This window comes from Gigantopelta aegis, chromosome 9 (assembly GCF_016097555.1).
Source record: "Gigantopelta aegis isolate Gae_Host chromosome 9, Gae_host_genome, whole genome shotgun sequence".
NCBI lineage: Eukaryota > Metazoa > Mollusca > Gastropoda > Neomphalida > Peltospiridae > Gigantopelta > Gigantopelta aegis.
In genome coordinates this window covers 7,645,455-7,780,604 of record NC_054707.1, presented here as the reverse complement: position 1 = coordinate 7,780,604, position 135,150 = coordinate 7,645,455, and the positions used below count along the sequence as shown (strand labels likewise).

Here is a 135,150-nt window from a genome sequence, read left to right as displayed (position 1 = left end):
CCACCAACACATATTTACACTTTAACAAATGAAAAACGCGTAATTTTAGAGTTAATAAAAAACCCGTGATTATTCCTGCTAACTGGGGGCAGCCATTTTGTTTCGTTTTTGTGACGTTCGGTGGTATAGCTTGGGGCGAAGTGACGTCAGCTCCGTCCATCTCCTCTATGTATATAGTGTAAACACGCCCCGGAGTTGCTCACTGGCGATGTCAGAGGCCAAATCCGGGCGGGCGTGCCCGAACCTAAGTTGAATAGGGGCACGCCAAAAAGTTCCCGCATCCCGCATAGTGTAAACAAACGCTCTAATTTACGACAAGGTGCTTCGCTTTCATCAACCTGACTTGTAAAACAACATAAATGACTTGATAGTATAATAAACTATTTAACTAAATATATTTCAATTTGCATTAATAGAACGAAATGGAGTTATAGCATTTTTCTTTTTTTTTAAATCCAAAGAAAAAGTGCATATTATTAGGCCTATTGGTAGGGTACGTTCGAGCAAAAACGACCACTCACGATACCCAAGTAATACTTTTCTTTTCTTTGGGACAACGTAATTGGTCTGTTTTGTGATTTTACGTGGGAAGGTCTACTTATTCAAGGGTTTTACAGAATTACTTACAGTAATAAAGTTAAAATGACCATTCCGATTGAGGGACGTCCGCGCGGCTATCAGACAATACCTTGTGATCTTAATAAAAGAGGCACGTCTTTTTAGTGTGTCTAGACACAGTGTCTGGGCGACCGTCTAAATATACACCTGCCAATCAGGAACCACAGGTATAGGCCACGGAAACAAAAAAAACAATTAACCAAGAAAACACTCCGATTATTATTTCAGTACATGGGTTAATTTATGTACAAAACATAATACAGTTATATCAACACTTTGACAATGGTGCTTTATTTTGTATTGAAAAATTAGATATAATTGTTGTTGGATTACTGAGATGGCTATTATTACAGAACATTGCGATACATCCGCAAAAATCAGGTAGGCCTATGTTTTGTTTCTTCAATTCGAAGACTAATTCCTGACGTGACACGTTAGGTATTACGTAACCACCAGCTCACCAGAGGGCGTATTCACTGGGATGGTACAAAATGGCTGCGCTCGTTATATATAATAGCCGTCACATTTAACCGTTTTATTAATTAACTATACGATTATACTTGTTGATATTAAGCAATAATGTGCATTATATATTGTTGAATATGCATACCAGACCAAATGCCTTAATTGTCCCTTCCTTTAACAGCGACTTACTAATTTACAGTAGCCTATTGGCAAGGTCTTCCACCTAGGATGTGACTCTAGATATATGTAGACATAATTTTAAGTGGCAAACCTTTTTAAAAACTGTGTTTTATCCCCTGGGTATATAGCCGTCCGAATGAATTACCCGTCGTTATTTTACATCCCCTGCACTGCAAACAATTATATTGGGTCAGGCTTAAAGGACGTTCAAGTGCATATTATATAGGGGCCTAATAATATTAATACCAATTCAACATGAAATGAGTTTTGGACATTTTATTTAAAAATAGTAAAAATAGTAAAATACAATCTGATTAAAATTAGCTCTACTGGTCTACAGGTAATAGTAATTAACCAGTGGAGCTAATTTGAATTAAATTGAGTAAAATAGTAATTTTTAGAAAACAAAAAACTCGAAGGGTTATCAAATTTACCCCGTCCTACCAATGTACAAATAGTGGCAATCATAAGTAACTGCCCCCCCCCCCCCCCCCCCCCCCCCCCCCCTCCCCAAAGTGCTGGAGAAAAAACTCAAATTCGGGCAACAATTATACAGATATTCGGGTAGAAAGTGCTAACCTGAGAAAATTTTACCATGTATTTCCGACATTCTATACTCAAACTTAGTTGTAATCCATGGACAAATGCGTAATAATTCATTTTAAACCCTGTATAGCTGTCATTAATGCTAATATGAATAAATGTTGGTATGCAGATTCGGGCAATTCGTTTAATTCGGTTAAAAGCCAGCCTGCCCACTTATACAAATAGGAGCCCGTACGCCTATGGTGGCAATGTTGCTGCTGGGCTATTTGCTTTAGATGGTGACAATGGGGTGAACATTTCGATTAATGATATTTCTGGCATGTAATATTAAAGCGGCATTCCCTGGAATATTTTTATTATTTAAGCATATAGAACAGAAAATCCAATTACGTTTGGTGCTTATATGACGCCGCGCTCCGCATTGGTTTCACTACGCTGGCTTATCTAGGTCAAAAACAAAAGCAGTATTTCGAAAGTGGGACACTTTTGACAGGCTCGTTCCGATCTCGGTTTTCAATGGCTTATCACAAGTATAGAATTCCCCAAACAAGAGATCACGTGAGATTTCGCAATTTTTGAACAAATTTAACTGTCTTGATTGAGGGGTCGTCTCATATCTCCAAAACATATTTATATCCATAGAGGTATGGTACAACGCCTTTCCAAGGGTCGGTGGGTGGGGGATTTAACGTGAAATTTTGTCAGTGGCCAGCTGTTGGCATACGCGTTACATGTAAGGGGGTGTTACTAATTACGTAACGCTCTAGGGGTAGAGGAAGAGGGTACTGTGTTCGATTTGCGTAACATTTTTCAAGACTATGTTATTTTTATTGATTACTTAGACCTAAAAAGGTGTTTTTTGGAAATGCGCGGTTAGTCTAGGATCGATCCCCATCGGCGAGTATATAAAAGACCATGGTATGTGATATCCTGTCTGTGGGATGGTACATATAAACGATCCCTTGCTAAAAAAAAAAATGTAGCGGGTTTCCAAGGCGCGTGTGCAGGGATTTCATCGGGTTGGGGTTATAGACTGTGTTGAGCGAAGTTTATATGGGGCCATGCTCCCCCCAAAAATACATTTCAATTTTTTTTAAGCTTGGTCAAGTAAGGGTTTCGACCTCCAATACCCTCCCCCTGCACATGCACCCGATTCCTCTCTAAGATTATATGTCAAAATTACCAAATGTTAGATATCCAACAGCAGATGGAAGGAAGGATAGGATATGTTTTATTTAACGACGCACTCAACACATTTTATTTAATCGGATGATTATTAAATCAATATGCTTTATCTTTGATGTCGTTAAATAACCCTCCACTAACTTTACCCTTTCCAAACGAAATAATATTTATTTGAATTTGTCGATTTTAACACGTAAAATTAAGAAGTGAAAACGTTCATTGTGTACTTTGAAAACGTTCATTGTTTATTTTAAAAATATATACATGATTAATGTGTTACTAGTATACAAACTAAACTTTGAAAGTTCTACTAACACTTCTGAAATAGGAAGGTACGACTGTCGTTAATACGTTGTCAAGATCAAACCGGTTTTAACTAGATTCTCTAGTACCGTATCCTCAACCGAACGTTCTTCGTACAGCGCAAGATTTCTCTTTTAATTTTTTGAGACGAACCCTACAATTTGAAATCGGCAAACGCACGTGTTAACTGAAACTGACAACAGGCTGTCGTTTGTGCTTTGCCGAGCTATGGCGGCACAGGCGACGAATCAAGCGTATACGTTTGACGATATCCGTTCATAGCGAACAGACACGACTTTTTTTAAAAGTGCATTTGAGCTTGTATTTCACATTTGTACATGATGTTATAATATGGTAACCAGAGAATGTAACTTTAATATGAAATTCATGGACCACCACACATCGTTTCCAGTTGTTTGGAGGTAATATATATTTTTGTAATATCATATACCGCTTCAAAACCCATACAGCATCAAAAAGATTAGAATATACACAAGTAAACAAAACAAAATCGCAATATATATTGAATTTAATGTTTTTAGTTTAATAATTTATATACATTAGGCTATGTCTCTGTGGTGCAGGGGTGTAACATTCTCTTTGAGAATGGCCAATACAGCACAAAATTGAAATTTCGAGTAAAAGTCAGTATCTATCTGTGATATTTGTATTTTTGCGCAGTTCTTTACACTGTTTTTATTTAAATCTTGAATTCTTATATTGATGTTGATCATCACTTTATTTGTTTGCATTACCATAGTTTGACACCCAACAGCCGATGTATTTTTGATGCTGGGGTCTCGTTAAACATTCATTCATTCATTCTGTCAATAACAACAAGAAAAACATCGTTATTTCTGTATTATGAGAGATCACTGCTTATCCGCTTCATAACCCATAAAGCATGGATATTTCATGGACAATACAATTGATTTACTTTCTCATGTTCTAATTTATGATGTACATAAAACATACATGTCTGTACGTGTTAGGGTCTCCGAGTACTTGGACACGGGTCGAGTAACAAGACTCCAGTATGTTCACAGGACTCGAATACCCGTACAAGTGAGACACTGTAGGGCACCAACTTCAGCACTAATCACAATAATTATATGACCATGCGCTAGTTTGTCTTTTTAATCCGGCGGTCCGTCCTCGTGGTGGTCCTAGTGTAAGAATGAGGCTCCAGTGGCATCATGGCCCAAGACTAAGCTGTATGGTCATTGGGAGTGGCAGGCCTTCTATAGACAAAGCACTCGACAACGATTCATCAAGGCAGTCACAACTTTATCAAAACTTCCATTGGTAGAGATTCATTTTGAGTACATTAATAGTTTTGTCCTTTGTACATGTATAGTCACTGCAAAAAATGGGGCTGTGTACGTAACCCAGTCGTAAAGCGCTAGCTTGATGCGTGGTCGGTCTTAAGATCGATCGCTGTCGGTGGGCCCATTGGGCTATTTCTCGTTCCAGCCAGTGCACCACGACTGGTATATCAAAAAGGACGTGGTATGTGTTATTCTGTGGGATGGTGCACATGAAAGATCTCTTGCTAGTAATAGAAAATGTAGCAGGTTTCCTCTCTCTAAGACTATATATGTCAAAATTACCAACTGGTTGACATCTAATAGCCGATGATTAATAAATCAGTGTGCTCTAATGGTGTCGTTAAACAAAATAAACTTTAACTGCAAAAACTCCCGGATGACTGGTCCAGTCAAAAGTGGATTTTACGATTTCGTAGCCCTAAGATAGCTCCGAAAATAAGAGGCCGGGCCTAATTCACGAAGCTGTCTTCAGCATCGCCCAGTCGTAAGAGTTAAGTGAATTATGCACATCAATGAATAATGTGCCAAACTGGACGTCAACCCCATATCATAAAGAGAACCAACTGTTAGTTATTTAAAATAAAATTAATTAAATTTCCGTTACATTAATTACAATTTAACGTCATACCATTGGTCCAGCAGTAGCAACGCGAGATTGTTCATTTTGCGATTAACAGTAAAAATAACGTTGTTAGGGAACTTATCTGCTGACGTCACTTTATATTGGTACTTTGTCTTATTGAGCGATATTGTTTATTAACCAAAAAACAAAACAAAATAAAATATGAACTTTTAGTGTTATTATTAGAAAATATGTTTGAAATTTAATTATAAGTATTGTCTGCTATTTCTTTTACTTTCATCTGGGTATGAAAACAAAAAATAAAATCATAAAAATCATGATTTTTGTTTTTTGTTCATACCCTGGTGAATATAAAAGAAATAACAGACAATACTTAAATACAAAATGTGTGAATCAGGCCATACTTTGAACTTGCAACGTTACCTTCCGACTCTAATATAGATACAAGTATACAAACCACTTTCTGAGACTCGGCTTTGAACATGGATACACAGACATATGGACAGCACATAAACAGTGTACATGTCCTTTGTTATTTGCGCCTAAATATAACACACAACATGTAAAGTATAATATATTCATTTTTATTGCAGAGGATTTACAACATATTGCAAATATACATGACAACACTGTAGGACCATTTAAAAACTAATCAATACCTTTTTTTCAATCATTTGATTCTTCCCCACCCCAATGTGATACTGGACTATACAACACATAATAGGTACATAAAATGCCCCACCAGAGGCCTACAGACACACACACACACACACACACAGACAGACAGACAGACAGACAGACAGACAGACGTACACACAGACAGATAGACACACACACAGACATACATACGTACACACACACAGACAGACGTACAAACACACACACGGACACGGGGTGGGACATGCCCACCAGAGGCCTACAGACAGACACACACACACACACACGGACACGGGGTGGGACATGCCCCACACATACAGACGTACACACACACACACACACACAGACGGACGTACACACACACACACAGACAGACGTACAAACACACGGACACGCCCACCAGAGGCCTACAGACAGACACACACACACGGACACGGGGTGGGACATGCCCCACACAGACAGACGTACACACACACACACAGACAGACGTACACACACACGGACACGGGGTGGGACATGCCCCACCAGAGGACTACACACAGACAGACATACACACACACACGGACACGGGGTGGGACATGGCCCAGTGATAAAGCACTCACCTGATGCACAGTACAATATATTTAAGATCGATCCCAGTCGGTGGACCATTTTTTTTATTTTATAGCTATGCTCCACAACTGGTTTAATGAAGGCTGTGGTATGTATTTCCCTGTGTTTGTGTGACGGTATATAAAAGATTCCTTGCTGCTAATAAAAAAAAAAGTAGCTCAGGGTGAAGTGGCAGCAAATTTCCTCTTTCAATATCTGTGGTCCTTAATCACGTCAGATGATACGTAACCGTAAATAAAACATGCACGCACGCACGCACTCTCTCTCTCACACACACACACACGCACTCTCTAAATAAATATTTTATGTTTTCATTTATTCAGTTGACAATTCCTCTGAAATACTGCTTTTGAGGAAAAGTGGTAGGGTTATCCATAAGCGTTGTTACACAGAAACACCTCCAAGAAAACTATATATATATATATTAATATTAATTAGATGTCACTATAAGCTTCTGCAATAAGATCCTTCAAAAAGAATATCTGAGGTGCTGAGACTAAACTTTATGTAAAATTTCTACTGAAAAATAAAACTGTGTGAATTCTATTTTGTAACGTTACAAAAAACAACAAAAATAAACGTGTTATACGAGACCCTAATCCCAAAGCATTTCAATATTGGTAACATATCTAAATTCTCTAGTCCATTAACTCCCCATCATCCACGTTTTGTATTCCTAAATGCCATGACAAATATTTTACAATGCTTTTAATATAGTCATCCTTTAGAAATTCTGTAAAAATATAACTGTCAAGGAAATGGGGGGTAGGGTCACAAAACGGGTAATACACGTAGGACGCTTTGAATATCATGCTATCATAAATTTTCTATCCCTAGGGATGTAGACCTTGACAAAAAACACTATGAGCATTCGTCCCACCAGGTGATACCAATTGGCCACATTTTTGGGTCCTGGCACATGGATTAAGTGTCTTTCCCATAAATCTAGTTCAACATCAATGGCTGATACATCAGATGGGTTGGGTAAATCTTCATTGTGGTATTCAATCAAAGGCTTGGTCAATTCCGCTAATCCTTGCCTCGTGACAGATATTAGGTGAAGAGACTTAACTGCAGTAACGTGACTGTCACTGAAATGTTCCAAAAACTGTTGTATGATGTGATCCAAATACGGTATAGTGAGGTTTCTTCTGTAATATTCCTCGGAGTCTGAACGGAAATAATATGTCGGTAGCCTTTCACGATGTCAAGTGATCTGCCCTGAAGACAGACGGTTACGATTCGTATGTATGCCATGCAGGACATTGTCACAATGAGTGTCATGATGAATTCGAAGAAAAGAACAACCAGCGTCATCGATGGTGTCACGATTCCAGTCCTTCGGTGAAGTTCTCATCTCGTCTAAGCAAGTAATAATAACCGGGTATAGTTCTGTCATTACTTCAAATGCGCCATGCCTTTCAAACCATCGACTTCGGCAAAGTTCGTCACCGGTGTGGCATGTTTTTAATTTCCAAGCGGGAAAAACTGTATCCGAATGAGAGAAACTGTTATCGGCAATTGCCGAAAATCAGCGAACGTGAAAATACGGCTTACGACATAAAGCGAAGTGTTCTGATATAAAAAAAAATGACCCTTTACTTTGTTTAGTGGATTATGAATAATTTTTAAAAAGCCATTTAAAAAGGGCGCATCAAAGGACGTGGGGGCGATCCGCCAATGATCTTTGTTTAGTGGGTGATGAATGAAAAAAAAAAAGAAGCCATTTAAACAGGGCACATTAGATGACGAGGGTAGGCCACGGGACCCCTGTGACCCCCCTCTGGATCCGCCAATGGTGCTTGTGGTGTGTACACCTCCAACTTCAAAATGTCCCGAAAATCCAGTGTTTATGAAATAAATACGATAAATGTTTTACTTTTTAGTGGCAGATAAGCTATGTAACATCATGGTCAGTTAGCTATTTCTGGAGAAGACTGCCATACAAATACTACACGTCAGTATAATTTTGAATACTGTAGGTGCCTCCCTACTGTACTGTTGCATCCCTACCTAGAAACATTCTGTATCTGCCCCTGGAATCTGAAATACACGCTCAGTTGTAACATAAAGTTAAAGTTTGTTTTGTTTAATAATACCACTAGAGCACATTGATTTAGTAATCATTGGCTATTAGATGTCAAACATTTGGTAATTTTGACATATAGTCTAATAGAGGGAACTTCCTACATTCTCACAGATAGGATAGCACATGGCTGAAATGAGAAATAGCCCAATGGGCCACCGGCGGGGATCGATCCCAGACCAACCGCACTTCTGGCGAATGCTTTATCACTGTGCTACATCCCACCCTATTTCCATAAAACACATGTGTGTATTTGTGTGGATGCAGTGGAATGGCTGTCAACAACTCTTTATTAGATATAATTATTGAGGACACTGCAAGATACATATATACATGTAGTAAGGTATATATATTGCTGACAAGCCAATTAAAATAACATCATCACAAGAGAAATATAACAACATTCTGATAACATACATCGATATACAAACATATGGATATACAAATATATGGATATACAAAGATATGGACATAACACAAAAGTATTTAACACAAAATCATAAATAAAATATTATGTACAAAACCATGAATATATTATGTGATTATTCAGAGTTTGTAGAAGCTGATACAGGTTTTCAGCTAATATCACCTTTCAAATTTAATTATTCAGGTTTGTTTTGTTTTCTATTTTTTTGCTGAAGTATGATTATTATATTGCAATATACTTAAATTTTAATTGCTTGAAATTTGTATATTCTACGCATTTCTGGTCATCCAGCTATTTGAAGTAACTCAAAATGGACTTTTGCCTATAATATTTGTGTTTGAAATTTACATTTCTTCTCTTTGTCAAAATTTTAAAAGTAAATTTAAAATAAATGGGCTAAAGGGACACTCAAATGTATTTGATATAATTCTTTATATTTAAACCTTTAATAGCTGTTTTATTCAGACCTATATTAGATGTAAGTTGATTAAGCCTGTATTTTAATGGCCACAAATTTATGTTACTCCCTCTAACCTGTATGGTTTGTTGTAAATGGATAGATAACAATAAAAATATACAAAGTCATGTAGCTGAAACTGCAGCTTCAACATTAGTAACATACACAGTACATAAAATATCAGAGGATTTTCACAAGCCAAGTATTCCTCCGTACACAAAGAGAAGCAAAATGAGATCACCCATTCCCAAATAATGTATTCCTTTTCATTTTAACTTATTTTCGTGATTATATCCAATTTAGGTTCAAGCACGCGGTCCAGGGCACACACCGTAGCTATCTGGGTTGTCTGTCCAGGACAGTGGGTTAGTTGGTTAGTGAGAGAGAAGAGGGTATAGTGGTCTTACACCTATCCATTGAGTCATTAAAACTCGCTCTGGGTGGGAGCCTGCGCCGGGCTGCGAACCCTGTACCTACCAGTCTTATGTCTGATGGCTTAACCACGACACCACTGAGGCTGGTCCCTTTCAAGATGTAAAATTACACATTAAACACATTTTCATGTCCAGAATATCGGAGTCTGGAAAACAATGTTTGTAGAACGTCATCATACTTAATAAACTAAAAACATGTTAATTAAAAGTTAAAAATAGACAGTGGAGAACTTAATTCTCTTCACACACAACCATTATCCTGATATTAATATACAGCTCATACACACGGACAAATTGCTAAGTAACAATGAGACAATAAAAAATCAAATACAAACAGCTGAGACTGGAGTATTCCACTCTCGGATCAATGAGCTTTAACAGAAAAAAAATCCACATCATAGAAGTAAAGCTACCAAGAAAAGCTGTACAAATATTGATATTCATTATTTTTACATCGTAACATCGCAAAATACATATATAATGAACTCCAGCTTTCAGCTGCTACAAGTATTGCTATCGCATGTGTGACGTTGCTAAGAAACACAATAACTATTTATTGCTTACTGGAATACATCCGGTTATATAAAATGAGTTAAGTGTATTATTTTAGTTTTCTCATATTCTTTATACATTTACAAATCTAATTTGTGCGATTTTCAGTGGCGTTCTGTATAAGAATTCCATGGAATTAAACAGTACACCCAATACAATTTAAGTTGGTGTAAGCCATCCTTGCTCTGTGATTACAAATATTTAAAGACTTGCATACTGCAGTAATGTGCGTGTGTGTGCTATTATTGTAAGTTGCTGATGGGAATATTGCTGTTACACATAATCATAGGATATTAAATGAGCTTCCATTTCATATCATGTTTATGTCCCGAGTGAAATAATTTTCAATTGTCATGAGCTTTAATGAGCGACAATGAAAATTATTTCACGAGGGACATAAACATGATACGAAATGGTAGTGAGTTTAATATCCTATTTATTACCCATAGTCAATCTTCATTTATATCGCTAACCTTGCTTGGCTGATGTTCCTGTAAGGTTGTAATGCGCTAATCAATGATGTATCTTGTGATGTCGAAGTGTTAGGTCCCACTTGGCGTTCTAGTGGGACGTATCACTTTGGTATGTACCAAGATATTTTTAACCATGAGTAATAATGTTTTATTTGACAAAAACTGTGTGAATGACTAGAGTAAAGTTTTTGTTAGTTACAGATGATATTTCACACAGTGAATTACTGGAATAGAGTATAGTGGTTACTTACAGATGATATATCACAGTGAATCAAAGGTTATTGGCTGTTAACTTGCATATTACTTACAACTTCTTCCATACGGTAAATTATCAATGTTGGCAAAAGGAATGTGTTTCTGGTCATCCTGGGCCTGTGCTTATAAAACATTTAGAGTCGACACTCAATCTTTAATGACGTCATACGCATACAATTTGTATGGCATTGCCATGGTGTTAAAGTATCGGACGCTATTAGATTCTTGAGTCCAGACTCTGGAGTATTTTGTGGGAGTTCCAAATGTATTTGATGAGATGAGAGAACAAGTTTGACCCTCAGGTACCAGGGTCAGAAAGTTTAATATCACCAGACGACAAATACCACAATAAATAAAAATACATTCTTATATATTACACATACTCATTAATATCACTGGTGTCCACTCACATTACAAAATAATACAACTGTGGTTGCATTAGAAACTACTTTTTCTATGCTATTAAAGCCACTGCTTATGAAAATACACCATTTCATGTTTTTGAAATAAATGAGCTAAAATGTTCATGTAAATCTTTGTAGATCTCATAACGTATGTGTAATCTGACTCTTTGTAGATCTTGTAACGTATGTGTAATCTTAACTCCTGAATGGAAACATTATGTGAATGAAAGTGAAGTTCCGGCTGTGGTGAACAACCAACCAAACATTGTTAGTTTTAAACCAGCCAACCAGTGGCTATAGAAGCAATCTGCACACTGTGCAATTATTGAAAAAATATTACATTGTATACTTAAGCCCATTTGGGTAATAAAATGGGCCATTTCTCATTCCAGCCAGTACTCCACAACTGGTATAACAAAGGCCATGGTATGTACTATCCTGTCTGTGGGATGGCACACATAAACGATTGTTTGCTACTAAAAGACAAGAGTAGCTCTAGGAGTGGTGTTTACAAGATTCCTCTCCAATTATTTGTGGTCCATAGCCATATGTCTGATGTCATATAACTATAATCAAAACGTGTTGAGTGCCTCGTTAAATAACACACATCATCACACAATAAAGAAATGGTTTACATCATGGTGGAAACAATTTGTTCTCACTTGTTGAATCGGACACAATTTACATAATTGTATAAATAATATTTCCATATACTTACCTTTTTATGACACCCAACAGCCAATGTGTATTTTTGTGCTGGGGTGTCGTTAAACATTCATTCCTTCATTAATTCATTCATTCCAACACACAATGGGCCGAGTTGTTCAAAGGATAGTTACATTAACCCTGGGTTAGTCTTAATAGTTTTTGTTAATTATTTCTGCACAATCACAAATAAACTTTAAATTTGATTATGTATGGATACCTTTGATTGTTCTAATTGAGTTTCAACACCATGGTTGCATATTATTTTTTAGGTTGATTCAGTCTTTGGTTTTGAACAGGAGCGAGATGTAGCTCAAGTGGTAGGTAGCATGTCCGCCTGTGAAGCGGTTGGTCATCGGATCGATCCTTCTCAGTAGACCCATTTGCAGTTTGGGCTATTTTCCGTTCCAACCAGTGGTCCACAACTTGTTCATCAAAGGCCGTGGTATGTGCTGTCCTGTCTGTGAGGAAAGTGCATATAAAAGATCCCTTGATGCTTATCGGAAAGAGTAGCCTATGTGGCGGGCAGCGGGTTTCCCCTAAAGAAATATGTCAGAATGGCCATATGTCCAATAGCCGATGATAAGATAAAAATCAATGTGCTTTTCTTCTTCTTTTTTTTGGGGGGGGGGGGGGGGGGGGGGCGTGTTTGAACATTTCTGTTAACCACTGGTTAAACCAACCAATGTCTGAACAACTGGAATTTGTTCTCACTGTGGGAAGATGGAAATGTTTTATTTAACAACACAACAACACACTCAACACATTTTATTTACGGTTATATGGCGTCGGACATATGGTTAAGGACCACACAGATACTGAGAGAGGAAACCTGCTGTCTCCTCTTCATGGGCTACTCTTTTTGGTTAGCAGCAAGGGATCTTTTATATGCACCATCCCACAGACAGGATAACACATACCAAACCTTTGATATACCAGTCGTGGTGCACTGGCTGGAGCGAGAAATAGCCCAATGGGCCCACTGATGGGAATCGATCCCAGACCAACTGCACATCAAGCGAACAGTTTACCACTGGGCTAAGTCCCACCCCTTCTCACTGTGGAATGTACTTGTTGAATGTGACACACAATGGGCCCAGTTGTTCAAAGGATAGTTAAATTAACCGTGAGTTAGTCTAATATTTTACTTTTAATTATATTATATTAATTTTTAATATTTTTTTAGATTGATTCAGTCCTTGGTTTTGGACATTTCTGTTAACCTCTGGTCAATGCAACTGACATCTGAACAACTGGCAACAGAGTCATACACAAGTTAAATTCTAAAGGTTCTAAGTAAAAAATTTATTGTATGACTTGTGAGATTCCTGACGCCGTCGACGTATACACGTGATTGCGATGATGACAATTAACATGCCAACCACAGTCAGACTGATGCTCGAAGCTATAATCGTCGCTGAAAAGACAAAAATAATATTAAACAACAAAAATGCAGATATCCAATTTAAATAGATAAAATATTATAAGCACAATGTACACTGTCATTAAAAAAAAGAAGTGCGAAGAGCATGGATCTGGCAAAATAATCCAATTTTTTTCAAACATTGATGTTTTATTTATTTCAAATAAAATCAAAAAAATTTATGCAATTGTCACGGGGATTCTATAATTCCCGTAACTGAATAAAACACGATTATCAAAATATCTCTCCTAACTGTATATCTATTAGATCTCTCTGTAACAGGCTGTTAACCCTAGTATGGCTCGTCTCTAGGTATGATCAGAGATACGATCTTATATAAAGTATATATTATTATAGCACGTTAGTTCTCTAGAAACACAACAAAAACACAATACACTTTGGAATCTGTATTAATCCTACGCTGACAAATGTACAGCCGTAGTAGTAAATTAATAACAGCAATAATAACAACCCAGAACTGATCACTTAATTAGTTAATCTCTAGGTGTCTAGTTACACAATATGCGAATCACTTCACCGTTACACCACACCCACACGTGTGATAATTGAGAAACGCTTCCCGGAGAAGTTAATTAATAAAGGAATTACAACACCATTCCTAACTGGTTAATTTTTAATTAACCCTTACTACTCGTTCAGTAACGTGTGATAATTTAGGAACGCTTCTTGGGGAACTTAATTAATAAAGGAATTACAGCTCTATTCCTAACGGGTTAATTTTTAATTAACCCTAACTACTCATTCAGTAACCTTGTAACACAGAATTAATACTTATCACAATAAAGACAATAACCTACAGTTTACCTAGGGTCTTCTAGGATGACTGGCTAAGCTTTATATTACCAATACTCGTATAATGTTAGAACAAGAAGTCTACGATTTACTTCGTCAGATGACCGAAGACACTGTCTAAAGAATATTGGTATAATACAGTATTAAAATATTTAAGTCACATCAATCACATCAAGGTTATACACAGAGCAGAAATGATATTTACCAAGTCCTAACGGACTACGTTCGTGATCCCCTGGAGCCGTCCTAATTCGTTCTCCTAGATATCTCTAAATCCTAGCTATTTATTCCCAAATCAGAATTGGCCTGGGGGAACAAGGCGGTACCTCACGTATCATCTCATATTCTACATTTACTAGAGTCGGTATATTTCTCTCTGATCGTCAGTCTGGCTGTCGCCAACCGCGAGCAATGTCCTGGCCATAAACAGCACTACCGGAGATATTACGTAACTACTAGCCACATGGCCTCCGCAGCTGGCTGAGGGTGTGTATTAGGCGTACCGATCGAGGACGGTCGCGCAGAAGTCTTACGTAACAAGTTGCCCATCTGGGCTACGGGCAATAAACTGCACACGGCCCTCTAACACAATTAAAATCGCCACAGGCGAAACAAATTTAAGAGAATGTACCGTCACAGCAATGAATATTAGGTACATTAGTAGGATGTTTATGAGGGATTTTTCTTGTTGCTATTATACATCACGTGATGATGCTCTCATCAGATGACATACACACTCTCTTTGATAATTTGGAGTAAATTGTGAGAAGAGAATAGTGAGTTAGTCGAACATTAGCCTAATAGTGAGTATGTTAAATCTGTATCACAAAAGATACCACTCATAACAGATGAACATAAACAGAGAATAGAATAGATGTTTAATGACACCGCAGCATAAAAAATACATCGGCTATTGGGTGTCAGACTATGGTAAAAACAGAGAAGAGAGACCTGGTGCATAGCCAATTGTAACTATAACTTTGACAACGTGATATTTACAGATAAAAGTACATGTAGCTTCCAGTTTTACCGATGTACATGGAAAAAGCTAAGCAAAATTTGGACACTGTCAGAAAATGGTTCCAAATGTCTCCAAAGCAGTTATTATATGATGAAGCATAAGCAAGTTGGGATTGTCTCCCTTAATTTTTGAATAGTTTCTCTGGCAAGTACTGTAAGATTATAGAGGAGCGATTGTTAAACTCGGCCATGATGATAAATGACATTCCTTTCATTTTTCTGCAGAACAATATACGGCAACACATCGCTGTAAACACCTCACTGCGATGATGACTATGAAATCACATTTGTAACCGATATAACTTTATAATAACAAAGCTCCTAATAAACATACTGAATAATGTGTACTATAGTTATTTCAAAATAAAAGTTTCCATTTAATTTTGATTGGTTAATTGACATTTGTCAGAACCGTAACACAAGCTAAGGTAAGGTAATGATGATAAATATAGACTGCCAGCTAACCCAAAGCATGCACATATTGCACTACCAGTCTAATCTGCCGATGTGATATTCTGCGGTAAATAATGACCACTACCTGCAGGATCGTGCGCTTTCAGTGATACAACTTACATCTACATTCAAGAAACACAATGGAACTGGATTATTCATTGCCTGTTCAGTTTAAACTTTCACATTAAAAGATGCATTGGTTGCTTGAGCCATTTCGAGCACATCAGCTCATCAGACTTACTCAGGTCTATTAATAGACATGGGGAAACTCTTTTTCTGGCCAAACGCGATGGCGTTGTAGCAAAGGTTCTATAAGCATGTGCATACTTCATATGCCGTGGTCAAAACACTATTTTAAATACGTATTTTAAAATGTTCTGCATCGAACTGCTTCCACACAGAAATACTTCATTTTGTGTTGGATAAAATGATCACTAATATTAAGTTTGTGACTGTTAAAGCTTGACAAATGTAAATTTGTAGCAGACATTGTCCGTCACCAGATGCTTATTTTCCAGGCAAGTTATCATTAAGTATGCAGTGTCTCACAACATTATCATAAAGTCAATAAACATACATTTTATCTAGTCTGATGTTTTAAGTAATACATGTAACGACGTGTCATTAAATTCAGTGGGGATTTCGTGTGGCCTTTTCAAAAGACATTGGTTGTTATTTGGCTATATTTGATGAATGGAAATTATACTTGGATTAAATTATTCATCGTCATTGAAAATGTGCATGTAACACATGAAGCCTAAACCCAAAAATAAGCTGATTTCTGATTCACTGAAAGACAACATTTGGAAATTAATTGTTTGATAATTACTGCATGGCCATGGTGGTGATTGCGTTTCAATTTGGTAAATATCTAAACACAATTTATTACAAAGACACAAAGAGTATTACAACAGAGTATTTATTGTACTTTATATTATACATTACGTCATTGTTGAAATGATTTTTTTTAAAAGACCATAACTTCGGCACCAGTACTGGTAGGCTTCAAGGCCCACTAAGGGCATACCATACAATAAATCTCTGGAGGAAAACCATATTGTTTACTCTGACATTAATAAATGAAGTTGTCTGAAACATGCATTTTTGTCTTTAGCATATGATGTGGGGGGGGGGGGGGGGGGGGGGGGCAGGATTTAGCTCAGTTGGTTGAGTGGTGCTTGTGTCGCAGGATTTAACCACCTCAGTAGATCTATTCAACTGATTGTTTTTTTTTGACTACATGTCAGAATTACCAAATGTTTGACATCCAATAGCTGATGATTAATTAATCAATGTGCTCTAGTGGAAGGAAGAAGGAAATATTTTATTTAACGACGTACTCAACACATTTTATTCACGGTTATATGGCATCAGACATATGCTTAAGGACCACACAGATATTGAGAGAAACCCTCTGTCGCCACTTCATGGTCTACTCTTTTCGATTGGCAGCAAGGGATCTTTTATATGCACCATCCCACAGACAAGATAGTACATACTACGGCCTTTGTTACACCAGTTGTGGAGTATTGGCTGGAACGAGAAATAGCCCAATGGGTCCACCGATGGGGATCGATCCTAGACCGACCGTGCATCAAGCAAACACTTTACCACTGGGATACGCCCTACTCCATGTAGTGGTGTCGTTAAACAAAACAAACTTTAACTTTAGCACATGACAATATCTAAAAAAAAGCACTGTGCTATTGTTGTTGTTGCTATAGAGAGCATGTTGGTTGCTACAGAAGAAGTGTTTCACCTGATGTAACTGAATATCAACATACCTAAGTTAACTATAAACCTGTGAGAGTGATCACCACTGGATGTTTTACATTCCTCTGTCCAGTTGGTGGGAACAGCATCCTTTGTCAGTTTCAGGAAGGTTTCCATTGGACACTTGAAATCACAATCTGCAAAAGGAAAACATTAAAATCACTATCATCATTATATCAATTCACTCGCAGATGCACACATATGATAAAGCTAAGTATAAAATTTCAGAAAGACAAAGATGAAACCTATAGTTCCCTCCGGTTGGACTGGGAGGGGACTAATAAGCGTGATGTAATTATGTGACTTACCCTTTAATGTCAGTGGCACCGGCTCCCTGGTATCCATGGTATCATTGGTGGTGTAGTTTCTGTAGAAGATCTGGACGTTGTACTGTCCATTCTCCTTGTGTAGCTCCATAATCAAAGTGGCGGTGTACGGCGGAGGTTGGTCGTTATACAGCCCCAACGCAGACAGCAATGCCACCACCGTCACATCGTGCTGGAACACAGACAGAACAAGCATTGTATTGTGGAAAAAAATAAAATAATCCGGAAATACTATATATTATAAAATTATATGTGAGACAGGAGGACATTCTGACGTAGATGAAACCTATAGTCCCCTGCAGATGGACTAGTCAGGAACTAATAATAATTACACAGTACATTGAAGGTAGTAACAGAGTACAAGAGGATAATAACAGAGCACATAAAAGATAATAACCAGGGTGGGGGCCATATGAGTGACAAAACCAATACCATAATCAAAAATTGTATCTGCACAAAGCAGTCAAATGGATATTTGACAAGGCAATGATGGCTACAATGAAACATTGCCATGTGCTGTTTGTAGGTGACTGGTAGGAAATAACAAACATTGATATAAATAGGTAATATAAAAAAGGAAATGGGGTACCTAAATCTACTTTTGCTCACGCCAATTTTCAGTTTTCAGAGGCTGTGTGAGGACAGCAAATACCACAGGATTTGATATATAGCAGTAACTGACAATGAGAGATAACTAGTGATGGGTATTGGCAAAATGTTCATATTGCGATATGTTGCGATACAGGAATCTGAGTTGTGAAACGTACCATGATATACTGTGAAGACCCATTCTTAATTATTAAAATTTATAAAGTTTATAAATTTCACGTACATTTTGTATCATTTAATAAAATGATTACCAGTCAATAAAGATTCATTCTGAACAAGTGAAGCTATTGTTTCTTTTCTTAAACTGATAGTTTTTGTTTGGAAATAGGATACAGTCATACCTGTCCTAGCGTTCACCTGTAACCAGTGGTCACCTGCCTTAAGCGGCCACTTCTTTCCCTCCCAAATGATTTACAATGTAAATGCACCTGTAATAAGCAATCACCTGTCTAATGCGGCCAGCGGCCACCTAAATCGGATCCCAAATAGTTAAAATATCTGTATTGAGTGGCCAAGTTAAATGTTTACTGTTATATAAAAGGGATATTTTAACAATAGCGCTAAGGTGCAGCAAATAACCAATCTTCACACCTTTAGGAATACTAGTACCCATTCAGTCCCGACATCTCGACTGTGTATCAATTAAGAAAGTATGACTTGGAATGCATCTAATTACCTCTGGGCAGGCTACGCTTGGCATCTGTAGATTCATTTACTATGGCAATACACCTCATGAAGTAGGAATTAAATAATTAAATGGAAAAAGAAAACAAAGTTGTTGAGAACGGTTAATTTAATACATTCCAGTTGCATTTTTTTTCTGAAGGAGGTGACATGTCAAAAGTTTATTTATAGTCAACTGTGAAGCACACATTCATTAAGTAGCAGTACAGACCGAAAAAGAAGAAACAACTACAAATGTTTTAAAAACTCTATATGTAGCAACCTGTAATCAGTGGCCACCTGTCTTAAGCAGCCACTTTTATCTACTCCCTTGTGTGACCGCTTAAGACAGGTTTGACTGTACATGTGACTAACACACATACAAAATATATAAGCGCAATACACCAGACTACTAGAAAATTATTGCGATATGTATTGTTAAAAATTCATATTGCGGTATATCAGTACACCACACATCTCTAGAGATAATCACGTTTCCACCAGGGGGTATTGATCCAGTAACCCACAGAAGTTCAGACTGGTTTTCTAAGTATTGAGCTATATACGACTAGACTGAACAGTGAACAGTAAACAATTACTTACTGCGGAATACATGAACATTTTCGCCTCAGGATCAGATCCGTTTATCGTCCCATTCATATTCTCTATGAACTGTTTCAGAAGCGGACCTGCAAGTAAACATGTTTGTTAAGGCGCTGAGACTTTCACAACTGTGGAGCCATATTGTAAATCAGGAAATTAATGTGAGACTAGTCCTCTACATTGCATCGGTCGGATATGTGACCTTTTTTTTTTTTTTCATTCAGCGACTAAAACATTTCATACTATCTAGGTAATGTCATCAATAAAATAATTTTCATGTTGTGATATGAAAACCGTTTCATGGACAACATTAAACAGCATAGGTACACACACTATCATTATAGGAATCGACCAATATAGATTTTGTGGCGTGAGTGTTTTGTTTTACATTTGTCATTATTAGGGAGTGGGGATCTGTGTTTGATCAATGTTTGTTTCCTACCCATACTCTACACAGACTGCATAAAGACAACAGATAATACAAAGTAACGTGCATAACTCGTTCTATCCAGTGGCACTCATTAACTCTTATCCACCCAATTTTACAACCACAAAACGTCATCACTGACCCAAGTTTCCAATGTGAAATATGTAATTGTGAACCTACATTTTTCAACCTCAAATTGTAAGAAAACAACTAATGTAACGCTCTCTTGATGTGTGTCATAGTTTAGAGGACATCTTAGTGAGTCTAATTACACAAATAAAATTTACAGCACAACTTAATATATGTATTTTTAAAAACCCTACAATCACAATCCATGACGTCATTGTTATGACGCTTTCACAAAGTTTATTTTTACTTTTAATCGACGACTAGTAATCCCATCCATCATCTAATTCAAAGTCTGTATTATCAGTTATTTTCGGCAAATATATTCTTGACAAATCTTCAGTTTTCATTAAATAATAATGTCCAACATGTTTTAAAAGAAATATTATACAAATAGCAAGACATCAAACCCATGTGTGCATTACGTCATCAATAAGTTTTACACAAATTGATACCATTTTTTGTTTTCTTTTTGATATTACAATAACAACTTAAATAGGAATACCAGTCAACAAAGTACACTTGACGTGTTCAATTGTCATTCTACTCTGTTCTAGTGCTCACAGAATCAAGTTAGATAACTCCTGTGAATGTTAACAGCTAAGTTTACAAAGACCAGTCACGATTCGATTAGTCTGTCCTGGCCGGCTTTTGTGCCCAGGAGAGGCGTGCGCTACAACAGCTTGTTCTGAATGTACATGTAAAACCCTATGACCTGACCTGACCTGATTACAGTCGAGAATGGGATTTTACGTTAGTATCGCGCATCTCGACTGCAGTCAAGAATGGGAGGGAAAGAGATAAACACAAAGAAACTCCACCAAGAACCTGGATGCACATGGGGCAGACAACTGCATTGAATATGTTATGTATCGTAGTGCAGTGTGTATTAGGTGTGTGAAGAATTGTAGTGCAGTGTGTATTAGGTGTGTGAAGAATTGTAGTGTATTAGGTGTGTGAAGAATTGTAGTGCAGTGTGTATTAGGTGTGTGAAGAATCGTAGTGCAGTATTAGGTGTGTGAAGAATCGTAGTGTATTAGGTGTGTGAAGAATTGTAGTGTATTAGGTTTGTGAAGAATCGTAGTGCAGTGTGTATTAGGTGTGTGAAGAATCGTAGTGTATTAGGTTTGTGAAGAATCGTAGTGCAGTGTGTATTAGGTGTGTGAAGAATCATTGTGCAGTGTGTATTAGGTGTGTGAAGAATCATTGTGCAGTGTGTATTAGGTGTGTGAAGAATAGTAGTGCAGTGTGTATTAGGTGTGTGAAGAATCATAGTGCAGTGTGTAAAGAATCACTGTGCAGTGTGTATTAGGTGTGTGAAGAATCGTAGTGCAGTGTGTATTAGGTGTGTGAAGAATCACTGTGCAGTGTGTATTAGGTGTGTGAAGAATCGTAGTGCAGTGTGTATTAGGTGTGTGAAGAATCACTGTGCAGTGTGTATTAGGTGTGTGAAGAATCACTGTGCAGTGTGTATTAGGTGTGTGAAGAATCACTGTGCAGTGTGTATTCGGTGTGTAAAGAATCACTGTGCAGTGTGTATTAGGCGTGTGAAGAATCGTAGTGCAGTGTGTATTAGGTGTGTGAAGAATCGTAGTGCAGTGTGTATTAGGTGTGTGAAGAATTGTAGTGCAGTGTGTATTAGGTGTGTGAAGAATTGTAGTGCAGTGTGTATTAGGTGTGTGAAGAATTGTAGTGCAGTGTGTATTAGGTGTGTGAAGAATCGTAGTTTATTAAGTGTGTGAAGAATAGTAGTGTATTAGGTGTGTGAAGAATTGTAGTGTATTAGGTGTGTGAAGAATCATAGTGTATTAGGTGTGTGAAGAATCATAGTGTATTAGGTGTGTGAAGAGTTGTAGTGCAGTGTGTATTAGGTTTGTGAAGAATCGTAGTGCAGTGTGTATTAGGTGTGTGAAGAATCCTAGTGCAGTGTGTATTAGGTGTGTGAAGAATCCTAGTGCTGTGTGTATTAGGTGTGTAAAGAATCCTAGTGCTGTGTGTATTAGGTGTGTGAAGAATCGTAGTGCAGTGTGTATTAGGTGTGTGAAGAATCACTGTGCAGTGTGTATTAGGTGTGTGAAGAATCGTAGTGCAGTGTGTATTAGGTGTGTGAAGAATCGTAGTGCAGTGTGTATTAGGTGTGTAAAGAATCGTAGTGCAGTGTGTATTAGGTGTGTGAAGAATTGTAGTGTATTAGGTGTGTGAAGAATCATAGTGCAATGTGTATTAGGTGTATGAAGAATCGTAGTGCAGTGTGTATTAGGTGTGTGAAGAATCATAGTGCAGTGTGTATTAGGTGTGTGAAGAATCGTAGTGCAGTGTGTAAAGAATCACTGTGCAGTGTGTATTAGGTGTGTGAAGAATCGTAGTGAAGTGTGTATTAGGTGTGTGAAGAATTGTAGTGCAGTGTGTATTAGTTGTGAAGAATCGTAGTGTATTAGGTGTGTGAAGAATTGTAGTGTATTAGGTGTGTGAAGAATCGTAGTGCAGTGTGTATTAGGTGTGTGAAGAATCGTAGTGCAGTGTGTATTAGGTTTGTGAAGAATCAGTGTGTATTAGGTGTGTGAAGAATCGTAGTGTATTAGGTGTGTGAAGAATCGTAGTGTATTAGGTGTGTGAAGAATTGTAGTGCAGTGTGTATTAGGTGTGTGAAGAATTGTAGTGCAGTGTGTATTAGGTGTGTGAAGAATAATAGTGTATTAGGTGTGTGAAGAATCGTAGTGTATTAGGTGTGTGAAGAATCGTAGTGCAGTGTGTATTAGGTGTGTGAAGAATCGTAGTGCAGTGTGTATTAGGTGTGTGAAGAATCGTAGCAAATTAGGTGTGTGAAGAATCGTAGTGTATTAGGTGTGCGAAGAATCGTAGTGTATTAGGTGTGTGAAGAATTGTAGTGAAGTGTGTATTAGGTGTGTGAAGAATCGTAGTGCAGTGTGTATTAGGTGTGTGAAGAATCGTAGTGCAGTGTGTATTAGGTGTGTGAAGAATCGAAGTGCAGTGTGTATTAGGTGTGTGAAGAATCATAGTGCAATGTGTATTAGGTGTGTTAAGAATTGTAGTGTATTAGGTGTGTGAAGAATCATAGTGCAGTGTGTATTAGGTGTGTGAAGAATCATAGTGCAGTGTGTATTAGGTGTGTGAAGAATCATAGTGCAGTGTGTATTAGCTGTGTGAAGAATCGTAGTGCAGTGTCTAAAGAATCAGTGTGCAGTGTGTATTAGGTGTGTGAAGAATCATAGTGCAGTGTGTATTAGGTGTGTGAAGAATTGTAGTGCAGTGTGTATTAGGTGTGTGAAGAATCGTAGTGCAGTGTGTATTAGGTGTGTGAAGAATCGTAGTGCAATGTGTATTAGGTGTGTGAAGAATTGTAGTGTATTAGGTGTGTGAAGAATCATAGTGCAATGTGTATTAGGTGTGTGAAGAATCATAGTGCAGTGTGTATTAGGTGTGTGAAGAATCATAGTGCAGTGTGTATTAGGTGTGTGAAGAATCGTAGTGCAGTGTGTAAAGAATCACTGTGCAGTGTGTATTAGGTGTGTGAAGAATCGTAGTGCAGTGTGTATTAGGTGTGTGAAGAATCGTAGTGCAGTGTGTATTAGGTGTGTGAAGAATTGTAGTGCAATGTGTATTAGTTGTGAAGAATCGTAGTGTATTAGGTGTGTGAAGAATTGTAGTGTATTAGGTGTGTGAAGAATCGTAGTGCAGTGTGTATTAGGTGTGTGAAGAATCGTAGTGCAGTGTGTATTAGGTTTGTGAAGAATCAGTGTGTATTAGGTGTGTGAAGAATCATAGTGTATTAGTTGTGTGAAGAATCGTAGTGTATTAGGTGTGTGAAGAATCGTAGTGCAGTGTGTATTAGGTGTGTGAAGAATCGTAGTGCAGTGTGTATTAGGTGTGTGAAGAATAATAGTGTATTAGGTGTGTGAAGAATCGTAGTGCAGTGTGTATTAGGTGTGTGAAGAATCGTAGTGTATTAGGTGTGTGAAGAATCGTAGTGTATTAGGTGTGTATTAGTGTGTGTGAAGAATCGTAGTGTATTAGGTGTGTGAAGAATCGTAGTGCAGTGTGTATTAGGTGTGTGAAGAATCGTAGTGCAGTGTGTATTAGATGTGTGAAGAATCGTAGTGTATTAGGTGTGTGAAGAATCGTAGTGTATTAGGTGTGTGAAGAATCGTAGTGTATTAGGTGTATGAAGAATCGTAGTGTATTAGGTGTGTGAAGAATCGTAGTGTATTAGGTGTGTGAAGAATCGTAGTGTATTAGGCGTGTGAAGAATCGTAGTGCAGTGTGTATTAGGTGTGTGAAGAATCGTAGTGCAGTGTGTATTAGGTGTGTGAAGAATCGTAGTGCAGTGTGTATTAGGTGTGTGAAGAATCATAGTGTATTAGGTGTGTGAAGAATCATAGTGTATTAGGTGTGTGAAGAATTGTAGTGTATTAGGTGTGTGAAGAATCGTAGTGCAGTGTGTATTAGGTGTGTGAAGAATCGTAGTGCAGTGTGTATTAGGTGTGTGAAGAATCGTAGTGCAGTGTGTATTAGGTGTGTGAAGAATCGTAGTGCAGTGTGTATTAGGTGTGTGAAGAATCGTAGTGCAGTGTGTATTAGGTGTGTGAAGAATCGTAGTGAAGATGTGTATTAGGTGTGTGAAGAATCATAGTGCAGTGTTGTTTAGGTGTGTGAAGAATCGTAGTGCAGTGTGTATTAGGTGTGTGAAGAATCGTAGTGCAGTGTGTATTAGATGTGTGAAGAATAGTAGTGCAGTGTGTATTAGGTGTGTGAAGAATTGTAGTCCAGTGTGTATTAGGTGTGTGAAGAATCGTAGTGCAGTGTGTATTAGGTGTGTGAAGAATCACTGTGCAGTGTGTATTAGGTGTGTGAAGAATTGTAGTACAGTGTGTATTAGGTGTGTGAAGAATCGTAGTGCAGTGTGTATTAGGTGTGTGAAGAATCGTAGTGCAGTGTGTATTAGGTGTGTGAAGAATCACTGTGCAGTGTGTATTAGGTGTGTGAAGAATCGTAGTGCAGTGTGTATTAGGTGTGTGAAGAATCGTAGTGCAGTGTGTATTAGGTGTGTGAAGAATCACTGTGCAGTGTGTATTAGGTGTGTGAAGAATCGTAGTGCAGTGTGTATTAGGTGTGTGAAGAATTGTAGTGCAGTGTGTATTAGGTGTGTGAAGAATCGTAGTGCAGTGTGTATTAGGTGTGTGAAGAATCGTAGTGCAATGTGTATTAGGTGTGTGAAGAATTGTAGTGCAGTGTGTATTAGGTGTGTCAAGAATTGTAGTGTATTAGGTGTGTGAAGAATCATAGTGCAATGTGTATTAGGTGTGTGAAGAATCGTAGTGCAGTGTGTAAAGAATCACTGTGCAGTGTGTATTAGGTGTGTGAAGAATCGTAGTGCAGTGTGTAAAGAATCACTGTGCAGTGTGTATTAGGTGTGTGAAGAATCGTAGTGCAGTGTGTATTAGGTGTGTGAAGAATCGTAGTGCAGTGTGTATTAGGTGTGTGAAGAATCACTGTGCAGTGTGTATTAGGTGTGTGAAGAATCGTAGTGCAGTGTGTATTAGGTGTGTGAAGAATCGTAGTGCAGTGTGTATTAGGTGTGTGAAGAATCACTGTGCAGTGTGTATTAGGTGTGTGAAGAATCGTAGTGCAGTGTGTATTAGGTGTGTGAAGAATCGTAGTGCAGTGTGTATTAGGTGTGTGAAGAATTGTAGTGCAGTGTGTATTAGGTGTGTGAAGAATCGTAGTGCAGTGTGTATTAGGTGTGTGAAGAATCACTGTGCAGTGTGTATTAGGTGTGTGAAGAATCGTAGTGCAGTGTGTATTAGGTGTGTGAAGAATCATAGTGCAGTGTGTATTAGGTGTGTAAAGAATCACTGTGGAGTGTGTATTAGGTGTGTGAAGAATCGTAGTGCAGTGTGTATTAGGTGTGTGAAGAATTGTAGTGCAGTGTGTATTAGGTGTGTGAAGAATCGTAGTGCAGTGTGTATTAGGTGTGTGAAGAATTGTAGTGCAGTGTGTATTAGGTGTGTGAAGAATCGTAGTGAAGATGTGTATTAGGTGTGTGAAGAATCATAGTGCAGTGTTGTTTAGGTGTGTGAAGAATCGTAGTGCAGTGTGTATTAGGTGTGTGAAGAATCGTAGTGCAGTGTGTATTAGGTGTGTGAAGAATAGTAGTGCAGTGTGTATTAGGTGTGTGAAGAATTGTAGTACAGTGTGTATTAGGTGTGTGAAGAATCGTAGTGCAGTGTGTATTAGGTGTGTGAAGAATCACTGTGCAGTGTGTATTAGGTGTGTGAAGAATTGTAGTACAGTGTGTATTAGGTGTGTGAAGAATCGTAGTGCAGTGTGTATTAGGTGTGTGAAGAATCGTAGTGCAGTGTGTATTAGGTGTGTGAAGAATCACTGTGCAGTGTGTATTAGGTGTGTGAAGAATCGTAGTGCAGTGTGTATTAGGTGTGTGAAGAATCGTAGTGCAGTGTGTATTAGGTGTGTGAAGAATCACTGTGCAGTGTGTATTAGGTGTGTGAAGAATCGTAGTGCAGTGTGTATTAGGTGTGTGAAGAATCGTAGTGCAGTGTGTATTAGGTGTGTAAAGAATCACTGTGCAGTGTGTATTAGGTGTGTGAAGAATCGTAGTGCAGTGTGTATTAGGTGTGTGAAGAATCGTAGTGCAGTGTGTATTAGGTGTGTCAAGAATTGTAGTGCAGTGTGTATTAGGTGTGTGAAGAATCGTAGTGCAGTGTGTATTAGGTGTGTGAAGAATCACTGTGCAGTGTGTATTAGGTGTGTGAAGAATCGTAGTGCAGTGTGTATTAGGTGTGTGAAGAATCATAGTGCAGTGTGTATTAGGTGTGTAAAGAATCACTGTGGAGTGTGTATTAGGTGTGTGAAGAATCGTAGTGCAGTGTGTATTAGGTGTGTGAAGAATTGTAGTGCAGTGTGTATTAGGTGTGTGAAGAATCGTAGTGCAGTGTGTATTAGGTGTGTAAAGAATCGTAGTGCAGTGTGTATTAGGTGTGTGAAGAATCGTAGTGCAGTGTGTATTAGGTGTGTAAAGAATCGTAGTGCAGTGTGTATTAGGTGTGTAAAGAATCGTAGTGCAGTGTGTATTGGGTGTGTGAAGAATCGTAGTGCAGTGTGTATTAGGTGTGTAAAGAATTGTAGTGCAGTGTGTATTAGGTGTGTGAAGAATCGTAGTGCAGTGTGTATTAGGTGTGTAAAGAATCATAGTGCAGTGTGTATTAGGTGTGTGAAGAATCGTAGTGCAGTGTGTATTAGGTGTGTAAAGAATTGTAGTGCAGTGTGTATTAGGTGTGTGAAGAATCGTAGTGCAGTGTGTATTAGGTGTGTAAAGAATCACTGTGCAGTGTGTATTAGGTGTGTGAAGAATCGTAGTGCAGTGTGTATTAGGTGTGTGAAGAATCGTAGTGTAGTGTGTATTAGGTGTGTGAAGAATCATAGTGCAGTGTGTATTAGGTGTGTGAAGAATTGTAGTGCAGTGTGTATTAGGTGTGTGAAGAATTGTAGTGCAGTGTGTATTAGGTGTGTGAAGAATCGTAGTTTATTAAGTGTGTGAAGAATTGTAGTGTATTAGGTGTGTGAAGAATTGTAGTGCAGTGTGTATTAGGTGTGTGAAGAATCGTAGTGCAGTGTGTATTAGGTGTGTAAAGAATCACTGTGCAGTGTGTATTAGGTGTGTGAAGAATTGTAGTGCAGTGTGTATTAGGTGTGTGAAGAATTGTAGTGCAGTGTGTATTAGGTGTGTGAAGAATTGTAGTGCAGTGTGTATTAGGTGTGTGAAGAATTGTAGTGCAGTGTGTATTAGGTGTGTGAAGAATCGTAGTGCAGTGTGTATTAGGTGTGTGAAGAATCGTAGTGCAGTGTGTATTAGGTGTGTGAAGAATTGTAGTGCAGTGTGTATTAGGTGTGTGAAGAATCGTAGTGCAGTGTGTATTAGTGTGTGAAGTGTAAGTGTGTGAAGAATGTAGTGCAGTGTGTATTAGGTGTGTGAAGAATCGTAGTGCAGTGTGTATTAGGTGTGTGAAGAATTGTAGTGCAGTGTGTATTAGGTGTGTTCCATGAATTTGACACATCCTAAGTGTTCAGTAGGCCTACTGATTGTTAAAGTTTGCTTTGTTTAACGACTCCACTAGAGCACATTGATTTATTTATCATTGGATATTGGATGTCAACGTACATGTAGGCCTACTGAAGTGACATGTGTCTTCAGTTAACAGATTGTAAGTCACTCATATCAACAGCTGACAACAAACCTCCTTTAAGTCGAGCCATTTCTTTAGTGTAATAGAGCAACTGAATATCAAATCTGTTGATCTCTCGAATCTTTGCGTAAACCGTATCATTCACCCAGCTATTCCAATCCAAACCTTGTGCTTTCTGAAATGAAAACATCAATATTCACGTGGTCACTTTTGACTATTACTAGAGTTTAACTCAAACTTTAATAACAATATCAGTGCGTACTATATTAACACATTCAGGGAACATTTTGTCATTACGCAAGCGTCAGAGATCGCTACACAATTTTAAAACATTACACGTTAGTTACTAATCAATTTTCAGTTGACTAGAAATGTTACTATTCAAGATTCTGAAAACAAAATGTTCCTCGACATTGCAGAATCAACTGAATATGACTGACAAATCATAAAAATAGACACACACAAACATCATACATACAAACAGACACACGCACACCACACACACATACATACACACACACTATACACACACCACACACACATCATACATACACATACCACACACAACCATACATATATGTATGTGGTATCCATTATAATGCATTTTCCACATAGACATTTCAGTCATATCAGCCTTTGATATATAAATTGTGAAGAACCGAGGGTGGGGGATGGGAAGGGGGAATCCGAGTCCTTAGAGGGTGATTGATCCTACAACACACTGCACCTCAAACTTCCCTTTATCACCGAGTCCGTCAAAAGAAAGAAACCACAATTGATATATCTATTCTAAATGATTCTCTTTATCACCGAGTCTGCCAAGAGAAAGAAACCACAATTGATATATCTATTCTAAATGATTCCCTTTATCACCGAGTCCGCCAAGAGAAAGAAACCACAATTGATATATCTATTCTAAATGATTCCCTTTATCACCGAGTCCGCCAAGAGAAAGAAACCACAATTGATATATCTATTCTAAATGATTCCCTTTATCACCGAGTCCGCCAAAAGAAAGAAACCACAATTGATATATCTATTCTAAATGATTCCCTTTATCACCGAGTCCGCCAAAAGAAAGAAACCACAATTGATATATCTATTCTAAATGATTCCCTTTATCACTGAGTCCGCTAAGAGAAAGAAACCACAATTGATATATCTATTCTAAATGCAATACTCAGCACGATGTGTGTACAGTAGCTGATTGGACATGAGCTCGAAAAGATCCTTATGAAATGCTGCATTGACTAATTACAAAGATGGTGGTCAGCAGTGGACATCAAAAGAGGAGTGATCAGAACAATAAGATAAGTTTAAAAAGGCATCGTGTATTATGTCATATATCATACCTCACAGAAGAGGAGTGATCAGAACAATAAGATAAGTTTAAAAAGGCATCGTGTATTATGTCATATATCATACCTCACAGAAAAGGAGTGATCAGAACAATAAGATAAGTTTAAAAAGGCATCGTGTATTATATTATATATATCATCAGACCTGTCAACCTTTAGTCAAGAGAAAGCAGGAGGTGTGTGTTGAAAAAGCAGGAGATTTGGTCAAAAAGCAGGATATTTTTTAAATTCACACAATTTAACCCAAAATCGCAAGATTTAAAAAAAACATTATTACAATAAGTTATATGAATACTTTATAATGTCATATATACTTCTTAACTTTAGATCTTGGCATTAAAAAAAAAAAAAAAAAAAAATTATTGTTATTTTTAATTTTTTTTAAGTTTAAATATTATTATGATTTAATACATATTTAAACAAAAAAAAATATTTTATCCAAAAATGTTAAGAACATGAACAAGAAATAAAAAATTTAATTAGTACATTTACGGTATTACACTTACAGCCTTACAGGTTGCGTTACATTATCATTTGTGGTTAGTGTACCTAATACCAAAGACAAATTTATATAAATCTTATAAATTAATATTCAGTTTTTACTATAATGAGGAACGGTGGCATGGTACTGATTTAAAATCATTATAATGATGCAATAAACATTGTATTTTCATTAATCATAAGTAAAACCTCTTTACGGACATCGCGTGAAATATACCGGAATTATACCCATTTCCGTGAGTAACTTTATGTCAATGTCAAACAACATTTTTTAATTGTACAAAAATAATTTCTTGAAGTGTACCCTTATAACCAACATTTTACCGCACAAACATACAAAATTCACTGACACAAGTATGTTTATACAGCTAATTGGTCTTTTCGTTGTCTTGCTGTGACATGTGATTTTAACATGCATCGTGTGTATCGCTGTCAACTCAGATTTGTCATAGTTGCATTATGTAATCCAGTGGGAAGACATTTTACAATTCAGAGGTGTTATTAAAAGTAAAGTTTGTTTTATTTAACGACGCCACTAGAGCACATTGATTTTTAATCTTATCATCGGCTATTGGAACTAAATTGGATAGTTTTTTTTTTTTATATGGCAACACTGAATGTCAATACACAGCCTGTTTAATTAGCGGCAACACGCTTCGTAGCCATTACGATGACAACAAACATTATAATAACACATCATTTTATAAACTCCATGTGCTTTTTTAACAATATAAATAGGCTATCCCACAATTCTCACTTCGGCAAAGGTTAAACAGTCGGGACAATTCGGCCTGTTACATTCTCGGAAACCGAAAGTAGTCGACATTTTCCGAATGAGAAAAAAAGGCAGAGTTACTTCCCTTCTGTTATTTTGACAAAAGAGGATCGATTTTTTTTTTATGCTTACAAAAATGTCATTTAACAGGAGAAACTGTCTCCCGCACAGGGGAAAGGAGATTTGATCAAATACCGGGAGACTCCCGCGGAATCCGGGAGGGTTGACAGGTCTGTATATCATACCTCACAGAAGAGTACGTCCGCAACACTCCACACCACTGAAATATTCTCGTGTGGAACCCCAGTTTGCTTAGAAACAAACTTGTAGAAAGCCTGAAAGTCAGAACTTTTAGATTAGAAACTGATTCTGTCTGTTTATTACATACACATTTAATCTTACTATAGTAATAAATAGACATTATCACACCATTTGTATATCATACTGATTTTACGAAACGAGTGTCAGGATTTTTGTATTACCTGAACGAGAGCGAGGGTAATACATAAATCCTGACATCGAGTTTTGTAAAATCAGTATGACACACACACAAACGAGTATAATAATTTCTTTATTATTCATATCATTATTGTAATTTTTGTGTGTGTAAATAACAATAAAATGTTTCAATCACAACTACGAGACGACGAAATGACGTCTTATTTCACATGTACAGTCTGAGCTAGGACTGAGGAAAATTACGTCATTACAATTGTTATTACACATGTATTTCGTATGATTATTATTAACTCGGTTATGTTGGGACATGTGGACAACAAAGACAATTCTGAATTTGAATTAAAATAAAGTGCAATAAAAACAACCAGAAAACTATAAGTGGGACAAATGGACCGACAGACAGACAGAAGGGTGCAGATGAAACCTATAATCTCCTCCGGTTTAAGAAATGTTTTATTTAACGACATACTCAACACATTTTATTTACAGTTATATGGCGTCAGACATATGTTTAAGGACCACACAGATATTGAGGGAGGAAACCCGCTGTCGCCATTTCATGGGCTACTCTTTTCGATTAGCAGCAAGGAATCTTTTATATGCACTATCCCACAGACAGGGTAGTACATACCACAGCCTTTGATACACCAGTCGTGGTGCACTGGCTGGAATGAGAAATAGCCCAAATGGGCCCACAGATGGGGATCGATCTCACACCAACCGCGAATCGAGCGAGCGCTGTACCACTGGGCTACGTCCCGCCCCAGGGACTAATAATCACAACAGACTGAGCCTACCTTGTTTTTGGCCTCCTCTTTCTTGACAACCTCTGAGTGTGTCATCTCGTCAATCAACTTGTTATACAGGGCACAATTGCTATCAAGACTCAGTTTCTGAAAGAAAATCACAATAACAGCTACAAGTAATTACATCGCTTAACCCTTTAAAGCCCAATGTACTCAAATGAGTGCATACTTTATAAGCACAAACACTATTTGCAAAAATTAAATATTAAAGTACTGAGAATTTCCATATATGTCTAATATCCTCAAAATGAGTACAATTTACTTGAATGATTAAACTTATATTTGAACAGAGCCAAGCATTTAAATGTGTACTCGTTTGAGTACAATAGGCACCTACGGCAACATGTTTATTTTGTAGTCTTTTCTCTGCACTTCTGGAACTCTTACATTGTTCTAATGGTGTGTTAAATGAATTTAATAGGCTTTTTTTCTGATTGCAACAAATATTTTTAAAATCTGATGTAATAATTACTTTTGTACTCATACGAGTACAGCCCTATGTACTCATATGAGTACATTTAAAAACACATAAAAAGTAAATATTTATTTCAAATATCCTCAACCGTGTTTTTAAATGATGCTATGTTTATTCACAAACCAATATTTTGTTCTGAATTCATGCTAGTTTTGTCATGGGCATTAAAGGGTTAAAATAAGCATAAAAAACATGCTATTGGAAAGAGGGTGGGGTGGGGGTGGGGGTGGGGGTGGGGTGGGTGGGGGGTTACAAACCTTCACAACTGAGAAGATTAAGCATTGGCTCTTCCCAGAGATTAAAATTTGGTTAGTTGCATAAGAATTAATGTGGATTCTCATAAAAGCAAACTGTGAGAATCTTTTGATATGTCTGTGGTATGTACTGTATGTGTATGGGTTAGTGCATTAGAAATACCTCAGACTATTCGCTGGATTTGTTAATTGTACAAGTACTAGAAAACTATGGTGGTGTAATATGATAGGAACATGGTGTCCAATGCCAGGTATTTAACAAAGTATTTTTCTGATAGTCTTTTGGGTGGTTGGTTCCATTTTTACAGATGACATCTTGTTTAATTCAGTTCAATTTGAGTTTCTGGCTCATATCCAGCTAGCTCCCCTTATCATTCACGTTCCCCATCACTCCACTGAAACTAGTTCAAGAAGAGTAATTTTACCTCCCCTTATCATTCACGTTCCCCATCACTCCACTGAAACTAGTTCAAGAAGAGTAATTTTAGCTCCCCTTAGCATTCACGTTCCCCATCACTCCACTGAAACTAGTTCCAGAAGAGTAATTTTACTTCCCCTTATCATTGACGTTCCCCATCACTCCACTGAAACTAGTTCCAGAAGAGTAATTTTACTTCCCCTTATCATTGACGTTCCCCATCACTCCACTGACACTAGTTCAAGAAGAGTAATTTTACCTCCCCTTATCATTCACGTTCCCCATCACTCCACTGAAAATAGTTCAAGAAGAGTAATTTTAGCTCCCCTTATCATTGACGTTCCCCATCACTCCACTGAAACTAGTTCAAGAAGAGTAATTTTAGCTCCCCTTATCACTGACGTTCCCCATCACTCCACTGAAACTAGTTCAAGAAGAGTAATTTTACCTCCCCTTAGCATTCACGTTCCCCATCACTCCACTGAAACTAGTTCAAGAAGAGTAATTTTAGCTCCCCTTATCATTGACGTTCCCCATCACTCCACTGAAACTAGTTCAAGAAGAGTAATTTTAGCTCCCCTTATCATTGACGTTCCCCATCACTCCACTGAAACTAGTTCAAGAAGAGTAATTTTAGCTCCCCTTATCATTGACGTTCCCCATCACTCCACTGAAACTAGTTCAAGAAGAGTAATTTTAGCTCCCCTTATCATTGACGTTCCCCATCACTCCACTGAAACTAGTTCAAGAAGAGTAATTTTAGCTCCCCTTATCATTGACGTTCCCCATCACTCCACTGAAACTAGTTCAAGAAGAGTAATTTTAGCTCCCCTTATCATTCACGTTCCCCATCACTCCACTGAAACTAGTTCAAGAAGAGTAATTTTACCTCCCCTTAGCATTCACGTTCCCCATCACTCCACTGAAACTAGTTCAAGAAGAGTAATTTTACCTCCCCTTAGCATTCACGTTCCCCATCACTCCACTGAAACTAGTTCAAGAAGAGTAATTTTACCTCCCCTTAGCATTGACGTTCCCCATCACTCCACTGAAACTAGTTCAAGAAGAGTAATTTTACCTCCCCTTAGCATGAAAAAGGAAAAAAAAAAAAAAAAGGAAAAAAAAGGATTAATTTAAAAATATCATTATCAATGCTCAATATAAAAATATTTAAAATGGCTCCCCATAATCTAATGTGGAGGAGAAATTAATCACTTCCCTCATGTTTTTTAAAGAAAGAAAGAAATGTTTTATTTAACGACACACTCAACACATTTTATTTATGGTTATATGGCATCAGAGATATGGTTAAGGACCACACGATATTGATAGAGGAAACCCGCTGTCGCCTCTTCATGGGCTACTCTTTTCAAATAGCAGTAAGGGATCTTTTATATGCACCATCCCACAGACAGCGTAGTACATACCACGGCCTTTGATATACCGGTCATGGTGCACTGGCTGGAATGAGAAATAGCCCAATGGGCCCACTGATGGGGATCGATCCCAGACTGACCGTGCATCGAGCGAGCACTTTACCACTGGGCTATGTCACGCCCCTCATTTTTTTTAAGGTCTGCATGTATCTGGGCTGTCTATAAAGGACAGTGGGTTGATAGTGAGAACTAGAGAGGTTGGTTTTGTGGTCTTATACCTTCCCGATGAGCTGTTAAAACTCACTCTTGGTTGGAGCTGGTACCAGAATGCGAACCCAGTACCGAACAGCCTTAATGTTTAACAACACCCCAGCACAGTGTTCTACGTTGAGACCATTTTGGTCGCCAATGCGACCAAAATGTTGGCATGGCGACTGATTGAATTTATTATCGTCGCCATCTGGCGACTGACTCCAAAACGTCTAAGTATTAAATTATTTGCCATGTGCGTTCAGAGTCCTAACAGCGAAAACAAATGAAATTTGTTGACATCATTGTGCAGTCGGCACATTTTGTTATTTACGAAGTTGTCCGATTGATCACTGTGAATTCCGTATTAATTGTCGGTACCGTTCGGAACTCATCGTTGATTTGAGTGATTTGGCGAAAACAATCCAGATACATGCGAAAACAATCCAGGTACTTCGATTGGTGTGTTATTTTAATGCAGACAACCATTTGGAATATCTCAATTGATATCGATTTCTGGATGTATGTAATAAAGAAGTTCCGAATACTGTATTGTACTATGCATAACCGATTCACTATGGTACATTATTGGTGGTTGCATTCGATTGAAGAACACGAGTACAAAATCAAGTAAAGGTTGCTCACTCACTGTTCATACTATACACATTGTAACCAAACGTGCAAAATGGAGACTGATTATTAAACAATGCATTACAAAATAAGCATTTCAACAGTTACGTAACGCTCTTTGATGCACCATGCGATGCGTTACAAACTGTGACGGAACATGCTCTTATATTTTCGCCTGTGGCGATGTTAATTGTTTTAGAGGGCTGTGTGCAGCTTGGTTACGTAATACCCCCGCGCGACGGTGGTAGAGCTGCGTCCCAATATGCACTTAGACCAGGTGTGGAGGCCATGTGGCCAGTAGTTACATAATAACTCCGGTAGTGCGGTTTACGACCACTATTATACCAATATTATTTAGACAATGTCTCTGGTAATCTGACGAAGTAAATTGTAGGCTTCACTGTTCTAAAATATTAAAGCTTAGCCAGTCATCCTAGAGGACCTAGGTAAACTGTAGGTTATTGTCTTTATTGGGATATGTACCAGTATTAATTCTGTATTACAAGGTTACTAAATGAGTAGTTAAGGGTTAATTAAAAATTAACCATTTAGGAATAGAGTTGTAATTCCTTTATTAATTAAGTTCCCCTGGCAGCGTTTCTCAATTATCACATGTGTGTGTGTTGCATCACGGTGAAGTGATTAGAATATTGTGTAAACTACTGTGGCAAGTACATTTGTCAGTGTTAGAGTTAATACAGATTCCAAAGTGTATTGTGTTTTGTTGTGTTTTCTAGTGAACTAAACGTGCTATATATATATATATTTATTTAAGATCATAACTCTGATTACTCCTAGAGCCGGGCCACTCGGGTATTAGACTGCCCGATTCAGAGAGATCTAATAGATATACAGTTAGGAGAGATATTTGGATAAATGTGTTTTATTCAGTTACGGGTATTATAGGATCCCCGTGACAGGAACAAAAATTGGGGGCTCATCCGGGATCTGAAACGGGACATGCATATTTAAAAAGTATTGTTTGTAAATGGGGGCTTTATAAATTATTTTTACAAATTAACTAGAAGTAGCAACGTTGTTCACTAAAAAAAATTAATAATAAGTGCGTCATACCTAAACATGGATAAGAATTTGCTGGATAGGCCTACGCTCAGTGTAGTGGAGATTAAGCGAGCGTGTAAGGCCGAATTAGTTGAAATCGCGAGTGAGCGAGAAATTGATTTAACATCAGCTAAAACATTAGGTGACATAAAGACAATTATTATCCAGGAAGTTTTTGGTGATAGGCCTGTTATGGAAGACAGTGAGATTGTTCCAGAGATAGAGATAAATGAGTTAAGTGTGGAACAACAGTTAGCTTTTAAAAAGCTTGAGTACGAAAGAGAAGAACGTGCATTAGATAGAGAGAGAGAGAGAGAGAAAGAGAAGATAAGAGAGAGAGAGAGAGAGAGAGAGAGAGAGAGAGAGAGAGAGAGAGAGAGAGAGAGAGAGAGAGAGAGAGAGAGAGAGAGAGAGAGAGAGAGAGAGAGAGAGAGAGAGAGAGAGAGAGAGAGAAAGAGAGAGAGAGAGAGAGAGAGAGAGAGAGAGAGAGAGAGAGAGAGAGAGAGAGAGAGAGATCGGGATAGAGAATTCCAGTTAGCAAAATTAAAAGTGGAACATGAGTTGAAGTTGAATACTGAAGAAGTTAGATGAGAGGCAGGTGATGGGTTTAACATGTCGGAGGCTTATAGATCAGTGCCTGTATTTGATGACCAGGAGGTAGATATGTTCTTCCAACTTTTTGAACGGGCCGCTAAGCAGCTAAATTGGCCGCAGTCTAAGTGGACATTGTTAGCCATGTCTAAGTTTAAGGGGAAGGCTAGCATAGATTATAATTCAATGAGTGATGAGCGAGCAAGTCAGTACGACCTAGTTAAGTCTGCAGTGTTGAGGGCTTATGAGTTACGACCTGAGGATTATCGTTTACAGTATAGCGAGTTGAGAAAAATGCAGGGTCAGTCTTATAGTGAGTTTGTGGCTAAGAAAGCAGGGATGTTTGATAAATGGGTGGTTTCTCATCAGGTAGGGCCATATACCGAGTTACGGGAATTGTTGATCTTACAGGACATTAAAAATGGTTTACCAGTTAGCTTACGTATTCATTTAGAGGATCGTGCTATCAAAAAAAGAGAGGAGGCAGGCATAGCGGCAGATGATTACGTGTTAATACACAAATCTCAGGCAGTACAGGGTAGCTCTATACAACAGGGTGATAAGAAGAAATTTCAGCGAGGTTTTTCCCGGGAAAGTAACTATCGGGGAGAGTCATCTAGTTGGTCAGCTAGTCAGGCAAGGAATGCACCTGGTGGGCAAAGTAAGGATAAACCTGCATTATCAGCCAATGCACAAACATTTCGTCCACATTGCAGTTACTGTAAAAAGGATAACCATCTTGTTGGGGACTGTTTTAAAAGGAAACGCGATAATGAGCAAGTGGTCGGTTTAGTGAGGTCAGATCCGTTAGCGAGAGAGTTAATGGTTAGTCCTATGGCAGAGAAAGTAAACCCGTATGTGTCCACTGGTATGGTTTGTGATGTAAAACAAGAGTTGAGTCCTAAGGCAATATCAATCTATCGAGATACAGGGTGTAGCCAGTCTCTTATAACGTCAGATTGTTTAGCTGGTATAGAGAATTCAGATACAGGACGTAGTTTGGCCGTAACCTCGGTTACTGGGGAAAATATGGTTGTCCGGTTACATAACGTTTTCTTGTGTTCGAAGTTTGTGACGGGGCCAGTTGTTATGGGGTGTTGTGAAGGACTTGCCTTTTGAAAACAAGGAGTTTTGTTGGGTAACGATTTGACTAGTCAGTATTGCCAGCCGCAAGGTGACAAATTGTTAATTGAAGACAGCCCTTTACCCATAGAAGAGTGTGAGGTTGATGAGATTAGATATCCTGCGTGTGTAATGACTAGGGCTATGGCCAGAAGGGTAGCACGAGACCCAGAGGAAAATTGTGATTTGTCTGATACGTGTGTGAGCCATGAAATTGGAGTGGATGAGGTTATCAGTAAAATGGTAGATAAGTCAACTGAGGAACTAAATGTGGTGGAACCTGTTGACCTCCCGCAGAGGGTAAATGGACCAGTTGTGTTTGGTAGAGGGGACTTACCTTGTAATAGACAAGAGTTAATCCTAGAGCAGGAGGCTGATCCAAATTTGTTGGCAGCTCGCACTACATTGTTAACTGAGGGTGAGATGGAGGATCAGATGTCAGGTTATTATATGGACAAGGGAGTATTAATGAATAAGAGTGTGGAGAAGGTTGTGCCTGATAGTGAGGTAAAAGATAGTTGGTTAGACAAGGATAATGCCGAAAACCTGCTGATTTATGTAGGGAGAGTTAGAGATAGGTTGTGGCAGGTGACCGAACTAGCTAGGAAGATTCTGAGCTATGCTCATAGCAAAATAAAATCAGTGTTTGATAGGAAGGCTAGGAGTCGGGAATTTAAACCAGGGGATAAAGTGCTGCTGTACCTTCCCATTAAACGGGGTTCATTACAGAACAGGTATTTCGGTCCCTATGTTGTGCACAAACGGGTTAATGAGACAGGGTATGTGATAAACACTCCTGATAGGGTTAGGAAAAGTAGGTATTGTTACATCAATTTGCTAAAAGGTTATTTTGACAGACTGCCGATAGTTCCAGTGTTACCTGTCCAAATTGAGAGTCACTCAATTTCCTGTGATGACGTCAAGATGGCAGAGGTCAAATTAACCAACAGCCAGATTCTAGCAGACTTGAGTTCTTATCTACAGCACCTTGACAGCCTCCAGCAAGCAAAGTTGACTACGTTGATACAAGACAATGTTTCCATTTGTCAGGACTTTCCAACGGTTACCAATACCTTAATCCAGGATGTGCGCTTGGAACCCAACGCTACACCGATCCGACAGCATGCCTATCGGATAAACCCTGGAAAACGTAGCACTGAAAAAGGAGATAGATTACATGTTGATGGCAGCACCAGACTACCGAATGCCTTTCAAGCTGGCTGTGGATGCCAGTGACGTGGGAGCTGGAGCTGTGCTGTTCCAAGAAGACGAAAATGGACTGGACCATCCTGTAAGTTTCTTCTCCAAAAAGTTTGACAAACACCAGGTGAACTATTCCACTATAGAGAGGGAAGCTTTGGCTTTGGTACAAGCTCTGAAGCATTTTCAGATCTACGTGAAATCGGCATTGCATCAAGTGGTTGTCTTTACGGACCATAATCCGCTTACTTTCATTCACAGAATGAAAGCCACCAACCAGAGAGTTTTGAGATGGAGTCTTCTTCTGCAGGAATTCCCAATTACCATTGAACACATCAAGGGCACATCCAATGTAATCGCTGATGCCCTGTCCCGAAGTTGAACGTTGTGATAATGTGTTGACGTTCTCAGTTTCTGTTTTTGTTTATATATATACTATTGTATACCAGGGACTCAGAGACTCAGTGTGATTACTGGTAGTCACCTTATTACTATGTGTTATAAATGCCCGGATGCGTCGGTTAACGCACATTTTGTTTTGTTTAAATGTAGTATATTTCCCTAATCCTAGAGTAGAGGAAATATCCTTTTTGAGGTGGGTGTGTGTGACGGAACATGCTCTTATCTTTTCGCCTGTGGCGATGTTAATTGTTTTAGAGGGCCGTGTGCAGCTTGGTTACGTAATACCCCCGCTCGATGGTGGTAGAGCTGTGTCCCAATATGCACTTAGAGCAGGTGTGGAGGCCATGTGGCCAGTAGTTACGTAATAACTCCGGTAACGCGGTTTATGACCGGGGTATTTCTAGCGAACTGGCGACACTAAGTCTGGCCATCTAAGAAAATATACCGTCTCTGGGAGTTGTGGAAATATCACATGATAGGTGAGGTACCGCGTTGTGCCCCCAGGCGTTATTCGCGTTCTCTCAGATTTTTGAATAAATATATAGGATTTTAGATATATCGGGGAGAAACATTGGAAGTATCCAGGGGAACGGACGTCGTCCACTGAACAAACTATATAAGTTCAGTCCGGACTGGTAAATATATTTTTCTGCTCTGTTGTATAACCTTGATGTGATTGATGTGACTTTAAATATTTTAATACTGTATTATACCAATATTATTTAGACAGTGTCTCTGGTAATCTGACGAAGTAAATTTTAGGCTTCACTGTTCTAAAATATTAAAGCTTAGCCAGTCATCCTAGAGGAATAGAGTTGTAATTCCTTTATTAATTAAGTTCCCCTGACAGCGTTTCTCAATTATCACGTGTGTGTGTGTTGTATCACGGTGAAGTGATTAGAATATTGTGTAAACTAGACACCTAGTGATTAACTAATTAAGTGATTAGCTCTGGGTTGTTATTATATTGTTGTTGTTAATTAACTACTGCGGCAAGTACATTTGTCAGCGGTAGAGTTAATACAGATTCCAAAGTGTATTGTGTTTTGTTGTGTTTTCTAGTGAACTAAACGTGCTGTATATATATATATATATATATTTATTTAAGATCTTAACTCTGATTACTCCTAGAGCCGGGCCACTCGGGTATTAGACTGCCCGATTCAGAGAGATCTAATAGATATATGGATAATCGTGTTTTATTCAGTTACGGGTATTATAGGATCCCCGTGACACAAACGTTATGGGGGAGGAGAGGGGTTGCTGGTCAAGACTTACTTACCGACGTCTTTAACACAAAGTGATTTTTTTAAAGCATAAACTAAATACCGGCAACCATACATGGCCATATTTTTTATTAGATGAATTTTTAATCAATTATTTATTTAAAATAATAAATTCAAAAGAAAAAAAAAAGCAAACCGAATAATGTTGGTTAAATTGCATAACTGTGGCAGTGAAAAGTGGACGGGGTGACAAAGTGTTACATAATTTTAGAAGGAATAGTAGTCTTAACGTTATGGCCCTGTCACACTGTAGCGTATCATACTAGCGTATGTCAGCGTATGAAAAATATCACTCATACGCTGTTATACGCCGACATACGCTAGGGGTATGTTAGGCATAGGTTGTATACATTTGAAGCACGGTGGCATATGCTGGCATACGGCGAGGTAGAAAATTATTTTTAAGCATGTTTACAAATTTTGTGTGTACTCCGACGTATGGTTTATACGCTAGCCATATGCAGAGTATGCTGGCCATAGGCTAACATTTCCTGACATTCGCTACGCATAGGTTAAATACGGTAAGTATACGCACAATTCTGCATTTTCAAGGGTTTCTTGTGCGTATGAAAATTACTTTATGGATTTTCACACGCAACTCATATGTTTATCTCATACGCTATAGTGTGACAGGGCCATTACAAAATGTTATGTGGAGCAGGATAAAAAGTAAACCTGCCAAAGTTTCCACTATGTAATTATTGAACAGACCCAAGTGTTGCGTTTGATCTGCTAACCCATTACGCACGTTTCTAAAATCGTTCAAATCGAATGCAGCCCCAGTTAGAATTTTTCTTTTCTTTTTTCTTGCTATGTTTAATGTGTAGATGTATGCGCTGTTTCTGCCCACCATGTACAAGCACAGCGAAAATGTTCAAAGTGGCAAAATTTTAAAATATTACAATTCTTTAGAAAAACGAAAATCTAAAACTTCAAATGCTAATCAAGAAGACGAGACAGGTGAAACAAGTACTTAAAAAGTCAAATGAATTGAGGCCAATCTAAGAAATCTGCAGCTGAAACCGAAACAGAGCCAGCCAAAAAACTTAGAAAATTTAACGAAACTTCAGTTTCTGTGGCTTCAACATGGCGATGATACTGACACAATGCACTATACCTATTGTAGAAAAATTAGCAAGCATGTTGCTGGCATGAATCAGATGAGGGGAGAGATTTTGTTTTTGTATACTCACCACCCACAAAATAATATTTTAGTTAAACGGTAGGATATGTAGGAAAAAAATAGCAGTCATATGAGGCATAGAATTATAATTACAGTCCCTCCCACCTCCCTCATGTGATCAGTTCTGAAATGGTCCTCATTTCAGATTCATGATGTAAGTCATCTATAATATTATGATGGTTACAACACATTCATAAATGATACAAAATGAGTAGTGTCACACTGTGGCGAGTAACAATTTTAGCTTGGCTAGTAAAAAAAAATTGTCCACTAGCCAAAGAAGAGTAAGTTATAAAAATTCATCGGCTACTGGGCATCAAAATATCAAAACACCAGCCGTAAGTCCAACATACCAACTACTAAACGACTTAAGCCAATGGGTTTCATTTATAATATCAGCCTATAGCCTCTATTAGAAACATACTTATCTGCCCTTAATTTGCATAGCGCTAAGTGGCCCCAATTAGCCACTAAGTTATTTCCAGCGCGTTCACGGTCCAGTCGCTTGCAACAAAAGCCCTTTGCTCCTACTTAATTGTGGAGTAGTCATCGACTTGTTCATTTATTTTTTGACGTTAATAAAGTTTTATATTACTATTATTGTTTGTCAGATTGTGTGCAGTCTCCTTCTTTTACAGAATGACTGACTCGTTAAAACAGCATTATAATAAAGTTTTGATATTTGAAATTAATATTCATGTGTTTGTGTATATATCACTGTGTACGAACGGAAATGTACATTAATTTTATTAAATGACTAGCTGCGATTTTTTGTATCACTAGCTGCATTATTAACTATGACCTATGCAGTAGGCTAATTAATAATGAAACTAACGATAGAGAAATTCACTTCCTCGCCTAACGATAATGTTTCTACTGTCTGAATGGTAATAAAGACAGTTTCGGAAGCAAACATGCACATATTTTTCAGTGGAATAAACACAGGTAACAAATCGTACATCATGACGTATACTAAATTTAATCGAATACTGATGATACAAATAAATGCGTTATTAGTGAAAATACACAAACAAATCGGAACAGTGAATCCAGTGTCATTGTCAGACATGGTGTAACGAACATAGTGTAACGGACACAATTTCATGTGTAATTTAATAGTTACGATCGACTATCTACCTGCAATTATTAATATTATGCACCATTAAGCATTCCTTAGTATATATATATATATATATATATATATATATATATATACATATATATATACATATACACATACACATACACATATATATATATAGAATACTGGTGGTTATCATTAAAGGCTTGAAAGGTGCTCAATACTTTAACCTGTGCATTGAGGAAAAGCTCGCCATCCTACAAACAAAAGACAAATATAATCTCAACAAAAGGACTGAGCTCATCTCAAAATGCCGTCACACCAGTAAGCTCAAACCACGCAACCACAGTACATTAAAAAAAACCTGCAATCTTTTCACCAGTGTCAGCTATCTGAAGATCGCCGAAGGGCGTGAAACTCGGAGTAATAGCGTAGGACAAAAGTGCAATATATATATATATATATATATATATATATATATATATATATATATATATATATATATATATATATATATACACACATACACACACACACACACACATACACATATATACATGTATATAATATATCTATATCTGTGTGTATATGTGTGTGTACGTGTACGTGCGCCCCTCCCCTTGCCACCTTCCTACGCTACTGGTATATGTACATAAATAAAACCTTTTTTTTTAAATATGCGGGTTCATCTGGGTTATGTTTGGTCGTGCGTGTGCACTCATGTGTGGGCTTGTTTTGTAGGCTAGTGTTTATTTGGGGGCAGATTTGTTGTTGTTACTGGGGTTTTCTTTGGGGGGGGGGGGGGGGAGGTAAAATTGTTGAAGGGTTTTTATTTTTAAAATATTATATTGTTTTGCCTGCCACTTATGCTTATAATCATGTATACAATAATGTCTTCATTTTAACAGGTTGGGCATCTACCTACCTTCAATAATGGGCACGCAAGACTAACATAAATGTGTTTACATACATATTTTGATGTAAACAAAACAAGTACTGTTACTATAGGTAGATGTTTTTAGGTTAAATTATATATTTAGCTGCAAAATTTACACTTTATAATGCAATGTATATAGGCCTAATTGATTTGCAATAAACACAATATTTAGTCAAACAGGTGCGGGTGCAGGAAATTGTGTAGAAGAAGTCTAGACTGACTAGTGGTGTTTTTAGGGGAGGGGTCGGGTCAGGTGTCCCCGGAAATACATTGAAAAAACAAAAACAAACATAATATAGCATGTGGGGAAGGGGACTGTTCTGATTCTCCTACACATTTTTTGTTTTGTTTTTGTAAATAATTTAAAACTACATTCCCTGGAATATTTGTATTATTTAAGCATATAGAACAGAAAATCCAATTACGTTTGGTACATATATGACACCGCGCTCCGCATTAGTTTCACTACGCTGGCTTATCTAGGTAAAAAACAAAAGTAGTATTTCGAAAGTGGGACACTTTTGACGGGCTCGTACCGATCTCGGTTTTCATTGGCTTATCACAAGTATAGAATTCCCCAACAAGAGATCACGTGAGATTTCGCAATTTTTGAACAAATTTAACTGTCTTGATTGAGGGGTCGATTCATATCTCCAAAACATATTTATATCCATAGAGGTATGGTACAACGCCTTTCCAGGTGTCGGTGAGTGGGGGATTTGCCTTTAAATTTTGACAGTGGCCAGCTGTTGGCATACGCGTTACATGTAAGGGGGTGTTACTAATTACGTAACGCTCTAGGGGTAGAGGAAGAGGGTACTGTGTACGATTTACATAAAAAATTTCAAGACTATAGTTATTTTTATTCATTACTTAGACCTAAAAAGGTGTTTTTTTGGAAATGCACAGTCAGCCTAGGATCGATCCCCATCGGCGGGTATACAAAAAGACCATGGTATGTGATATCCTGTCTGTGGGATGGTACATATAAACGATCCCTTGCTAAAAAAAAAAATGTAGTGGATTTCCAAAGCGTGTATGCAGGGATTTCAGCGGGGTTGGGGTTATAGACTGTGTTGAGCGAAGTTTATATGGGGCCATGCTCCCCCAAAAAATACATTTCATTTTTTTTTAAGCTTGGGCAAGTAAGAGTTTCGACCTCCAATACCCTCCCCCTGCATATGTCAAAATTACCAAATGTTAGACATCCAACAGCAGATGGAAAGAAGGACAGGATATGTTTTATTTAACGACACACTCAACACATTTTATTTACGGTTGTATGAGGTCGGATGATTACTAAATCTATATGCTTTATCTCTGATGTCGTTAAACAACCCCCCACTAACTTTACCCTTTCCAAACGAAATAATATTTATTTGAATTTGCCGATTTTAACACGTAAAATTAAGAAGTGAAAACGTTCATTGTCTACTTTAGTATATTTTATTTTAAAAATATATACATAATTAATGTGTTGCTAGTATACAAACTAAACTTTGAAAGTTCTACTAACACTTTATAAAATATCAATTCTGAAATAGGAAGGTACAACTGTCGATAATACGTTGTCAAGATCAAACTGGTTTTAACTAAAGACTCTAGTACCGTATCCTCAACCGAACATTCTTCGTACAGTGCAAGATTTCTCTTTTAATTTTTTGAGACGAACCCTACAATTTGAAATCAGCAAATGCACATGTTAACTGAAACGGACAACAGGCTGTCGTTTGTGCTTTGCCGAGCTATGGCGGCACAGGTGATGAATCGAGTGTATACTTTTGACGATCTGCGTTCATAGCGAACATACACGAGTTTTTTAAAAGTGCATTTGAGCTTGTATTTCATATTTGTACATGATGTTATAATATGGTAACCAGAGAATGTAACTTTAAGTTTGGTTTGACGTAAATATAAAAATAAAAGTGTTTTGGAAATAACAAAAATATACTATTTCTGTGTGTAATTTAGCGGCTCAGAAATAAATAACTTGTAGTAAATATTATTCCATAGCATGAAAAAATGCATTCCCCGTGGGACACACTATAAACATATGTTTGTATTATCTATTACAACGGTGTTACTGTCACACACAATTAATTAAAACTGCAGATGTGTTTGTATGTTTAAATGAAATAATGATAATTAATATGAAGCGAGATTGCAGCTTTGGAAAACAAAATAAATTTCAAAGCATGTGCCCAAACCAATCATGGTGGGTGACAGCTTGCTAGATTCATCTCCTATATTTAACACATGGTCAGTTATAACAAAACACAATTTCATCAACTTATTTTTTACCTGTATCATTTGTTATTTTTAAAGCATAGGTGGGGACATTTATAATGCCAGGGACTCGCATGCATAAATTTCAGCTGAAAATTCACAGACAACTGTGGTCATCAGCCATATTAGCTGTAACCGGAACGCGCCGGAAGTGATTAGTGGTTAGGGGACGTAACTCTGCCTATTTTTTCTCACGAATTTCTAAATGGTGCACATTGGCCTGGCATTTTACTCACTGACAATATTTGTATAGATGTTTTAGCAGCACATTAAACTAATTGAGAAAGAGCAGATTTATTTAATATATCATGGATAAGAACATAATATAAGCAAATGACTATAGAAAAGCTTGATATAATACTAAGGGTTTTTTTGGGCGACTTTTGCTCATGGAAACAGGCCAACCAGCCTCATTTATAACACATGCAAGTCATTGCTCACCCTGTCCTGTAGATCGGGTACCATGGAAACTGGTATTGGCTGCCAGTGTATGTCCTGGTTCCACACCTCCCCTGGTGTTGGCGGGTAGAGTCCCGCTAGGTTGCTGTACGCAGACATCAGACAGCGGTCAACGGCCGAACTTTGTACACTGAACTGTTCATACACAAAAACACAAGTTCAACGTTAAAGTTTGTTTTGTTTAATGACACCACTAGAGCACGTTCATTTATTAATCATCAGCTACTAGCAAACATTTGGTAATTAAGGCACCAGGTCTTCATTTTCCATTAGCAGCAAGGGATCTTTTATATGCACTAATCCATAGACAGGATAGCACATACCATGACCTTTGATATATCGTCGTGTGGTTCATTGGGATGAGAAAAAATCCAATGGGTCTGCCGAGGAGATTTGATCCTACGACCCAAGCACGTCAGGCGAGCGCTCTACCAACTGAGCTAGATCCCGCCCCTGTTCCACATCATCAATGGGAACATGTCTGGCTAATCATCAAGGTGGCATCTAATTAACACAGGGTTCACGGTGTCGTCACAGATACAGTAATTAATACACCACCGACTCTATTGTCACAGATACAGTAATTAATACACCACCGACTCTATTGTCACAGATACAGTAATTAATACACCACTGACTCTATTGTCACAGATACAGTAATTAATACACCACTGACTCTATTGTCACAGATACAGTAATTAATACACCACCGACTCTATTGTCACAGATACAGTAATTAATACACCACCGACTCTATTGACCCAGATACAGTAATTAATACACCGACTCTTTTGTCACAGTTACAGTAATTAATACACCACCAACTCTATTGTCACATATACAGTAATTAATACACTACCGACTCTATTGTCACAGATACAGTAATTAATACACCACCAACTCTATTGTCACCGATACAGTAATTAATACACCACTGACTCTATCGTCACAGATACAGTAATTAATACACCACTGACTCTATTGTCACAGATACAGTAATTAATACACCACCGACTCTATTGTCACAGATACAGTAATTAATACACCGACTCTATTGTCACAGTTACAGTAATTAATACACCACTGACTCTATTGTCACAGATACAGTAATTAATACACAACTGACTCTATTGTCACAGATACAGTAATTAATACACCACTGACTCTATTGTCACAGATACAGTAATTAATACTCCACCGACTCTATTGTCACAGATACAGTAATTAATACACCACTGACTCTATTGTCACAGATACAGTAATTAATACACCACCGACTCTATTGTCACATATACAGTAATTAATACTCCACCGACTCTATTGTCACAGATACAGTAATTAATACACCGACTCTATTGTCACAGTTACAGTAATTAATACACCGACTCTATTGTCACAGTTACAGTAATTAATACACCACTGACTCTATTGTCACAGATACAGTAATTAATACACCACTGACTCTATTGTCACAGATACAGTAATTAATACACCACCAACTCTATTGTCACAGATACAGTAATTAATACACCACCGACTCTATTGTCACAGATACAGTAATTAATACACCACCGACTCTATCGTCACAGATACAGTAATTAATACACCACCGACTCTATCATCACAGTTACAGTAATTAATACACCACCAACTCTATTGTCACAGATGCAGTAATTAATACACCACCAACTCTATTGTCACAGATGCAGTAATTAATACACCACCGACTCTATTGTCACAGATACAGTAATTAATACACCACCAACTCTATTGTCACAGATACAGTAATTAATACACCGACTCTATTGTCACAGTTACAGTAATTAATACACCACTGACTCTATTGTCACAGATACAGTAATTAATACACCACCAACTCTATTGTCACAGATACAGTAATTAATACACCACCAACTCTATTGTCACAGTTAACTGACATGTCTGATTACGACGACAACTAATACATATAATTGTTCTGTTACAGTTAACACCAATGTAACTATGTAAAGTTAAAGTTAGTTTTGTTTAACAATACCACTAGAGCACATTGGTTCATTAATCACTGGTTATTGGATGTCAAACATTTGGTAATTTGGACATATAGTCTTAGACAGAAAACCTGCTACATTCTTACTCTTAGTAGCAAGGGATCTTCTATATGCATCATCTCACATAATACAGCCTTTGATATACCAGTCGTGGTGCACAGGCTCGAAGGAGAAATAGCCCAATGGGTCCACCGACGTGGATCGATCCTAGACTGACCGCACATCAACCAAGTGGGTTATATCCCGCCCGCTTTAAAGGCATACTGTCACAGATTTAAGGACCTTATTTCTCTTTTAATGAATAATATATAAAAATTACACTAATTTTTACAGACCAAATCTAACTATTGCATCACTTTAACTATATCATGATGGAGTAAAATCCATGTCAACCCTCTCAGCAATGTTAGTTTTTGAATTATGGACCATTGCCATAATTCATTTTACAAAATATCATTAATAAGTGGAGTATGGTGGTTACATAGATGGTTGAATAAAGTATGTTTAGGGACAAATCAAATATATATATTTTAAGTAATACTTTGTTAGGGCATGAAACAGGTCAGTGGCCTGTGACAGTATGCCTTTAACCATGTGGTCACTTGACAAACCTCTTTGTTGATGTACTTCTTGCTCAGAAACCCGTCATACCGTCGTCTCAAGAAAACACCTGTAGCATACTGTTGTTGCATTCCCAACTGTAATTTTAAAAAACACAGTTACAGTTAATTTGAAAATTTAAAAATACAATTATTATAATCAATACTTTAAAAACACAAATTATATGGTTAAGCTTTGTAAAAAAAAATCCAGTTAATCTTTAAAAAACCACAAACACTTATAGTTAATTACCCCCCCCCCCCCCCCCCCCCCAATTACAGATTACATATACATGTAACAAGGTTACATACCGGTATTACATGTACCGTAGTTAACCTATCAAAGGCTCAAAACCTATTATCTGAGAATTATATAAATTACCGTATATATTAACGGATTACATTATACATGTTGTTGACCTATGAAATGGCTGAACAACCCATAGTCTCAGTATTATATAAATTATACATTAATCTGCGGGTTACATGATAAATAATACATGTGGTTGACCTATCAAATGGCTCAACAACCAACTGTCTGAGAATTATATAAATTATACATTAATCTGAGGGTTACATGATAAATAATACATTTGGTTGACCTATCAAATGGCTCAACAACCAACTGTCTGAGAATTATATAAATTATACATTAATCTGAGGGTTACATGATAAATAATACATGTGGTTGACCTATCAAATGGCTCAACAACCCACTGTCTAAGAATTATATAAATTATACATCAATTTGTCTCCCCCCCCCCCCCCCCCCCCCAAATATTTTATTCAACCACCTACACTTGTCCTCCTGGCTATTAATATTGATGAATACCGAATTACATGTAAGGCTATGCATACAGAGATGTTGAAAATATTTACACAACATATGGTAGTGAGCTCTATCTTAACAAGAAGAACATATACTAATTAATTCAACTCATGTAACCTGAGAACTCTGCAATGTGATGCTTCCCATATCCATTTTAACACATTCATGACATAAACAAAATGACAGTTATGATATGCATTCTGACGTCCAAATAACACTTTACATACATAATGTGTTTTTTTTAGTAATTTGATAAATACTGTTGTTAATTAAAAAGAACTTATTTAGAAACCACCTTACAAAATCTTTGCATGTATCATGAAGTGCATTGTGATGTTTAGATGTTGAACTTCATGATACTTTCATATTCCACCACACACATTTGTTGGTTTTCTATAATACAATTTTAAGCCTTGTAAAGTTTGTTTTGGATGTCAGTCTACATACATTGAGTTGATTCTTTAACTTTTGTTTTGTTCAGATTTGCATACATGTCAGGCATTGAATTTGGGAATTTCTTTTAGGATCTCACTAGAATCATAAAAATTACGCAATGTAGATATGTTGGGATTCCATCTCGTAATCCCACACTTCCTAACCAAAATCTCGGCTTCATGGAATCACAGAATCCTGATACATTCAGAACCTGCATGCAATATCTTTTAACTCCATAACCAAACTGGGGCATTGCCAATTCCTTTATATTACTAAAATAAATACAGATTTGAAGGGGATGAGGGTCAGAAAACAGAATTTTTGAAGGCATATTGCTGAGCTCCCAAAGGGAACGAGGTCTGTAGTAGGGTTCAAGGGCATGCTCCTCGGAAAATTCTGAAATAAAGAAGCTCACAAATACATTTTAAATTTAGTATTGTATATTTTGAGTGATGGGTCATTAAAAAGGGAGCTTCAATTGGGAGATCATGGGACACCAGTGACCATCCTCTGGATCTGTCAATGTTTTCCATACAGTTCTGATACTATTAAGTCATCAATACAGCTCTGATACTAACAGTAAGTCATCAATACAGTTCTGATACTAACAGTAAGTCATCAATAGTTCTGATACTAACAGTAAGTCATCAATACAGTTCTGATACAGACCTTAGAAAGCCAGCCCAGACCATCAGACCATTCTGGAGTGTTGTTTAACTGATGCTTGTCCAATGGGTAGATCTGAATAGGAGACCGGTCACCATGACGATATACCTATAAGCAACAAGTCAAAGTTAAAGTTTGTTTTGTTTAACCCCACCACTGGAGCACGTTGATTACTTAATCATCGGCAATTGGATGTCAAACATTTGGTCATTCTGACTCGTAGTCATGAGAGGAAACCAGTTACATTTTTCCCCAATGCAGCAAGGGATCTTTTATATGCACTTTCCCACAGACAGAAAAACACATACCACGGCCTTTGGCCAGTTGTGGTGCACTGGTTGGAATAAGAAAAAACCCAATTAGTTGAATGGATCCACTTATCGCGTGAGAGCCAGAAGGACGTAAGTGCATCAAAATTCATTTTTAAAAAGCCGAGATAATGAAGGAAAACAGTTTTTCTTGATCAGTAGTTAAGATTTCGAATTTGTTTTAATGACAATAAAAGCTGAACATATTTACAATTTCTTTGTATATTTGCAGTATTTATAGCATATTAGGTGTTTTAGTTTTTTTTTTTATTTGCTTAAATAGTTGTAGTTACGACAATTATTCATGACTGAATTAAATGCGTCACTTACAACCAACAGTATATCAAGTAAATTTGAATATTTATTCTGAAAGAACCATCACTTCTAAAACATTTCAGTTTTGCAAATCACATATTTATTTTTAAAAAGGAGAAAGCTTGTAAATAGAAAATATTTAGAATATTCAAAAAGGAATACAAGTAGAAGTACATATTAATAAAATCACCACTTAAACTAAATTTTTACATTAACTTTTAAGTTAACTTTTTGACAAAATTAATTACTCTTATCATTACTGTATGATTTTCCTAATCCTAACCCTAAACATAACCCATTTTCTTTCTGAGGGAGGACCCCCCCATAACCCTGTTGACTGGTTGCATTCAATTCCATAGAGCCATACCCAAAAAAAAAATCCTGGCAGAAACACTGTGGTGATAGTGATGATGGTGCATCAGAATCAGACGACTTGTCCATACAAAACCTCTTTTTCTAGGCAAGTATTCGATCCTTGTGTTGTGTGCAGTGTTCTTTCCGTGTTCTTTGAGCCATGGGAGTCCTTTTGCAGATAGTTCCTGGTTCTACTGCCTCAGGATGTACTTCACTAGCTTCAAGAATACCTGGTTTATCAGCTAGTGCAACAGACAAACCAGAATAGTTAAGGAAACTGAAGCTGGTATCCTTAATGAAGAAACTTATGTTTAGCAGTTTATTGGTTTAAGATACACCTGGTTCAAGTGAAGCTCATTCAAAGGATATAGGGTTTACATTTCCAATGAGGGTGTGTACTGAATATCAAATCCAGAAGTAGTGAACACTATACCATATCCACCTGTTGAGTATGCAGGATTCTCTCTAGGTTATATTGAGTGAACAGTAACCCCTACAGCTTCTGCTGTGCGTTGGGTGTACTCTCCGGGTTCTGTTGTGTGTTCAGTGCACACTCCTAGTTTTGTTGTGTATTTGGTGTCTCTCTAGGTTCTGCTGTGTGTCCAGTTATCTCGCCAGGTTATATTGCACATTCTCTCCAGTGATCTCTCCAAGTTCTGTTGTGTGTTCAGTGATCTTTCCAGGTTCTGTTGTGTTCAGTGATCTCGCCAGGTTATACTGAGTGAACAGTAACCCCTACAGCTTCTGCTGTGCGTTGGGGGTACTCTCTGGGTTCTGTTGTGTGTTCAGTGCTCACTCCTGGTTTTGTTGTGTATTTGGTGATCTCTCCGGGTTCTGTTATGTGTCCAGTGGTCTCTCCAGGTTATATTGTGTTCAGTGATCTCTCCAGGTACCGCTGTGTGTCTGGTGATCTCTCCAAGTTCTATTGTGTGTTCAGTGATCTCTCCAGGTTCTGTTGTGTGTCCGGTGATCTCTCCAAGTTCTATTGTATGTTCAGTGATCTCTCCAGGTTCTGTTGTGTGTCCAGTGGTATCTCCAGGTTCTGTTGTGTGTTCAGTGATCTTTCCAGGTTCTGTTGTGTGTTCAGTGATCTCTCCAGGTTCTACTGTGTTCAGTGATCTCTTCAGCTTCTATGGTGTTCAGAGATCTCTCCAGGTTATATATGATGTGTGTTCAGTGATATCTCCAGACTATGTTATGTGCAGTGTTTTCTCTGTGTTTTACTGAATGTTAAGTGATCAATCCTCCGGTTTCTGTTGTGTGTGCTAAATTATTTTCTGGGTCTTTTGTGAGTAATATGTCATGTTCAAGTTCTCTTGTGTATGCTACGTCATGATTATGGTATGTTGTATGTGTGTTCTGTCATGTTCTTCTTCAGGTCCTGTTGTGTGTACTATGTCACGTTCAGGTTCTGTTGTATGTGCCACGTCATGTTCAGGTTTTCTTGTGAGTTCTCTATTATGTTCAGGTTCTGTTGTGAGTGCTATGTCATGTTCAGGTTCTGTCACAAGTGACTGAATAAGGGCCATGGTATGTGCTGTCCTGTCTGTGGGAAAGTGCATATAAAAGATCCATTGCTGCATTAGAAAAAATGTAGCGGATTTCCTCTGATGACTATAGTCATAATTACCAAATGTTTAACACCCAATAGCTGATGATTAATTAATCAATGTGCTCTAGTGGTATCATTAAACAAAAATAACAAACAAATAAACTGTCACAAGTGCTATGTCACGTTCATTTTCTATGGTGATTATTTTCTCGTATTATGTTCAGATCTTGTCATTGATGTGCCAAGTTCTGTTGTGTGAGCTATGTCATGTTCATGTCCTGTTGTGTGTGCTATGTCATGTTCAGCTTATGTTGTGTGTGCTATGTCATGTTCAGCTTCTGTTGTGCATGCTATGTTGTGCTAATGTTTTGGTGTGTTGTGTCATGTTCACGTTCAACATTCTGTTGCAAATATTTGTTGACTGTAAAGTTAATCAAAGTTCATAGATCTTGCTATCGTTTATGTTGAGGCCACATTCACTTTATTCGCCTTTTAACCGTACGTCTGATTACACTGTCTTTTGTTACTGGACTTTGTCCTGGATAACTTAAATTGCGTTTGTATGTGCAATGTTGTTAATCCATAATGCCTACATGTAGGGCAATCCTATAGATCTTCAAAGGCAGTTGAAAGACGGAACTTGATCACCGTAACATACAATTAAATACATCCAAAATCACTGTAATTATGCTTGCACTTAGGTCGTATATGCCACATACAACATTATTATGAATTAAAATTGTATCTACAGATACAAATTGCATGTTGGAAACTTTGCTTCGATTAAAAAAGCTTCAAAATAGATATTTGTTTTTCAAGAAAATTCACTAAAACATGTTTATTATTATAATTATGGTGCACATAAAATAGCAAACCATACAAACATTAATGTTACTGCAATTCCTATTTATATATACAGACACGATTCTTGTCTGTTGCCAAATGGTTCGTTGCATGCAGTATCAAATTTTTTCCCCATATTAGACCAGGTTCTCACAACGACAAAAGTCATATTATTTTTTAGGATTCAAGCACATACTGACATAATGTATGCTCTATTGTACTTCGCATTTGTAATTTCTATCACAAACCGATAACAAAGGATGCATATGGGTCGTATTTGGCACATACGACCTGTCAGACATAATTATATAACGAACTGTATTTAAAAAGGGTGTATCTACCACATACGACCAGTCATGTTCACATAATGGACAGCAAGCAAATCGGAGGAAAGTTGTATGTGTCAGTTACATCTATTTTCGTGCAAATTGGTATCTGTGATTCACTTACGACCATTTAAATCCTTCTGTATAAGCGATGCTATTAGGGACACAGCTATGATTTTTTGTGACAATATATAATTGGGGATGGCACTTTCAAATATGCAAAAAAGACGTTTTAGGTTGTATCTGCCACTTACAACCTTTTAGCTCTCACACGACGCACTGAGATGGTTCAATCCTGCAATGCAAGCACCTCAAGCGATCACTCAACTGACTGAGCTAAATCCCGCCCTATAAGCAACAAATTACACATCTAAATGGCCGACTCATAAACTAAAGTAATATAAAATCAGTATCAATGGGTGGCTTTCTGCCACAAAATAATTTGAGAGTATGTAATAAAAACAAAACAGACCATACTGTCCACTACCAGGTGATTATGGGTTAGAAATGTTTCGAAATCGGATACTGCATTTTATACACTTAAAGTTAACTTACTACAGTGAAATTGCTCTACACCAGACACCCTCGGTTTGTTTTGTTTAACAACACCACTAGAGCACATTGATTAATTAATCATTGGTTATTGGACCAAGTAAAATGTCCGATTATAACAGGTATCCGGTTTAGAGAGGTTCTCTTCTATATAGATATTTAAAAGGGGGGTCACAAAAAACGTCCGGTTTTAAGGGAATTCCAGTTTACAAGTTTACAGAGGGTCTGGTTTCGAGAGGTTTCACTGAATAATCCATCTAAATATTACAAAAATATATCCATTAGTTTGAAAGATTTTAGAGTACATAATTTTACCATCCGTAACCTCTAGCTTAAACCCTGAATGACTGACCTGAACAGAAATCCCTGCGAAAATCCCTTTACAAATGTAAGTACCCCTGCTGTCCTCACAGACAAAATGAACGGAAAAGACGAAAACCCCTCTGGTTAATTCTGCTGAGTCTTTGTATGCAGTCACTGACGTAGCCGAGATTTTAGACTGGGGGTGGTGGGCAACCCACACTATGCATGTATGATTTTATAAAATTTAATACAGTGAAAAAAAGGTTTGATTGAGGGGGGGGGGGGGGGGGGGGGGGGGGGCGGTGGCATGGGTATTACTGGATATTTTGTAAAACATTCATATTTGTTTTCTTTCATTAAAAAAATACATATTTTTTGTTACTATTTTTCATTTTGTCCAAGGGTGAGTCGGTGACTACTCATGTAAGGTGATTCAGTTGTATGGAAATTTGTTTATCCGGTCAGTTTTGGGAAACAAACATAATGGCCAGATAAACACTTTTCCACTGTTAAAATTTAAATGTAAATTTATCCGATTATAAAAAAAAAGTTTTAACTTATTATACTTTCAAGCCAATGACATTACAAAAACCCATAAAGATATTTGTTTGAACAATTGTTTTTAGAAAAATCATGTTTTTTGGTAATACCTGTAGAGGGACAAATAATTAATGGTTATATGGCGTCGGACATATCGCTAAGGACCACACGGATATTCAGAGAGGAAACCTGCTGTCGCCACTTCATGGGCTACTCTTTTCGATTAGCAGCAAGGGATTTTTTATATGCACCATGCCATAGACAGGATAGCACATACCACAGCCTTTTATATACCAGTCATGGTGCACTGGCTGAAACGAGAAACCAACGTGCTGCTGTACCACTCGGCTACGTCACACCCCAAGTAATTAATGTAGGGACATCACAAATATGTTTTAATTAGCAAGTAATAATTTCTTACTAGTAGACATACACATGTATTTGATAGTGAAAAAATGCAGTTCAATATACATAGTAAATTATATTTTGCTATTTAAAATTGTTTAATGTCCTTTTAGATACTTTTTGACTGTAGGTTACTTCCTAAAAAATTATAATTTTGACAAAACGTTATTCTTTTTGATATCTATAATACCATTTGTTAAAATATGCATATATTTTAAATGGCTTGATATATCTAATAACTGTAAGCAGTTTGGAAACTATAGTCCGTCCAATCCTCCTACAAAATTGGTCAGTTTGGTCTGACATAAGAAAAAAGTAAGTGTTTTAGAAATAATTAAAAAACCCTACTATTTTTGTGTGCAATTTAGAAAACAATCGGCTCAGAAATAAATAACTTGTAGTAAATTCTATAGTGTGAAAAAAGGCGTTCCTTGTGTGACAGACTACAAACATACAGGTACATATAAACAGCTTTCTGATCATTTATTTTCTCAAACATAGCATTTTGCTTGATGTTGCCCAACTGTAATTTATAGTGGAAGTGTAAGTAAAATAAAATATATAATAAAAATGCTGAAACTAGTTTTAACGAACAGTTTCTTTGTTAAAGTGACTTTCAGAATGAGTATTATAGTTGGCCACATAACCAAATGGCATTCTGTGAATTTAAATTTGCATATTCACTGGCATAAGAAGTGGGGGGAGGTTTGTGTGCCCCCTCCCACTTTGTAGCAGCAGCGATGGCGTTTATATATTTATATATATGTATGTATGTCCCCCCCCCCCCCCCCCCCGGCTAGTTCTGGCACTCGCCAAATTCACCAATTGCGAATTTTATTTGAATCTGGCGAAAGAATTTCATGTAATGATTGATATTTTGGTGAAAATGATGGTGGGTTTCTGCAATATTTAGAATTTAATGGATAAATTTGGCGAAATATTATACACACCCAGAGCTAGCTCTGCCCCCCCCCCACCCCCCACCCCCTTTTTGTCACCTTCCTACGCCCGTGATATTATACTGACACATGAACAGAATTAACAATGGTTATTATGAAATATTGTGATCTCAAAAAGTAAGTCTCCATCAACGTGTTTAACTATGTATAAAACAACTGACACCCACATTTCTGCGATTCAGATTACTATCTATATATGCACCAGAGCGTTACAATTAGCCACAGTCATTACACTGTATTAACAGGTGCATGCATAAATATATGCTCATGATAAAAGCCTGCTCAATTTAATCAATACCAATCCTGGAAACCGGCACTGTCATGAGCATGCATTTAATTAGAATCACAAAGTGGCTTGAAAGCGGTTCCTAACATTAAACAAGCATTCTGAGAGTACTGCTAAAGCAATTCATGTCCCCTACTGTGCCGAATTTTTTTTCATGTAGATATGTTCTCCTAAATTAAAGGGCTATAACTCTATGAAAAATGGGTAAATTGCCATGAAAAATCAAACTTGATCTGTAATAGAACATGATAAAGAGATGCACAAAAATTCAGCTCAATATCATGAGGATTAAAAAAAAAAAAAAACCCCCCCCCCCCCCCCCCCCGAAAACAACGGCCATAACTGTGAAATATGGGTACATGTAAATCACCATGAAAGTCAAACTTGATCTATAACAGTACATGACAAAGCTATACACAAAATGTCAGCTCAATATCTCAAGGCATTGTGAAAAGCATCCAGACAACAGTAAGTGGGATGGTCAGACACGCAAACAGGATGGAGATGAAACCTATAGTCCCCGTCCGGTTGGGACCAGTAGGGGACTAAAGACTAGGATTATCTTTTTTTTTTTTTACAAAATGCATAATTAATATGAATGTTCACCAGTTATCTCAAGTTATATAGTGTTGGTAGATCATGTTACTGAACAAATTAATACAAATGATGTCTTTATTAAAGTTGAATATCCAGCTCCAATATCCTCAACATGCATATACATTAAAACTAGATCATTTGGATTCTGATTACAACTGATAAAACGTATCGAGTGAGTTCAGAGTACATCCAACAGTTACAGGGAGGTATATCCTAAGCTCTTCTCGGGTCTGGGTAAAACAAAGGAAACCTACAAGATAGACTGCAAGAGAATGCTGTACCATATGCCGTCTCTGCTCCAAGACGGGTACCACTGCCGCTGCAGATGAAGGTCAATAAAGAACTGAACCGCCTAAAGAAGCTAGATGTGATTCATCCAGTGACCACACCAACAGACTGGTGCGCACCAATAGTAGTGGTGCCTAAAGAGAAGAATACCCAATCCGCTTGTGTGTAGATCTGACAAAGTTGAACGAGAGTGTCAAGCGAGAAAACTATCCTCTTCGTTCCACGGACCAGCTGTTGGCACAGCTTGCAGGAGTGACAGTGTATAGGTAGTACTAAACCAAATAACTTCCGGCTTGGTCAAAGTTCGAGTTGCACCCAACTTTTGATAGAGAAGTGAACACAAGTCCTGTGATTGGTTATAAATGTAAGTGTGTTGGTTGTAAAAAATAACAGTTTCATCTGGGTAAAAAAAATATGCAATTTTATTTCATCTAGTACCAATGTGTCAAGTAGCCTTGTGCTTGAAACATGTATGGGGTACCTGTAAAAAAAAGTACTCGAATTTTGAGTGGAACTAGGGTGGTCATAGACGCTACCCGTTATCTCAGAAACGAGCAGCTTGACCCCCATTTTTTTCTGATTCACTTCAAGTGTGAGGGGTGGTAGTATTTATATCCGTGGCGTTTATGTCGATTGATATGCTGCAGGTAGGAGTTTTAGCCACATATGTTACTATTGTCGTCTATGGGATTTGATTTGGTAGTATACACCCTTTACTCAGTTGGACTGTAATAGTGGTTTCCACCAAGTGCCATTAGATGAAGGTTCACAAGAGCTGACAATGTTTATTACTCCATTTGGATGCTTTTGTTATAAAAGGCTGCGCTTTGGAATTTCTTCAGGTCCTGAGGTGTTTCATCGCATCATGTCACAGTTGTTGTCTAACATTCCAGGAGTGATTTGTGACATTGATGATGTCCTGGTGTCAGGGCGCAGCCAGCAGGAACACGATCAGAGGCTGAAGGAGGTTTTGCAGAGACTGGAAGATGCAGGGGTGACCATAAATGAAAAATGTGTTTTTAATCAGAGCCATATTAAGTTCTTGGGACATATCATCTCTAAGGAAGGGGTGCAGATGGATCCAGCAAAAGTAGAAGCAATCCAGAAGTTACCTCGTCCCCAAAATGTGCCAGAATTTCGCCGTTCTGGGCATGATTAACTTTGTGCAGAAGTTTGCTCCTGACCTCGCTGACCAGACCAGACCTCTCCGGGAGTTGCTAAAGAAAAACATTCAGTGGACGTGGGAAGAAGCATAGGAACAGGCGTTTGTTCGTCTGAAAGAACAGTTAAGTTCGCCACCTGTGCTAGCTCATTATAGTCCAGACCGACCTACCAAGGTGTCTGCAGATGCATCGTCCTATGGACTGGGAGCAGTCCTGCTTCAAGAGAAAGATGGAAGGTGGTGTCCTGTCTTCTATGCTTCCAGATCTATCACCTCGACAGAGCAACGTTACGCACAAGTGGAGAAGGAAGCACTGGCATCCACTTGGGCTTGTGAGAAATTTTCAGATTTCCTCCTGGGATTCCCATCATTCATCATAGAGATTGACCATCGACCATTTTTGACACTTCTCAAGGCTAAGGGCTTGGATGAGCTATCACTGCGAATACAAAGATTTCGCATGCGCCTTATGCGGTACAGCTATGAGGTGATCTATACAGCAGTTAAGAACCTGACGACTGCAAATGCGTTGTCTCGCGCTCCGGTTGGATCTCCCCAAGAAACTGACCTGCTGTTGGAAAGTGATGCCACAGCCTTAGTACAGTCTATGATTGATGGTATACCAGTGACCCAAGCAGCAAGACCGGGTATATAGTCGAGTCACTCGTTACTGCAGAGATGGATGGCCTGCTGTGAAGTCCAAACGTCATCCAGATGTTTGTCCATTCTTCATGGTGAGAGACGACTTACACATGTATCAGTCCAAGAAGGACTATTACTTTATCGCACTAGACTTGCCATCCCAGTGGAACTGCGGAAGGACATTTTGACTCGAATTCATGATGGCCATCAAGGCATTGTAAAGCGCAGAGCTCTGGCCAAGTGTTCTGTGTGGTGGCCAGGACCATCTCAACAGATCCAGTCCATGATAGAAAACTGTGCAATCTGCGAGAAAGAGAGTAAAGCTAGACCTGAGCCATTGAAGCCGAGCAGTGTTCCGGATTTCCCATGGCAGAAAGTGGGAATGGACTTGTTTGACTGGTGTGGTAGTAGATTATTTCTCTCGTAACATTGAGTTGGCTTATCTACAAGCCTCGACCTCTTCAGAGACTGTTATTGTTCATTGCAAGAGTATCTTCGCATGACAATGGGATTCCTGAAGTTGTTCAATCAGATAATTGACCACAATTTGCATCCCAGAAATTCAGCAGACTTGCTACAGAATATGGATTCACCCATGAAACCAGCAGTCCTCATTATCCGTAAGCTAATGGAGAAGCTGAAATGGCTGTGCAGACGGTCAAGAATTTTCTGTTGAAAGCTGAAGACCCATATCTGGCGCTACTTAACTACAGAGCGACTCCTCTCCAATGTGGTTTTAGTCCAGCAGAAATGTCCATGGGCCGTTGCCTGAGGACGAGAGTTCCAGTCATCCCTGCCTTGCTTACTCCTGATTGGCCTAAGCTGGCCGACATGAAGTTGGCAAATGCAAACCAGAAGGAAGTGCAGAAAAAGAACTTTGACAGGCGGCATAGAGCTACTACACTTCCAACTCTGTCACCTGGAGATCAGGTTGGATCAAAGAACTGACTGAGATGAAGGGGGAAGTTGTGAAGTCTATTGGTCTGTGATCTTATGCAGTCAGGACATCGACTGGGCTATGCAGAAGGAATAGGAGGCACCTAAATCGACCAAGTTCAAGTCCACCTCCTCATCAACTGATCAATCCTGCAGTGTCATCGACCTTGCCAAACCCTGCAGAGGACAATATTTCTATGGATATCGACCCTGTACCAGTGATGTCTGAGGAGACCATGACAGAGTCCGCTTCAGCGTCATCGTCATCTTCTGATGTAACCATCACCCATCCAAAGGGGACTATAATCAGAAGTGGTCGTGTAGTTAAAAGTACCACAAAAACTGGACCTTTAAATGTGGGAAGTTTCATTTTAAGTTGAACTGCATGGAGATATTAGTTTCAGTAGTTAGCCAGTTTCTTATCTGAACACTGCAAGTAGGACTGTTATTTGGAACACGAAAGAAGAGTTTTTAATAATACCTCGGGAAGTGTAAAATTAAGTTTAATCTTAAAGAAAGGGGGATGTAAGGTTAGAGAGCATCTAACATAGTTTAGGGATTTAATACAGAAGTACATACGGGTAGTTACGCCAGACATGGAATGGTAGTCTTAGATATTAAAACTTGCAGCATACTAAGTGTCACGTTCTTATTGTTTATCGTTACAAGGACTTAGAACCTGTACGCCCAGGTCTATCTAACACGATAGAAATATAATCAGTTGATTCAGAAAAATGTATTCATAGTTATCTGCATGAGCCTGTCATATGTACTTATGTACTAGACCCCCCCCCCCCCCAAAAAAAAAAAAAAAAAAAGAGAGGAAAAAAGACGAGAACACTGTTACTGGTGTTGATGTATATGACCCAGTGAATACTAAACTAGAATATAAAAAAGCTATATTCATGTCTCATATCATGGTGGTGTTCAACAGTTGTTTGCATGCTTTCAGTTTGATTATACATATATATAATTATGCATACAGCAGCTGTGTTAAAACTGCAATGCAAACAATTGGCAATGTACAAGCTTGGATATACTGTGTTAAAGATCCAAAACAATATAACAGTGAACCATGAATTTATTTGTTTATATAATTATAACAAGCATTCTGAGAGTACTGCTAAAGCAATACATGTCCCCTAACGGGCACAACACATTTTCATATATCTTAAGTTCAAGGATCATAAATCCAATGGGTAAATCACCAAGAAAGTAATCTATAACAGTACATGATAAAGCTATACACAAAATTTCAGCTCAATATCTCAAGGCATAACCAAAAAAAAAAATCCGGAAGATGGATTTTCTTATCTCCTAGGTTAAAGGGCCATATCTCTGTCACAAATGGGTCAATCGCAATGAGTCAAAATTATCCGTACCAGTACATGATTAAGAGTCACAAAAAATTTCAGGGCAATATCTTGAGGCATTGCAAAAATAAAGGAGTACGGAAAATAAATTTTTGTATCTCATAACCCTGTCAAAAATGATTAATCGCCATGAACGTGAAACTTGATCTGTAACAGTACATGATATAGCTATACACACAATATCAGCTCAAAATCTCAAGGCATTGCGGAAAAAACATCCGGAAAATTGTATGTGGTACAGACGACAGACAGACAGACAGAAGGACGAAGATGAAACCCATAGTTCCCTCTGGTTGGACCGGTAGGGGGCTAATAAATATAATTAGGTATGAGAGGTGTATTTCAGATTTATATCATTGATTTATGTGAATATTAATTAGCTTGATTTTTCCAATATTGGATACAGAAAATATATAAATGCATTTTATATTCCTCTTTTACCCAACTTTATGACAATTAAAACAAAGAGTTGCATTAAATATTTGTATGCAACACTGTAAAGAAACCATCAGCAACAACACCGATCCAAAAGTAAGGTGATATGTCATTTTATGACATGTGCATTCTATGTCCCTCTGTTACCAATTGTATGACAAGTAAAACAGAGTTGCATAAAATATTTTGTTGTGCACCTCACTGATGAAAAGGCATGGGCCATTCCAGGCTTCATTAGTTTGTATCATTATATAATTCAACCAGTATTATCAACAGTCTCTATTATCTCCCATACCAGTGTCTATCCCCCCACCCACACATGCAGTGCTGTTGTGTTAATTTAAGACGCTTGTTAAACTTGGCTATTTCTCGTTCCAGCCAGTGGTCCACAACTGCTGTAACAAAGGCTGTGGTATGTACTATCCTGTCTGTGGGATGGTGCATATAAAAGATCCCTTGCTGCTAATCAAAAAGAGTAGCCCATGAAGTGGCTCTTAACCATATGTCTGACGTCATATAATAGTAAATAAAATGTGTTGAGTGTGTCGTTAAATAAAACATTTCCTTCCTTTCTTCCTTGTTGAACTTTGCCTTGCTGCCCTGCCTTCTGGCTGTAACGCCCTCAAAAGATCTCAATCGTTCGAGGCCAAATGGCCTTGCCCTCTAATTTGCCAAATTTGAGGCCTGTATCTGAAAATTGGCTGAAACAATTTTTGTTCCAGTGTGAGCCCACTTGATCTTGCCTATTTGTACATTTGAAATATGTCTACATACAGCAAAATAACCTTTCAGTCATGTTTATGTTCGGCAAAAGTAAAAAAAAAAAAAGAAGATTGTTTGGGTGGGTGCCATATTCAGGTTAAAAATGCTGTCGGTTGGCAGTTTCACAAATTCGAGTTGTGGCATCTTTGTCGTGTTAATTGATTTCTTTTCTCTCGTTGCAAATACTAAAACCTAGGTAACGCCCATATTATGCCTCCTAATTGGATGTTTTACGTCATCCCGATAGTGTTATACCATTTTTTGATTAAGTTCTGTGACTTTTGTTTTCTCGTGCAGTTTACACAATCAATATCAGATTAGTTGTCACCTGCTGGTCATTCATTTGTAAGGCTTTTCTTCACAATCCAGAAGCATTTTCTTCAACAATAAACTGTTTTAAGACATAATTAAAGGCACTATATCCTAAGTTTTCAGCCCTAGAAAGAATTCTATTTGTCCCCCTTCCCCCAACAAAATAAAAACACATATCATGCTTTTTTTCTGCTTTTTGAAACACTATCTTAGACTAATATGCTTTAAATATAAAGTATTATATAGATAAATACATTTGGGTTGACCTTTGAGAGAATTACTAGACTGTTCCAAGGCTCAAAATTTGGCAAAAAATAGAGTGGCCCAAGAAATAATAATGGATGTCAAATTATAATAAGCGAACCACGAGCAAGATTTTAATGTTGAATAAATATATTTATTATCCATTAAAGGCTTTTGTAGCAAATATTGCTGGCACTATAATTTGCGATATCTCCTGCTGTTTGTTTACTATTTTGATATAAACTTTGAACTGCTATTTCTTGAATGAGTGTAAAATATAAGTAATCAAAGCTCCCAATTATATCCATTGTACTTCAGCATGGAAGATCAATATCTAGATTGGTTTAAACAATATTTATTAGCAAATCAAATTTAGGATTGGCCAACAGGCAAGTGCCTATATTAAGGCCTCTCCCTACATTTAACAAATATACATATTATACATCAAGATGGCTAGAACAATATTACAATAAAGATAACACGGACAGTTGGGGGAAAAGAAGAGAGAAGTGTGTAGAAGAAACAAAGAATAAATAACAAACAGTTAGAATGGTTAAATGATCTCGAAACGCTTACTATTAATAAGAAAATTCTGAACAGAGTTAAATATAGAGATATTATCTTGGACACTTAAATTTGAATCTCCTAATAGTAAAGTATGACACTTGAGATTATAATAGTTCAGAAAATGGGTATTGCGAGCTGCAACATATATTGGGCAAAAACATAAAAAAAATTCTGCATCTTCAACTGGATGGCCACAAATACAAGAAGGGGTATCTGTCACATGTCATACAAATTTGTGACCATTCAACCCACTGGTACCCAAACGGAGTTGGCTATGTAGGATCTGTTGCCATCTATCACCTTCATAGAAATAAGATGGAACAGCAGGGTCGTGTTTGTTCATTTGTATTTTAAACAATTTTAGTGAACAAGAATTTCTAATATCAGGCAACTGATTATTTCATAATTTTACTGCAGAAGGAAAGAAGGAACTCGAAAACAATTTTGTTTGACAAAAATATGTTTGTAGGTTCTCCGGTTCTCCGCATTAGGGGAAAGTGCCTAAAACGCCCACCGTCATTTTCGTGCACTTTCCTAAAAGTATACATTGTTATTGCGTCATAAATTACACGTCCACGTGTTCTGAGGACTTGTACAATCCACATTGATAGCCTAAGAAGCCGTAGCAAAAAAGGAGAGATAGAAAGGTAATTTGACACGTTTTCTTACTATTTTTAGACAATTTCAAACTGATATTTGACTAATTTTTATGGATAGCATGTAACAGTTTGGGTACACATCATAAGTAATCTATTTTGCACTTATTTTAGCTGTAAATCAAAGAAACTAAGATTGCATATTTGAGCAATAATCTTGTAAACTAAACACGTCCTTGTGTCCAAAACGCACATCTCTATTGTTCCTAAAACGCACAGTGGGTGTGTGTTTTAGGAACATATTCAAAAGATATATGTAATAATGTAATATATTATATTTACATTAACTTCAATTAATATAAAATGCTGAATATTTAACTGAAATTAGTTAACTATATGCCTACATGAGCCAACACGAATTAATACAGGATCAGGTCATGGGTAATTACGGAAGATTTTTTGTCACCTGCATATAAAATGTATTTTAATTGTTCAGAGTAGGCTACTGGTATATTGTCTAAATGGCGAACACTAGTAAACATAATATGTATCATTATCATTTTATAATTTTCTAGTGTATTTTGTGAGTTGAGATGTTATAAAATTGTGTAATTTCAGATGGTAAAACCTGGGTATAAAAGAAAGTCAACGAGGTGTGACTATGACCAACAAGCTTTGGATGGAGCCCTTGCAGCTATAAAGAGAGGCGATACACTAAGAATGGTATCCAAAACGTTTGGTATATCTCGCAGAACCCTTCGAAGGCACCGCGATAAGAAAGTCAACGAGGTGTGACTATGATCAACAAGCTTTGGATGGAGCCCTTGCAGCTCTAAAGAGAGGTGATACACTAAGAATGGTATCCAAAATGTTTGGTATATCTTGCAGAGCCCTTCGAAGGCACCGCGATAAGAAAGTCCGCAACCCAGGACAACTGAAGTTGGGAGCATTTCGACAAACGCTACCTCCTGACTTTGAGAGTGAACTGGTCAGTCACATTTTGGACATGCAGGTACAATTTTTTGGCATGTCCGGGGAAGACGTAAGACGTCTTGCTTTTCAGCTAGCCAAAGAAAACAAAATACCACACCCGTTTGATGCAGGAAAGGGAATGGCTCCAGTGTTTTATCAATCGTCACCACAGCCTGTCCATTCGGAAGCCTGAAGCAACCAGTATGGCACGAGCTATTGGATTTAACCGTCCACAAGTGAACCGATTCTTCCAGTTTCTGGAGTGTCAGCTGAAAAAGGGCTTCAAAAAGCAAGCAATGTGTGGAACATGGACGAAAGTGGGTTGACCGCGGTTCATGTACCAAGGAAAATACTAGCCAGGTGTGGTGAAAAACAAGTGGGAAAAAATCACTTCTGGAGAGAAGGGAAAAACTGTTACGGTTGTATGTGCCATGAACGCAGAAGGGACATATGCACCACCGATGATGATTTTTCCTAGGAAAAGGATGCTTCCGACACTGATGAGAGGTGCCCCCCCTGGAGCTATTGGTGCATGTAGCAGTAATGGATGGATGGACGTGGAACTCTTCGTTCAATGGTTACGTCATTTTGTGGATTTTACTAAAGCTTCTCTGGATAACCAGGTAGCTAGTACTATTCATATTACATACTAGTATGCAAATTACACCTTACGTGCTTACAAAATTACTAGTAATTAACACACACACACACACATACACAGAGAGAGAGAGAGAGAGAGAGAGAGAGAGAGAGAGAGAGAGAGAGAGAGAGAGAGAGAGAGAGAGAGAGAGAGAGAGAGAGAGAGAGAGAGAGAGAGAGAGAGAGAGAGAGAGATTGATTACATGTATTACATTAATATTGTTACTACTTGTGCCTGGGCATATGTTAATAATGTTTTTTATGCAATATGTTTATTCCTTCACTCTTATTTTTATTAGGTTCTGCTCCTGCTTGATGGACATGTTAGCCACAAATCTCTGCAAGCAATCCAATTTGCAAGGGACAATGGTTTGGTATTGATATGCCTGCCTCCACACACGACCCACCAACTTCAGCCACTGGATCGCACCTTTTTTGGCCCTCTGAAGTCATATTATAATTCAGAATGTGACAAGTGGATGGTTTCAAATGCTGGGAAGCGCATCACCTTTTTTGAAATAGCAGGTATTCAACAATTTGTATATGTCCACATTTATTCAGTATTTAGTCGTTAACGTTAATGAATATAACAAATATTTCTTATAAGAAAATATTACAAGAACCATACCAAGTTCACAGTACCTGTTAGTTTTGTTCATGGTCTATTTTCAGCCATCTTCAATGCAGCCTATACAAGAGCTGCTACTATGGATAAGGGTATCAACGGGTTTGCATCATGTGGTATATGGCCATTTAACCCAGATGTATTCAAAGAAGATGATTTTGCACCAGCACAACTGACTGATGAGGAAGAACAGGCAACGGTTGAGGAAGTAAAGGAGCAAGAGAGGTTGGATTTGTACAACCAAACTGCACCAACCCAGACAGATCTAATACAAGAGGCCAATGATTTGCTATTAAATTTAATGTTTGACACTGGTGACCTATCTATACCAGAACTCACCGTAGAAAGCGAGGATCGGGCTGTTTTCAGTCTGGAACAGACTGTTGAGGACCAGGTTCTGACTGATAGTGGTGGGAATGCGAATGTTGTAGTTGGTGTAAGGGGCTCTGAGTATAATGCTGGGGTTGTGGAACAGATTGTAGTGGGGCAGGAGATAGCCATGGAAGATATACCATTCCATAATTCACAGTATATCAAGCAGCAAATTCTGGCACTTTCCCCAATTACCAAGGCCGAACTACGCACTAGGAATAGACAAGCTCAGACAGCTGAGCTTTTAACTTCTTCCCCGTACAAAAATGCATTAACTGATAAAGCTGCATTGAGAGAAACGGGCAGAGGGAGGGGAAGGGGGTCCGTTAGAGGTAGACAGACAACAAGAGGGAGGACAGAAACAAGTGGGATTGAGTCTGCAAGGGTTATGGTGGGAAACAAAGTACAACAACTGGGCAGAGAAAGAGAACCATTAAATAGAAAATTAGTCACCAGGGGTGGGTTTTCTGCTCGTACAAGAGGAGTGAGAACATGTGGTGGAACAAAGGTACGTAACGGGGTTGAACATGGTAATGAATCAGCGAAAGCATATTTCTGTATCTACTGTCACGAGAAATACAGTCATCCACTGACAGAAGATTGGCTTCAGTGCCAGTCATGTGCAGAATGGTTCCGTGAAGCATGTGGCAATGGGTTTACTGTTTGTGACTTGTGTAGCTAAATCTGAGGCAAACATCTGTAAATGACTGACCAGGAAGAGTTAAATGTTAATGTTTTGTATTCTCACATGAATTTACAATTAAAACATTCAATTTGGAAGAGTCCAGTCTTGTTTTAGACATCAGAGCCTAGAGTGGGCCTTTTGTGACCATTGAGGTAATACAAAATATGATGGGGTGCATTTTGTGAAGAGGGGTGCCTCTTGAGAACAGTGTTCACAAAAGGCCCACTTTGCCCCTAAATCTATTTTTGTGTCATTATTTTAAAAAATAAACAAATTTACACGAATTATTCCCAGCATTCACAAATAATTATCAATTAAATCAGATATCATAATTTATGTGGTAATAAACCTAAACGTTTGGGATGTACAAAGCATCAAAGTTAAGGGGGTGCGTTAAGGGGGGCACTTTCCCCTACGCATATGATATTCATTAAATTCTGCAGCAGAGCGAGGTAGTTGTAAGGTTAAAAAAGTTGGTAACATGTTATCTGAAAGTTTATACATCATACAGAGTTTGTGTCGCTTCCTCCTTTCTAGTAAAGGTATGAAACCTGTTTCTCTATATAACAATTGGTGAGATGTTCCTCCAACAGAACCACAAATTGTACCAAGAGGTCATAACTTAAGTTCGACCCGTACCCACTTTCAATGGGTACGGTCGAACTCTTTCCTTGATTGTTTACAACTAATATTTTAAATTTCATTAAATGTTTTATCTTGTACACACTCACCAAATTTACCAACTGTAGAGTCGATGGCGCACTTGAATGTACACAAAGGGGAAATAACAGCCCCATCAAAAAGACACATGTTTGCATTTTACGTATCCCCCACTCTCTTTCTCCGAACAGCAACGGGAAGTAAACATTCGTTGAAAGAGACATCGCCCGAACAGTCGAATATTTCTGCGTTACTGGAGATAAAAATCAGTTGTCGTTTTTGCGTAGCGCTTCTCCAAAAGTTGTGCAACGCGGACAGTTATGCACGAATCGGAACTCCTCGGAGAATCCGTAAGTGGCCGAAGTGTATGTTTGTACAAGGAAGTGTTCAACGATTCACAGGGTGGGGATATGCAATAAAAAGACGACACAGGGTGAAGGAAGGCTCCTGTCATGGACAGCCGTGCGCTACAACAGCTTGTTCTGAATGTGCACGTAAAACCCTATGACCTGACCTGACCTGAAGGAAGGCTTTGGCGGATCCGGTGTGGGATGGGCATCACAGGGGTCCCGTGCCTTCCGCTCTTTTGAGTGTCCTTTTTATGAGATTTTCGTGTTGTTGTTGTTGGGTGGGTTTTTTGGTGTGTTTTTTTGTTAATGTTGTTGTAAACCATGAAAATTGCCCTGAAAATGAGTGTGAGCATGTTTCATTCTTTCACAAATTTCCGGGGATTATGCCTTCGAAACCACCTACAGATATTGTTCCCTTTGGGAGATCAGCTCATTTGCCTCAAACAAACTCAGTTCCCTTTTTTGTGACCACCTCCCCCCTTATAAAACCTTGAATCCGTCCCTGTTTGGGATAGTGTGTGGAAATAGGACTTTAGCAGTTAGAGTATTACAGAATTATAATAAAGTTTAAAGTTTGTTTTGTTTAACCACACCACTAAGCACACTGATTTATTAATCATGGGTTATTGGATGTCAAACATTTTAGCTAGTCATTTTGACATATAGTCTTAGAAAGGAAACCCGATACATTTTTCCATTCGTAGCAAGGTATCTTATATGCACCGAATCTTTCCTAATCCATAACACGGACAGGATAGCACATAACACGGCATTTGATATACCAGTCGTGGTGCACTGGCTGCAACGAAAAATTGCCCAATGGGCCGACCGACGGGGATCGATCCCTAACCGATCGCGCTTTATTCTACCCAATTTAAAGATATAATATTATGTAGGAGTGCCCGAGTATCCTCCCGTTCGAGAGCTAGAGAGACATTCGGAAAGTAACAGAGCGATTATAACTGTCCAAATATCGGTCTAGATCACATTGATTTATTAATCAATGGCTATTGGATGTCAAACATTTGGTAATTCAGACAGTCTTAGACAGACAAGCAGCTACACTTTTCCATTAGTAGGAAGGGATCTGTTATATGTACCATCTCACAGACAGGATAGCACATACCACGATTTTTTATATATCAGCCATGGTGTATTGGCTGGAAGGAGAAATAACCCCAATAGGCGGCTCACTGACGCTCAGCGATTTACCACTGAGCTACATTTCGCCCCCCCCCCCCCCCGCCCGGCCCTTCAAAACCATTTAAAGAAAAAAAAAAAAAAAAAAAATCTCAACCAACACAAGACATCTCAATGGATATATTTGGATAATAATAATTATTAAAAAAAAGAAAGTACATTTGAACAGTGGTGGTTAAGCCAGCGATCCATGACTTGTAGGTATTGGGATCTCTTCCCGGTACCGGCTTCCACCCAGAGTGGATTCTAATAGGTCAATGGGGGAGATGCAATGACACTACGCCGAGTTTCCTAACCCATGTATCTGAGGAGTGTTAGGACAGCGTGCTTGAACTTAATTGACATAAACATACGAGACGGGGGAGAGTGTTAGGACAGCGTGCTTGAACCTTAATTGACATAAACGTACGAGACGGGGGGAGAGTGTTAGGACAGCGTGCTTGAACTTAATTGACATAAACGTACGAGACGGGGGGGGGGGTTAGGACAGCGTACTTGAACTTAATTGACATAAACGTACGGGGGGGGGGGGGACGGGGGCGAGGGGAGGGACAACTACCCATCTGGTGCTGGAGCAAATCCTCAAATTCGGGCAAAAATGATAGATACCCGGACAAAATGAGCTGGCCTGAAACCTTTTAACCATGTATTTCTATTATTCTACCCTCAATATTAGTTTAATCCATGTAAAAATGCGCAGTGATTTGTTTTTATCACTGAATAGCTGTTTATAAGTAATGCAAACATGAATAAATGTTGTCATCCAGATTCGGGTATTTTCGTTTAATTAGATCACAAATCACTCCGTCCCCCACCCCACCCCTCAAAAAAACAGAAGACAAAAGGAAGTCCATACATATTATATTACACTATTGTTCTAACTATTGAACAATATGCAAATATGAACTTTAAATAATAATAATTTATCAGCACGAGCTGATAAAAGTATGAAATCCGAGGCTCGTTATTATTATTATTATTATTATATGCATTCAGATCAGGAATTTGAACCCACTATATACTGACAGGACTTTATAAACATTTACAACGCACGTCTGTTTCGTCGCTTGTATTTGTAACTTACACCTGATAATAATTACAGTAATATATTCATGCGGAATGCAATTATAGTAGAGGCAAATTAATACAGATCCGTGACCAAATCATGGGGACAAAGGTTTGAATGTGTTTTGTCACATCTTCAAAGCCTTCTGAATAAAAGTAGCAAGGGTTCCCCTCTCAAAATTGTGAGCGAACTCCACCAGGTGGCAACATCCAAAATAGTTTTCAAAATTCAGCTTGTTTATCGCATGAAAATGCTTTTAATGTCCAAATATATGTTTTTGGGGTCAACGAATTCAATTTGACACACTAGAACAGTGTGAGATACTAAATTAAATGATTTCACATGATAATCCAAAATAGTTGCTAAAATTCACTTCTTGTTTCATTCTTATACAAACGATCTAAAAAAACAGTGTTCCATATACAGTTGCTGAGTTATTTGTATTTGCATTCTACCCGACTTAGATACAAGGAAATGTAATGAAACTTATCCAGTAAGTAGTCAAACAAGTCATGATGACCCTATTACTTAGGCTCTGAATCATTTGGCGCGATCGATCACCGTCGGTGGGCCCATTGGGCTAAATCTCGTTTGAACCAGTGCACCACGACTGGTATATCAAAGGCCGTGGTATGTGATATCCTGTCTGTGGGATAATGCATATAAAATATTCCTTGGCAGTGTTTCTGTCAGAAATAAATGTTTGGGTATGGCGCTATGGAATTGAATACAAGCAGTCCAAAAAAAAAAAAAAAAAAAAATGGGGATAGGGGGGTGGGGGTGGGGTGGGGAGCTCCCCCAGAAATAAAATAGGTTACATTTAGAGTTAGGGTTAAGAAAATAATAAGTAATAATAAGAGTAATTAATTTCGTCAAACGGTTAACTTTAAAAACAAAATCTGCAAAAATAATTGGGTATGGCGCCATACCCATTTTACCCTCTGGCAGAAACCCTGCCTGCTACTAATGGAAAAATGTGTCGGGTTTCCTCTGTAAGACTAGATTTCTTATTTGGCTTCCTCTACCTCTTAAAGGTATTTCGCCTTAAAACCAAAGGTATTTAAAACAGAATAATCAGCATTAAAGAGAGTATTTTTTAACAAATAAAATTACACATTAAATTTTCATATGTATTATCTTGCTTAAAGTTACATTCTCTGGTTACCATATTATAACATCATGTACAAATGTGAAATATAAGCTCAAATGCACTTTTAAAAAAGTCGTGTGTGTTCACTATGAACGGATATCGTAGGGTATCAAATTGTAGGGTTCGTCTCCAAAAATTAAAAGAGAAATCTTGCGCTGTACGAAGAACGTTCGGTTGAGGATACGGTACTAGAGTCTTTAGTTAAAACCGGTTTGATCTTGAAAACGTATTATCGACAGTCGTACCTTCCTATTTCAGAATTGATATTTTATAAAGTGTTAGTAGAACTTTCAAAGTTTAGTTTGTATACTAGTAACACATTAATCATGTATATATTTTTAAAATAAAATATACTAAAGTAGACAATGAACGTTTTCACTTCTTAATTTTACGTGTTAAAATCGACAAATTCAAATAAATATTATTTCGTTTGGAAAGGGTAAAGTTGTGTGTGTGTGTGTGTATGTGTGTGTTGTTTAACGACATCAAAGATAAAGCATATTGATTTAATAATCATCCGACCCCATACAACCGTAAATAAAATGTGTTGAGTGCGTCGTTAAATAAAACATATCCTATCCTTCCTTCCATCTGCTGTTGGATGTCTAACATTTGGTAATTTTGACATATAATCTTAGAGAGGAATCGGGTACATGTGCAGGGGGAGGGTATTGGAGGTCGAAACCCTTACTTGCCCAAGCTTAAAAAAAATTGAAATGCATATTTTGGGGGAGCATGGCCCCATATAAACTTCGCTTAACAGCGTTTATAACCCCAACCCCGCTGAAATCCCTGCACACGCGCCTTGGAAATCCGCTACATTTTTTTTTTTAGCAAGGGATTGTTTATATGCACCATCCCACAGACAGGATATCACATACCATGGTCTTTTTGTATACCCGCCGATGGAGATCGATCCTAGACTGACCGCACATTTCCAAAAAACACCTTTTTAGGTCTAAGTAATGAATAAAAATAACATATAGTCTTGAAAAATGTTACGTAAATCGAACACAGTACCCTCTTGCTCTACCCCTAGAGCGTTACGTAATTAGTAACACCCCCTTACATGTAACGCGTATGCCAACAGCTGGCCACTGTCAAAATTTCAAGGCAAATCCCCCACTCACCGACCCTGGAAAGGCGTTGGACCATACCTCAATGGATATAAATATGTTTTGGAGATATGAGACGACCCCTCAATCAAGACAGTTAAATTTGTAAAAAAATGCGAAATCTCACGCGATCTCTATACTTGTGATAAGCCAATGAAAACCGAGATCGGTATGAGCCCGTCAAAAGTGTTCCACTTTCAAAATCATGGCTTTGTTTTTGACCTAGATAAGCTAGCGTAGTGAAACCAATGCGGAGTGCGGCGTCATACATGCACCAAACGTAATTGGATTTTCTGTTCTATACGCTTAAATAATAAAAAATATTCCAGGGAATGTAGTTTTAAAATGTCTCTGTCTGAACGCTAAGTCTGAACTCGTAGATTCATTACACGTTTAGCATGTGTAACACGCTTACTACCCGCTACCCACAGCTGAGAATTGACTCAACGAATCGTTCAGGGTAGAACCGAAGAGATCCTCAGGGCCTCACGTTTGGTTTTTTTTACTCCAGAATATACCATACACATCTCAGGGTTTAAATTGTAGTGTTTGATTTGTTTATAAAAAGTAGTGAACTTGAACTTAGGAAATACGGAAAACTGTTTACCGTTTTTTTCCCTCAATGCCTCAAGATATTGAGTTGAAATTTTGTGTATGGCTTTACAGTGTACTAAAAAAGAAGTTTGTTTTGTTTAACGACACCACTGGAGCAAATGGATTAATCAGGGTGTCTGCCAGAGGGTAAAACGGGTATGACACCATACCCAAATATGTTTTTTAAGTTAACATTTTGACACATTTAATTACTCTTATCATTACTGTATGATTATCTTAACCCTAATCCTAAACTTAACCCATTTTCTTTCTGGGGGAGACCCCCCATACCCCCTGTTGACTGTGGTTGCATTCAATTCCATAGCGCCATACCCAGAAATTTATTTCTGGCAGAAACACTGTTAAACGATCATCGGCTATTGGATGTCAAACATTGGACTCGTAGTCAACAAAATTAAGGAAACCCGGTACATTTTATTTTCTAATGCAGCAAGGGATCTTTTATATATGCACTTTCCCACAGACAGAAAAGCACATACCACGACCTTTGACCAGTTGTGGTGCACTGGTTGGAACGAGAATTACAATGTATTATTACACATCAAGTTTGACTTTCACGACGATTTACACTTTTATGGACCTTAAACTGATCATCTGTGTATAGCTTTATCATGTTCTGTTATAAATTAAGTTTTTGACTTCCATGTCAATTTACCCATTTTCAGTTATGGCTCTTGAACTGGGGAGATTATTTTTCAATGCCTGAAGATACTGAGACGAACATTTGTATATAGCTTTATCATGTACTGTTATACATTAAGTTTAACTTTCAAGGCATTTTAGCCATTTTTTGAGAAGTTCTGGCAGGGCCGTACCCTCCGGTGGTGTGTGTGTGTCTAGAAAATAGCACACACATCTCAGGGTTTGATTTTTTATAGCGTTTTATTTTATAAAAAGTAGTTCCCCACAGGATTTGATCAGGGTATGGCCCTGTATGGCCACTTAACCTAGCAGATACGAACATTTATTGAGCCCCGTAGTGGATATGTATTGCTTTAGCAGTAGTCTGAATGCTTGTTAGTTCTGTAAACAATCGTTGCCAATTTTTCATTAAGAAATATACCGAGGCATAAATGACACGACTAATCTCTTACAGGTGTTCAATGCCCACCCCCCCCCCCCCCCCCCCCACCCCCAGTGCTGGAACAATTTTTGCATTTGGGCAAACACAATATAGAGGTTCAGGAAAAATGAGCTGGCCTAAAAGCTATTCACCATGTATTTCCATCATTCTACTCACACTATTAGTTGTGATCCATGAACAAAATGCATAGAGATTTTTTTTAAAACCCAAAATAGCCATAAGCGTACAATACGGGGCAGGGAAACTCTACCCCCCCCCCCCCCCCCCACCGTTAGAGCAAATCCTTAAATGTGGGCAAAATGAGTTGGCTTAAAACCACTTAACACTGTCCCCCTCCACATCATTCTACCCACAATATTAGTTGTAGTCCGTTTGCAATTAACTTTATATAAATGTTTGGTAGCGATGCTAATATGATTATCATTTCATATTTAGACCTGAAAAAAAAAAAAATCCAATTGTAAATTTAGTTATGATAAAAAAATATATTTTTTATTTCGCTTTTAATTCAAATTGCAAATTCCATGGCCTTATTACCCCACCAACCCCCGTCTTGGACACATCAACCGGGAAATATCGGCGAATATGCCCAAGACAATCGTGCTTTAACAAATGGTTGATTGATTGAAAAGAAAGAAATGTTTTATTTAACGACGCACTCAGCACATTTTATTTACGGTTATATGGCGTCAGACATATGGTTATGGACCACACAGATTTTGAGAGGAAACCCGCTATCGCCACTTTGTGGGCTACTCTTGATTGATTGATTGATTGATTAATATGAATAATTGTTGTAATCCAGATTATAATGCTATTATTAATAAACGTTGTTATTTAGATTAGTTTAACTCGGGCAAAGATCAGCCTGCGTACAACAGAAAATGGGAATTCACACGCCTGTAGCAAATCGCTATGCAATACGAACAAAATGTTGCTACCTGGAAGCACGAAAATAAACTTTAATGAACTTGTATTTGATAATCATAGGTGAATTTTGTTAAGACAGAATGAGTACCGAACAAATCTTTGTAAGAATGAAAAAGTGTGTTTTGTTTAAAACCACAATTAGAACACATTGATTCATTAATCATCGGCTACTGGATGTCAAACATTTGGTAATTCTGACTCGTAGTCAGCAGAGGAAACCTGCTACATTTTTCCATTAGCAGCAAGGGATCTTTTTATATGCACAGGAAAGCATATATCATGGCCACTGACCAGTTGTGGTGAACTGGTTGGAATGAGAAAAACCTAATTAGTTGAATGACTCCACAGAGGTGGTTCGATCCTGCGACGCAAGCACGTCAAGCGAGCACTCAAACGACTAAGCTAAATCCCGCCACGTCTGAATGAGTGCAATCATCATTTTAACAAGACAAACAAACATTTCTGAGAGACAGATTTTAATATACAGACACATGTTGCATCTAGTTTCTTAATAATTTAAAAACAATTGTTGTTGACCTCACAGGAGATTAGGTGTGTTTGTAGAGAGGAGGAGGGAAGGACTGTCATTGATTGGTGAGAGAGAGAGAGAGAGAGAGAGAGAGAGAGAGAGAGAGAGAGAGAGAGGAAGAGAGAGCGAGTGAGGAAGAGATTGAAAGAGAGAGAGATAACGGTATGATACATGGTGGCAGGGACACTGACCCACTCTGTGCTGGAGCAAATCCTCAAATTCGGACAAAAACGATAGAGATATTCGGTCAAAATGAGAAGGTCTGAAACCTAATCACAATGTATTTCCATCATTCTTCCCACAAGAGAGAGCCAGAGAATATGGAATTAGAATAAATCACCCATAATACCTTCCATCTCGATTCCAGGTGTGATCAAATTGGTTACCATTATAAAAGAGTAAAAGCATTAGACTTTTCAATACTTTGAATGAATGAATGCTTAATGACACTCCAGCATGTAAAACAACCCCCAGCGTTTTAAGTGCCAAACTAAGGTCTTCAGTTATACAGTGCACTTAAAAAGGTGATGATGCTATTTTGTTGCCTAAAGGCAGTTGGTGATCTCTATAAATGATATAAGCACATAAATCTATGAAAACTGTAGCAGAGTTAGTAAACCATAGGATAAGGAGGAGAAAGAGGCAAGATTCAGAGGCATGGGGACGATGACCCCCCCCCCCCACACACAAAATATTTTTAAAAACAAAATTCAAGTTCCCCCATTTTTCTTTATTTTTTTTGTTCCATTTGGTTTTGAGAGCTGGGATATGCCCGTGAGACTGCAGCTTTTCTATAAACCAGTAACTCAAATTCCTTCACCGAGATTCAAACTTTTAACACACCTTGTAAAACATTCATACTGTATATAAATCTCTTGTAGGGTATATAAAACCAACTATGTTTATTCAAACACGATTTCTGGGTCAGTTTGTGTAGAGACTAAAACAACAGAAAATTTTAAGCCTACTTGTTCATCCTCAAAATTACCTAAATATTACAAAAACAAAACAACTCCACATTTTCTATACATAATGTTCAATAATTCTAAGACACCGACATATTCCTGACACTATACTTACAATAGTCAGTATAAAAGTAAAATAAATACCAGTAATATTTCACATGCTCACTTTTGCTAAAATAAAAACAGTTTTTTTAAGCAACAAAGTAAAATGAAAAACCTTTGTTCTTTTCAATGGATCACTGGCTATTCTGTTGGCATCTAGGTCAAACATACATGGAACACGGGTCCTTGTTTTTAACATATCACTGTTGAATTAGTTTTAATTGTATGTAAGAAGAATAAATATGACACCGGCTATTTCTTGTTTGCTCCTTGAACTGTCAACACCAAATGCCGTCCACCTGTTGAAAAAAGTAAACAGTTATATTGAACCAACATAAAAATAAAATACTATTAATAACACAAAAACAAGCCATTTCGTAATACTCTGAAAGATCTACAAAACCTCTCCCAAAAACAAAACAAAGGGCAAATATTAAAACATGTAAAAGTTCACAATTTACAACATGGTGGGTAAAAACATGTTAAATAAATTGTATTACTTTCTTTCACAAAAGCAAAAATTCACAATCTACATGATAGGTGAATATTAATATTACTACATTTAAATTTCATTCAATATGTTAAAATATATATATATTGTTTTGCTTTTTTGCTTCCTAGAGTTCTCCACATATAATATTCCACTGGTGACAATCCACCTAAACACCAGTAACCACTTGGTCTATAGAATAAGAGAAGAAACCTGCTGCCACAACACTGAATATTTGATATACCAGCACTAGAGTAGTACCGTAATTGGATTGAGAAATGTTAATGAAATGAATGTTTACTAAAACCCGACAACATTTTAAACTGTGTATTTTTGGTCTAATATGATAATTTTGACATTTGGTTTTGAGATAAAACAAAAATTCCATGGAATTAAATTTCTTGCGTACCATAGAAATTATTCAGTGTACAGTGATGAACATCCATAGGTGCTACTATAAACCAAGTTTGACGGACTAAGGACTTACAGTTTGTGAGAACCTGGTCCCGGGCTTATAAAACTTTAAAAAAGTCCAGACCCAATCTCTAATGATGTCACACACTAACAATTTGTGTATGGCGTTGCCATGACGTTCATGTCTCAGACGAGTTGTTAGTCTAGACTCTAAAACTTTTAAAGAGTCCAGACCCAATCTCTAATGATGTCACACACTAACAATTTGTGTATGGCATTGCCATGACGTTCATGTCTCAGATGAGTCTCGAGTCTAGACTCTAAAACTTTTAAAGAGTCCAGACCCAATCTCTAATGATGTCACACACTAACAATTTGTGTATGGCATTGCCATGACGTTCATGTCTCAGACGAGTCTTTAGTCTAGACTCTAAAACTTTTAAAGAGTCCAGACCCAATCTCTAATGATGTCACACGTACACAATTTGTGTATGGCATTGTCATGACGTTCATGTCTCAGACGAGTCTCGAGTCTAGACTCTAAAACGTTTTAAGAGTCCAGACCCAATCTCTAATGATGTCACACACTAACAATTTGTGTATGGCATTGCCATGACGTTCATGTCTCAGAAGAGTTGTGAGTCTAGACTCTAAAACTTTTATAAGCACCAGGCCTGATTTAAATGTAAATCTGTAATACAAAAGTTAATGTCGTCACCATCCCTAAAAAAGCAATAGCAATATTTCACCTTTATACTTCATAAAGATGATGCAAAGAAGAAACCAAATGCCACTGAATACATAGGCTACTCCTACCTGATAAGGGTGTGGGATGTAGCCCTGTGGTAAATTGTTAAACTGATTGCTTGATGCGCGATTGGTCTAGGATCGATCCCCTGTGGTAAATTGTTAAAGTGCTTGCTTGATGCGCGATTGGTCTAGGATCGATCCCCTGTGGTAAATTGTTAAAGTGCTTGCTTGATGCGCGATTGGTCTAGGATCGATCCCCTGTGGTAAATTGTTAAAGTGCTTGCTTGATGCGCAATTGGTCTAGGATCGATCCCCTGTGGTAAATTGTTAAAGTGATCGCTTGATGCGCGATTGGTCTAGGATCGATCCCCTGTGGTAAATTGTTAAAGTGATCGCTTGATGCGCGATTGGTCTAGGATCGATCCCCTGTGGTAAATTGTTAAAGTGATCGCTTGATGCGCGATTGGTCTAGGATCGATCCCCTGTGGTAAATTGTTAAAGTGATCGCTTGATGCACGATTGGTCTAAGATCGATCCCTGTCAGTGGGCCTCTTTCTCGTTCCAGCAAATGCACCACGACTGGTATATCAAAGGCCATCGTGTCTGTGAGATGGTGCATTAAAAAGATCCCTTGCTACTAAATGTAATATAAAAATGTAGCGAGCTTCCTCTCTAAGATTATATGTCACAATTACTAAATGTTTGACATCCAATAGCCGATGATTAATCAATCAATGTGCTCAAGTGATGTCGTTAAACAAAACAAACTTTTAACTTTTTCCTACTTGGTAAAGCAGCAAGGAATATAGGCGGGACAGTACATACATCAGCCTTTGATGTACCAGTCATGAACAACGGACTGAAAACCCCCAATAGAACTGAGGACATATGATCCTGCTACCCACTGCCCCTCAGGTAAGCACTCTACCAACCGAGTCATATCTACATCTCTCCCAACGGAGTCATATCTACATCTCTCCCAACTGAGTCATATCTACATCTCTCCCCTGCCCTGTAACAGAGAGAATGATGTCACCTGCGTGGTTCCTGTGTTCACACAGCCAGATTCCCTGCCACGTGCCTAGATTGAGTTTTCCCTTTGTGATGGGTATAGTCACACTACTTCCTATTAGGGCAGCTTTTACATGTGCTGGCTGAAATAGTAACAATAATATTATACCGAGACAAAACACTTTAGCAATTTAGTACTAATGCACTGTACTTTATCACTAAGCTACATTCAAATAGGTAACAGTTACGCATTTCATTTTCATTGAAAATCTTCTGTTACCTATATTGAGAAATATTACATTAATGAAATCCAGTGTCTCATTTCACTTTGAAAATCACACATTTTCTTTTATTTAAGAACTTTTGCGAAGTTACCAAATACTTTTATCTTAGTGAACTAAGGTACTACTAATAACAATAGAAAAATGTATTTAAAGTACACTCATGTTTTTTCTTCACTGAATAGTGGACAGTTATTTCTGATAGGTAAACTGCATGGCAGTCAAAATTTTAATTCTGATAGACGACTTAACTCCACAGATATTGCCAACCTTGCAAACATATTCCAAAGCTTATTTATTAAAGTCATTAATTTCAATTGGTAGAAAATACATGTAATTGAAAATTAGTATATAATAACAAAACTAGATTTCTTTTACCTTGTAACATTTTAGAGAATAAACTTGATAATGTAAATAAAAATTACATATCAATAAAGCAATATTTAACATTGGCTATCTGGTATTTTCATGTTAAATGTGACACTTCATGTAGGAAACCCAGAGAAAAACAACCCATTGCTAGGCATACTAGTTGTTTGGACAATAGCTGGAATGGGAAACAGCCAAACGAGACCATTGAGATTGGCTGATCTCAGGATCCACTGCAGGTTGCAGAGAAGTAAATTGACCAATGAGCGTCGTGTTGCCCACGAAGATAGTGCTTTTAAAATACACCCCCTATTTGAATAAAATAATTTATGAGTTTGAAAATAGGTAAGAAATTGGATCTTTGACAGGAATTGCACCTACATTTATGGTGCACAGTTGTGTTTGAATGAGATCTCACTTTCCATGAGTGATTTGTACATACCGAGTATGAATACATGGTCGGGGTGGAGAGACTTCCTAGCAGCCGTGAAATGGCAAAATGGGGGGTGCCTCCAAAAATAAGAGATTATTTCCAGATTTAGGTTGACATCACCCAGTTCAGACATACTTGCTGCACAAAACAAGGACTGGCCATCATCACTACATGTGTGATTCACCTGGGAAAATTATCTTTTTCTATTTTTTTAAATTTATGTTAATATAGTGGACAGTGTGTGTTATGATTTACTTCTCTGCTACCTGAAGACACTCTTGACACATACCACTGGAATTCACACCACACTGGTTACCAAGGTAATAATAACAATGTATTTGTATATTTCATAATTTTAATGGAGCCAGAAATTGGCTGCTTTAATTTTTATAAGTTGTTACATAATCACTGATGTAATATGACCACCACAACAACAAATGTTAAGGTTGAGGTCAACTCAAACTGGGTATTGACTATGAAAAATCGTATATTGGCCAAGACTGAAAAGATGCCAATATGGGATGTGTAATTTGGACAGGCTGCCAAAAATGGGACAAAAGAAAGGATTATAACAAATATGGAGTTATTCATGCAAAAATACCTGGTCGTCCAAAACACCAAACTTTTAAAGTACACCGACTCCAGTATATGCTCCACCACAATCACTTTGACATACCTCGTAGCATGGATGTATCGCATTTATGTCACCACTCCCTCTGTGTTAACATTGAACACTTGAGCCTCGAACCACATTATGTTAACAACAACCGTCAACACTGTCTAAACATTGTCCCGAAACACTGCATCGGCCATCCAGGTTATAGAGACTGTTTTTTTCTTCTTGGGGACAGGTACGTATGATCTGTTAGACATGGTGGTACAACTTCGGAGTCAAGTACATTCTTCTTGTAGGTTGTTCTTGCAGTACTGTTGTGTTTGTCGTCATATTGCTGGTATCGAACCTTGCGGAGATAATTTCTTCGGGATCTGTACCGAGTAGTTTTTTTCCTAGTAGCATGATACCGGTCTTCACGTTCCCGAGCTTTCAGTTCTGCGAGGGCGTGTATTCTTCCAGTCAGTGGGGCTCCCACTAGTTGACATCTTGTAACAGTAGACTTTAGAATTCCTTTGTTGAGCATGTGGGCTGCACTGTGTATTCTTGCTTCAAAGTTGCGATAGAATGTCACTTGTTTTGGATTTGTTCTAGTATAAGCCCGTTGACACTTTCTACTTTTTGAGTGTTTGTATTGAGTTTTGTTTTAAGAAGTGCAGTTTTGCCGAGTCGAAGTTCTAGGCATTTTCTTAACAATTCTTTATCGCCTTCTTTCATTTTCAGAACTGAATCTGCAGGTAAATAGGCAGGTTTCCATGCCTTGATCCGCCTGCCCGAACACACAAATGAATGCCTTTGACACAGTGTTGAACAGTTGCCACTCACACAGGCCACGATGGAATCGATGGTGTACGTCATTTTTCTAACTATTTTAGTGATATCTCCTGCAAGTTGACGGTGGGCGATGTCAAGTTCGAGGTGACAACGTTGCTTGATGTCGATGGCAAAACGTCGCTGTACTTTCTGTCGGTCTGATTTATTTTTCCCCGGAAACATGGTTAAGCTAAATGAAACTTTTTCGATCGCCTTTTGCTGACTTTTAGAAAAATGTCTAGTGTCACGTAAATTTTCAATGGAACCTGTCTGCGCCCGGGTAGCACCGTCAGTAGCATGTGAATCGCCATCAGTCGTGAAATAACCAATATTGAGTTTGTCTTCGTCCACTTGAAATTCTTTCACGCATTTTTCTGCATATAAGCCCTCATTGCCGATGGAATCTGTTGTCTTCAAATTGGCTGTACATTTTCCACCGTGATCTGGACATGTAATTTTCTCTCCCTTAGATCTGAGGATTTCGGCTTTTTTGCAAAGTTTGTTTGCAGTGTATATCCCAATAATTTCCTTTTTAGGTGTTTCGTTCTCAGCAATGGTGTAGACCGCTTGAGTTGCAGGCTGGAGGGGTGTGCTCGAGCTCCCACCGAAAAGTCTGTTGTTGTAACGGCAGTCTCCCTCAACACTTATCTTGTGATCACTGGTAAAACCTTTTAGTTTGTTTAGTCGAACCAAATTAGACCGTCTTTCTTTCATATCCTGTCTGTTTATGTACACTGTTTTGGATCCAACATAATTGGCTGAATTCTGCATTCCACGCTTGCTTCCAACAGGGATACCAGCTGCGGATAAGGAATCGCGAAATCCTGTAATTCCAACTGATGTATTCATAAGGCCAACATGTATCCCAATATTAGGCTGAGCAGCTTTCTGACCTCGTGCAGTGGGTAAAGTGACTTCTTCGTACAATTTGTGCTTCTTCGATCTAAAATGACATAGCTCACATTTTAAACCTAGGCGCCAACACATACCCCATTGTTGATAGGACTGTTCGTCATACTTCAGATCACCATCACATGTTTGGGAAGTTATTTCTATGTTCTCGATAAGATTCATTGAATAAATTGAGCACTCTACCACAATGAAGAAGTTTATAGCCATCTAAGTCTTGATTGTTTTGTTTCAGGAAATCTTCCAAGGCATCGGGAACAGCTGGGTGAGGCCGAAGTAACCGCATATTGCCAGTCGTCCCCTGTGAATCGGTGACCACATATGAAGATGCACCTCGACTCGTTGACGGCTTAGCCACTGCATCAAAGTCTTCCCTGGACAGCCTGGTACAGGTAGGTGATTTGGTGGCATTTGGGAGCAGTGTACTTTCTTTTTGGTGATGGAATTTGTGACCAATTACATATACATTTTTTCTGTTAGGGGGTCTACCCAAAACTTTTTTTTTTTTGGCAGGGGGTTTCCCCATAATAATTTCTCAATGTCAGTATATAAATTTAATTTTCTGTAGTCTGCCCCAGTGTGACAAAAACATGTTCTCACTTTTCAAAATTATCTGACTGACAAATAATCCTGCCTCTGGGAAAACATTTGCCAGGTCCACAGAATACCCCCCACTGAATACTTTGTCCTGGTATGTAGTAACAACACACTGAAACAACATGCTGTTGTGTCATGGTGGACGTACGGCTGCTAGTGGTTACCCAATATGCCAAAGATACTCCAAACAGAGCAACAGTTTTGTGATAATCACTGAAGTAATTAGAAAATGTTTCCCACATTCCACAATTTTCAACTTTAAAATCAAATGTAAAAATTGAGGGACAGGTGAGGTGGCCTGAAAATACCCCCCTGTATACAGTATGATATTACCAGGTTTAGCAATCAGTCAGACTTGGCCTAAAATAGAAAACTTTATTTAAACAAAACAATTCCAGTGTATCACACTAATAATTTTTCCCCCATTTTTTACAGGCCAAATCAGACCAACACAGTGACACTCCTCAAAGAGTTATCCCCCCTTGACCAGCCGTCAACATATAACCAAGTGACTTTCGTGAAGTGCCAAATGTTAGTATTCATGTTGGAGCAATAAAATTTATAAACCGACAAATATTTTTTGTTCTTAAGGTTGCAGAGAAGTAAATTGACCAATGAGCGTCGTGTTGCCCACGAAGATAGTGCTTTTAAAATACACCCCCTATTTGAATAAAATAATTTATGAGTTTGAAAATAGGTAAGAAATTGGATCTTTGACAGGAATTGCACCTACATTTATGGTGCACAGTTGTGTTGAATGAGATCTCACTTTCCATGAGTGATTTGTACATACCGAGTATGAATACATGGTCGGGGTGGAGAGACTTCCTAGCAGCCGTGAAATGGCAAAATGGGGGGTGCCTCCAAAAATAAGAGATTATTTCCAGATTTAGGTTGACATCACCCAGTTCAGACATACTTGCTGCACAAAACAAGGACTGGCCATCATCACTACATGTGTGATTCACCTGGGAAAATTATCTTTTTCTATTTTTTTAAATTTATGTTAATATAGTGGACAGTGTGTTATGATTTACTTCTCTGCTACCTGCACATTAAGACTGTACTCAAGTAAATAAAAACGTTCCTGTCAAATACTGCAGTTTTAGCCAGCTTACCATATCATCTGGACCTTCACATGTGTGTTTATATCCAGCTCCCTGAAATACAATACAACGTTCCGTTAGTATCACTGAATCTCCCGCATGTGGCAATGCTGACATTAAATACATGTCAGTGTTTCTGCCAGAAACAAATTTTTGGGTATGGCGCTATGGAATTGAATACAACCACAGCCAAAAGGGGGGGGGGGGGGGGGGGGGGGGGGGGGGGGGGCTGCTCCCCCAGAAAGAAAATGGGTTAAGTTTAGGATTAGGTTAAGAAAATCATACAGTACAGTAATAATAATATTGATTAATTTTGTCAAAAGGTTAACTTAAAAAACCTATTTGCAGAACAATTTGGGTATGGTGCCATACCAGTTTTACCGTCTGGTAGAAACCCTGCATGATGTACATGTAGAGTGAAGCCCCTCTAAACCAGACAATTAAATAGTCCGGTTTTAGATTATATTCTGTGCTGACATATAAAAAGTAACCTTGAAAAAGGTCTTGTTCGGAGGCAAGTCTGGATTAAAGAAAGTCTGGTTTAAAGGGGTTTCACTGTAGTCTGTTCTCAATAAATCACTATCTAGGACTTATAGGTTATAAGAAATGGAATTGAGAAATGGAATGCAAAAACAGCCTGGTGTTATTAAACCACACACATTCACGCATAGAATTTCTTTTTCATTTTATATTTTTCGGGCCATTCCACAATTATGCAAAGAAGCAAATTTGCCAGTTAAAATTCTAAACTTTTTCTACTTTTGTAATGTAATTTCATGTAAGTATAAATTGTATCTTTTCAATCTTGTTTACCATTAATATCAATGAGGTAAGTGACTGTTTTTGGCAACTGTTAACTCTTTCAGGATTTTTTCTACCCATCCTTTAATTATGTTAAGCACCTATTTACATATGTATTTATCATATGGTGATGCAGATATTTAATTTTTATATAATTATTACCAGCACATTTAAACCAACAAAGAAGAAACTGAAATACTAACTTCTGGGACAATTCTGTTCAGCATCATTTCAGTGTCCACTCTAAAAACAACAACAAAAAATGCCATTATTCATACATTTTGCACTGTACTGTACATCATTTTCTTTCTGTAATGGAAATTAATGTTGGTTTAACAGCACCCAATCAATTATTAGTAATAGTATTAGATGTATAACAATTATTGAGAAAAAAACCACACAAATAAATGTACTTTCCACAGACAAGATAGCAGATTAAATATTTTTTGCAATATTACTTGAGAAGCAATAGTTGCAATAAAACAAAAATCAACTGCAAGGAATTGATCCCATAACTCACAGCACCTCAGACAACTGTTCTACCACTGAGCAAGATTGTACAGAAAATACAATATTACGTAATTTTACTTTAAGAATGACAAGTGTTAATATGTATTTTTGAAAAAAGTCTTAATTACCTGAAATTTAATTATAGAATTTATATTTGTATACCAAAGACTTAAATCTGTGATAGAAAAACCCCCATAAAATTACCTTACCTCACATCTGGATCCCAATTCTGAAAATAGAAAAATCAAAATCAGAACATTAAATTTTATTATACCGGTAACTAAAATTAAAACATAAGTCCATAAAGAAGTCATTCTCAAATTTACTCTTTATGATAGCTGGCATATAATGTCAACTATACAAATGTAAATATCTAGGTCCTAAGTTTAACACTACAAATAATACTAACCTCATTCAGAGCCAAACTTGCAGATGTATGTTTCACTGAAAAATAAATGTATTAAATTAGGCCTACTGAACAATAAAAACAAATAGGCAATAAATGTTCGAAAGCATTTATATAAAAAATAAAATGCTATGAATAAAACAGGGAGTGCTTTAGCCAGAGTACTCTACCGTTTGAGAGCTAGACAGACATTTGGCTGGTATGATTGCTCTCTCATGACTGTATGAAAGTCCGTCTAGCTCTCTAATGGCAGAGTACTCGATCTAGGAGTGCTTGTAAGCCCAAGTTGGCCAGATCACATTCGCACAATATTTAACAAGTGAACTGTTTTTTGTAGGGGGCGGGATGGAGCCCAGTCAGTGGTAGAGCATTCACCTGATGCACAATCAGTCTAGGATCGATCCCTGTCAGTGGGCCCATTGAGCTATTTCTCGTTCAGTCAGTGCACCACAAATGGTATACCAAAGGCTGTGGTACGTATGATCATGTCTGTGGGATGGTGCATATAAAAGAACCCTTGCTACTAAGGGAAACATATACCGGGTTTCCTCTCTAAGACTACAAGTCAAAATTACCAAATGTTTGACACCAAATTACTGATGATTATGCTCTTGTGGTGTCGTTAAACAAAATTTACTTTTTCTTAGATGTATTATTATTTATTCTTACTGTGAATATGTAAAAGACCAACACATATATTTTGCATTTCAGGAAACTGCTTAATTATTTCATCAGTAATCAGGTGACATCCTCGTTTTTTCGAGGAAACAGTAATTTCTTTTTGTATCCACACACTTTCTCCCGTCACACTGATAGCAGACATCTTGGCTTTTCAGCATGCTTCACAGAGTTGTGTCCCCTGATTCCTAAATCCCTCCCAAATAATAAAACCACCAAGCACAGGCAGCCGTGTAAAAAAGAAGAAGTTTGTTTTGTTTAACTAGAGCACATTGATTAATTAATCAATCATCGGCTATTGGATGTCAAACATTTCGTAATTCTGACTCGTAGTCATCAGAAGAAACCCACTACATTTTCCTAATGCAATACAATACAATACAATACAATAACTTTATTTCCATGTTCATATATGAATAATAAAAACATAGTCTGGTTGACCAGCAAAAATAAAGTACATAAAACATTAATCGCTAACAACAAAAAAACTAAACTACAACTCTATCTAATAATGCAGCAAGGAATCTTTTATATATGCACTTTCCCACAGACAGGAAAGCACATACCACGACCTTTGTCCAGTTGTTGTGCACTGGCTGGAACGAGAGAAAAAAACAATCAGCTGAATGGATTCACCGAGGTGTAAAATATTCGGTCTACCGTGTACGTAGCCTCGGTTACGATAGTTTAACCGCAAAACAATGAATTAGTGGATGGATAGATGAAATGAATGTTTTACGACACACACACACACACACACACACACACACATACACACACATACACACATACACACACACACACACATACACACACATACACATACATACACACACACATACACACACATACACACACATACACACACACACACACATATACACACATATACACACACACACACATACACACACATACACGCACATACACGCACGCACACACACACACACACACACATACACACACATACACGCACGCACGCACACGCACACACACGCACACACACAGATTGGTTATTTGGTGTCAAAGAAAGGTAAGTTTATGGATATTATTTTCATTAATATATATACACACACACACACACACACACACACACACAGTCAAACCTGTCTTAAATGGTCACACAAGGGAGTAGATAAAAGTGGCCGCTTAAGACAGGTGGCCGTTGAGTACAGGTTGCCATATATATATATAGTCATTAAAACATTTGTTGTTGTTTCTTGTTTTACCGTCTATACTGCTAATCAACGGATGTGTGCTTCACAGTTGACTATATATCAACTTTTGACAAGAAATAATGTAAATGGAATGTATTAAATTAACCGTTCTCAACAAGTTTGTTTTCTTTTTCCATTTAATGTCGGGACTGAATGGGTACTAGTATTCCTGAAGGTGTGAAGATAGGTTATTTGCTGCACCTTATCGATGTAAAAATATCCCTTTTTATATAACAGTAAAACTTTACTGTGGCCGCTTAATACGGGTATTTTGACGATTTGGGATCCGATTTAGGTAGCCGCTGGACGCGTTAGACAGATGACCGCATATTACAGGTGCATTTACATTATAAATCGTTTGGGAGGGGAAAAAGTGACCGCTGAGTACAGGTAGCCGCTAGGACAGGTATATATATATACACACACATTTGTAATCGTACATATTATATATATATAATTAAAAAAATTCCATAACATTTTTGTAGAGTGTAATCATCTGAAGTCAGTGAGGAAACTTGAAAGATATATTTAATGACAAAAATGTTATGGAATCTTTTAAATTATATATATATATATATATATATATATATATATATTTATATATATATATATATATATATATATATATATATATTATATATATTTGTACGATTACAAATATGTATATATATATATATATATATATATAGTCAAACCCCTATATATTTCAGAACAGCACAGTCAAACCTATATATTTCAGCACAGCACTACACCTTCAACGTCTATTGACTGTCAATCTAGGGTTTTTTTTATTGACGGGATGCAACCCATCTCGTCCCTACTTCGTCGTTACTTTCTTTTTTTAATATAATTAAATAGTCCGATCCTCTCTTCTTTATCTTATTTATTTTTGGACTGTCCTTCTAAAATGCTCCAAATTCTATAAATATTCGGCCGAGCCAATTCTTTTTATTTATGACTTGTAACTTTTTTCTTTCTTTTAAAAAAAATTCTATTAACTTTTTTATTTTCAAAATTCTGCCCATTTTAAACTCTACACCCCCCCCCCCCCCATCCCGAGTTAGGCCACCGATCTTATCTAATTTCTTTTTCACCACCCGATCTAATCTAGCGACCAAATTTAATAGTAGAATTTTCATTATTAATTATATTAGATATGCGCATCAAAATTTTAAAGGCCCACTATTTAATTTTTGGATGTAAATTTCAAAATTGTCCGCTAATTTTTTTCTGTCCCGGGACAAGCCCCTGGCTATCCAAAGTCAGGCCCCGGGATGGACATGCTCGAAACTCTAGTGGTATATGAGCATGTAAAAATAATTCGCACTCCCTCATATTCGTATCGGTCCAACAACCACGCGGTTCTAAGGCCCCATGGCTTGGCAACATTTGGCTTACATGCAGATGTGGACAGACCTGGCACTGGCTATATATGTATTTTTATATTTTGAATATATCTATTGTATGTATTTCGGGTTTTGACTTAAACATACATATATTCAATGACGCACTGGCACAGGGGATATTAAAATCCTTTATTGCCTTCACAAATTTCCTCATGCCGTTATCGAGACCCGAACCTGTGGCACCCAATAGCCCGCAATTGTTGGGCCGGAACGCTACCAGTCAGTCAGTCAGTCAGTCAGTATGTATGTATGTATGTATGTATGTATGTATGTATGTATGTATGTATGTATGTATGTATGTATGTATGTATGTATGTATGTATGTATGTATGTATGTATGTATGTATGTATATATGTATATATATATATATATATATATATATATATATATATATATATATATATATATATATCTATATATCTATATATATCTATATATATATATATATATATAGTAGAATCTCGTTGGCTCGACCTCGGAAGGGTCGATCACACCGCAACGCTCGAACCAAAAATGACGTCCTGAGTTATCGGTCCCGTCTGTGTTATCAAATAGCTATATTTCCCTTTGGATTATAATAATTTAGGCAGTTATCCAACTGGCGATACGTCAAATATCAAATGGAAAACCACCGAAAAGGACCAACAATTGCCGCGCCTGCGCAGTTGATTATTACAACCTTTGGATTATAATAATTTAGGCGGAACGAGTTATAGATGGATCGGAGCATCGCGACAATAGCCAAGCAATCCTTTCTTTGCCATACCTGTCATGTTGTGTGTTCAGCCAGCTGCTATCGGTAAAAGTCTTTCAAGTACAGCTAGTGTCACGGTGCCTTTTCGATGAACCGTAATACCAATCAAACAACTAGCCTCGGCGGGAAGCGTTACTCTGAACACGTCTACCAGACCAGTTTTCATTGAAAGTAGGGGTGAGGTACTCAGCTATCATCACTTCTGTAAGGGCTTCTGCATCACACAATCGGAGTAATTTCTAATAAATCCTTTCACTCCGATATTTTGTTATATAACACATTGATGAAATTTTTAAGTTCGCAGTTACCAAAATAATAGGGTAACAGGTCGTTTCGCCCTTATTACTAGTTCACCCGAGTCGTTTTGAACAGGGTTGATTCGTACCTCTAACCGAGTCGTTTCGCCCCATGTTTCGATTCGCACTAATTTTTATTTTGTTAATAAAGTACATTTATTCATTGATTTGTCCTATATCCATTGGTTTTTAGGTGTCACACATTGCGTGTTTATATTTACAGATAAAAAAAATATTATAATTTTGTTTATTTCCAGTATCATTTACTCAAGACATAGCCTATACATGAAATACGTACAGGTCTTAGATAATATACAGACAATGTATTCACATTAATAATTAATTTATGAGCAGTCTACTGATGTGCTGTGGTTTCTTATTAAATATACTACATACTCAGCTGAGGTTAAAACGCCGAGAACGGTATGTTGATTTCGTCTAGCTTCAGCTGACAGAAAGTAAACAGCTGATAAAGCATTAATATCCAAAGACAGAAAATTACCTAATATTTGGTAATGAATAATGAATAAACGGAAGAAAAAAATACTTCAAAACTATAATAAATATATTTATTTTGTGGAGCGAAACGACTCGGTACGAATGAGATTTAGAGCGAACCAACCCTGGATGAATAAGACTAACGGCGAAACAACGCAGAGTTCGAAATGGTTTTAGGGCGAAACGACCCGGATTCGAATAATATGTATCTAATGCTTTCGAGACGTTTCGGCCCCGCTACACATTCGGCCCCATAACCCTAGTCGTTTCGGCCCCGGTTATTGTTGTTTTATAAATCAAATTATTCAGTCACTTGTGTTTTGTTATTAAATTTTATCGTAAGTATTGTAATTTCTTTCTCTTGTTCTCTTTCTTTCTTTCTCTCTTTTTGTGATTATTATTACATTTTTTTAATTGAACATAATATCCGAGTGTTAAAGAATAAATAAGAGCCAACCAACCAAAACTGTATTTAGCTTTGATAATCCAAAAATGAAAATGAACTGATTTTCTTGTTTGTGTAGATACAATTTAATAAATTGCAATAAATTGTTTTGCGTTTGTTCTACTTAATTATATTTCCATATAGACCCTTCCCATAATAGGGGCGCTTTACATGTGGCTTGAATTGGAACCACGGATGTTTGACGTCAGTAGGGGTTACATGTGTACAGAAATTAAGTACGATCACAAAAAAATGTTTTCCATGCGGAGCACTCACTCAGGGTTTGGAGTCGGGATCCGAACCCAGTACCCACCAGCCTGGAGACCGATGGCTTAACCACTGAGCCAATGAGGCCGGTAGGTAAATTGAAAGCAGCATCATTAAGACATGTTCTAGTTCAGTTCAGTTCAACTTTATTTTCGTGCTTATATCCCATTAAAGTTCAACCAAGCTGTCCTGGGCACACATCTCAGTGTTCTAGCATTTAAAAGAAACAGCAAAAACACATATGGATGCACAATTCCTGACCCTAGTCTGAATTGTTTGTGATGGCATCGTGGGTTAGGTAAGTTCTGTCTTGCATCACTCTCTACCGCTTGAATCGTTAGTGAAACAATGTTAAAACGTAATATACAAACATGAAAGTCTAAACATACTAAACGTAAATTTCGCTTCCCTATTATATCACCATATCATTTATCAGTGATATTCTACATGAACGCGATGACGTACATGTTTATGTGTGTATGCGTGTGCGTGTTACGGTGTATAATATGTATGTAGGCCTAGGCCTATTGTATGTATGCGCGTGTGTGGTATAGTTCTCTATCTTGTAAATTGTAACACGGCGATAGTCTTACTGTCACACACACACACACACACACACACACACACACACACACACATCCAGTAGCGGATCAAAAAAAATCAATTTAGGGGGGCTCCAATGACATGCCCCCCTTAGATCCCCCACTGCACACATGCACGCACACATACGCACGCACCCGCGCACATGTACCTGTCATATCACCCACGCACATGTTAATAGTACATGTGTTTCGACATTTTCTGTTAAGTTACGTAAATTGCCGTAAAAGTTACCATAATTTGACGTCAATATGCTTATTTCTGTCAAAGGGATACTACGTGCATTTTTGTTTTACTCCAGAAATGTGCGAACAGAATCGCTGTTTGGCATTTATAATCATATTTAATTTAAATGTGTATGGATCTAATACTACTGTGCTGTTCTACTGGAATATTTGGTACGAGTGTTGAGCGGTCATATGAATAGAAGTAAGTGTTTGACTTTGTTAAAGTCGTAGGTATTGCGGATCCCGGGTTTTGTTTATTGAGATGGGTGGTGGTGGGGGTCGTGTTAGGGAAGCTTTAGAATGTTTTTAATATTTTAAAATTAAATTATTACTATTATATATTTTTTTTTAAATCTGGTTTATGCTACAAAGTGGCAGTCCTTCAACAGGTAGCATAAACCTGTACGTGTGTGAAATATTTTAGCTCAGTTGTTTCATCAGGGTTATGACATTCATTACGCATGGATAAATTCAACTAGTGCTATATATAAGGCCAATGCAAGAAATATGTCAAAACCAAGAACATAGACGTACGGGCTCCCATTTTTGTAGGGGATCAGGTAGTGTTTGCCCGAATTAAACGAAAATATCCGAATCTGAATAGCAACATTTATTTATATAAACATTACTACCAAACAGCTATATAGGGTTACAAACGAATCACTGCGCATTTCCCCCATGGATTACACCTAATTGTGAGGGTAGAATGAAGGAAATAATGGCAAAATGGTCTCAGGTTTGCACATTTTGCCCGAATGTGTCGGACACACACAGACATGTGAAACGCTGGACTTGCTCACTGACAACATAATATATGTCAGATTTGGGGTCAGGACAATTCATGTATACAGAAAGTAGGTTTCCCAACTGTTTTCCATTACTGGCTGATTTGTTTCTCTGTGCATATGAATATATTTTTTTTCTAACTAATCTGGCTAATATTAGCACTCTTGTCGAAGGCAAACGAATCGAGCTCCCGAAGGGAAGGAGTTATCTAGGGGGTCTGTCCCACCCAGCAACATTTTAAAATATAGATGCATAGAGACGCGTTTTCAAATGTTTTGCTACTGTTCTGTTTTGAACATTTGGTGTGATAATTTGTGAATTTTATCATATATATATATATATATATATATATATATATATATATATATATATGGATTGATGGATGGCTGCTCTGCCACTGATACCACCTTCACTTTTCCGAAAACCACACTTTAATAACCCTGCATAAAAAACGGTAGGATTACCCCCTACATTACATAAAAAGAACGGTTCTTGACGTCTATACTGGCGCACTCTATACAGTGGCAGTCCACATACATTCTTTGTTGGAACCAAATATCAGATCAAATCAATCTGATTAAAATTAGCTCTACTGGGTACAGTGGAGCTAATTTTACGTAGATTGAGATCAAATGTAACTGTCTTGGTTTTGACTATATGTTTTGGTGCAGTTGGCTTTTAGTTTATGAACACGTTTCTGTGGCGTTAACTGTTTTAGGCGAGTGGCCTCCTTCGTCTCTGGATAATTCTCGTAGAGGTCGTTTTCCCACATATTTGTAGGTTCTTTATTTTCTGGTTATTTTTGTAAATTCCTTATTTTGGGAGGTTTTTGTTGTTTCTCTAGGCTGATAGGTTCTTACGAATAATCCATGAGAACGAATTGGTGGTAGCTGAGGATACTGAACTTTTCCGCAGTTGAAAGTTTTACTTTGGGTATGACCCGGAGAGCTATGCAAGCTGGAGCATCAGCTCCTGCTAGGGTCATCCAAGCTGGACTGGTCAAAGGGTAGAGACTAGACTAATATGGACCGGACAGACAATGGACGTGAGTTAAGAAAGACAACTGTCTAGCAAACTCCAAAATCAAAACTGGGCTGGAGATGCTCAGAATCCTAATAAGGAAACTCTCCTAGGAGAAGGAAAACTCCCAACTCAAACAGAAGCTATGTATAAGCATTAGCGTGGAAACCGAAAGGAAATGTCTGTACATGCACCAAGCTCTATGATCATGATCATGATCATACTGTAGTCTGGAGACCATGAATGCCCAAGACAAATCACCAGCAAGGTTTTACGGTTTGCGCCCCATTGGGTAGCCACTAATATCCTTAGACGATTATTATAAAAAGATAATTGTTTAAAGTTTCTGTAATATATTCTTTAAAATTAAGATTCTGTTCAAAGATTATTCCGAGGAACCTGACGTTATGAACTGGATTTATTACTTTGTTATTAAATATTAAGTTGGGTTTTAAATTAGTAGACTAGGATGATTATAATTAGCAAAAAATATACTAACCGTTTTGAATTTGGAAATATCTAGTCTCGGATAATTTTGTTTAGGTTTATGTAAATCAGTTTTAATATGGTCAAAGGCTTTGCCTACTCTCCAAAAATCAGTATCATCTGCAAATAAGCCGATACTTGTGTTAACATTTTAAAGCGATACTGAATGTTACCCAAATGTTTACATTTACTTTGGCGTACCTATGATATTTATATTTTTGGCAAAGCTCTTTACACTGTGTTTTCATTTAACTGTTGAAGTTTTATATTGATGTTGTTCATCACTCCATTTTAGCATTTACCTTAATTTGACATCCAGTAGACGATGTATTTTTCGTACCAGGGTGTCGTTCAACAATCTTTCATTCATTCATTCCTTCATCTAACCAATGCTGGTAATATACACTTGTTTTGTCACGGTTATATCGACCTTTCGGGAGTCACCCCGATCTCTCAGCATCCTTTTCGCTAGCCTGTGTACATACTATTATGAAGAACAACCAAGATCAAATACACGCTTGGCAGAAATAGCTTTTGGTAATTGCAATGAAAACATCCCACTGCTGTATAAAGCCTAACTATCTGATGTCAGTAGACATCTCTATATCGATTAATACAAAGGCACACCCACTCCCTAAAAATTCATGTACGCTCCTTTTGGACCGTTTACAATTTTCTTTTGTCGAATGCCAGACTTATTGAAGTGCCCTTTTCAGAAGTGGTCTTGGTCCCCACCCTAAACTATGTCGTGGGTCGACCCTAGTTTTTTAAAATTTCCACTGAATGTAGCTAGCATGTTCCAAAACACATACAAATCAGAATAGAATGTAATGTGAGTGCGTACGTGCGTGCGTGTATGCGTATGTATGTGTGTATGTTTGTATATATGTATGTATGTTTACACATGTATGAATATTAATTTTAAGATAAATTGTAAGGCGGTGTATCAGGGCTCCCCAACCCTGGCACTGTCTAATGGTCTGGGGACAATAATAATAAAAAAATAAGTCGATGGAAGATTTTTGAGCATTATAAAATTAAAATATAACAGAAGTACAAGCTAAGCCTCAGTTAAATAGAAGATGAGATGATCGTATACACGTCTGTCTCTTGGAAAACGACCTGTAATCATTTGGCACTTTTAGCAGGTGAATTTCTATATAGTCTGCTAGGTCTAAAATGGACTGCTTTTCGCAGGCGGCTATTTCGAGCCATGTTAAATGTGTAATAGAAGCCATACCATACATTACGGTTTCAAACGTGTTACTGACATGTTAAATATTGTATCTCTATGCAAGACTGATTCTGAAGAAGGAATCCCCCCCCCCCCCCCCCCCCACCCCGCACACACACCTCAGTGTGAGCAATATTGGTGCATTCTGACGGTGTGTCACATTTCGTATAAGTAATCTTGTAGTCATAACACGGGAGGCATAAGCGTATTTGGGGCAGGGGCAACTTCCCCCTCCCCTGGTGCTGGAGAAAATCCTCTAATTCGGGCAAACACGATAGGGATATTCGTGCAAAATAAGCTGGCCTGATACCTTTTCACCATGTATTTCCATAATGTTGATGTTGATGTTGATGTTGATGGCGGTGTCTTAGGTGTCGGAGGATTCATATTGAACTACGTTCAGCTAATCAAGACATCGCAACATTATTTACATCCAAGATGGCTACCACTATAGCATCAACTATAGTAAGATTGTGATGTTAGGAATTGAGTTTTTTTTAAGTCACCAAGGAATACATTTACAGCATATGCTAACTGAGATATTGCATCTGTAACAGACCAGTGGAAAGTCTATTATTGTCTGTAATGAAATAGGATAGTGGAAAGTCTGGGTTATTTTTACTGGCTGCAATGCATTTCATTATGTGCATTATACGGTCGCACGTGCATTGTGAGGGCAGTGATCTCCAGCCAATGGAAGACGGCTGCACTGCAGTGAAAGACAAATAAAAGCGGTTAGCGACGAGCGTTCGGGGTCTTCCGTTGGGAACGCGATTGGGTCGGTAGATAAAACCGTATGAGTAAATGTTAGGTTAATTGGGGCAGGTCGTAATTTACTGTAGTTGTTATTTAATACATTCGACGGTAAACTCTGCAATTATATGTTATGTTTTGTGTTTTGATAATTATGTACTAAATATTATTATTTCAATTGGTGTTTGTGTTTTATTACATGTAGTAATTACGGCATCCGGATGAATTTCGAATCTGCGTGGATGAGCGCCCGTGAGGGAGCCTTCATCTCCTGTCGACATTCACTTGTTGAGGGTTGAGGGGAGATTGACGCTCACTCGTGGCCGTTCCGTCCTCGTTGATGGTCTTATTATTGTTCTAGATTTAGGACGGTTACACATCATCATTTAAATCTAAGATGGCCCCGAAATTGGTCGTTAGGAGTACGAAGTGGCTATATCTTACATTCTACTTTACCCCAAGCAATAATTTTTACTTCAAATATTGGGTTTTATAGGGGGCAAGAAATTCAATTATAGCATTAACTTTCTACTGAGAAATTTTATCGTTTCCAGAATTCAAGATGGTTAACAAAATGGCTGCAGAAACAAAGAAATGTGTTATATGCATCACCTGAAACAATTGTTTTGAAACCAAGTTTTTAGGGTGTTCAATCCATTAAAATACATGTATATCTACTGGTAAAGTATCTAAAATGTCATCTAAAATAATAAATGTTTTCTTGACCTCTATGTCTTAAGGATGCACCAATCTACGTTTCAACTATTTAGAAGAAATGTTACATCATATAGACCAAGTCTATATTGCCAATCTGACTGTGATAAATGGGCTAGTCGTAGTCAATAACTGATGTGTTCGTATAGACTATATATGTACTTCATCACTACATTTCATTGATCATGACAATTTGATTCGAGAAACTCGTCTGACATCAAGTTTTCTCGCTGTAACATTGTAATTTCTAGTATATGTGTCCGGTTATTCCGTTATACGTATAATATTACCAACAGGAGTTCAATAAAACAATACCAAATTTTGAATGAAAAATGTAGCTGTCATGGGACAAATGCTAAAACAACTGCTGCAATCCTTTTAATCCCGTTAATAATTAGCCACTATAAGTTCATTTGACGATGGCTTGTCATTTCTAGGTATACCTGAAGCATACTACTACACACGATAATACATTATGTCTTGGTTGACAAAATGCAAGGATAAAGTATATATCGATTACATAGGGATAGAAAATGGGAATGATAAAACTATAAGGGATGTCTGAAAGGTTCTAAGAATAACTATGATAAATTACGCTGACGGAGTTTGTTGTTATTAATTTCCAACATAATCCCTGCCGCAGTTTACACACTGTTGCCAACGATGCTCGAGTACCTGGATCACACCAGTGTTGAAGGCTTCCTCCTGGTGGATTAAAAGGTCACCCACAGCAGAATTGATATCATCATCATTTGCATAATGCTTATCAAGTTTTTCTTCAAGTTTGGGAAGAGGTATAAATCTGGCGGTGCAAATTCTGGTGAATACGGATGATGATTATTAAGTTCAAAGCAGCCATGGCAACGACAGGCGCATATGTGCATTGGAACCAAGCGTGCTGAAACCTTTGTTATAACCAATTTATTCCTTAACTTTATCATGAGAAATGCCTACTGTATTGGCTATGTGTTGTGTGGTGAGTCATTGATCATCCTTGTATTTTATCAACATTTGTTTTTGGTAGTGTCAGCTGAAGATTGTCCTGGCCTTGGATCATTTTCGACACTCTATTCTGTTCTTGTACTCCACTTCCCACCTATTAACTGTTAACAGTGACAAAACATGGATCATCATCTCTTAAAGTTGATACCAATGCGGCACGGATAGCTGTTGGAGTTAGTCCTTTCAGTTGGAGATACTTGATGACAGCGCAGAAGCCAGTTTTGTCCATCGTTTATCAGCAGATAATAACTAGTCACTTTGATGACTGTATAGATATGCTACAAGATTATGTATTTGGTACAAATGCAGCATATGAGCATAAGATATATTGTATTTAATACATGAACACTGTTATGAGTGTACAATACATCATTAGTTATTAATTCCAGAACTTTTCGGCCACTCTTCGTACAAGTATAAACACCAGTAACTGGTGACTTACGTGCATATGCCCATATATCACAGCAATGTTGGCACTAAACTATTTGATCCATATCAAGCAACTTATATGTAGATTGCTTTTGGGGAAAAGGATTGGTTTACCCTTAAAATGTAGCAGTTGGTTTCAAAATGATTGTTTTGGGTGATACTTAACAAATACAGATAGCGCACCACATATTGGCGGAGTACAAACATTCATTCATTTATAATACAGACATAACTGCTCTTTGTAATGAAATAAATCTGGTCTCAAATACCCTGTGTTTCCTTATTTCTGTCCATCAATATACTATATATCGCTACTCATTCCTGTTTCCAGACATGGCTTCTGCATTTTCGAGTGAAGACCGAATCTCCTGCAGCCTCTGTCTGGACATATTCACCGAACCACGACACCTGCTGTGTGGTCACACGTTCTGTCTGCGGTGTCTACATCATCACATCGTCGTCAGCATCAACAACAACAACACCTTCCTGTGTCCAAACTACAGGGCCGCGGTCAACATCCCTGGCAAGAACCAACCGACATAATGAAAATCTAACACACAACACGAGCTCTATGTTAAATATTTTAGGCAATTGCTTATTATATCCATAGTAACAGAAAAGGTACGTATACCTATGGCCAGTTCCTTTAATAATGAACATATTTATGAAAAACGAAGGAAATGGAAATGTTTTATTTAACGACGCACTCAACACATTTTTTTTACAGTTATATAGCTTCAGACATATGATTAAGGACCACACATATATTAAGAGAGGAAACCCGCTGTCGCCACTTCGTGGGCTATTCTTTTCCATTAGTAGCAAGGGATCTTTTATATGCACATACAGAATAGTACATACCACGAACTTTGATATACCGGTCGTGGTGCACTGACTGGAACGAGAAATAGCCCAATGGGGCCACCGACGGGGATCGATCCCACATCAAGCGAGCGCCTTACCACTGGGCAACGTTCCGCCCTATGAATAACGAAACCGTTACCTTCTTAAAAATTGTATCATCACGAATCACTGCCAACACATGAAGACTCTGTTAAGAGTACAGGTGTAGTCCTCAAACGTGTTCAGCAAAAGTAGTGAGTAAGGTATTGCATCCCGTTTAATTTGTGTCACTGATGCGTCGTATCATCAAAATGGCATCTACATATTGGCTGTAAAACGTTTTGAAATACTTGAAAATAACCGGTATGATAAAGCAACTTCTATGCCAAAATGACAGAGAAATATTGCTTGACATATAATTATGGAAGCCAGTGCTGATTTGAATATCTATATAAAGATCAAGACAGGAACAGAATTACTTTCCGTTACATCAATGGAAGATGAATTGCCATCGTCATGTAGGCTAATTAACGAATGCTACGAGGTCAAATGGTATAATTAAAGATTTTTGCTAGATGTATGTTCCTTTGTTTTGATTTTGCCAGATTAGTTGGAAATTCTGAATCATGTACACTGTAGCTTTGGTAAGAGGAGTGCTAAATGACGAAGACAAGCAAATATAATTTTATTGGAAAGTTGCAAAAGTTACAATCAAGTATTCGTGTAATATATATAACAAAATAAAGCAAAAAGAAAAAAAAATGCTTTTGCAGGAGGGTTCGGACGAACACCCCCCCTCCCCGAACTCCCCCTAAATACGGGCCTGTTATATATACATGTGTGTGTGTGTGTATATATATATATATATATATAATATATATATATATATATATATATATATATATATATATATATATATATATATAAATTGGATCCATTGAACTGATTGGATTTTTACTCTCGTTCCAACCAGTGCACCACAACTGGTCAAAGACAGTGGTGTATGCTTTCCTGTCTGTGGGAAAGTGCATATAAAAGATCCCTTGCTACATTAAGAAAAAATTTCCTCTTATGACTACGAGTCAGAATTACCAAATGTTTGACATACAATAGCCGATGATATTTTTTTAGCATCACAAAAATTATATCATATATGGTAGTTACGTTTTATTAGCAGAGATAGTTGATATATACAAAGCTATGCACATATTTGCAGCATGTAGTCATTGTAATGGTTTAATCGTTGATATGAATGTCATAAGGTATTTTTCAAGAAGCATATGATGCAAATTAAAATAAAATAATTTTTGTACTTATTTTAAAAAATTTCTCGTATAGTTTCACGTTTTGAAATGTGCATTATGGGCGGGTGAAATCGTTCAAATCCACACTTCGTCCTGGCCGGGAATAAAATGCGAACCAAAACGCGTAGGATAGGGTGCTGTTAAAACAAAATAAAACAAAACAAAAATAGTACTGAATGTTTGTCGGGCATTAAACGCACTCTCTCACAGATGGTTGACCTAATTATTGACCTAACAAGGTATTATATGACAATATATACATTTGATTTGTACCTAAAAGTACTTTATTGAACCATCCACATAACCACCATATCACACTTATTATTGATATTTTATAAAAATAATTGAATTATGGGTACGGTCCATAATTCTGAGAAAAATAACGGCTATTTGGAGAGCAGAGGTGTGACGTATTATTTTGAGTCATGTGACGGGCATTCCCCCGAATAACCACATTGTCAAAACGATTTACCAAGCTCGTGTAACGAGAACGCTTGACCGTCCTATGCGACGTAGGGTAAATTTAAAAACAACAACAATGAAAATAAGTTAATAAAAAATAATAAAAACATGTACTGAATGATAATAAGCTGATACATTAATTTATTTTAGCAACAGACGCATGTTAAACGTCGACAATCTCGACTAGTTAGGCCTTTGCATCTATAGATAAATTTATCGTTAGTCGTACGCGAAAAACTCTAAACATCTGGATCACGAACACCTTAATTTTCCACCTTGTAAAATTCATTATTATGCAAAATAATCCATAACAGCTGACTTGGGATAGGAATTATTACATTTTTAAAGAATACGCTGAACTAGACGATGTTTATATACGATGTGACTATATATACGAAGGCCGTGTATATAGCCTCCGTTAACGAGGGCTGGCTATATTCACAGCAAAAATGTATATAGGCGGTAATTAAGTATTTGATTGATTCATATTACCGAACCATCTAGAACAGGAGGAATACATACTAAGTACATTCCGACTTTTGATTAAGATGAAGCTAGATGTGTGTCCGTGCTCTCTCGAGCTACCCCCACCCCCCCCACCTGGGGGGACTCATCACCAGTTATGGAATGTTATTGGAATACCGGGTATCGTACACCGGGTCACGGGCTTCCGTGACTTTAGAGTACGGTGACCCGGTACCCAACCGAACAAGGAAGCGAAGCCGGAGGAAGACCAACGCACCAGGGGCGGACCGGGGGAGGACAAAACCGACAGCTCAACTGTCGGCGGCGACTTGTCCCATAGTTCACCCCCAGCATCGGTCTACACCAGCGAGACCAGCCGATCCAGCTCAGCCGGACCCAGCTGTTGACGCGCCAGGGGCGGACCCGGATCTGAACCAGGCCCTGATGGAATCGCCCCCCCCCACTCCGCAGACTTCGACTCCCGGGATTCCAGCGCTGCCACCTCCACCTCGGAAGAGTGCCGCCGTAGAGTCCCAGGCCCGTCTTGCGGCCGGTGGAAAACGGAAGGCGATCGCTTCCCCAAGCGACCAACCAGACAAGCCAGGCCCTCCTACTCTACCGCCGACTCCGCCCTCAGCTCAAAAGGAAGACTGGTCCTGTGATCAACAGTGGTCACTTCAGGCCGGCAAGCTATGAACTCGCTACTCCAGGATCGTTAAGACCAACCTCGGGGATGTCCGTCATTTACTCAGCCAACCCAAACACGGAGCCTACCAACCTCTTCCAATAACCGAAGGAGAATACTCAGTGCACAAGGTCACGATGCAGAATGGGCGTGGAATTTGTCTCACTGTGCGCCGGAAGGGACTCTACCACCAAGGACTGCTACTCGGTGAAATGGACAACCCGACCCTCCACCGCGTCATCAAGACCATTGCCGGGGAAGACTACCGTCCTATCACCGAGCGTATAGCAACATCCACATATCGGCAAGCCCTCCAGCAACTTGACGCGTCACTGTTTATTCATTCTCCTTGACGACATCTCCTCTACCAACCTCCTTTGCCTCCGTGAGTATGGACTTTACTAGACTTTAATCTTTAGGCCGTCATTTAAAAACTTTGTTTATTTTTTTGTAAACAGTCTGTAACCTTTTATTTTCGGCAGTCCGTCTAAATTGCTCAAATCACCTTAAAACCCTTTCGGCCGAGCAGTCAAAACTAACTTTTGGTTTAACTTTTTAGTCCAGACAGTTTTGGACGCAGATAGCTTATGTAGACTCAGGTACTTGACAAGTTTTACCGAGGAATCGAAATTCAGCCAATCAGAGCACGGCTCCCACTCGGTGTTACTTGAGGTCTGCGAAGTGTCTGCTAGTCGGTCCGCGCTCGCGTTTGACCGTACTAAATGGCTTTTTTTCCAAATTCCGCCCACCTCAAACTCACGGATTCCCAGTCTGGAGCTCCACGCGGTAAGACGTGTTTGTTTCGCTTGTGCACACTGCACGTGCTTTCGTGTGCTCGACTTGGGGATCCTTCATTTCGTTGTTTTTGTCAGCGAAATGAAGTTTTCTACTGGGATGTATGCGGCAATTGGAACTGATTGAACGCTGGAACGCTTCTTGTTTCGACAGCCTGCACCACCAGGTTGGATTCTTTTTTAGCGAGATTCCTTGCCTCCACGTCATTTCTCCGTCTGACTGTCGGACTTGTTTTTTCCGTGACTTGTATGACAGCCATTCTGCAGAACGCCACGGTTGTTCGCGTTTAGTCTCTACATGTCCGAGCCTGTCCTAGCAGCACTGGAGATTGACCGCCCCACTCTAAGAAGAAATAGGAAGCGGGGTCGGCCCCTACTACTCTTTTTCTAGACTTTACCTTGCTTTATAGTAATACCATCTCGTATCCTCCGGAGTCGGGCTCGTCCACACCACTATACCAACCCATGACGACTAGACTATTCCCTAGTCTGATACTCTCTCTCGTTCAGACGGATCCGGCTTCTCACGATCTGCATTTCAGCACAGCACTGCACCTTCAACGTCTATCGACTGTCAATCTAGGGGTTTTCTTGACGGGATGCAAACCATCTCGTCCCTTTAAGCTGTGCACCCAAACGGCCTTAACGAGGCCACTCGCGTGGACATATCGATCGGACTTTAAACTTTTAGATCTGCGTTCAAAATTTTATGTCGAAATTACTTCTGTTTTTTTAATATTATTAAATAGTCCGATCCTCTCTTCTTTCTCTTATTTAATTTTGGACTGTCCTTCTAAAATGCTCCAAATTATATAAATATTCGGCCGAGCAGTCAATTCTTTTTTATTTTTGGCTTGTAACCTTTTTAATTTTTTTTTATTTAATCTATTAACTTCTTTACTAATTGCTATTTTGAAAATTCTACCCATTTTCCCCCCCCCCCCCTTTCCATCCCGAGTCAGGCCACCGATCTTATCGGAGGTCGGACTCGGGATGAGCGTGTTCGAAACCCTAGTGGTATATGGGCACGTTAAACTAGTTATCATCATCAAACTCACCCCCCCCCCCCCTCCTGCTCCGGAGTTGGTCACTGGCGAAGTCAGAGGCTAAATCCGAAGTGGGCGTGCCTGAACCTCTGTGGATAGGGGCACGTAAAACCAGTTTCCTTCCTTCATACTAAGTACTGTACGAACAGAGCGTTTTCTGAACAGGGTAGGTGGATGGGGGGATTGGGGGTAGTACATGGATTTAGCGGACCCTTTTGTGTGCGTTTTCCATAGACAAATGAATAGCGTTATATTGCCCGTACAGTACTATCAAAATAAATAATAATAATTTTTTTTAAGGGGACACACCCTAGTTACGTTTATTCGTTAACCATTACGGCGTTGTTTTTCGCTATTAAACCCCATTTTTCACAAATAAAATTGCACTTTACTTACATTTTATTATTTAGAATACACATTTCCATTCACCTGAAGTGCTTTTTGGTAATCCTGATGTTTGTAAAACCACGAAATGCATTTTTTGCATTTTTTCACAAAACGTGTTGTCGAGAAAAAACCGTTAAGCAAGCGAGGTCCAATCTATTTTTAATGTCACACACGTTGGTATATCACGTGACCGTTATCATTTTGGTTCGGTTTGTTTTCTCGTGCACGGTTCTCGCAATCAACATCCGATTTGTTGTTGTTCATTTGTGAGATTTTTCTTCACAGTTCGTGAACATTTTCAGTAACAATAAAGTTCAGACAAGTAAGTGTCTCAATACAAAACGTTACAACCCCTTAAAACCAATAAATTTGCTAAGTCTTACGATATCTGGAGAGGGATACAACCAGGACAGAACATTTGGAACATGTCCAGCAGAGGTGAAACGAACGCACCCCATGTCTGTGAAATTTGTCGTGACGTAGGCATTGTTGTGCTTCTACCGGTGACGTCAGAATACTAACTTTCAAAATTATTTCAAGCAATTGGGACATGGGGATTCCCATGGTATTTATCGATATAAAACCTGCTTTTTCACTCCATTTGATAAAAACGTGATCTAAGTGTGTTACAGGTTTGTAGATTAACCAAATTATAATTTATTTTCGCTGGATGGAACTAGGGTGTGCGGCTTTAATATTAATAATAATACACAATTATTATTATTATTATTATTATTATTATTATTATTAGCCTACTACTACCTTTTTGGGGTGGAGGGGGCGGTGTTTTATCTGGGAGAATTTTGGCTATAAAAATGCAAGATTAACGTGCGTGCACACACGCACAAACGACAGGCTGAACTTGCTCCTGCACGTAGAACTGGATTCAACTGGGTTAAGTAATAATTCAATCTAATTAAAATTAGCTCCACTATTACATGTGTATCTAACAGCAGCCCGTTGGAGCTCATGTCCAATTGACCTTTCATTCGACCAATCAAAACCAACCTTTGAACGACAAAACAAGCGACAGTACACTGGTTTTTTTACGCTATACATTAAACCGAATGACCACTTTGCGAACCAGTCAAAATAATTTAATAATAATAACAATAATAATAATAATAATAATAATAAATGGTGAATTCATGTTCTGAATGTTTATTATTTTATTTCAGTTTATTCGCAATTATTTTCGTTATGAAATTAATAATATATTTTTTATTATTTGCCATGTATATAGCCGGCCCCCATTTCCCAAGTCTCTATACACGGCGGTCGTTTATATAAAATTCAAAAATACATTATACGGTTATTGTATATATAGCCTCATCACTACGAGTCTGTTTTGCCGTAATTTTTTAACTTATAAACATGAAGTTCTAACTTTTAAAAATGAAGCGTGTTATGGAATTCCCTCGATCGTAGTTCAATTAAAATGTTTTGGATCATACAGTAACTAGGTTTGGTATTCCAAATGAGTGTAATTTTCATTTATAATCCATATTTAGAGAAATAAGGCCCACTAAATCCGTGATTGAGTGCCTTTAAGGAGACGGAGGGGTCTGTTATTTTATTTAAAAACTTAGATATTTATTGATTACAACAGGCTTTCTATCACAGTGGCTAACTCAATGCAGTAACCACCGTATCATGTACTAGTGTCATTGGGAAATGGTTTATTATCCTGTCATCAAGTACTCTTTTCTTGGCCACCGACAGTCTCATTTCATGATTAGCGAAGAGGGTTGTTTTGTTTTGTTGTTTGTTTAAATCAATGCGTATACATGTTTACTCTGCTATAGCATTTTCCATTAATTTATCGTATACATGTTTTCATTTCTTTTGTATCTTTCACGTGTTTCCTTCAAAATATCTATGGCTGCCTGAATAACCCGGCCTGTTGCACAAAAGTAGTGCAGGGCAGGGGTGGGGGGAGGGGGTGAGGGAGGGTAATAGGCGTGGCTTAAATCTTTTTGGTTCATCGATATGCTGCAAAAAACTTTAAGTGTATAGACGCAAAGAAAAGTTAATTATATTGTACACACTCACCAAATTTACCAACTGTTAAGAGTCGATGGCGCACTTGAATGTACACGGGGGGGGGGGGGGGGGGGACAACAGCCCCACTAAAAAGACACATGTTTGCATTTTACGTATCCCCCACTCTCTCTCTCCGAACTGCAACGGGAAGTAAACATTCGTTGAACGAGACATCACCCCAACATTGTCGAATATTCGACTGCATTGTCATTTTCGCATAGCCCTGCTCCAATAGTACTGCTAAAATTGATGCATATCTCAATTAGCGCTGAGTAGCATTGAGCTTGTGCAACGCGGACAGTTATGCACGAATCGAAACTCCTCGGAGAATCCGTAAGCGGCCGAATTGTATTTTTGCACAAGGAAGGAAATGTTTTATTTAACGACGCACTCAACACATTGTGTTTACGGTTATATAGCGTCAGACATATGGTTAAGGACCATTGACACAGATATTGAGAGAGGAAACCCGGTGTCGCCACTTCACGGGCTACTCTTTTCCATTAGCAGCAAGGGATCTTTTATATGCACCATCCCACAGACAGGGTAGTACATACCATGGCCTTTGATATACCAGTCATGGTGCACTGGCTGGAACGAGAAATAGCCCAGTGGGCCCACCGACAGGGATCGATCCCACACCGACCGCGCATCGAGCTAACGCTGTACCAGTGGGCTACGTCCCGTCCCAAGGAAAGAAGGACATGGTTTATTTAACGACGCACTCAACACAGTTTATTTTGGCGTCGGACATATGGTTAAGGACCACACAGATACTGAGAGAGGAAACTCGCTGTCGCCAATTCATGGGCTACTCTTTTCGATTAGCAGCAAGGGATCTTATATAAGCACCATCCCAAAGAGGAGGGTAGTACATACCACGGCCTTTGATATACCAGTCGTGGTGCACTGGCTGGAACGAGTTTTGCACAAGTAAGTGTTCAACGATTCACAGGGTGGGGATATGCAATAAAATGACGACACGGGGTGAAAGAAGGCTTTGGAGGATCCGGAGTGGGATGACGATCACAGGGGTCCCGTGCCCCCGCTCTTTTGACAATAGAAGTGCCCTTTTTAATGACGATGATCAGACTAAGGAATAAAATAAAATAGCATTATGTATCTTAATTTCAGCGCTGAACATGAATGCCACATCATGACAATGTATTACATTTAGAAACCGGTTGATATGTTAAGTGTTGTGAAGGACGAGCGGCTAGTTTGAAAAGAGAAACTAGCGCATGATTATATAATTATTGTGTAACTTATATCGCTGATTATTTACTGCTGAAATTATTGTCCTATATAGTTGATTGTCATATTCCACCTTGTACGGGTACTCGAGTCAGAACAGAACAGAACAGAACTTTATTTCTCCCAAAATTTCCCGGGGAGCATGCCTCCGAAACCACCTACAGATAGTGTTCCCTTTGGGAGATCAGCTAATTTACCTGTAACAAACTCAAAATTGTTCTTTTTGTGTGACCCCCCCCCCCCCCCTCCCCGTTATAAAATATTGGATCCGTCCCTGTTTGGGAAAGTGTGTGGAAAATTAGGACCTTAGAAGTTATAGAATTATAATAAAGTTTAAAGTTTGTTTTGTTTAACGACACCTCTAGAGCACACTGATGTATTAATCATCGGTTATTGGAATGAATGAATGAATGTATGAATGAATGTTTAACAACACCCCAGCACGAAAAATACATCGGCTATTGGGTGTCAAACTATGGTAAATGTAAACACAATGTGATAATCAACATTAATATAAAAATTCAACAGTTAAATTAAAACAGTGTAAAGAACTGTGCAAAAATACAAATATCACAGTTAGATAATATTTAAAATTTACAATAAAACACAGTATCACAGAAATGATTCCATCACATGTCTCTGACCAAAAATATCTTTTCTAGTTTCTTTGAGATGATGGCACTCCACCAAAATGTGGCTTACCGTTAGAGTACACTGACAGTGCTCACACTGAGGTGGAGGATCCTTCTTCAAAATAAATAAATGGGTCAAGTAAGTATGACCGATGCGAGCACGACACAAGATGACCTCATCCTTCCTGCACTGTCTATAGGAGGACTGCCACTCTCCCAAGACTGGCTTGATAGAATGAAGCTTGTTCGCAACCGCACCGTCCCAATCACGTTGCCAAGTCGAAAAGATAAATTGGTTGACACTAAGTTTAAAATCAGTATAAGGCACACCAACTCTGGTATGAGGCAAATCCAAAGCAGACTTGGCAGCAGAATCTGCCTTTTCATTACCCCATATACCAAAATGGTTAGGCACCCAACAAAATACAACATCTTTATTGGCAATAGATAAAAAGACGCACTTTCGTATCACCATCCCAATTAACGGATGGTCCAGCTTCATATTGCGCAAAGCTTGGAGACACGAAAGTGTGTCGGTAAAAATAATAAATTTGGATGCATTAGAATCCTTTATTTCTTCCAAGGCTTTAATGACTGCCCAAAATTCAGCACTAAAGATCGATGCTGAGTCAGGCAATCTCATGGAAAGTATTGTGTCTGATGGAAAAAGTAGCACAAGCCACATAATTCCCATCCAGTGATCCGTCTGTATACACATGAATGTAATCACGGTACTTGTCTTGAATTTCCATGAAAAACTGTTTATAAATAACAACATCTGTGCAATCTTTCTTCAGATGCGCCAGATCAAACACTTTTAGGTAGTGTAATACACCAAGGTGGTAAAACAAAATATGAAGGAGTTTCCAAAGTGTCTGATAAATCAATGTTGGAAAGCGATAGAAAACGCTTAATGCGAAGACGAAATGTACGAATAGCATTTGCCCTGGCATCAAACAACTTCATATATTTGTTATCAAACACCGCATCATGTGCTGGATGTGTTGGTAAAGAGTTGCATACTGCAGAGAAAGCTTGGCACGTCTAGCACCCAAACAAGGTTCGTGTGCATCAACGTACAAGCTCTCTACAGGAGATGTTCTAAATGCACCAAGACAAAGCCTAAGCCCCTGATTGTGTATAGGATCTAGCATCTGCAAGTACGACTTGCGTGCCGACCCATACACAATGCATCCATAATCAAGTTTAGACCTCACAAGAGATCTATACAGACGGAGCATAACCTTTCGATCTGCTTCCCATTCCGTATTACCAATAACCTTTAAAATATTAAGAGCTTTTAAGCCCTTCTTTTTAACATATTTAAGATGGGGCACAAAAGATAGCTTCCTGTCAAATATAACCCTCAGAAATTTAGTCTCCCCCACAACTGGAATTGGATTTTTGTCCAGAAACAACTGTGGATTTAAGTGGAGACCTCTTTTCTGGTAGATATACATACAAACCGTTTTTGCCTTTGAGAATCGAAAGCCATTGTCAGTTGTCCATTGATGAAGTTTATTCAAACAAAGCTGCAACTTACGTTCAATGATACTCATATTGGACGATCTGTAACAAATCTGAAAATCGTCGACATATAACGAGCAATCCTTACCAGGTGTTAAACACTGGGTGATGCTGTTAATTTTCACAGAAAATAGAGTTACAGACAGGATACTACCTTGAGGCACACCCATCTCCTGTGGGTGAATGTCGGACAAAGTCGATCCCACCCGTAGTTTAAAAGATCTATCTCTTAAAAATTGAGATATAAAAACAGGAAGTCGACCTCTAAGGCCCATGCCATGGAGGTCGTTTAAAATCTCATACTTCCACGTGGTATCGTAAGCTTTCTCCAGATAAAAAAACACTGAAACCAAGTGCTGATTATGGATGAAAGGCTCCCTACAAACGTTTCAAATCGAACAAGATGATCAACCGTGCTACGTCTAGATTTGAACCCACAGTGCACGTTAGTAAGCAATTTGTGGGATTCAAGATACCAGACAAGTCTATGATTGATCATTCGTTCCATGGTTTTACAAATGCAACTTGACAAAGCGATAGAGCGATAGCTAGTAGGATTGGTTGGATCCTTACCAGGCTTGGGAATAGGAATGATAATAGCTTTCCTCCAATCAGAAGGAAAGTTTCCAGAAATCCAGATGTTATTAAAAATATTCAAAAGAACCATCAAAGATGATTCAGGTAAATGTTTTAATAACTGATAATGAATTTCATCTGGTCCTACTGAAATATCATGGGCTCTACGAAGAGCATCCTGCAATTCCTCCATAGAGAAATGCCTTTTGTATACTTCAGCATTTTCAGATGAAAAATTAATGAACTGCTTTTCAGCTTTAGTTTGGACAGATGTAAAAGCATCTGTACTGAAAGCAGAAGATGAATTGTGAGAAAAATTGTCTGCCATTGCATTGGCAATGCCACGATGAGACGTGACATCCATATCATTGACAGACAAATGATGAACTGTATTACTGGATTCTTTACCTTTGATTTTACGGATCCTATTCCAGACAGATTTCACCGATGTTTGTGAATTCAACTCGGAGACAAAAGTTCTCCAAGATGTTTTCTTACTCTGTCTAATCTCTCTTTTACCGGCATCGGTAGCGTCGTGGTTCGGCCATCGGTCTACAAGCTGGTAGGTACAAGGTTCGGATCCCAGTCGAGGCATGGGATTTTTAATCCAGATACCGACTCCAAACCCTGAGTGAGTGCTCCGCAAGGCTCAATAGGTAGGTGTAAACCACTTGCACCGACCAGTGATCCATAACTGGTTCAACAAAGGCCATGGTTTGTGCTATCCTGCCTGTGGGAAGCGCAAATAAAAGATCCCTTGCTGCCTGTCGTAAAAGAGTGGTGACAGCGGGTTTCCTCTAAAAAACAGTGTCAGAATGACCATATGTTTGACGTCCAATAGCCGATGATAAGATAAAAAAAATCAATGTGCTCTAGTGGCGTCGTTAAATAAAACAAACTTTATTTTACAGTCTAATCTCTCTGCGAGCTTTAGCCCAAGCAATACGAAATGCATCCAGGTTGTCTGCTGTAGGTTCACGTTTGAACCGCTCATGCAACCTGTTTCGCTCTTTGAATGCATTTTTGCATGTATCATTAAACCATGGTTTATTGAAACGCTTTGACACTGCCGAAGTCTTAGGAAGTTCATCTGCAATGTCCTTCAAGATGGAAGTGAATAAAGACATGGGATCATCAGCATCAGTAATGGCAAATTGTTGCAGACGAATGCTTCACAAATGCTGAAACTGACCCCAATTTGCCTTCGCCAACTTCCACCTTTGAAACCTTTCAAGTGATGGTGGTCCATCATTCTCCTAAATAATGGGAAAGTGGTCACTACCACAAGGGTCTGAACCAACTTTCCAGGAGAAATCGAGAAAAAGTGAAGAACTACAAAGGGTTAAGTCTATAGAAGTGAAAGAACCATTTGCAGAATGAAAATATGTATGACTTTTATCATTAAATAAAAGTAAGTCGTTTTTGAGAATTAAGTCTTCCAATTGTTTACCTCTAATATTAATATCCTCGCATCCCCACAAAGTGTGGTGACTATTAAAATCTCCCATAATAATAAAGGGAGTAGGGAGCTGGTCAATAAGACGTTGAAAGTCCCTAGGATTAAAATTTAAATTATTACGAGGTAGCAATTAAACTGAACATAGAGTTATAGTTTTATGAGCTGTAACCTTTACAGCCACAGCTTGTAAATTCTGAGGAATGTTTTCATTAACAAGAATGGAAACACCCCCAGATACTCTATTTTCAGTTTCTTGAAATTTATAATAGTGGTTAAATCCTCTCATGGTAATATGATCAGTGTTCTTCAAGAAAGTTTCCTGAAGACACACTGCAAGAGGATTATGTTTTGAATTAAACGACTTAATTCATCAAACTTGGGCCTACGCCCACGACAGTTCCACTGTAGGAAATTATTTTCCATTGGGTTGAAGTATGGGGTTTATTTTGACCTTTTCCTTTGCCCTAGGTCGTGGTGGCTTTTGTGACTGAGAATGATCCTGAGATGAATCATCCATGTCATCGACAAAGGATCAAAAGGGTTATGTAATGGGACGGATCTCTGCTCATTCTTCTTCATCTATCCCGAAGAACAAATTTTATTACGTTTAGTGTCTTTCCTGTCTGAGGGACACTAGGACCTGGCATCCCAGTGTTCAACCTACTTGATGGATTTTCAGAATCCAAAGACACTTTAACTGACTTAAGTTCTTTTTGTTTTGCAACATCTTTCTGTCGCTGAACCCGTTTCGCTGTCTGTTTTTCAGCCTTTTCAATATCTGAAAGTTTTTTTTATATTTACTTTTATCATAACGCCATGTTAAATCTGTGTTGACTGCCACGCTTCTGGTAAAAACTTTAACAGAAGCAGCATATGACTGACCTGCAGTGACAGGTGCTGCAGCCTCCGCCAGTTTCCTGGCTTCAGGAAAAGAAAAGCGTTTTTCGACTTTTACCTGTTGAACCTTTTTTTCCAACTTCCACCTTGCACACTTTCGCCAGTATGCAAAGTGACTTCCCTTGCAATTAATGCAGTTGATGTCATTATTGTATGACTTGCTCTCATGATCAGCCTGACTACAACGAGCACAAGTCAGTTTATTTCAACAAGTATTTTGTCCATGACCATACTGCTGACACTTAAAACAACGCAAAGAATTGATTTTCCAAAAGTTAGGATAAAGGTATTCGTAGGAACTAATTCATTATTCCTACGAACCTTAATCCCCCTAACAGCAGAAACACCCTGTGATGACAAATGTTCACAAACTTCGTCATCACATACACCTTCCAAGTCACGAGGCCGGATCACCCCCTTTGATGTGTTTAGGGAGGAATGTGGCGTTACAATGATAAGGACATTGCAAAAACTGGTTGATTTCAACAAGCACTTTGAATGACTCTCAGTGCTGCATTCAACCAACAGCGATCCATTTTTCATTTTTTTTTGACAGATTTAGGCTCGCCAGCTAAGCCAACAAGCTCTTTCTGTACTGCAAAAGGTGATAACCCCTTCAAGGCTCTATCATCAGATGAACTGATGACCAGACACCTTGGCCAGGAATCTGACGTTAACACCTTTGATTTTTTAACTAGTTTTTTAATCAGATGATGAAGAATCTGAAACCTCGGTGTGGACCCTTTTCAGGGTCCCATCAAGAGTATTAGAATGGTTTGAAGCCATAATGTAGGGAGAAAAGATTCATCAACCATGCTCCCCACCCACCACGGAGTCCAACATGGGGACATGTCAGGGATACATGATTGATATACTCAGGCAATATAACATAATCAAGCACCTGACTGACCCTAGCCACCGCCCCAAGAGCAACAAATACAAAAGGTAACTAAAACAATGTTTGTTCTTGACTACTATAAACAAAACAAAGGTTGCATGCTCTCGAGCTTGGCGTGACCAGCCGACTGATCAGGTCGGACCTCTCTGATCACCCGTCTGGCTGAACTCCTGGCCAAAGTGGTGTGTTGCCAGAAAACATACCCTTAGATATGCCCCCAACTCAACCACCAGGATCCCACCATCCAGCATTACGGGATGCACCTCACGGCCAACAAGGTGTCCCAAAAGGGGAGTTGTGCTGTATTGGCCATTCTCAAAGAGAATGTTACACCCCTGCACCACGGTGAGGTTACAGCACGCGCAGGGGCGGCTATTGGATGTCAAACATTTGGTAATTTTGACATAGTGATAGTTTTAGAAAGGAAACCTGCTACATTTTCCCATTAGTAGCAAGGAATCGTTTATGTATACCTAATCTTTCCTAACCCATAACACAGACAGGATAGCACACACCACGGCCTTTGATATACCAGTCGTGGTGCACTGGCTTTTTGCTTTGCCCCCTTATAAATCCGGCACTGGCTGTTTGCACCCCTTTATAGTTGTTTGTAAGTAATGCAAACATGAATAAATGCCGTTATCCAGATTTGGGTATTTTTGTTTAATTCAATCACAAATCACCCTGTCCCCCACCCCTCAAAAAAGAAAAGGAAAAAGGAAGCCCATACATGCTATATTACACTATTGTTCTAACTGAGTAATTTACACCTGTGAACAATATGCAAATATGAACTTTAAATTATAATAATTTATTAGCACGAGCTGATAAAAGTATGAAATCCGAGGCTCGTTATTATTATTATTATTATTATGTGCATTCAGATCAGGAATTTGAACCCACTATATTCTGACAGGACTTTGTAAACATTTACAACGCACGTCTGTTTCGTCGCTTGTATTGTAACTTACACATGATACTAATGACAGTAATATATTCATGCGGAATGCATTTATAGTAGAGGCAAATTAATACAGATCCGTGACCAAATCATGGGGACAAAGGTTTGAATGTGTTTTGTCACATCTTCAAAGCCTTCTGAATAAAAGTAGCAAGAGTTCCCCTCTCAAAATTGTGAGCGAACTCCACCAGGTGGCAACATCCAAAATTAGCAAACCACGTTTTTTTTCCCCAGCTTGTTTATCGCATGAAAATGCTTTTAACGTCCAAATATATGTTTGGGGGGGGGGGGGGGGGGGGGGGGGGTGTCAAGGAATTCAATTTGACACACTAGAACAGTGTGAGTTCCTACTTAATTAAATTATTTCACATGACAATCCAAAATAGTTGATAAAATTCACTTCTTGTTTCATTCTTATACAAACGATTTAAAAAAAAAAAGTGTTCCATATACAGTTGCCAAGTTATTTGTATTTGCATTCTACCCGACTTAGATACAAGGAAATGCAATGAAACATATCCAGTAATTTGCCTACTTAACACACCAATAGTTAAACAAGTCATGATGGCCCCTATTACTCAGGCTCTGAATCATTTGATGAATTGGAACTATAGCTTTCGTATTCGGCTTCCTCTTGGGCTATTTCTCGTTCCAGCCAGTGCATCACGACTGTTATATCAAAGGCCGTGGTATGTGCTATCCTGTCTGTTGGATATGCATATAAATGATCCCTTGCTACTAATGGAACAATGTAGCGGGTTTCCTCTGTAAGACTGTCAAAATTACCAAATGTTTGACATCCAATAATCGATGATTAATAAATCAATGGGCTCTAGTGGTGTTGTTAAACAAAACAAACTTTCATTTGTTACTGGGCTTCCTCTACCTTAAAGGTATTTCGCCTTAAAACCAAGGGGCGGGATGTAGCCCAGTGGTAAAGTGCTCGCTTGGTGCATGGTCGGTTTGGGATCGATCCCCGTCGGTGGGCCCATTGGACTATTTCTCATTCCAATCAGTGCACCACGATTGGTATATCAAAGGCCGTGGTATGTGATATCCTGTCTGTGGGAAAGAGCATATAAAAGATCCCTTGCTGCATTAGAAAAAAACGTAGCGGGTTTCCTCTGATGACTACGAGTCCGAGTTACCATATGTTTGACATTCACTAGCCGATGATTAATTAATCAATGTGCTCTAGTGGTGTTGTTAAACAAAACAAACTTGTTGTTGTGCCTTAAAACCAAATGTATCTAAAACAGAATAATCAGCATTAAAGAGACTGTCCCGAGTTTGCTGCCACTGTAACATGTTTTCAACTAACAGAGTATTTTTAACAAATAAAATTACACATTAAATATATATGTCTGGGACGTAGCCAGAGAAAAAAAAAAAAAAAAAAAAAAACGCCGAGTAAATGCAGACGCTGAGGGGGCGCAGGCCCTGAGTATTGTGGTGTGGGATTCGGGGAAATTCCACTCCAGCATGTGTATTTTCTTGCTTAAAACGTCTGTGTCTGAACGCAAAGTCGGAACTCGTAGATTAATTACACGTTTAGCACGTGTAACACGCTTAATACCAGCTATTCACGGTTGAGAATCGACTGAACGAATCGTTCATAGTAGAACCGAAGGGATCCTGTAGCTAGGGTTATTATTTACATATCGGTCCATACCGGAGGCATCTTCATAAATCAAGGCTAATATTCGTTCCTCGTATTCAGCCTTGATACATGTAGTCAAGATTACTGATATCCACTACTAGCGCCCTCTATTGGAAGAATATTTGTAACGCCGATTATGTCCCTTACACGATGACATCGCTGACCAATCACAGCATCGGTAACATGTGACAATCTTGAAAGCAATATCAGTGTTCGCCCGCCAACATGGGGTTTACATAACAAGGGAATCTATAAGGAGCGTTGCGATTCGTTGCAATCAGATCTCATCGCATCCAATGAAATTTAAGCATTTTGTGGCACGATTTCTTGACGACATGTATCAAGGCTGAATATGGAATGGAATGGAAACTGGGTTTAACATGCCACTAGGCCTCAGACCACAATTAATTTCGCTATATGTTTCTATATAGCCTTAGTGGCTATAACATTTTTATTAATATCAGCAGGCCCGTGAAGTTTTGTATGTACCTTTGCCTGCATGGGGGACACATACCCTGAAAAGGACAACCCCTGTTGTCCAGCTCTTTCTCCCAGCATATTGGTTTAAACAGACACACCCTCTAAACCAGGCCGGAGTACACCCATTTTACACAAAAAGCACTACTTTTGCATGGGCCGGAATTACCACAAACAAGTCTTCAATGTCAACAAGTTACACATGTTTACAAACTACATGCTATCCCCTGTCACTTCAGTCAAACAGTTGCCACTTCATAGCTGTCTGCCATGAAATAATCACAGTCAAACAGCAGACTACTTGCGCGGTGAAACTTCCGGATTTTGGACAACCAAATGGGAAGATAACTGTAATCTGAGGCCTATCAGTCAATTTTTTCCCCTAAAAAACTGGACCACACTAATGCATTCCAATGATATACATATTAAAGCAATGCTCGGTAAGTATCGGTATGTCACCTTTAAACTGAGAGTATACAGAGGCTGTGTTAAAACACCTACCACAGTGCCTTGCCATGGCCAATTTTAGCAATGGAAACTTGAGGGGACACCAACTTCAAAATGTAATAACTTTATCAAATTTTGGAATTTCTTCATACAATGAGCAGCTATTTTTTCTTCTACATATGTTCTATCTGCACAGTGTTGTCTTGGAAAGATTTTGAAATATTTAAAGGAAAAAAAAAATCAATCATTAGATTTTACTTCATTTTAATTAAATATTAAACTTAAATTTAAATTTTTGAAAAACTAAAAAATCTAAAACTGTAAAATTTTGCATTTTAGATATGATAAGTGGAGGCTTAGTAAAGATATGGTGACTGAATTCATGATACATTATTAGAAATGTGTCAGAGGGATGGTGAAAGTCACAAAATTGGGGCCATTTGCAACAAATGTTTACACACTAATTTCAGGGAAAATTAGACATGATAGGCCTCATATTCAATTTTGACCTGCTGTATTTAGTTAATCTACTTCATTTACTGTATTAGACATGTAGCCACTTTGTAAAAGGCAAAACAGTCCATATAAATGCATATTAATATGAATATGCCCTACAGATATTACTTAGGTATACACCATAATATTTTTGTTGTTGACGACAACTTTGAAAATGAAGATTTTGTTACAAAATGCTGATATAAATCCTACCAAGAGGTACTTGCACCATATTTTTCAGTTTCCAGTGATAACTGTTAACAAGTGTAGTCATGTGCCAGTGTCTGGGATACCTCAGTGTAGTATTTCTTGATTGGAAGGATGTTTGTAGTAATGACCACTGAATATGCATTATGGATTATTCTGCCATATGTATTACAAGCCAAATGTTAACCTTTTTGGCACATTTTCTGCAATAAACTTGACAAGTATACCAGCATCTGATTACTGAACACAATAAATACATTCAGACAGCATAGAATATTAGCCTATTAGATTTTCTAAGGATAAAAAAGACCATTTTTGAAAAATGACTGAAGTGTGTAATTTACATAAATGTAGGTGAAATGTATTATTAGAGTACTTAATCTTGTTAAAAACTGTATACTATTTATTTAAAGTGTTTAATTACATTTAGTAGTGATATATTCATTATATTTAGATCTTCTGTCCAATTGCAATAATTGAGAAACTCCTTAAAATTCAATATGTAAAAAAAAATTAAATCTCAATATTGACTAACAAAATCCAACTTTTGCTCTTTTTTACCAAATTATTAGCTCAAAACTGTTAAAAAATATTGCAACAACCTGTAGTAACATCAGAGGTCATTTTATGCTATTTTGGAGGATACTGAAATTTAAAAGTTGAAAATTTTAATTTTAATTTTTATAAATTCAAAAAAAAATGTTTTTTAATTTAATAAAATATTTAGAAAATAAATAAATTAGTTTTCATATTCCTTGTGGTATGCACAATCAGTCTGTGTAATTTCACCTCTCTGGTTATAATACTTTCATCAGAATCAAGCATTTAACCGGTGTAATGTGTGAACTATATCAGGCCTCAGACCACAATTAATTTCGCTATATGTTTCTATATAGCCTTAGTGGCTATAACATTTTTATTAATATCAGCAGGCCCGTGAAGTTTTGTATGTACCTTTGCCTGCATGGGGGACACATACCCTGAAAAGGACAACCCCTGTTGTCCAGCTCTTTCTCCCAGCATATTGGTTTAAACAGACACACCCTCTAAACCAGGCCGGAGTACACCCATTTTACACAAAAAGCACTACTTTTGCATGGGCCGGAATTACCACAAACAAGTCTTCAATGTCAACAAGTTACACATGTTTACAAACTACATGCTATCCCCTGTCACTTCAGTCAAACAGTTGCCACTTCATAGCTGTCTGCCATGAAATAATCACAGTCAAACAGCAGACTACTTGCGCGGTGAAACTTCCGGATTTTGGACAACCAAATGGGAAGATAACTGTAATCTGAGGCCACTATCCACAAGGGTTCAGGCACGCCCACTTCGGATTTAGCCTCTGACATCGCCAGTGACCAACTCCGAAGCAGGAGGGGAGGCTGAATACGAGGAACGAATATTAGCCTTGATTTATGAAGATGTACCGGAGGGGACTATAGGTTTCATCTCCGTCCTTCTTCTGTCTGTCCCACTTATGGTTTTCCGGATGTTTTGTTTTCACAATGTCTTGAAATATTTAGCTGAAATTGTATGTGTAGCTTTATCATATACCATTATGTACAGATCAATTTTGACATTCACGACGATTTATCAATTTTTGACAGTTATCGCCCTTGAACTTAGGAGATACGGAAGTTTCCCCCCCCCCCCCCCCCCATGCCTCAAGATATTGAGTTGAAATTTTGTGTATGACTTTACAACGTTTTGTTTAACGACACCACTGGAGCATACTGATTTATTAATCATCGGCTATTGGATGCCAAACATTTGGTAATTCTGACATCAGAGGAAACATGATAGAATTTTTCCATTAGCAGCAAAGAATCTTTTATATGCACTTTCCCACAGACAGGAAAGCACATATCATGGCCAATGACCAGTTGTGATGGACTGGTTGGAATGAGAAAAAACCCAATCAGTTGAATGGCTCCACAGACTGAGCTGAATCCCGCCTCATCTGAATGAATCATCATTGCCAAATTATATATCAAGTCGTCAGTCTACTGTGGTTAGTTAACGCCAAATTATATATCAAGTCGTCAGTCTACTGTGGTTAGTTAACACCAAATTATATATCAAGTCGTCAGTCTACTGTGGTTAGTTAACGCCAAATTATATACCAAGTCGTCAGTCTACTGTGGTTAGTTAACACCAAATTATATATCAAGTCGTCAGTCTACTGTGGTTAGTTAACACCATGACTTAACATTTTAACAAGACAAACAAACATTTCTGAGAGACAGATTTTAATATACAGACACGTGCTGCATCTAATTCCTTAATAATTTAAAACAATTCTTGTTGACCTCACAGGAGATTGAGTATGTTTCTATATAGAGAGGAGGTAAGGAGATGAAAGGACTGTCATTGGTGAAGAAGAGAGAGAGAGAGAGAGAGAGAGAGAGAGAGAGAGAGAGAGAGAGAGAGAGAGAGAGAGAGAGAGAGAGAGAGAGAGAGAGACAAAGAGAGACAAAGAGAGAGAGGGATAACGATACGATACACGGGGGCGAGAACACTGTCCCCTCCCGTGTTAGAGCAAATCCTCAAAATTCGGACAAAAACGATAGAGATATTCGGTCAAAATGAGAAGGCCTGAAACCTTTTCACAATGTATTTCCATCATTCTTCCCACAAGAGAGAGTCAGAGTATATGGAATTAGAATAGATCACCCATAATGCCTTCCATCTCGATTCCTGGTGTGATAAAATTAGTTATCATTATAAAACAATAAAAACATTACACTTTTCAACGCTTTCAATGAATGACTGCTCAATGACATTCCAGCATGTTAAAAAACCCTAGTGTTTTAAGTGTCAAATTAAGGTCTTCAGTAACACAGTACAATTTAATCTCCTTGAATTGTCAGCACCAATTTTCGTCCATCTGTTCAAAAAATGTAAGCAGTTAGATTAAACCAACAAAAAATAAAATACTATTAATAACACAAAAATAAGCCATTTCATACCACTCTGAAAGATAAAAAAAAAATTAAAGATAAAACAAAGGGCAAATATTAAAACATGTAAAAGTTCACAATTCACAACATTATGGGTAAAACATGATAAAAGCATGTATTACTTTCTTTCACAAATGCAAAAATTCACAATCGACAATGTTATAGGTAAATATTTCATTCAATGTTATATTTGGGGTTTTTTTCGCTTCCTATAGTTCTCTACATATAATATTCCACTGGTGACAATCCACCTAAACACCAGTAACCACTTGGTCTATAAAATAAGAGAAGAAACCTGCTTCCATACGGCCACGTCTTTTGATAATCACCACACCATTGAATGTTTTATATATCATTACTAGAGTAGTACCGTAATTGGATTGAGAAATGTCAATGAAAGGAATGTTTAATAAAACCCGAGAACATTTTAAACTGTGTATTTTTGATCTAATATGATAATTTTGACATTTGTTTGAGAGACAAAACAAGAATTCCATGGAATTATATGTCTTGCCTGCCACAGAAATTTGTCAGTGCACTGTGATGAACATCCATAGGTGCTACTATAAACCAAATTTGATTAACTAAAGACTTACAGTTTGTGAGAATCTGGGTCCATGCTTATAAAACGTTTAGAGTCCAGACTTAATCTCTAATGACGTCACACACATACAATTTGTATGGAAAGAAAGAAAGAAAGAAATGTTTTATTTAACGACACACTCAACGCATTTTATTTACGGTTATATGGCGTCAGACATATGGTTAAGGACCACACAGATTTTGAGAGGAAACCCGCTGTCGCCACTACATGGGCTACTCTTTCCGATTAGCAGCAAGGGATCTTTTATTTGCGCTTCCCACAGGCAGGATAGCACAAACCATTGCCTTTGTTGAACCAGTTATGGATCACTGGTCGGTGCAAGTGGCTTACACCTACCCATTGAGCCTTGCAGAGCACTCACTCAGGGTTTGGAGTCGGTAGCTGGATTAAAAATCCCGTGCATCGACTGGGATCCGAACCCATTACCTACCAGCCTGTAGACCGATGGCCTAACCACGACGCCACCGAGGCCGGTAATTTGTATGGTTGCCATGCCGTTCCGTCTCATACTCTATTAGTCTCGAGTCTATGTGCTCTAGTGGTGGTGTTAAACACAACAAACTAACTTTTTTGTACCCAGTGGCGGATCCAGAAAATTCATTTAAGGGCCCCCCAGTGACTTGAGGCAGAATGCCAAGGGAACTTTGGGGGAGGTTTGGAGGGTAATCGTAAAAAAAATGAAATTAATATATTGTAAAATTATAACTGTCGCAAAACTACACCCCCCCCCCCCCCGATCCGCCTCTGGTACCAGATAAAGCAGCAAGGAATATAGGCGGGACAGTACATACATCAGCCTTTGATGTACCAGTCATGAACAACGGACTGGAAAACCCCAATAGAACTGAGGACATATGATCCTGCTACCCACTGCCCCTCAGGTAAGCACTCTACCAACTGAGTCATATCTACATCTCTCCCCTCCCTTGTTACTGAGAGAATGATGTCACCTGCGTGGTTCCTGTGTTCACACAGCCAGATTCCCTGCCAAGAGCCTAGATTGAGTTTTCCATTTGTGATGGGCACACTCACACTATTTCCTATTAGGACAGCTTTTATATGTGCAGGCTGAAATAGGAAATGTTTTATTTAACGACACACTCAACACATTTTATTTACGGTTATATGGCATCGGAAGGCTGAAATAGTAACAATAATACTATACTAAGACAAAACACTTTAGCAATTCAGTACTAATGCACTGTACTTTATTACTAAGCTACATTCATTGAGGTAACAGTAATGAATTTCATTTTTAGTGAGAAATATTACATTAATGAAATCCAGTGCCTCATTTCACTTTCAAAATCACAAATTTTCTTTGCTAAATGCTTTTATCTTGGTAAACTAAGGTACAACTAATAATAGAAAAATATATTCATAGTAACTCATGTATTTTCTTCATTGAATAGCGGACAGTTATTTCTGATAGGTAAACTGCATGGTAGTCCAAATTTTAATTCTAATAGATAACTCAACTCCACAGATATTGTCAACCTTGAAAACACATTCCAAAGCTTATTTATTAAAGTCATTAATTTCAATTGGTAGAAAACACATGTAATTGATAATTAATGTATAATAACAAAACTAGATTTCTTTTTACCTCGTAAGATTTTAGAGAATAAACTTAATAACAACATTGACTATCTAGTATTTTCATATGTTAAATGTGACACTTCCTGTAGGAAATTAAAAAAAAAAAACCATTGCTGCAGCAAAGTCTATTTTCTCATAGGCATTCTAGTTATTTAGACTATAGCTGAAATGAGAAAGGGCCAAACGAGACCATTCAGATTGGCTGATCTCAGGATCCACTGAACAGTAAGACTGTGCTCAAGTGAAAAAAAAGGTCGTGTCAAATACTGCAGTTTTAGCCAGCTTACCGTATAATCTGGACCTAGAAATGTGTTTCGATATCCAGCTCCCTGAAATACAATACAACGTACCGTTAGTACCACTGAATCTGCCGCATGCGGCAATGCTGACATTAAATACATGTAGAGTGAAACCCCTCTAAACTTGACACCCTTGTGACAAGTAAACAGTCCAGTTTAGACAGGGTCCATAGCCTTCAACGTCCTCTCTCACAGATGGTTGACCTAATTATTGACCCAACAAGGTATTACATGACAATACATTTGATTTGGCCGTCCTCTGCGACGTAGGGTAAATATGACTGAAAGGTTATATTGCTGTATTTAGTCACATTTCAAATGCTCAAAATTGCAAGGGGCAATAAAACTCAAAATACATACTTTTTTTTATAGGCTACTAGTAACGCTGAGACCACTCCCGGGTCCCTCTCTAAATTTATGTTATGTTTATGTAACGCCCACCCCATCCCACTCCACCGCGACATGATTTTACCAACATTATAATATATGTAAACATAATAATAATAATAATAATAATAATAACAATAATACACAATTATTATTATTATTATTATTATTATTATTACTATTATTATTATCCTACCACTACCTTTTTGGGGTGGAGGGGCGGTGTTTTATCTGGGGGAGTTTTGGCTATAAAATGCAAGACTAACGTGCGTGCACACACGCACAAACGACAGGCTGAACTTGTCCCTGCACGTGGAACTATTCAACTGGGTTAAATGATAATTAGCCAACCTATGGACTAGGGCCTCCACGAGTCCAAAATATTGGACTCGAGTACCCGACACTTATACTGGACGATGATGAGATTAAGGAACAGAGTAAAATAGCATTATGCATCTTAATTCCAGCGCTGAACATGGATGCCAAATCATTGCATTTAAAAACCGGTTTATATGTTCAGTGTTGTGATGGATGGACGGCCAGTTTAAAAAGAGCAATTAGCGTAACAATCTTATAATTATTGTGTAACTTATATCGCTGATTATCTACAGCTGAAATTATTGTCCTACATCGTCCAATGTATTATAGTTGATATTGTATTCCACCTTGTACGGGTACTCGAGTCCTGTGAACGGGCTCGAGTCTTGCTAGACTCGACCCGTGCCCGAGTACTTGTGGAGACCCTACTTTGGAGACGACAAAACATGCAACAGTACACTGGGTTTTTTACGCTATACATTAAACCGAATGACCACTTTGCAAACCAGTCAAAATAATTGCACACGCGCCTGATAATAATACTAGTAATAGTAATTAAACCGAATGACCACTTTGCGAACCAGTCAAAATAATTTGCACACGTGCCTGATAATAATAATACTACTAATAATTATAATAAATGGTGAGTTGATGTTCCGACTGTTTGTTATTTTATTTCAGCGTATTCACAATTATTTTCGTCATGAAATTAATAATATATTTTTTATTATTTTCCATGTATATAACCGGCCTCCATTTGCCAAGTCTCTATACACGGTGGTCGTTTATATAAAAGTCAAAAATACTTTATACGGTTGTCGTATATATAGCTTTATCACTACGAGTCTGTTTTGTCGAATTTTTCATGACTTATCACATGAAGAGTTCCAAATTTTAAAAAATGAAGCGTGCCATGGAATTTCCTCAATCATAGTTCAATTCAAATGTTTTGGATCATACAGTAACTAGGTTTGGTATTCCAAATGAATGTAATTTCCATTCATAATCCATATTTAGAGAAATAAGGCCCACTAAACCCGTGATTGAGGGCCTTTAAAGACCAAACAAATTCAAAGACTTTTACCTGCCATTTCCAAAGAGTTTTACACAGCGGTCAAAGACAATAGAATGTGATAAAAATACCAAATCAGTTTGTTTATGTTGCTGTCCATGGCAAAATATTTTAGCTTTTTTTCATGCATCATGACAGATTAAACCTTGCAACTGGAAAATATCAAGAGCATGCAGCTGTAAAAGATATCATCTCTGCTTTGGCTATGATGTGTGAGCATTTAAAGACTCCCTTAAAGATTTTTTATTCAAATTCAAAGACTTTCAAAGACCTAAAAATATTTTTTATTAAATTCAAATACTTTCAAGGATTTTAAAGACCACTATGAAAAAGATTTGACTTGAAAAAGGTCCTGTTGTAGGGAAGTCTTGATTAAAGAGAGTCTGGTTTTAAGGGGTTTCACTGTATCCACGTCTCCTCAAGAAATCACTGATCTACGACTTACAGTTTGTGAGAAATGAAATGCAAAAACAGCCTGGTGTTCTTAAACCACACACATTCACGTATAGAATGAATGAATGAATGAATGTTTAACGACACCCAAGCACGAAAAATACATCGGCTATTGGGTGTCAAACTATGGTAATGCAAATAAATAAAGTGATGATCAACATCAATATAAAAATTCAAGACTTAAACAAAAACAGTGTAAAGAACTGTGCAAAAACACAAATATCACAGAATTTTACAGATACTGAATTTTACTCAAAACTTCAATTTTGTGCTGTATTGGCCATTCTCAAAGAGAATGTTACACCCCTGCACCACAGTGAGGTTACAGCACACGCAGGGGCATTCACGTATAGAGAAAATGTTTTCATTTCATATTTTTCAGTGCAATTCCACAATTATGCAGAGAAACAAATTTTCCAGTTAAAATTCTGAAACTTTTTCAGCTTTTGTAATGTAATTCCATGCCCTTAAGTAAACATAAATTGTATGTTTTCAACCTCGTTTACCATTAACATCAATGAGGTAAGTGACTGTTTTTGACAACTGTTAACTCTTTCAGGATTTTTTCTACCCATCATATAATTATGTTAAGCACATATTTAAATATGTATGAATCATACTGCGATGCAGATATTTTTATATAATTATTACCAGCACATTTAAACCAAAAACTTTAGAAGAAACTGAAATACTAACATCTGGGACAATGCTGTTCAGCATCATTTCAGTGTCTGCTCTGAAAAAACAAAAAAGCAAAACAAAACAAAAATAAAATAAAATGCCATTATTCATACATTTTGCACTGCACTGTACTACATTTTCTTTCTGTATAGGAAATGAATGTTGGTTTAACAGCACCCAAGCACTTTTTAATGAGAATTATGTAATTAATGATAAAATAAAATAAACTACCATACAATATAAAAATAAATGTCATGGCTTCTAGATTATGCTAGCCCCACTCCGATAGCTAGTGATGTTCAATGTTGGGCTAGTAAATAACTACTATCATCATGCCTGACGGCTAGTAAAAAACAGAAAGTTGACAAATGCTGCTGCTATGTCTGTTTTGTAAATATGACTTTCCTGCCCCACCCACCTACCCAAAGCAAACAGTTTTTAAGTGAATTTGTTTATAAAATTCTAGAAGCCCTGTAAATATACTTTCCACAAACAAGATAGCAGATTAAATATTGTTTGCTATATCACTTGAGAAGCAATGGCTGTAATAAAAAAAAATCAACTGCAAGGAATTGATCCCATAGCTGACAGCACCTGAGACAACTGTTCTACCACTGAGCAAGATTGTACAGAAAATACAATATTACGTAATTTTACATTAAGAATGACAAGTGTACAGAAAATACAATATTACGTAATTTTACTTTAAGAATGACAAGTGTACAGAAAATACAATATTACGTAATTTTACTTTAAGAATGACAAGTGTTAATAAAAATACAATATTACGTAATTTTACATTAAGAATGACAAGTGTACAGAAAATACAATATTACGTAATTTTACATTAAGAATGACAAGTGTACAGAAAATACAATATTACGTAATTTTACTTTAAGAATGACAAGTGTACAGAAAATACAATATTACGTAATTTTACTTTAAGAATGACAAGTGTACAGAAAATACAATATTACGTAATTTTACTTTAAGAATGACAAGTGTTAATAAAAATACAATATTACGTAATTTTACATTAAGAATGACAAGTGTACAGAAAATACAATATTACGTAATTTTACTTTAAGAATGACAAGTGTACAGAAAATACAATATTACGTAATTTTACATTAAGAATGACAAGTGTACAGAAAATACAATATTACGTAATTTTACTTTAAGAATGACAAGTGTACAGAAAATATAATATTACGTAATTTTACTTTAAGAATGACAAGTGTACAGAAAATACAATATTACGTAATTTTACTTTAAGAATGACAAGTGTTAATACAAATACAATATTACGTAATTTTACATTAAGAATGACAAGTGTACAGAAAATACAATATTACGTAATTTTACATTAAGAATGACAAGTGTACAGAAAATACAATATTACGTAATTTTACTTTAAGAATGACAAGTGTACAGAAAATATAATATTACGTAATTTTACTTTAAGAATGACAAGTGTACAGAAAATACAATATTACGTAATTTTACTTTAAGAATGACAAGTGTTAATACAAATACAATATTACGTAATTTTACATTAAGAATGACAAGTGTACAGAAAATACAATATTACGTAATTTTACTTTAAGAATGACAAGTGTACAGAAAATACAATATTACGTAATTTTACTTTAAGAATGACAAGTGTTAATATGTATTTTTGGAACAAGTCTTAATTACATGAAAAAAACACAAAAAAAACACATTTATATATCAGACTTGTGTTTAAACTTAAATTTGTGATAGAAAAACAAACCAAACAAAATAAAGTTACCTCAAACCTGGATCAAAATTCTGAAAATAGAAAAATCAAAATCAAAACATTAAATTTTATTATAACTAAAATTTAAAAATATGTTCATAAGCAAGTCATTCTCAAATTTGCTCTTTACTTTGTATGTAAACAAATGATAACTTAAACCTGGCTGACATAATTATAATGTCAACTATACAAATGTAAATATCTAGGTCCTAAGTTTAACACTACGAACAATACTAACCTCACCCACAGTCAAACTTGCACATGTGTCTGTCACTAAAAAATAAAAGTATTTAATTACTTAATGTTCAATAAAAACAAATAGGCAATATATGTTTGAAATATATATATATATATATATATATATATATATATATATATATATATATCTAAAAACAAAATGCTATGAATAAAACAGGGAGTGCTTTAGCCAAAGTACTCTGACGGTCAATATAATATACCAAACCTAGTTACTGTATGATCCAAAGTATTTTAATTGAACTAAGATCGAGGGAATTCCATGACACGCTTCGTTTTTTAAAGTTAGAACTCTTTATGTTTATAAGTTAAAAAATTACGGCAAAACAGACTCGTAGTGATGAGGCTATATATACGACAACCGTATAATGTATTTTTGAATTTTATATAAACGACCGCCGTGTATAATTTCTTAGCTACTTGACTGTCTACACATCTTACTGTGAGACTTGAGACGTAAACAAACGGTAGGTGGCGTATTACTTTAAAACTAGGCGGAGAGAATGCCAAATGGCACAACTTACTAGAGACGACGACTCAACAGAGTGAGACTATATAGCAAAGGCTATGGTATGTACTATGTCTGTGGGACGGTGCAGTGGCATAGGAAGGTGCCAAAAAGTGTGTGTGTGTTTGTGTGTGTGTGAGTGAGTGTGTGTGTGTGTGTGTGTGTGAGTGTGTGTGTGTGTGTGTGTGTGTGTGTGAGTGTGTGAGTGTGTGTGAGTGTGTGCGTGAGTGTGTGTGAGTGTGTGTGTGAGTGTGTGTGTGTGAGTGTGTGTGAGTGAGTGTGTGTGTGTGAGTGTTTGTGTGTGTGTGAGTAAGTATGTGTGTGTGTGTGTGTGTGTGTGTGTGTGAGTGAGTGTGTGTGTGTGTGTGAGTGTGTGTGTGTGTGTGTGTGTGTGAGTGTGTGTCTGTGTGTGTGTGAGTGTGTGTGTGTGTGCACTCTTTTACATTATTATAAAGCAGTGTGGTGCATATAAAAGAATCCTTGCTACGAATGGAAACATTTACAGGGTTTTCTCTCTAAGACTATAAGTCAAAATTACCAAATGTTTGACATGCAATAGCAGATTATTATGCTCTAGTGGTGTCGTTAAACAAAACTAACTTTTTCTTAGATGTATTATTATTTATTCTTACCGTGAACATGTAAAATACCCGTAAATATACTGCGCATTTCAGATAACTGTTCAGTTATTTCATCAGTAATCAGATGACACCCTCGTGTTTTCGGGGAAAGAGTAATTATTCTTTGCGCTTGCATCAACATACTTCGCACACGATATACTGACAGCAGACCAGGCTCAAATTACCAGCCACTAAGGAAATTAGCAGCCAGCAGTCACTAAGGTTTTTCAGTCATTAGTAACTGCCGATCAGCAATTCGATTGGTTAAGTCTGTTATTTTCTAACCAGTATTGTAATGAATTTCGCCGCATAGACTAGTACCCTTCCTTCGCATTCTTTGCTACCGAACGAATTCGCTTTGATTCTCAAAGCTCTCACTTGTTCATTTGCTCATATTTGGATTATTAATAAAAAAAATCTTAATATTTTTACATATTATATTATTTTTGATGTATATATTGTTTTTGTGGGTTTTTTTTATTTTAACATATATAGGCACATTTGTTTATCTTTTGTTGTAATTACGTCCTCTTTTTTTTCAGTTTAAATTAAAAATGTTCAGACCCGCTGCGGCGAGGAAATATTATCTTTCGGATTGTAGCCTGGCCTTTCACCAGAGGACCAGACGATGTGCAGTAATCAAAAAAGCATCGTTTGGGTTACCCATATCAATAATTTATTACTTCATCATCAGGCCTATTATTATAATTTAATTTAGTGTTATTATCAGGCCAATTATACTTTAATTTATTATTTTAAAAGAAATTCTTTGAAAGAAAATAATGTATAATTATTTTTGAGATACCAGAAATCAATAATTAATATAATCTGTGGCTGCGGTATTTTTTGTATTTTTAAACAAACTTTACTCCTGGATTTACTTAATTATTATTATGTAATTAACAAAATTCATCCCAACTTTTATTATTACAAAGGAGAAAAATTTACTTTTGGTATATAACTTCATTAATAAATATGTTTGTCGAGTTAAAATTAAGAATAATAACTTTTAATTCAAGATTTCCAATCAAAGCAGATTATAATAAGCCACGGAACTTTCCTGAAGAACGGCCACAACTTAAAGAAACTGTGACGATAGTCCCATGATCTACAGTTGTACCACTGCTTGTAATATTTCAAATATCACAAAAAATTCCGATTTTTACAAGAATATGTAAACAAATCCCTGTCAACCTTCCCAGTTTTTCAAATATACTTTTCTAACTTAGGCTAAAATTCCTATTTTGCAATGCCGAGCATACGAAAAGTAACCCCCATATTCCCATCTATACTAAAGTCGATGGAAACCACTGCTATTGGTGTCTAAGTATCACACTAAGTGTATAACTAGAATATATAAGCAAATCTAACGTTCCCAGTTTTCTTTTAATATATATTTTTAACTTGGACTAAAATTCCTATTTTACAATGCCGAGAATAAGAAAAGTAACCCCCATGTTCCCATATATACTAAAGTCGATGGAAACCACTGCTATGGGTTTCTAAGTATCACACTAAGTGTATAACTAGAATATATAAACAAATCCCTGTCGACCTTCCCTGTTTTACAAATATACGTTTCTAATTTAGGCTAAAATTAAGATTTTACAATGCCGAACATACGAAAAGTAACCCCCATGTTTCTACCTATACAAAAGAATTTTAGCCTAAGTTAAAAAATATATATTAAAAAAAACTGGGAAGGTTGACAGGGATTGGTTTATATATTCTAGTTATACACTTTATGTAACACTTATACATCTATAGCAGGGGTATGTAATGGAAACATGGGGCTCACTGCTGTTTGCGTAGCATTGTAAAATCGGAATTTTAATCTAAGTTC

General features: G+C 37.7%; 3 protein-coding genes and 1 long non-coding RNA gene across 7 annotated transcripts; 1 reads left to right on the top strand and 3 right to left on the bottom strand.

Moving 5' to 3' along the window:
• Positions 1–13,560: 13,560 nt before the first annotated feature.
• Positions 13,561–71,270, bottom strand: LOC121382322 (testicular acid phosphatase homolog). The gene is made up of 11 exons (XM_041511902.1): positions 70,896–71,270; positions 52,219–52,323; positions 50,298–50,384; positions 47,621–47,773; positions 32,619–32,714; positions 31,608–31,697; positions 28,780–28,903; positions 19,954–20,039; positions 18,061–18,250; positions 17,764–17,889; positions 13,561–13,687 (listed from the first exon to the last, which is right to left on the bottom strand). The coding sequence occupies exons 1-11, from the start codon at positions 71,046–71,048 to the stop codon at positions 13,563–13,565; spliced, it is 1,335 nt and encodes a 444-aa protein (XP_041367836.1). The 5' UTR covers positions 71,049–71,270; the 3' UTR covers positions 13,561–13,562.
• A 7,523-nt stretch (positions 71,271–78,793) lies between these two features.
• LOC121380977 (UPF0047 protein YjbQ-like) lies at positions 78,794–90,306 on the bottom strand. 2 transcript variants are annotated; one of them, XM_041510035.1, is made up of 7 exons: positions 90,103–90,306; positions 89,437–89,471; positions 89,237–89,256; positions 88,721–88,760; positions 87,729–87,770; positions 82,621–82,738; positions 78,794–80,229 (listed from the first exon to the last, which is right to left on the bottom strand). In XM_041510035.1, exons 1-7 carry the CDS (start codon positions 90,254–90,256, stop codon positions 80,183–80,185), a joined length of 456 nt encoding a protein of 151 aa, XP_041365969.1. In that variant the 5' UTR covers positions 90,257–90,306; the 3' UTR covers positions 78,794–80,182. The 2 variants fall into 2 exon arrangements, with proteins under 2 accessions (XP_041365969.1, XP_041365971.1); XM_041510037.1 differs by having other exon boundaries at positions 90,229–90,275.
• Positions 83,944–87,180, top strand: LOC121380978. 2 transcript variants are annotated; one of them, XR_005959026.1, is made up of 5 exons: positions 83,944–83,998; positions 85,015–85,140; positions 85,641–85,765; positions 86,249–86,405; positions 87,046–87,180. It is a non-coding gene; the product is annotated as an uncharacterized LOC121380978 (long non-coding RNA). The 2 variants fall into 2 exon arrangements; XR_005959025.1 differs by lacking the exon at positions 83,944–83,998 and having other exon boundaries at positions 84,901–85,140.
• Positions 90,307–124,003: 33,697 nt separating the features above from the next.
• On the bottom strand, positions 124,004–133,525 carry LOC121382050 (UPF0047 protein YjbQ-like). Of its 2 annotated transcripts, none has more exons than XM_041511526.1 (7): positions 133,320–133,525; positions 132,163–132,197; positions 131,937–131,956; positions 130,160–130,199; positions 127,222–127,263; positions 126,368–126,403; positions 124,004–124,658 (listed from the first exon to the last, which is right to left on the bottom strand). In XM_041511526.1, exons 1-7 carry the CDS (start codon positions 133,447–133,449, stop codon positions 124,638–124,640), a joined length of 324 nt encoding a protein of 107 aa, XP_041367460.1. In that variant the 5' UTR covers positions 133,450–133,525; the 3' UTR covers positions 124,004–124,637. The 2 variants fall into 2 exon arrangements, with proteins under 2 accessions (XP_041367460.1, XP_041367459.1); XM_041511525.1 differs by having other exon boundaries at positions 126,286–126,403; positions 133,320–133,515.
• Positions 133,526–135,150: the final 1,625 nt, after the last annotated feature.

Bases quoted from the DNA above. Each gene is read 5' to 3' on its own strand.
- LOC121382322 (XM_041511902.1), bottom strand. From the start codon at position 71,048: ATGTCTCTTTCAACGAATGTTTACTTCCCGTTGCTGTTCGGAGAAAGA. The intron at 18,251-19,953 runs GTAAGTAATTGT...TCTGTGTTCCAG, and splicing joins AAATGTTCATGTATTCCGCA to CACGATGTGACGGTGGTGGC. The intron at 17,890-18,060 runs GTAAGTCACATA...TTCCTTTTGCAG, and splicing joins GGTGCCACTGACATTAAAGG to ATTGTGATTTCAAGTGTCCA.
- LOC121380977 (XM_041510035.1), bottom strand. From the start codon at position 90,256: ATGTCTGCTATCAGTGTGACGGGAGAAAGTGTGTGGATACAAAAAGAA. The intron at 88,761-89,236 runs GTAAGGTAATTT...TGTTGTTTTTAG, and splicing joins AATTGGGATCCAGATGTGAG to AGTGGACACTGAAATGATGC. The intron at 82,739-87,728 runs GTAAGCTGGCTA...TTACTATTTCAG, and splicing joins GTGAAGGTCCAGATGATATG to CCAGCACATGTAAAAGCTGC.
- LOC121382050 (XM_041511525.1), bottom strand. From the start codon at position 133,449: ATGTTGATGCAAGCGCAAAGAATAATTACTCTTTCCCCGAAAACACGA. The intron at 131,957-132,162 runs GTTAGTATTGTT...TTCTATTTTCAG, and splicing joins CAAGTTTGACTGTGGGTGAG to AATTTTGATCCAGGTTTGAG. The intron at 124,659-126,285 runs GTGACATCATTC...TTTTTTGAACAG, and splicing joins TGAACACAGGAACCACGCAG to ATGGACGAAAATTGGTGCTG.